We start from the raw sequence: 107,500 nt of genomic DNA, 5'->3' as shown, positions 1-107,500 counted from the left end.
CTTGTGAATGTGTACCGGCTCTGAAACAAATGCCAACTTGGGTATGCATTCCATCATATTTCTTCTCAATTGTGTTCTCGTTTCCTTGGTAACCTCAGAATTTTAATAGCAATCGCGGGCAATCTTCTCTGTGAAGGCTAATCCAATACTAGGAGCACGTTCAAAGTGCTAGTGTCCGGATTATCAAAACAAGGACTGGTACAGTAACGACTATTGGTTGTATCATCCTCTCTGAAATATTTCCTGAGAATAATTACAGTCTTTTTTTTGCTTGACGTACGACTATACTCGTAAATTATCCGTTACTGTAATGATACCAATAACGACGGTACTGAGCATGCGCTGGCAAGTTATGTGTTGCCACAAACGACACAGGTTTTACAGCGTCATCTGTAATATTGCCTTGGCCATGGAATGTAGATGGAATGTCTAATCAGAATATTTTACTCATATATTATATGTATGAGTGATGGTTCCGTCACATTCTACAATTAACACTTTAAACAACTGTGTTAAAGCTAAAATTGGGCTTTCATTTAAATGGCATAACATGAATTTATGTTTTGTTTTGTTTTGTTTGTTTGTTTGTTTGTTTTTATGGGGGTGTGGGGTGGAAGGGAGGAGTAATTTTTGGTGCATAGTTGTAGTATACTATTTACTTTAGCACACCTCACTTTCTATTACCTAAACTCAGACCTGGTATTTAGACATCATCGTACAAACACAGAGGCGTGTAATATTTCATAGATTGTTGTTTTCTTGTTGCTTAGAATGTCGTTTTCTTAGGAAAATATCGTACGAATCTTGCTACTACAAATGTATCAATCTCTATACTACTAAGAAATATTAGTCTCTTCCCCTTACATGTAGGAATATACAATCAAAAGGATGTTATATTTAGTCTGTAGACCTGGAAAACAACAATCTATGAAATATTACACGCCCCTGTGGTACAAACGGTTCCACGACGTTATAATTTAGAATACAAATACTAAAGTAAAAGTGGCCGGGAAATCTTCAGTTTAATACGTCGATATTAACAATATATGAAAAATTTATTAATTGCTAATTTATGTTAGTGTTTTTGACAAAACATTCACCAGTAAAAATAAAAACTGACACTGTTAACTTTACGTAGTATTACTGCCTACCTTGACCCTTACTTGTGTTAGATTTCTCAGTGCTATGTCCAGTGTCAACATACTTTTGGCCACGTGATCTAATCTTTAGATTTGAATACAAAACCGTTAGCAAAAATCTAAGCGTCGGTTGAAATAGGATATCATAGTCGAAATAAAACACAACCGGAGGCTTTGGGGTAATAAGATATTGACATTCGATTATTAAAAATGACTTAATTTCCTTAATCTATTTTAGATATTCTAAAATGACATATTTACGTAATTGCAACGATTGTCGGCGATTTTAAGGGCAATGAACTGTTTTACATTGAACGAACATATTTTTTCATATCAACTGTGATCTGAACGTTTTTCTATGACATTGTTGTTTCATATTGATTTTTACTTTACTCCAACAGTAAGTGAAATAATGATAATAACAGTATTAGTGAAAATAACAGACTAATGATTTTAGATGTAGTTTCCATGGAACTAGAACTAGACTTATCAAAGTCCATGGATCAGACAGTGATGTCACAAACTAAGGACACAAGTTACACTACAAAGAATCTGTACACGACATGTAGAACGTACTTGGAACCAAGCAATATGAAAAGAAATACAGGATTAGCACATGTGACTGACATGTGACTGACACGTGACTGACATGTGAGTGAATTCAAAGCAAATAAAGAAGATGGTGCAGCAGGTCATTCCGCTATGAATCTCCGCCCGTTGTTGCAACGAGTATAGTTCAGGGTTTTAGTATCCACCAAAGTTTATTGACACTGCCACTGCCCTGAAGAAAATAAGTCTGTACGCCAAGACAGGAAAATATTGGGGTATGATAATATAACTTTGAGATCTACATCTTTTGGCTGTGATGTTTGATTAACAAGTAGTTTGGACAAAGGAATAGAGATGTAAATAGCGGCATTAAAGTTGTGATGTCTGTTGAGAGGTTGGCTTTCGGAATTAAATGATCATTATAATTTGGTCGAAAAATTACAACCTATACAGAGTTTCCCAATCTGATTAAAATCCGATGTAGATGTCGGCTAATCGTTAATTGCTATTTTACCTTCGTTATTTTGCCTGAATTGACCTTCTAGGTACATGTTTTCGTTTTTATCCTGATCGCCTCCTCTAGTTCAGATGTAGAGGCAAAATAACGAAGGTAAAATAGCAATGAACGATTAGCCGACATCTACATCGGATTTTAATCAGATTGGGAGTTTCCTTACATTTGAAGAATCACATGTGTCGAAGTCAGCCATTTGATATTGTATTTAGGGGTAGATGCAATAATACAGAAGCGTTTGTTGTTATTTTGACGGTTTTTTCCTCTGTTTTTGTGTTTTTTCCCCGTTCAGATATTTACAACAGGAAGCAAACGGGTAAGTGAGATGTCAGAGTACTACCCGTTTCAAAATGCTGTATTTTATTTAGGGTAGAGGACGCTGTGACTTTGGAATGTTACGCCGGATCCATTGTTTCACAAATCAAGTCTGAAAGTGGACTAAATAATGAACTATCATTGTTAGTGATTTAGAGCTGACTATATTTTGCCAGTGTGAATGCCCTATATGTGTATTAATTCATCAATGACAACTGAAACATCACAATTCAGCGGCAAATAGAATTAACAACTTATTGACTGCGGTACAAACACTATAATTATGTCTTGTAAACAACATCACTTTGTCAGAAGTGTAATCGACGGCGTCCTTGTTTGACTTCTAAATTGTACTTGCCAATGATGAAAACCTTTTGTTATTCAGTTTACGATCACTGCCATAAGTATAAAATATTCACTTTAAACTACCAATAGTGTTCTACTTGTCCATTTCACACACAAGCTCCCACTCTACAAAAATCTAGCTAGTAACTATAGTAACACACAAACAAAAGAGACCCCCCCCCCAGAAGCAGCATGATTTTTTGAAGGATATAAATTCTATATTTTTGTTCGAACGGGTTCATTTTGACGTTTATAATTACTATTTCATGCTATATACATGCTATATACAGGAAAGACCCCACAATTACTTGCCTTAATAAAAAGAACAACACACCCAAAGGAAAGGGAGGAGGGAGAAGGGAAATCGGATTTGCAGAACGAATTTCTGACGTTAAACAAATCAGTTCCGTGTCACCGCCAAAAAATTAGTATCCACCATAAATAGGTTGAACATTCGTTGTTTATATATGACGATTCAAATAAATTCTTCGTGTACTAGCAAGACGTATTCATCTCTTACTATAAGTATCGTCCACACGCATTTATACACGTGTCAATGATTCTGTCGTTTCTCATTACAGTCAATCATTGAACGGTTTCCTGTGTTTTTATTTCAATGTTAAAGTAACGTCCATCAACGGCTTATCTCTTCGTCCGATCACGTACACTATTATGACGTAGAATTATAGGAAGCTTGAAAGCTCCATTAGTATAAAGTAGATCTTACAATATGTCAGTCGCACCAGTGCACGCCCAAACGGTTTCCAACTTTCCCGCAAAAATAATTTTAAACATTTTATGTCGTTTCTGTTAGTTTTTTGGACAATATCAAATTTATTTTAAACTAGATCAACATATCTATATTTTATTTTTGAATTAACGTAAAACATTCTGTCAAAATTGATACATATTTCTTCATAGACAAGAAAGCTGTGTTACATGATAATAGCTACTGTCTTCAGCATTTAAAATGTGACAGAAGTTGATTTCTTTGCCAGACTCACCGAAAATGGGAAGTAGCGGAATGTGCACCTGGTACAAGACAGTTGCACTACTCATTGGCATGATGTCAGTTATGAACACCCAGGACTACCGGACTTCACCAACATGAACAGATATTACCACAACACAACTCATAAGAATACTGGGAAGAAACACCGAGAAGTAGCAAGATACCAAAGCCATCTTAATTTCCTTGAACATTCCACTAAAAACCAACTCATCCCAAAAGATTTCAACTTGACATGGAAAATGAACACACCATCAGATGAGTCAAAAAGCAAAAACATGGCACATATACTGAGAAATCATCTAGAAAACTAATGAAAACAACAAGAGACACAATGGGAGAAAGTATCAAAAAATATCAAACTACCACAAAAAAGTAATTACCAACTCTATGAACGTGAAAATCAGACTACACTACAGTGCACATTTGGATCCAATCAGCCGACTTGCATGAGGAACACATTTTCAATAAACTGGAGGAACGCAAGGCAACCAAGTTTAACAAACTAAAGAAAGGTTAAACTATGAGAGCACTGATGATAACAACAACAACAACAACAACAACAACAACAACAACAACAACAACATCAACAACAACAAACCAACCAACCAACCAACCAACAAAGAAACAACAAACAGTTTTCAATTTGTCAAAGTAAAAACTCACATCAGCTTAAGAATCATTACTATCAAAAGGGTTGAAATAGGAAATTCAATAAACCTGACTAAACTACTCACAGAAATAAAAGATTGGGAAAGAAAAATGAGATGGCGGGAGATATTCTAGAGAAGATCCGCAAGCTAACACAACAAGACATACATACATACATACATACATACATACATACATACATACATACATACATACATATATACATACATACATACATACATACATACATACATACATACATACATACATACATACATACATACATACATACATACATACATACATACATACATACATACATACATACATACATACATACATACATACATACATACATACATACATACATACATACATACATACATACATACATACATACATACATACATACATACATACATACATACATACATACATACATACATACATACATACATACATACATACATACATACATACATACATACATACATACATACATACATACATACATACATACATACATACATACATACATACATACATACATACATACATACATACAGTACATACATACATACACACATACATACATACATACATACATACAGTACATACATACATACATACATACATACATACATACATACAGTACATACATACATACACACATACATACATACATACATACATACATACATACATACATACATACATACATACATACATACATACATACATACATACATACATACATACATACATACATACATACATACATACATACATACATACATACATACATACATACATACATACATACATACATACATACATACAGTACATACATACATACATACAGTACATACATACATACACACATACATACATACATACATACATACAGTACATACATACATACATACATACATACATACATACATACAGTACATACATACATACACACATACATACATACATACATACATACATACATACATACATACATACATACATACATACATACATACATACATACATACATACATACATACATACATACATACATACATACATACATACATACATACATACATACATACATACATACATACATACATACATACATACATACATACATACATACATACATACATACATACATACATACATACATACATACATACATACATACATGGCATTATCAAGGCCTAAAGAAGACCCCAAACAGCAATCCAACGAAAATAATTGAAAGGACAGTCATCAGCTTACTAGACAGGGAATGAAATGAAGGATACATCACAAAGGAACAGGAAATCCAGGAAATCCCAAAATGCATAGAGGACACCCAATCCACACAGTAATAAACTCTATCCACAGTACATTGTATAAATATAGATAGACCCTCACTGTTAAATTGTGTTTCTTCAAAAAAGGGTAATAATACAATGATAAATGATATAAAATACAATACAGTATAAAATGACATTTGCGTACTATACCTAATACACAATATGACTATATAGTAGTAAATTGTAGGGTCTCCAGATGAGACATATGAACTTTACAATTTAATTAATTCTTTAATATAGGTACATATTGAACATTCGGTACAGATGGCGGCAAACTGTTTTAACAAATTACATTCACCCAATAAAGATTACATGTATAACGTTAAGTAAACAGGCACATGGCGCCATGCAGATGGATATAGTTGTATCGGTCCGAGAATAGCTTCACCTGCGGTTACCTGACACTGCTATTTTCGAAAGAAATAGACTCGTGCTGTGATTATTCTATTATATAGGGGACATCTGCCTTTAAGTGGACATACTATAGACTATTGTCTCTATGAGATTGTACAAATCCAATACAAATCCAATGCCTTGATAAAAATCTTATGTTTCTACATTTCATCGTTCTGATCAACATAAATATTTCAAACGTTGCTACATTTTATTGTCTTACAGGACAAAAAGTTTAGTAAAATTGTACTATTTTTGTCGTCTGGGTGGGTGTCGTCTATAAAATGTAAACTGATATTTCCTTTAAGTAAAATAAAACCTTTGATATCTAGATGATTAATCTGAATTTAATAAATGGTTTGGCGTCGATAATGTTAAGTTAATATTTCACAAAGAGGTTATGTAGCAAGATAGGTAAGAATTTATCCAGCCAGAAAAATAAATTGTAACAATGTTTATATGTTCAGTCAGACAATGGCATGTAGCGATGTTTATATGTTCAGCCAGACAATGAAATGTAGCAATGTTTATATTCAGCCAGAAAAATGAAATGTAACAATGTATATATGTTCAGCCAGACAATGAAATGTAACAATGTTTATATGTTCAGCCAGAAAAAATGAAATGTAACAATGTATATATGTTCAGCCAGACAATGAAATGTAGCAATGTATATATATATTCAGCCAGACAATGAAATGTAACAATGTTTATGTTCAGCCAGACAATGAAATGTAACAATGTTTATATATTCAGCCAGACAATGAAATGTAACAATGTTAGTAGTATGAACGTAGAGCCAGGAAATGAAATGTATAGTAGCCAACGTAGTATGATTTTATCAGAAGCTGGAGGGGCGCTGTTTCAGCTGACATAGATTTTCGTTGTAGTTCTCTGATGAATATCTATTTCGATTTATATTTAAAAGATCAAAGGACCGATTTACTGAATCGATTCCTTTTCATTTAACAAAGTAAACCAGCGTCTCTGTCATTTGTGATAGTCTCGAAATATATCGATAACTCAAGGTAAATGACCGCAATGTCTCGTCAGGTTTGAAATGTTAGGTTATACTGGATTCCGTACACGCTAAAACATAGTGGCTAAGAGTTAACTAGCTATCTTTTACAGCCTATTGCATTGATGTAATATTTTATGACATTCTCTTAAGAGCTTTCAATGAAATTGCATCCGTTAGAAAGACACAGTTAATAACCAATATCATTCACAAATGCCGACGTTGCCGGGTTCGTTTGATTCAGAAACTGATCAGCTAGCCATTGGTCGTTTTGCTTTCGGATTTGACTAATCAAAAATAAAAAGGGCTGCGGAATGTAATAGGTGGTTATAATACTGAATTGCATTCACGTTTTAAGTACATAAGTACTACGCTCGGTACCGGGCCCTCATAAAATATATATGGGAACCTGTAGTGGGTTATATGTGGCTACATGTACAGTCTAAGGCAGGATTCTCTCGTATAACCTGATTTTGTATCTTCAGTTTATTAGTGGGTGGATTATGGTGAACTTGTTCTCTGAAAGCCTCCCCCTCCAAAAAAAGAACAAAACATCTTTGTCTATTTTAAATGACTTTTCACACTGTATTTACCGGATACCTTCTCTGAAGGTCAAAATGAAAAAGATATATGTATTAATTTTTTAAGGTAATTTTTGGAGGTAATCTTTTAATGCATATTATTACAAATGTACTTGTTGTATTCTATTTACTGAATCAAATTTAATGATCACTTGCTATTGATAGAATTCACACCTGGTATATAGTTCTAATATGTAAAGTATATTTTAACACAGTGTTAGTTTACCTTAAAGGGGCATAAGGACTGAGTTTGTACGGTGGTCGTCATCAACGCATATCAAGGCGGAGTGATTTTCGTTTGTCGACAAACATAAAGTGGTCGCTATTTAAGATTTTACCCACCCCAAGTTCCGACAACTAAGTTTATTTCGGCTTATTTGCACTGTGGAGAGTGGGATGGGGTTGATATTATGTAAATCGTGTTTATGTCTGCTCTGCAACAAAGTTTAATTTGAGCGTCGTTAGTTACTGGCGGCATTTCGTAGCGTGGGACCCCGGATTGCGAAGTGCCTGTGCGTGAATTGAAAACTGTAATGTTTTACCGTAACGGTTATACTTTGATATCGCATAAATGTGATATTCCATATTGAAAAGAAAATTGAATTTGCGACAGACTAGATGCCAATTATGAAATATAACATGACTGTATACCTAGACGAGATGTGATCTTATCACCTCTTTATACTTAAGATTACGTCCATATAACATTGACTATATCGTACGTTTTAGACACACACTGAGCTGGCGATTAATTTCCGATCGACACAAAGGCAAGCATGCAGAGGTGATTTAAAAGAGAGATTACACTAACTGTTACCCATGAGTGTTGAAAAGGATTTTCTGCTATCACGGTTGATTCACCAATTCATGATTTCATGCCAAATGGAATTCAATTATATCTGTATTAAAAGCGGCATGAATATTTGGTTCTACAGTACAAACGATTCGTCTTCTACAATCAATCCCGTTCTAATATCGAGCCAACAGTCACAGTGTGTTGTCTAGATAATTGGGTAAAAATACTCGACATTCTCGAGATTTGATGAAGCAATAATTGAACAGTAAAGTTCTTTGAAACCAACACATAGAGTAGGATATGTTAGCTAACATTACCCATAAGTCAAAGAAGACATGGTTAGTGGAAATCAATCAATTATTTTCAATGATTTTTAAGGTCAATATGTTCATCGATTGTATCAAGAATTTGTTGCACTTTCTAGTGAAAAAGGTGTACAAATCAGTTCAGTATGTCTCTAGAAATTTTAGAATCTAAACTGTTTACTGTGTATTTTCTTCAAGAAAACTACTATTTTCAGTGGAAATCAATACAAAAACCTGGGGTCACTGTACAATTTTTGTAATAGAGGTCAAAATGAGCATCAAAATTTAGTCATTTTAGAATCCAAAATGGCCGTAGAATCCAATATGGCCGTAGAATCCAATATGGCCGTAGAATCCAATATGGCCGTAGAATCCAATACGGCAGTAGAATCCAATATGTCTACAAAATAATTTGTTAACTCTATGGGAAAATGGAAGAACCCGCCACACCTTTTAATCAATGACGTATAAAACAGAGGGCGCCCTTGCTAGTCCGTCATATACTTTTCTCAGATTTTTATTGTTGGCGTCCCCTGCCTAATGAAAGTTGACAAATTCTTTTGGTTAAATAGTGAATTATTTAAGCACGAAAATTGATTTCGAGGCATCGTCATATCTGAAATGTATGTATGTATGTATGTATGTATGTATGTATGTATGTATGTATGTATGTATGTATGTAGGTATGTACGTACGTACGTACGTATGTATGTATATGTGTATGCGTTTGTGTATGTATGTATGTACGTGCATACGTGCTGGCATGCGTACGTACCTGTGACTCTCGTAGAAGACCAACTCCGACAATCAAATGTAAATACAGCAAAATTAAGTTTTCACTTTTGGTTTTCATATTCCAAATTTATGTCGTACTGAGGATCAGCAAATAAGGACGCTACAATTTGACTCACGTCCCTAGACATCGTACAAGATAGTATTTAGTTATTGACATGAAAGTTATTCAATTCTTGAACTATGTGTTTGGCGACTCGTATAAGGAGTGTCATGTCTGAACCCATTACAAAGTCATTCCATTTACATATATGCATACTGTTACAGTAGGCTAGACAAAAGTGATCGGAGTTGATGATAGATAGCTGTTGGCGTTACTCCTTCAAGATAAATTGGCTGATAAATTGATTTCTTTGTAAACAAGAACTTTCAGTGGCAGTCTGAAATGAAAAAAGTAGGTCTGGTTTGAAATACCATTGATATGATTTGCTATCGTACATAGATCATTTTACATTTCCGCTAAGTGACTACGTCATGTGTGTTTAAAACATTAATTCTTGTAATCTGTCACTGTCCCTATGTATTATCTGAAACCACTGTAGAAAATAGTACGTACACGTGTACATAGTTTATCTAAACGTGTACACAGGTTGTCTACACGTGTAACAATCGCCTGACCCATGTGCGGACACATGGTTTATATTATTACTTAAACACATAACTTTGGTACGATAAGTTCATTCCTTATAAAGTGTGAATGAATGAATGAATGAATGAATGAATGAATGAATGAATGAATGAATGAATGAATGAATGAGCGAACGAATGAATGAATATATATATGCATATATGTGTGTATGTATGTATCTAGCTGTCTGTCTGTCTGCCTATATAATATTTATCTATCTATCTATCTATCTATCTATCTATCTATCTATCTATCTATCTATCTATCTATCTATCTATCTATCTATCTATCTATCTATCTATCTATCTATCTATCTATCTATCTATCTATCTATCTATTACATACATATTATTGAGATTATAATAACGTCATATTTGGAAGGGTGTAAAATTACTGTAAATTCACCTATAAAGGCGCCTAATAAACAAAAAATGTGTGGTTCCGATCACGCTCAATTTTAGAATAGATGGGGTAGGTACATTTTTTATTTTATTTTTTTTATGTGTGAGTGTCTAGTTCAAGTAGTTATATTTTCCGTTGTTTTCCATATGGTCTCTGTACATGTGTTGTTGGTTTCTTCTCATCAGATGTACAGCCATTGCAGATTGGAAGAACAGTTTTACATTGTCTTTTTAAGTTGATGTCAGTTTCCGTATCCACTATTTCTCGTGAGACTTCGCAACTTTCGCGATTTTATTATTTTTTTCTCGAATACGTAAAAAAAATTAGGGTCGGCGTGTAACCGGAACCAAACAATTTTTTTTCTCGGCCTAAACTAAACTAAATTGTTGTTTTACTGTGCATCGTATAAGGAATATGATCGAATTGTGAGAAAACACAGCTGTTCTTTAGTTCTTTATCATATCTATATCGATATCTGTATTAATTAAAACAAGTCGTTACATAACGTATAGTTTAAGAATATATATATAAGTTATTCGCAGTCATGCTAGTTTCGACTGTCGATCACACAACGTTCTAACCCAGGAATTCTCCACACCTGTCATCACATCAACCATGAAGGTACTTACATTACTCGTTTTGTCGATGTTGTTTGTGGAATCTGTCTTGACACAAAGTAAGTTGAAATTTAATGTTTTATATTTATTTCACATAAAATAGTTATTGATATCGTACATTCACTTTATTTAAAAAAAAAATCAAAAAAAAAAAAAAAAAATCGTGGCTCTCGCAAGGACAGCTGTAAACCTCCGAAGTTTAATCAAGGAGTCTTTGGCTGTCGTTGTGAGTATCAGTTTACCATTGTCAATAGCTACACGTGCCCATAGCCCAACTAAATCATATTTTAGAAATTTTTACTAATGCAGAATCATAAAATTTAGAGGGGAATTTTGATAATTTAAGATAAATGTATACCCCTCTACCCCACCCGTGGCTAGAAGGGGGTGGTTGATATTGCCATCTACAGGCGACCTTATATTCATATTCGTGTTTCATTGAATAATTTCCCATCGCAGATATATGTTTATCTAAAATTATTGAAAATCCCTTTTAAATGTCATGTTTCTGCATTAAAAACTTCTAAAAATATTATTTACTTGGGCCATGGGAACGTGTAGCTATTGGGTAATGAAGAGAAACTGACATTTTTCAACTATTACGTAATAAGTCTTTTTAGGACTGCGAACAGCCGCAAATTGGCGTTTTTGAATTTTGGGTTGATGATGTATACTGCCATCTAGAGTTGACCTTATATTTATCCTCGTCTTTCTTCGGTTGGAGTAACGTTCACTTCTGAGACAATAATGATATATGTATTTTCAAGCAACAAATATTCTCGCTATTATTTGGACGATTTTTGTGTTTTTCTTAAAGTTTAGTCACTTAGTGGTATCATCTGTCCTAAAGTACATTAGAAAAATGATGGAAATATAAGAGTTTAAATGTATAACTGTATATTTTGTTACACAGACTGATATATTTCATATTTTAGGAGCGAGATCAATAGTCAAATATATTGATAACAAACGAGAAAATTGTTTCATACAGCACAATCAATTTCAAATCAGTATGTAGTACTATGAATACAAAATCAGTATAGAGTGAGAAAATGCTATTTTATTGACACTTTTAATGTATCTTAGTGCCATATATTTACTATTATTGCGAAAAATCTTCAATCAAAAGAGAGAGAGAGAGAGAGAGAGAGAGAGAGAGAGAGAGAGAGAGAGAGAGAGAGAGAGAGAGAGAGAGAGAGAGAGAGAGAGAGAGAGAGAGAGAGAGAGAGAGAGAGAGAGAGAGAGAGAGAGAGAGAGAGAGAGAGAGAGAGAGAGAAGAGAGGTATTGTGTACAATGATGAGTTTTGTAAGTTCACATCACCTACGCATAATTTGTATTATTTATTCACAGGTTCATGTCAGTCTCGGTGCGGTGTTGATTACAACCCATCATATCCCTGTCAATGCAATGACGTATGTGATAACTATGGCAACTGTTGCTCTGACTACGACACTTACTGCAAAGGTATCTTTGAATATTTATTTTAGTTTTGTTTACTATGGTTGGCTTGTTGATTTTGTTGTAAAAAAACAAACCCTGACTTCACTTCTAAAAACTGCAATTGCCATTTCCCCTGGACATCAAAATCGTTGTCAAAATACTTTCGTGACATATTACGATGCAATACGTTAGTCATCAAAAACGGGAGTTGGAACGAGGCACGATAGAGGGCGGGCTTGCTAGGACATGTTGTAAATCGCCAACTTTAATATCAATTGGAAATATCATGGTAAACTTCGAAAACGTCATGGTTGCAATGGCATGTACGGTTAAAAAATTTATTTAAAAAAAAGAAAACATCGTGGCATTAAACGGGAAATCGAAAGTCACTAATACTTGAATACAACAATTTCATATAAAAACTATGAAAACACTTTATGCAATGCAGTATTCTGGAAATATTGGAACTGGTAGTGAAAGTGTATGTTACTCTGTGCCTTAACTAAAGTTTATTAAATCAAAGACTGTAATCTATGCAACTTGACTGTCTGTACTTGGCTAAAAGTCACTGGTACATGAATACAACAATTTCATATAAAATTATGAAAACACTTCATGCAATGCAGTATTTTGGATCTGGTAAAGTGACAGTGTGTGTTACTTCATATCATGCAGTTTAATCAAAGGATGAAATTCTATGCAACCAGTCTGTCTGTTCTCAGTTATGCAACAAGTCTGTCTGTTCTCAGTTATGCAACCAGTCTGTCTGTTCTCAGTTATGCAACCAGTCTGTCTGTTCTCAGTTATGCAACCAGTCTGTCTGTTCTCAGTTATGCAACCAGTCTGTCTGTTCTCAGTTATGCAACCAGTTTGTCTGTAGTCAGTTATGCAACCAGTCTGTCTGTACTCGGTTATGCAACCAGTTTGTCTGTAGTCAGTTATGCAACCAGTTTGTCTGTAGTCAGTTATGCAACCAGTCTGTCTGTTCTCAGTTATGCAACCAGTTTGTCTGTAGTCAGTTATGCAACCAGTTTGTCTGTACTCGGTTATGCAACCAGTCAGTCTGTTCTCAGTTATGCAACCAGTCTGTCTGTACTCAGTTATGCAACCAGTCTGTCTGTTCTCAGTTATGCAACCAGTCTGTCTGTTCTCAGTTATGCAACCAGTTTGTCTGTTCTCAGTTATGCAACCAGTCTGTCTGTTCTCAGTTATGCAACCAGTTTGTCTGTACTCGGTTATGCAACCAGTCAGTCTGTTCTCAGTTATGCAACCAGTCTGTCTGTACTCAGTTATGCAACCAGTCTGTCTGTTCTCAGTTATGCAACCAGTCTGTCTGTTCTCGGTTATGCAACCAGTCTGTCTGTACTCAGTTAAAAGTCACTCATACAACAGAATACATAAATACAATAATTTCAAATAAAATTATTAAAATGCTTTATTTTGAATATGATAATGTACAATTGTGTACTACTTAAAATAAAATTCCATTTAACTTGAGAAATACATAGTAATTTGGAAAGAGCTACACGTAACTAAACATAGTTGAGAATTTTTGTGTGCTAGTCTACTGTCACTGACACATTTCTTATCATCATATGCTGATTTCTGACATCACAAATGTGTACAGTACATCATGTATATACTTATACATGCAAACTCACAATGTTGCATCATAGGAAATGTCATGATAAATATGACTCAGTCAGTATTACAGACACAAACGGCAGCGACAGGGCTCAAACCTGCAACCTGCAGATTCCAAGCAGGCCACGCTAACCATTCGCCCATCATGACTCCACAACCTGCAACCTGCAGATTCCAAGCAGGCCACGCTAACCATTCGCCCATCATGACTCCATAACACTACACATAAAATCATACACTGTGAACTACATTTCTAGACAAAGTAATTATTTTTTCAGTAACACAAATTTCTGCACACATCTCAATAAACTGTACACTCATCCAGTGTAACAAACTTATTTTGAAAGAGTGATAAAGTTACCTTTTGGAATCTATTATTGAAGCAACAACTATGTAGCTTTCATCTGAATCTCTAAGACATCTTCAGTGTAATGATGTTACAGTTCTTTTCAGGGAAGCTTGCCCAAGCTGTTAAACGAACTGTCAAGATCAGTGAATCTGATCACAAGGTTTCACATTCACTGAGATAGACACCATAAAGATAACACATACACATCACATACATTGTATACAGTGTGGACTCCTTGTTTAGTTAATGGTATAAACAGTAATAGCATAAAGGATCAGTTGGCTGCTGACTATGGATTTTGTTTGAACTTCAAGAAATTATACCTCATGTCTGTTGTAATTGTAGTAGTGTGCATGCTGTTACTGTTTCTATCATTAACTAAATACAGCGTTGACACACTGTGTAAGTGATGCGTGCATGTGTGTGTGTGTGTGTGTGTGTGTGTGTGTGTGTGTGTGTGTGTGTGTGTGTGTGTGTTATCTTTATGGTGTCTATCTCAACATGAAACCAGGCTCACTGATCTTGATAGTTCATTTAATAGTTTGGGCAAGCTTCTTTGAAAAGAGTCACAAGCCATTTGGTCAGGTGTCATCACTATGCTAATGATGTCTGAGAGATTCAGACGAACGTGATGTAGTAGTCTCCAAAACTAGATTCCAAAAAGGTAACATTATTACTATTATGATATAAACTGAAGTCAAGTCAGTGATATTATAATAACATTTACAACAGCCATGTGTTGTGTTTATCTTCTACAATGTTTGCTGTGGTAGATCAAGTGTGACTTCGTATTAAACCCCCTTCTACATCGTTCACATAGATATGGTTTCTCTCCAGTGTGCGTTCTTATGTGAATTTTCAGGTTGGAATTTGCAGCAAATTTCTTGTTACAATATGGACATTGAAATTTCTTTTTACCTGTATGTGATGTAATATGACCCTTCAGATTACTAACTGATCGGAAACTCTTACCACAGATTTGACATAAAAATGGTTTTTCACCACTGTGTATTCTCAAGTGATAATGTAGATGACCTTTTTGTTCGAATTGTTTTCCACAAAGTTTGCAGAGATGAGGTCGTAACCTCTGATTCAAAGTTAGCTGTCCGTCAGCTATGCATGCCTGGCTAGTAGAAGTGCCTATGTTTACGTTGTCTGTGCTGACACCTTGATTCAATGTTGTCCGTCTGTCACCAACACATACCTGGCTAGCAGTGTCTATGTTTACATCGTCTGTGCTGACTCTGTGAAGAACCAGGAAAAAATTCTAAAAATATAATATCTGTTCCATCTTTGCTCAGTATTTCTATCCTTAAGGTACATCATTGAAGGATTTTAAAAAAACTCAAAATAAATCATCACTTGTAGTGTATCAGAGTTACACTTTTCACTGAAGACTACTTTTTGCATTTTTTCTCTGCAAACACAAAACTCACAAGTAAGTAGTTTACTGTAACATCTACGTAAACACAAAGCTCAGTAACTTGTAGCAGTTAGTCTTTAGGAACTGTTTTAAGATTGTAAAATTGCAAAGTTTTCTTGTCATAAAATATGTAACTGTACAGTATTTTTTTTATCTATTATCACTGGCTTCTTGTCTTTTTCTGCACCTTTTCCTGTGGTACATCAAATGTGACTTAGAATTGAACCCCCTTCCACATAGTTCACATACGTAAGGTTGCTCACCAGTGTGTTTTCTTTTATGGATAGTCAAGTAGGAATTTGTAGTGAATTTACTATCACACCAGGGACAATGAAATCTTTTTTCCCCTGTATGCGATCGTATGTGTACCTTGAGTGTACTCTCTGATCGGAAACTTTTACCACACTCACGACATGAAAACGGCTTTTCCCCACTGTGCATTCTTAAATGATAACGCAGATGACCTTTTTGTTCAAACTGTTTCCCACAAAGTTTGCACAGATGAGGACACACTTTCAAAGTTGGTCGTTTGCCAGCAACATACCTTTGGCTAGTAGTGTTTATGTTACCGATTCTACGACTTGAAATTGGCCGTCTGCCAGGAATAAACACCTGTGTAGGACTGTCTATGTCAATGTTGTCGGCACTGATATCATAATTAGAAGTTGGCTGGCTGCCAGCTATGAATGCTTGGTATGGAATGTCCAAGTTAAAGTTGTCAGTATCGACTATATCATCTGAATTTGGCTGGGTGCTAGGAACAAACACCTGGGTAGTAGTGCCTTCATTAATGTTGTTGGTGCAGACATCATGATTTGGAGTTGGTTGGCTGCCAGCTATGAATACTTCACACGGAATGTCTTCGTTTCCATAGTCAGTACTGGCCATATTAAACTGTGATCTAGTGTTAGCTTCTACTTTGAGAGTTCTTGCTTGCATAAAATTCAACTTATTCTTGGGTAAACTTTGATTTACTGCAGAAACACGATGCTTTCCATAAGGATATCTTATGCCTTCAACAAACTCAATCTCATCAACACTCTCTCCTTCAGTGTTCTCTACTTTGATAGGCTTGGTCATAAATTTGCTCGTGTTTCTAATTTCTGTTTCTTTTCGATGTAGTGGTTTATTTCCTGTTCTGTTCGTGTTAAGTATTTCAACATGTTGTGGCAAATCAGTCATGCTGTCATGTATGGAATGTTCACCACCATCAACAGCTATTCCTATATCTTCATCACAGACATCAATAGGTACTGCGTCATTTCTACGACATCCTTCTGGAGTTTGTTTTGACGCCGGGACAGTATCAGGCATGAGTTCTATTGTCACTTCATTGCCAGTAACTTGGCTAGTCTGCTGTTTCTGAGCTTGGTGACAGTTCTTTTTGACTTCCTTTCTACTCCTTTTCATTCTCCGACTGTCTACAGTATTTTGAAGTACAAAACTACTGCTGTTTACACCTGTGGTGGCAGAATGCCTTTCCGTACGCAATAGTGTGTTCTTTCCATAGTTCAAATCCGTTTCTATAATTTCAATATTTCTACCTGGTTCTTCATTTTCTGATGGTATATTTTTTTCCTTTTCCACTAACCCACTTTGACACAAAAAGGTGATGATATTCAGTTTATCTGAAATTTGAAAGTTAAAAGCAATCGAAAATTAGAATTTATTGTTAACAGATGTGTGACATAGAACTTAGATGTCTCTGCTGTTATTGGTTAAGTTACCGTTCAATGTTCACGATGGCAAAACATAACATAAAGTTATTAAACCGAATATTTGAATCCCACTGTCTGAGCTTATTATTATCTTATCAGTTAACCCATATAGACTTAAATCATGCAGAGATTAGTCTTTCAGCTATGCCTGCAATTCTTTGGAACCAACCGCATCCACTCTCTGCTCTATACCCAGTATTAAGGCTTTCAATAAGGAACTTGCAAACCCACCATGTTGAATGTTGCATCATGGGAAATGTGATAATAAATACTAACCAGAATTGTAAACAATGTTGATACATTGTTTGTAACCACAAATAATTAATTCACAGTTACCCTGACCATTGTGGGAGGTTAATTTTATCGGTAGCTCCAGATTAGGCATTACGATAACCACAGATAATCCCATAGTCCTTTGCGTCTAAGCATGCTCAGTCTGGATTGCAAGTTCCTTATTATGTCTTGTTGAGAGAGCTTATTTGTGTCAATATTTAGTTTAAAGCTCAAGTGAGCATCACTTGATTGATACTAGGTACTATATAAATGTTTATCATATCATATCATATCATATCATATCATATATCATATCATATCATATCATATCATATATCATATCATATCATATCATATATCATATCATATCATATCATATCATATCATATATCATATCATATATCATATCATATCATATATCATATCATATCATATCATATCATATATCATATCATATCATATATCATATCATATCATATCATATCATATATCATATCATATCATATCATATCATACATCATATCATATATCATATCATATCTCATATCATATCATATCATATCATATATCAAGTCAGACAACCAACAGACAGACAGACAGACAGACCCCGACTGTAGCCCTACATGCTCACATGTTTAGCTGTGGTCACTCTTTTTTAAAGCCCACGCTTTTCGAGTTGTTGTCATTCTTTTATCCTGATTATGTACATATTTTGATTGTAAAAGTCTTGCTTTTATGGACTAGTTTTCATTGTTTTTATTTACTCGTTTAAACTTTTTATGGCAGACACTGAAATTTCCTGATAAGGATCAATATAGTTGTAATGTATTGTATTGTATTGTATTGTATTGTATTGTATTGTATTGTATTGTATTGTCACATCATATCATATCATATCATATCATATCACATCAACTGTGTATTACTACTGTATTTCATAAACCAATCTAGTCATCTGTTATTGTTATCATCAATTGATATGTACTCTTACCTCTGTTTGTAGCAGTGTTATTTTCCAACCTGTGTATTACTTCTTTACTGTATTTCATAAACCAATCCAGTAGTCTTTTGTTACCATTCCTATTTGATTTCTCCTTCACCTGTAAACAATCTAAAATAGCAACAATTTGAGAATTCAAATGAGATAATCTTTGCTCTCTTTTACCCATTCAGTACTGAAAACTTTGCCGCCAAAATTATTTGAACAAAATCCTTGTTTTTATGTAAGTTTTTGGCATATATCAGCTTCATTTTAGACTGGAATTAAAGAAATGTTACTTCCTTAAAGTAATATTATTGTAATTATGAAAATATTCATATAAATTGGGTCCCAAAATTATTTAAAACTCGTCTCCAGTCATGAAAGGGTTAATCATGACTTATACTACGACTAGACTGACCTGGCCAATCAGAGGCCTTGATTTTGGTTGGTTATATGGAGCCATAACCAACTCTTTTTTAGGGGTTTGACCTCCGTTTGAGCCAATCACGCCGTAGTATAAGTAAGATAGACAACTCGCTCGGTAGGGTTATGTGCCATAAACTCGGGGGCTACGCCCCCTCGTTTATTGGCACATAACCCTCCCAAACTTGTTGACTATCTATATTACTTAATTCTCTTCTTTGATTCATGGCTGCACTTATATAAACCTGTGCCCACACTCAAAATACATGAAGTTTTACTCTATTCAATTCCGATATCTCTATTGTTCAATGTGTTTTTATTTGAAATTAAACATTTTCTCACTTCTCTGTGTAGTTCATTGTGATTGGTTGACAGCAATAATCTGTTTCTTCAAACTACACCTTTAAGTGACCCCATTTTTCCCCTGTTTCTCATTACCCTTTTTGGGAAATGTATCTGTGAAAATGTGGGCTTGATATATATGTTTGGAAGTGTCAAGACACCGACCTAATATTGAAAATTAGACCATTAAATTCCTGCTTTTGTAATTTATCAAACATGTTCAAACTTTCAAAAAAAAACCACATGGACATGTTAAAACAACAGGATTCTCTGTAAATGGTACATATGCTACTACATGAAAATATTAGAAAAATAATCAAGAGTATTGTACAAATACAAAATTAGATAATTAACCCTTGAAAGGCTGACATAAAGATTTTAGGGTGTAATTTCACTTATCACAACTAGAAACCAAAGGGTTAATTGTAATCAAGTTAAGGGGTTAGGCTTAGGATCACTTTACAGATAGAAATAGGACCAGACCCCCTAATTCCTCTCAAATATGTAATAATAATACGAAGAAGAAGAATTCTTATAAATATGTCTCAACTAGTATCGACTGCATTTTATATTTTCACAATTATCATTTTTTTCTACAATAAAAGGTATAATAAATAATTCTACCATTTTGATATATGGAAATCAGGAGAGTAGAAACAAAAAGCATATTGTCTGATTTGTCAAATTTCTTATCAACATAACTTCATTTGATTTGTCTGGCCCCACACTATCTTACAACAGTGCTGAGTCTACATCTATCTTCTGGCTTGACAAATATTTCATTAACATTTGCTACATTTTAACCTCTTATGACAAAAAATGTAGTACATATGTTACATTTTAATCCATTCACATTGAACAAATACATTGTATAAACTTCTGTTGTTACAATGTAAATACTTTGGCGACAGTCTGCTAATTTGTAGGTCTCTCACTGAGAAGAAAATGTAGCATAGTAATGTTGGTAAGATTCTTGTGTTGCCAGACGATGGAATGAATAGATAAAAAGTTTTACAATGGAAACGAGGACAGTAAAAACAAAACGTCGCTTGGCTTGACAAATTCTTACTTATGTTGCCGTATTGTCTGGCTCAACAAGGTTCGGTCGGGCTGAAGTTTATCGTTTGGTGCATAAATCTAGCAATTAAAACTGCTACATGTTATCACGTCTACTTACTTGTCTGTGATGCTATGTTTATCGTCTGGCACGACAAATATGGGAAGTACAATTTGTTACATTTTATCCACTGATATATCTGAAAAACTGTGATTTGGCGACAATCTGCTTATGCATGGTGACTCACGTGAAGAAATTGTAGCATAGCATTCGATGTTGGTAGGATTTTTGTCATGCCAGACAACGAAAAGAAGCAGTGGTAAGATTTTTGTCGAGGCAAACGATATATAGTAGAGCTGGACGATACAATATATTTGGAGAAGGGTTTCATCATACGGTGGAGCTTTGGTATTCTTTCCAACATTTACTGAGCTCGTGCACCGGGTTTCAAAACACACAACAAAGCAATGAATACGTACCTGGTTTGAGATAGGCAAAGATGATATGATCTGCAAGAGACAGTTCAAAGGAAAAACTATTTTCGACATCGTTCTCCCCATTGTCTTCATAAAACTGATCTCGAATACCTTCCATCGTAGTTCCGATATTCACTTCTAGGTCAGTGTAAACTATATGTTCACCGAGTACAAAGAAATCCCCACAGTTTTGAACAAAAACGATAAAATACGAGCCATACAATGAAATCGTTGACAAATTGAGGCTAATTTAATATGACCTTTGACACACTATATTCGACGTTTGAGGGCGCAATTTGCGATCCATTCGCCCCAGCGACAACACCCACAGGAACTTGTTTCCCGAGATGTTTCAGAATACGATAAAATATCGATAATATTGAGATATTTCGTAAATAATGTATGAAAGGGCTAAAATAACACGGGTTTCTAGGATCGCGTAAAGTCCACACACCGCGTTTATTTCACGATGTGTCGACTTGTAAACGCGATCCTAGAGAAACGCGTGAATTTCTACCCCTTTCATATATATTATTTGCGAAATATCTCAATATTAGCGATATTTTATTGTAGTCAGAAACATATCTCGGGAAACAAGTGCTTATCGACAACACAGTACACCGTCGAATCTCTTCAATGTCTCCGATATTACATGAAGTCGACAAGAAAATGGTTCGAATGTTCATGGATCTTCATGTCATGTCCGATGTGTCTCAGAGTACATGTTTACAGTTTAAATGTGGATAGCTTGGACGTCAACATATGTCATGTGTTGAAAAAAATAAATAAAAAAATAAAAATACACACACAACTTGATATTTATGTATATTAAACTTGCCTACATTTTCACTTACGGGCTAGCCAAATATGTCCCAACATTTCATTTGCTTTCAAATGGTGAGTCAATCAAAGCTTTTAAAAACTGTGTAAACTCTAATTGTGTCAATAGATAATTGGTATCTTGAAGTATATTATTTTCAAGAAGAATTTTCAATCAGCTACATCATATAGAGACTTGTCATTCCCTTTCTATTCCAGCAATCCTATGCTAAAACCAAGCTCTCGGTGAATTTTTCTGCACCGAAATCGGTTCTAAATTTGAAATAACCATCAAGAATTGCATGAAATCCAAATGGAGCATTGTATATGAACCAATGATGTTACCATGACAATGATGTTACCATGACTAGATGTGACTTACATTCAGACGAAAAGTAGAGCTAGGTCGTAAACATAAATATATAAGTAAAGACTAGCCTGCAGTTAATTAATTAAAGACTAGGCTGCAGTTAATTAAACGAGTCTGTAAATGTGTGATGGATTGCTACTGATATACGCTGTCGGGTGACATAATTTATTTGTTGCTAAGGTCTCTAAGCTTGATGTTGAGTGCAGAAAAACACGTGGAGCTTGGTGTTGATGTAGAATTGCTAGATTAGAAAACCAATATTAAATCTCTGGGCTGGATAGGTCAGATAAGAAATTGAAAATGAAAAATTTCAACACCATGTTGTGATTGTCATCTCCTTTTATTTCTCTTTGATTCTGACTGGTTCTAACTGCATAGTCAGTCTGGTTTTGACTGCCTGATATTAAACTGCAGTACAAGTGAAAGTGTACCAGTAGTAACTGTAGGCTGTCTTTTTCTAGTTCTGACTGGTTCTGACTGGTTTGTCTGGTTCTGACAGAAAACTGGTACATGTAAAAGTGAAAGTGTAGTAAACTGTAGGTTGCCCTTTTCTAGTTCTGACTGGTTTTGACTGGTTTGTCTGGTTCTGACAAAAAACAAGTACATGTACAAGTAAAAGTGTACCAGTAGCAATTGTAGGTTGTCTTTTACTAGTTCTGACTGGTTCTCACTGGTTTGTCTAGTTCTGACAAAAGACAAGTACAAGTGAAAGTGCACTAAACTGTAGGCTGTCTTTGAATATATAAACACACTGAAAAATTCCCTGGGGTGAGGTGGGGTGAGGGTTAAGGTCCACAGCCTCTGTCCACAGTAAGTCTCAGGTATGTTGAAAACGATTATGTACAATATGTTATGTAATCCTTTTTGTTCAATTTTTGTATTTTTTGCTGTGATTTAAAAGGTTTGATTTGGAATAGAACCCCTTTCCACATCGTTGACATGTGTATGGCCGTTCTCCTGTATGTTTCCTTTTGTGAACAGTCAATTCTGAATTGGTAATAAATCTTCTGTTACACCATGGACATTGAAACCTCTTTTCCCCTGTATGTGTTCTCATATGAACAGTGAGTGTGCTACTAGATCTGAAACGCTTACCACACTCACGACATAAAAAAGGTTTTTCACCACTGTGCGTCCTCAAATGATACAGAAGATTACCCTTCTGTTCATAACGTTTACCACAAAGTTTACACATATGAGGGCGCAGTTTGCTGTTTAAAGTTTGATGTCTTTCATTGACAACCCTTAGATTGTCATTTAAAGTTTGTCTTTCAGGGACAACCCTCAGATTTGATATTGCTACATTAATGTGATCACTGGTGTTGACTACACTACATTGTTGTTTTGGTTCAGGTTCATCTTTGAACACTCTCCCTTGCTCAGAATTCATGGCATTTTTCCGTAAATGTTGATTCACTGTTAGACTATTACTTCTCACTGAAGGGTATCTTATCCCTTCAACAAATTCAATATCATTGCCAACATGTCTCCTCTTGCTATCTACATGCTGAGTGTTTGGAGGAAATTTGCCAATGCTTCCAATATTCCTCTCATGCTGAGTATTACAAGTACTCCTTTCTTCAATTTCTTCATTTGACTTTTCTGAATTTAAAGACATATTATTTACAGTTTGGGAACTATTTCTGAAACATCCTGTTGGTTTGAGACCCTTCCTAACATTTAAATGTCTAATATTCTGTGATAAACTAGTACTATACAGAGTAGTCAAATTTTCTGCACTTTGTTTGCTAGCGACCTTAGACCTGCCCAATGCATTTGTATTATTTATATCTAGAAAGTTATCATTTTTCAGGGATTTTGTCCTAATTTGTACTGCATTTCTAGAAGTATCTGATCTTGCACTTGAACTTGAAGGGATATCTGTTGTCTTACTTTGTACACTATCCTCTCCCCTTGATTGGTGCAACTCTTTTTTGAAGATAGAAATTGTCTGTTGGTGCAACTGACTACCAGTACTGCTTTCTTGGTTTAGATTCTTTGGTGCTTGTGAATGGGGATGAAAGGTAATAATATCATTTCCATGATCTCTAGCTTCCAAAGAACCTGGAATCAGTTTTGATGTGGTGACTGTACTTGACATGTGTCCTAATATAGCTTCCATTTCAGTAACTTTGCTACATAGTTTGTCAGTTTGGCTTGAGTTCTGTTCATTAGCTTGGCTTGAGTTCTTTTCATTAGCTTGGCTTAGGATGTCATCACATCCCAATCTAAAAGTCTCCATTCTCAAGCCTTCCACAGTATTTTGATATGGAGACTCATTGGTATCAGAACTGTTCCTGGTAGAATGTTTCTCTGTCTGGTGGTGGTTCACATTTCTACTCTTAGATACAATTCCTGGTTCTGTCTTTCCAGATTCCGTATTTTCCTTTTCCACTAATCCACTTTGACAAAGGAAAGTGACAATATTCACTTTATCTGAATAAAGAACAAAGAGAAATAACAAATACTGACAAATTCAGTACTTCTTTCCATAAAAGTTCCCCTAAAGTGCTTCACATCACACGGTCCAAATATTAACTTTTGGGGAAATAATACAAATTTATGGTAAAATGCAATAAACCTACAATTCTTCACTATAATTATAATTGTCTAATATTACATATGTACCACAGATTACTTGCACTGGTGCATACACATACTAGTGGCATTTCCACTGCAGTGCAATACCAAAAATATTATTGCATACCTGCATGCAAATAAGGATGCGATCGTTCACTACACACAAAATCATGTGATTGCTGTATGGTTTTTATGGAAATCTGCCATTTCAGATAACAAACATATGTAATAATAACAGAACCCCATGCCACACGAGTTCCAGTGTGGGTACTCAGGTCTATCTGCACTCATGCTTGCAGTGTTTTCTGCTGCACTTTCACTCGCTAAGCTCATTGGCCACCGTGACAGAGAATACTACAAGCACGAGTGAAAATACTCCAAGTAGACCACACTTGCACTCACATGTCCTGGGGTTCTGTCATATTCTTGTTATCATAAATTGATGTGTACTCTTACCTCTGTTTGTAGCAGTGTTATTTTCCAACCTGTGAATTACTTCTTTACTGTATTTCATAAACCAATCTAGTCATCTGTTATTGTTATCATAAATTGATATGTACTCTTACCTCTGTTTGTAGCAGTGTTATTTTCCAACCTGTGTATTACTTCTTTACTGTATTTCATAAACCAATTTAACAATATTTGATTGTTATCCTTACCCTGGTCCATACCATTCTTCACTTGTAAACAACCTACAAAGAGAAACATTTTATAAAACTTACAAAAAATGTCATTCATAATTCCTTCCCACGCACAAGTTTGACATACACAATCATAGTAATTTACTTGAAGACACAATAATGTTCACAAAGTTAAAATGGAAAATAAATGGAAAATAAAATAAAATTGAAGTATTCAGAAAAGTCATTTTAAAGTTAAAAAGAAAATATATTATATTACATAACTAAAATATGTTAACAAATTAAATGAATTTTATAAGTAGGTTTTACTGTGAGGGAACTTGGCTTGAAAATTTCATCCAAAAATTTCAGCACCCAAATCTTATAATTGATGTCGTCGGTGGTACTTTTGTAGACAAGAATGGTAAACTAATGAAGACAACCAATTGCTTTGGTTGTCATACACTTGAAGTTACTGATAAAACTATGAAAACGACACGGCAATTGATTGATTCTTAAGAGTAACAATAAATACCATGCTGTAAATGAATTTCCAAAATGTTTCTTCGCTGACGGCACTACAAATTTTTTCATGGCACGAACCACTACAACTAGGAATGTTGCTTTTGATCCATTTTATGACAGAATTGGAAAAACTACGTATAATCATCCCATGTCTGAATTTCACAAATCAATCCAAATTCAACAAATCAAATAAGATATCAAACATCAAATCTGCCAACTTGTAGAAGTAAAAATAAAACTGTTAATCTCAATAAATCTTTCGTTTTGAGTTAGTTTCATATATAAGAAAATGTAATAAAAATAACCTCAATTTATCTGCTATTTTCATCAGGATTGGTTTTGAATTAAGAAGTATTTTATCTCAATATATCTCATTAGCATAATCAGCACTGAAAGTGCCTGTTTTATTTCTGACTAAATCAATACACACACTGGTACATATATAATAAATTATGAATTGTAAACAAATGTACATTGTAATTATTTCATGACATGAGCATATTATTAATATAATATTAATAAATGATATTATATAATAAAACAGAATAGAATAACAAATACCACAGAATAATGATATACTAGTACATTGGAATTGAAACTGAAATTTCAAGACATGGGGTGTGCTTCAAAAGATGAGTTTCTGTCCAGGGCTGTAACACATGGAGTAGGTCAACACCCAGTCACTCGAAATCAATCTGTGTGACTTAATTAAAAAAATGTATAGTAGATAAGACAAAAAATCATACAGATTGATTCGAGTGCATGTGTCAACACCTACATTGTGTAGAACAAAGCAACGGAATACTCACCTGGACGTAGGTATGCAAAGATAACATGATCAGCGAGAGACAGATCAAACGACCAGCTATTTTCAACTTCTCTACTATTACCACCGGTATGATCGGGTAAGGCCTCCATTGTAAAGCAAATGTTGCTTCACAGTTGGTATGATTGATATTTAGAGCCGAAATCGAGTGATTCGTCTGTGTTTATATCTGATTGACCTTTGACATAAACGAAGGCCACCGTTAGAGGGCGCAAGTTGTACCCTGCGACCTTCACACATGACCTTCACAGAACATTGTAAACGCAGCACACGTTAACTCATTCAAAGAACAACCAATGTCCCAATAATATTTATACTGTGAAGTCAGTAAAATAACAAAATAAGTTTTAGCTGTTCTCAGGAAAGGTTAATATGATTAAATCGAGGTCTTACTTTTCACAACAACTGTGATGGCTAGATTTGCTGATCACAAATTATAATTTATAATTATATATGAATTATAGTGTTGAATGGAACTAGTCTAGATGCTATCCATGTCTTCAAATCTCAAGATCTCTCTTCACTCTGTCTAACTCAATGAGAAATGATGAACCATAAGTTATTCATGTGAATGAGTAAACCCCAACTGTTAGGAATGATGTAAACAGTGTACAACGTCATGATATGACAAATACATATATTTTGACATTATGTAACTTACAGTTTGTCATTACTTGGCATATTTCTATGATTAACAAAGACATGATGTAAATGACTGTGTGGGTGGCTTCATTTGACTGAAATTTCATCTAAGGACCTCGTTGCACTAGACATGAGTATAGACAATTCAAAGCTATAGATATATCCTTTAGACTATCATAAACAAAAATGTCTACTAGTTTTATACCTTCTTAAGACCTTAGTTTGTATGAAACTGTGAGGTACTAGAAATTTTTTTCTAAATTGTAAATGATTAATAGATCAGATTGTAAATTAAAGTTAGAATTTTATACGTTCATTGGGTGTACATACTTCAAAATCTGTATTCTGTTATTCGATACATGTACTTACTAGTGACAATTCTCAGTACTTGCAATAGTATTTTACCTCATGCTAGAGGGTCAAAATAGAATAAGAAGATGCGCACCTATAGTAATGCATGTTAAGAGCATGGAGCAGAAGTTATAGTGTCTAAGTAATCAAATGTTCATTATTTTTATGATGTACCTAGGCAGTAATATGATTTCAGGTACCGAAAATTGATATTACACAATAATTAGGTTTGTAATACTACCATAGGTTTAGGATCTAAAAACACATGTAGTGCACATGTGGTCAACTTGTTTCTTGTAATTTTTCATAAAAAGAAGACTTTGGGTTGGTAAAGAACAAAGTCACAGCATAGACTTCAGAGCATAGTGTCAAATTTTCATCTTTATTTCTGTCTGTGTACAAGTTCTTCATACGACAGAACCTCATGACCCACAAATGCAAGTGTGGCGTACTCAGGGTATTTGCATGAGTGTTGCGAGTGAAAGTGCAGCAAAAAACACTGCAAGCATGAGTGAAAATGTTGAGTCAAATGGGACGGATGGGGTTGGGGTGTTCACTACAGTTCATGAAGAAAGCTCACTTTTAATTACACAAATTGCATGTGACACAGTAACACTTAAAATTGTTTTACATGTAAATAGAAAATGTAAAGGAACAGACAGAAACATGTCAAAAAATTGTACCTATTAACTACCTGTCACAATGAAATGGAAAATATCCTATTGTGTGTTCAATTTCTGTGTATTTTGGTGTGTGTTGATAATTGTGACTTTGTATAAAATCTCTTTTCACACACTTGGCATGCATACGGTCGTTCTCCAGTGTGAGATCTTTTATGTACAGTCAAGTGTGAATTTGTGAAGAATCGTCTGTTACACCATGGACACTGAAATCGCCGTTCTCCTGTATGTCTTCTCATATGGACAGTAAGACTACCATCTGATCTAAAGCGTTTTCCACAGACACGACAAAGAAAAGGTTTTTCACCACTGTGTGTTCTCAAATGATAAAGAAAACCACCCTTTTGCACAAATCGTTTTCCACATATCTTACATGCATGAGGCCGACATTTGTACTTGGGGATTGAAGAGTTGTCAGTTAGAAGTTTCTGTAACAATTGAGTATCTTTCTGTACTTGATGTGTGTGACCAACATTATGTTGTGATCCAGTCACTGATGCTCCCTGCTGGTTAGAATTTGAGGTCTGAATATCTTTCTGAACTTCTGGTGTGTAAACAACCTTATGTTGTGATCCGGTCACTGATGCTCCCTGCTGAGTAGAATTTGTGGTCTGAATATCTTTCTGAACTTCTGGTGTGTAATCAACATTATGTTGTGATCCAGTCACGAAGGGTCCCCGCTGAGTAGAATTTGAGTTAGGTGTCTCGGGTAAATCTTGATTCAGTATTGGTCCTAGGCCGCCTTCTACTATGGGATACTGTATACCTTCAATGAACAAAATGTCTGTAAGACATCCCGATCTATCATGTTCTACTTGACAATCATTTGATGGTGCGTCACACAAATTTAGCATCTCATTACTGCCACATTGTTGAAGCACTGCATCACTTTCTCTGCTATCACTACTTGTCATATGAGGATCTACGTATACACTATTCCTGTGTTCTGTAGTTTGTCTAGGAAAACCACTGTGTATAAAATCGTCATTTGAATTTGACTTAGCTACTTCTTGTGATCTTATCACTTTCTCATCTTTACATTTGTTGATATACTGAGACCTACATGCATCTAATCTACTGGATTGGTTAATATTCACAACATCATCAGTTTCCTGACATTCCGTCATATTATCAAGGGCACTGCTTGATGTATTTGAACTTGTACTTCCAGTGAAGTCTTGGGCTTCTATAATTTTTCTTCCTCTGTTTACTTGTAAATCTATACCTGGTTCTTTCTTAACTGCTATCATTCTTTGCTTCTTGTTCATCTGAGAATATTCTTGATGCTGTAGATTTAGACTATATCCACTCGCTTTCCTTTCTACACACTGCTGATGACTGGAATCTTCCCTTTCTAAACACTGCTGTTGACTGGTGTGAAGATTATCCCGTGTCTCCACGTTGTTCCTGATGTCATCTTCTCTCAGAAAATCTGAAATTTGATTTGATTTAGAGATGGACTCTTTTTCAGAGACATTTCCAAAAGTATTTTGTTTCTCAACATGTTGAGATTCTCTTTCTGGAAGAGAATAGGAAGGACCTATATTAGAAGTGGTAAAGTAGCCTTCTGTTCTACGTGATGCATTCTGGTGACGGGTCATGGCCAATGTCGTAACTGATTTTTGTTTTGAACTTCCAATAGCTTCTTTTTCAGTAACACTACTATGGAAGTACTTATCAACTCTACTAAGTTCAACTTCATCTTCTAGATTAGCATCACAGTTCATGTCAATTTGTCTCTTTTGTGAAATTCTTCCTGATTCTTCAATTTCTGATTCCATATTTTCTGATTGCATATCATCTTTTTCCACTAATCCACTTTGACACAAAAAGGTGATGATATTTATTTTATCTGTCAGAATAGAAAATTGAAAAATGAAAACATTAAATGGCATAGAATGAAGAGGTTACTTCCATTATTAAAAGCTATTGTTTAAGTTATGAGAACCCTCAGTAACATAGCGGGGAAATTTGATAAAACTAGCACAGATTTCAATACCTTGTACAATAATGTGGGTGGTCGATCACCCTAAGTTTGTAGATGTTTGCTGTGGTACTAGCACCAATTGTGTAAGAACATTTGAGACAGAAACACACCATATATGGAATGTAAAGGCATCTAAATTCCAAATATTATTTGCAGGACTCCATGACTTTTATTCAACAGATAGCCAAACAAACAAATATATTTGACTCGGTGTACCACTTTACCTCTGTTTGTAGCAGTGTTATTTTCCAACCTGTGTATTACTTCTTTACTGTATTTCATAAACCAGTTTAGTAGTCTTTTGTTACCATTCCTATTTGATTTCTGCTTCACCTGTAAACAGTCTAAAATAGCAACAATTTGAGAATTTGTATAATAATATAAACTATAGAATTGTATACAATAGATTTATTACATTTTTCAACTTTAGATCTTTTTAAAATATTGTTTTGAAAAACGACTTGACACCCACTGAGAAGGAAAAGACACCAAGTACAACCCACAAGCTGATGTTTCATAAATTATATATGTTTTCATCCTAGGTTTGCATAGTTTGTTATTTATTTTACAGGTCAGGATTTTTATAGCCTATCCACAACCTCGTCTGTAACCCTGATAGCCCGTCAGAGTCACATATCAATGACAGAGATGCATTCAATTTATATTCAAAAAATTCATTTGTGAATCCACACCTTCTGAGCTTGTTACACTAAAGTACTGTCTGATCATCTGACTGTGATCACACACACCATAGATGTGCGTAGTATTCCATAGATAGTAGTTTTCCTTGTTTACATATATACATGTATAATAATGTTTTGACTTTTATGGAAAGAACACCTTATACTAAAGTTATAGTATATATATATATATATATATATATATATATATATATATATATATATATATATATATATATATATATATATATATATATATATATATATATATATAGATTATACATTTGGCTTTGTGTGATCTAGGAACACAACAATCTAAGCAATTAATATGTGTCCCTGTGATAAGATGCATATCTGTAATATACTAAATATGTCATAAATATATCCATGCATATGACGTAGTCTTAAACAACAACAACAACAACAACAACAACAACAACAACAACAACAACAACAACAACACAATGAACGAATGAGAGTTCTTTACCAGGTTTTAGGAAAGTAAAAACAACATGATCAGCGAGAGACAACTCAAATGACCAACTGTTTTTCATCTCATTATCGCTTCTATCGTCAAAGTTTTTAACTCCTTTGGATGCCATGATTATACAACAAATCACTGCGCCTCTGGTATTACGTTAATGTTTTGTTTCACATCGGAAAATATCTGGAGTATGCAGCTGTTATATCCAATAAATGCAGCAGGATAAAAATGAAGACGTGACCTTTGACACAGTAGACGTGACGTTAGAGGGCGCAATTCACGAAATCTGCACACATCAACAAGTCAGACAGCCGGCCATGCCCATCATTAGACAAAAGTGTAATAACTGCATTTAATGAATTCGCGACAAAACAACTTTGTCGCTCGGTTTTCAGACGTCAAACAACAGAAACAAAAAACATTATAAAACAGTTCTACCATTTTCCTGGACAATTTGCATTATTGAAATATAACATTCTCAAATTATTACATATTTTTATGACAAAATCAATACTTCCACAACTTTGAGGTTTTCCTTTTGACAACCAACATAGTGCTGATTGCCTTATTTAAGTTTACTATTTTTTTGTATTTTTACTATTTTAAAATATCAAATCTAACACTCACTACCATACACTTTTGCACCAGATAACTGACAACTGTACTAAATATTTGTAAACCCTCAAATACCTGCAATAGTGGATTTGGTTCTTACTAAACCACATAGCAAAAAACACCACACAGACCAAAGGTCCAATTCTTTTAAATATTTATTTGCTTTCCAAAAACTTTTCATTTACAGATACATATTTTAATATAATGTATTACAGATATTTTGTCCATCACAAACAAGTTCTTTGATCATTGCTATGACAACCCCAGTACAGTCAGCTGATTTCATTTGGTATAACGACTCAACAGTCAGAGTACACTTGTAATCTGGCATGGGTACTGTCATTTGAACTTTTATTAGCCAGGTTGACAAAAATCCTTCACCAAAGTTTTTCACGAATCATCATTCTAATGTGTGAAGATGTGAATAGATTAATAGTATTACACACTCCCCTAAGAAAATCAAACAGCTGAGTTTTTGTACAAGTTTTCATATTTACCCTGCATTTAACATATAATATCAATTACAGGGAAAGGCTGGTATTTTTCTTAAACTTTGAGTTCTGGAGAGTCATTTATAATTTCATGATTTATATCACTTTTATTACGTGCAATAATTGCTAAGAAATACTGACTATTTATGTATTACATACATGTGCATGTCTGCTGACTCCCAAGAAATCTGTGTGTCCATTGCAAGGACCAACTCTGCACACTGAACAATGAATGGGGAACAATTTTCAACTTGCTGCCCACAGATTGCAAGGCAGCCACTCTTTCATCCATCATGACTCTACAACCTGTAGCCCACAGATTGCAAGGCAGCCACTCTAACTATTCACCCATCATGACTTTACAACCTGCAGCCCATACATTGCAAGCTGGCCACTCTAACTATTCGCCCATCATGACTCCACTATTACCTGTGGCACAGACCTACAGTAGCACAATTCCGTGTTCTTGTCCTTCATAAACTACCAGGGTGTACAACAACCCATACTGTCCCACATAGCAATCTATATCCCCCCCCAGGTGCCCATATATACAACTATGTTTCATGACTTAATCTCACATAACACCTAAGCCCTTGATATAACCTGTGAAAAAAACATTGGTGCATTTGCTTGCAAGTTGCATCATAGACCCTTAAGTGTAGGGTCTATGGTTGCTTGTGGTGAGCAAGAACAACAAAAGTTTCATGCAAAGATATATAATGTAATTAGTGCTGGTAATGTATCAAAGCATAGACACCACAGGAGCCAGGATGCCATAACTCTGTTTACTGATAGAATACCGGTACTACATGTTATAACATTGAGTCTGACTGTTACTTCCACATATAGAAATCAAACTGATAAAAGCATCACATCAACCTACATCAGAGGCACCCGCTGTTGTTTTTGTATCAGTTGTATTGCTGTTTTTAACTAATTTTGTCTTTGCGTGAAGTCTTTCCTTGGCACACTTCATTCAAGCAAATGCACAGTTGCCTTTTCGTAGGCTGTATTTGAATCCTGGTCCCATGAGACAGATAGAATTTTCTCCAGTCAATCATTTTTACAATTGCTCTAGAAACATAATATTTCAAATAAACAGATATTTTTGGACCAAACTTTAAAAGCTAGTGTCAGATTAGGATTAGGATTAAAAATGGGGTGTGAAAAACCTTTGTGTGACAGTGCTTTAGAGAAGATTGACAGTAAACAAAACAATGATGCTAATTTGACTCCATTGATAAGAAGACAGTAACAATCCATGGCCAAAAGACTCAAACATGGGCCTTTAAAAGAACCTTTCTACAATTGCAAATGTTTCCCAAATATTTTACATCATTGAGTTGATATTTTACATTGTTGAGTTGTCTCTGTGGTGTTTCATTATGACTTTTTCTCCCTTGTACTAACTGTGTACTTTATCACAAATTTCACACTGGAGGTTCAATTGGTTCCTCCTTTACAAGTGTCCTTTCTTCAACTACCTTATTTTTCTCTGGAGCAAAGATGTTTCTGCCATGGAGATGTTGGAACATTCGGCCTCCAGTGTGTGTCTTATTATGATGAGATAGCGTTCCAGATGATGCGAACCTCTTGCCACATTCTTGGCATTGGTAGGGTCTTTCACCAGTATGAGTTCTTTTATGGTCCTGTAGGGATTTAATGCTGTAGAATCTCTTAAAACACCATGGACACTGATGTGGTCTCTCCCCAGTATGAGTTCTCATGTGAATCTTCAGGGTTTCATTACGTGTGTAACTTTTACCACACACTTCACACTGGTATGGGCGTTCTCCTGTATGCATTCTCATGTGGTACCTAAGGTGACTCTTCTGGTTGAACTGTTTACCACATAAATAGCACACATGTAGATGTTCAGCTCTTGCTTTGGATTTCAATGTCTTTGTGATCACATGATTACCTGTGTTATCAACAGAGACACTAGTATGTGATACTGTGTTTCTAAAACCATCAACATATACTTGTCCTTGTGAAGACATATGTACAGTTTGTGCAGCATCAGTAATAGTGACTGGAACAGCTGTCTCACTACAACTGTCTTTCTGGGTATAACTTGAGTTGTCAACATTATGAAGTACTTCTGTATCGTTACTTTGATACAGGCTAAGATGTGGTGTAATTACTTCACTTGTGGCTGGCGATTTTGAATAACTTAAGTGTAGCATTTCACTTCTTAACTGTTCAGTTGTAACAAAATCATTTGCTTTAGCTGTGGCTGCTTCAACCTCTACCATATGTTGCCGAGGAATCACATCAGTATTGGCACCTATATCATTTGTGTTTGTTTCAGCATGGAAGTTTAGGCTGTCCTTCAGATCACTTTCTAAGGAATGACTTTGAGTATCTAAACTCAGAGATAAACTTTTCCTTTGACATGACGTAGTTTTATTTAGGCTGTCTTCTTTCTTCAGTGAAAGTGTCTTTCCTTTGTTCTGCCTACAATCATTGTCTTCTCTAGATAGGTAGTTACTCTTTTGGCTTCTAGTATTTTGTGAATCTTTGTGACAAAAGTCATGAACATCATTTCTTGAAGTTCTATCTTGCTGACATTTTTTTGAAATTTCTCTATCAAGTGACTGAGAAGTGTCATTCAAAGTTTGCACATTTTCAATCAAGTGTTCTGTCCTGACCAAATCAGTTTCTGTTGATTGGGAGGTATTGTGTATTTGTACACCTCTCCATGTGCAATTTCTAGAAGCATTCCCGAGATCACCGACATGAGTCTCTCCAATGTCAATACCACTTTCCTGGAATTCAGTAAAACTGACACACTCAGGTCTGTGTGTGTCTGCTGCCCTATCAGCTGTACAGGTTCCTGACTCTATGTGCTGAGTCTGATTCAAGTCAATATTACTGATTTCTTGTAAAACTCTGAGTGATTCTTCTTTTACCGGAGAACATTCTTTCTTTTCCAGCAATGCATTTTGGCAAAGGAAACTGACAATGTTTAATCTATCTGTGAAAAAATGAAAACCACAAAGAAAATTACTCAAAAATGCAAATATAACCATTAACCTTCCTTCATAAACCTAATTCCCCATTATCCATAATCAATTATCACTTTTAAAATCTCTCAATTTACATTCTATTCTATAAACTCATATTTAGATATTACTAATACTGTAAAGGCTAAGGCAAAAAAAATGTGTGGTTCCGATAATGCCAATAATGCCAAATTTCAAAATTAGGTAGGTAGGTTTTTTTTTATCTTGAGGATATTTGTACAATACGCAGTTGAGACATCATGAGGTACGCTGTATTCCACCATGTTGTTTTGATCACACTTACTGTATGACATGCAGAAGACATTATCTGGTATGCTGAATTCCACCATGTTGTTATGATCACATCAAGCAATGACGTCTTCAAATCTCACTATTTCTCACACGACTTTGCAAATTTTTCAATCATTTTTTTTAATTACTTTAAATCAGAAGTTCAGGGTTGGCAGTAAAAGAACTAGGTTGGGTCAGATTACTGGAACTAAACAAACTTTTTTTTTGGGGGGGGGGGGGGGAGGGGGCTAACCATATTATCAAAAAGCCTTTTGCTGACCCAACAGTATGTCTAGTTTTGTAAATGCATCTTGCTTTTTATCCACCCTGATAAACCTAAAGTTTTTTCTTGGTAAGTTTCTTTTTCTCTATGAACACTATACTATACTGGAAATTTTTTGCCAATGACTTTGCTGGAAAACAAAAACGTAAAAATAAGTAGCGACTAAAATGCCTTCTTGTACATGTACACAATGCACCAGTCTGGTAATTAGTAAAATAGTCTATGAGAACTAGCTGAAGACTTTGAAATTGCAAAATTTTCTAGTGGTGAAAATATCCAGGTTTGCAGTATTTGTCCAACAAAAGTACAATTTTCAAACGTGAGGTGAATCTGGGAAGCATTAATTGTCTTACCTCTATCAGTGGCAGTGTTGGTTTCTAACTTCTGTATCAGTTCTTTGGTGTACATGTATCTTACAAACCAATCTAACAATCTATTTGTGGATAAACATTGCCTTACCTCTATCAGTGGCAGTGTTGGTTTCTAACTTCCGTATCAGTTCTTTGCTGTATCTTACAAACCAATCTAACAATCTATTTGTGGATAAACATTGCCTTACCTCTATCAGTGGCAGTGTTAGTTTCTAACTTCTGTATCAGTTCTTTGCTGTATCTTACAAACCAATCTAACAATCTATTTGTGGATAAACATTGCCTTACCTCTATCAGTGGCAGTGTTAGTTTCTAACTTCTGTATCAGTTCCTTGCTGTATCTTACAAACCAATCTAACAATCTATTTGTGGATAAACATTGCCTTACCTCTATCAGTGGCAGTGTTGGTTTCTAACTTCTGTATCAGTTCTTTGCTGTATCTTACAAACCAATCTAACAATCTATTTGTGGATAAGCATTGCCTTACCTCTATCAGTGGCAGTGTTGGTTTCTAACTTCTGTATCAGTTCCTTGCTGTATCTTACAAACCAATCTAACAATCTATTTGTGGATAAACATTGCCTTACCTCTATCAGTGGCAGTGTTAGTTTCTAACTTCTGTACCAGTTCTTTGCTGTATCTTACAAACCAATCTAACAATCTATTTGTGGATAAACATTGCCTTACCTCTATCAGTGGCAGTGTTAGTTTCTAACTTCTGTATCAGTTCTTTGCTGTATCTTACAAACCAATCTAACAATCTATTTGTGGATAAGCATTGCCTTACCTCTATCAGTGGCAGTGTTGGTTTCTAACTTCTGTATCAGTTCCTTGGTGTATCTTACAAACCAATCTAACAATCTATTTGTGGATAAGCATTGCCTTACCTCTATCAGTGGCAGTGTTGGTTTCTAACTTCTGTATCAGTTCCTTGGTGTATCTTACAAACCAATCTAACAATCTATTTGTGGATAAACATTGCCTTACCTCTATCAGTGGCAGTGTTAGTTTCTAACTTCTGTATCAGTTCTTTGCTGTATCTTACAAACCAATCTAACAATCTATTTGTGGATAAGCATTGCCTTACCTCTATCAGTGGCAGTGTTGGTTTCTAACTTCTGTATCAGTTCTTTGGTGTATCTTACAAACCAATCTAACAATCTATTTGTGGATAAGCATTGCCTTACCTCTATCAGTGGCAGTGTTGCTTTCTAACTTCTGTATCAGTTCCTTGGTATATCTTACAAACCAATCTAACAATCTATTTGTGGATAAGCATTGCCTTACCTCTATCAGTGGCAGTGTTAGTTTCTAACTTCTGTATCAGTTCCTTGGTGTATCTTACAAACCAATCTAACAATCTATTTGTGGATAAACATTGCCTTACCTCTATCAGTGGCAGTGTTAGTTTCTAACTTCTGTATCAGTTCCTTGGTGTATCTTACAAACCAATCTAACAATCTATTTGTGGATAAGCATTGCCTTACCTCTATCAGTGGCAGTGTTAGTTTCTAACTTCTGTATCAGTTCCTTGGTGTATCTTACAAACCAATCTAACAATCTATTTGTGGATAAACATTGCCTTACCTCTATCAGTGGCAGTGTTGGTTTCTAACTTCTGTATCAGTTCTTTGGTGTATCTTACAAACCAATCTAACAATCTATTTGTGGATAAACATTGCCTTACCTCTATCAGTGGCAGTGTTGGTTTCTAACTTCTGTATCAGTTCTTTGGTGTATCTTACAAACCAATCTAACAATCTATTTGTGGATAAACATTGCCTTACCTCTATCAGTGGCAGTGTTAGTTTCTAACTTCTGTATCAGTTCTTTGGTGTATCTTACAAACCAATCTAACAATCTATTTGTGGATAAACATTGCCTTACCTCTATCAGTGGCAGTGTTGGTTTCTAACTTCTGTATCAGTTCTTTGGTGTATCTTACAAACCAATCTAACAATCTATTATTGTTGTCTTCTTTCTTCTTCACGTGTGAATAATCTATAAAAAAGAGAAGAAAAATGTGATGATGTGGAATATGCACTGGATTGATTCACTAATAAACAATCATTGGAACTATGAACAGGATGTTGACCTACAATATTGGTATAATAAAAACAATAATAATAATAATAATTAATAATAATAATAATAATAATAATAATAATAATAATAATAATAATAATAATAATAATAATAATAATAATAATATGATGATGATGGTGATGATGATGATGATGACGATGATGATGATGACTGTAATGACATCATCGGTCCAGGTGTATCTGCCTGCCCTAATAGTTTGGGGAAAGGGAGATTAGACCACGTCCGCAATGGCAGATCTGTCAGTCTAGAAGAAGAAGAAGAAGAAGATGATGATGATGATGATGATGATGACACAGTGATGATAACGATGGGGATGATAATGATGATGATATCGACAACAATACCGATGGTGATGATGATGCCATTGAAGTCAGGATTTCGACTAAATATCCTGTAATTCATATACAAACATCATTTTACAGTAACATCTAGTATAGCCTAGGTCTCATGGGAAAGACTTTAATTAGTGTACACAAACTGAGTTACGTCTGCAGAATTGAAAAACAAAATAAAATAAATAAGTACTGAGTTTATTAATCTTGTGCCGTAATTTATCTAATCCTATTAAAGAGACTGAGTATGATTTTTTTGTAGACAATAGTTGGGTCATGGAGGTAGCTACCTCCCTTCATGGTAGCTTCAATAATTATAGTGTTTGCTGTAATTTTGAGTTTTTGTGCTGTTTTTGTCGTTCCGATTTCGAATTTTTACCTTCCTATACTATGCCCACTGAAGGCATAGGTACGCCATTAACTGGAAGCAAACGCTACAATTCCTGTAATGTAAATGCCAATAGACGAGACCACGCTGATAACGTGAGCGAGATGTCAGTGTTACTGTACTACCCGCTACTTTTGCCGATTTTGACTGCATTGGAACGACAATTACAACAGAAAAACCCTCAAAATCACAACAAACGCTACATTGCAGCTACCTCCATGCATGCTCCATGACTCAACTATCACAGTGTGTCCACTAATCTTCATTTTCTCCAGGCTCAACGGCTTATGTTCGAAATCAAACTCTTTGTTTGTAGTAATAGTCTGGTGCATATGCAATATTTTATAAAATATGAACATATCATCTCACCTCGTCTCGAGTTGAAATCCATAACAATTCCATCAATTAAGGATACTTCAAACGACCAATGTTCTTCTTGTACATTGTCTTTTCTGGAATCACACTCGTTGCTGTGTGAGGTGTCCATGATAGTCAGGTAGTAGCTTACTATCTAGTTAAGTTGAGGTCACTGATAGTCTGCAATGTGTGGATGAAATACGGTGATTTTATCGATTACGACCTGATGATGTGGGGTCAACTCAACACGCAACAACCATTATTATAAGAAAGTGGTCGGTAGAGGGCGCCAGTCACAATGTAGGCTTAGTACAGAAGTTGTTTTTATATGGTATATTCATAATCAAGGTTGTTGGTGTGTGTAATTTCTAACAAACACATAAAATAAAATCGAATTTATGAATGAATGAATGAATGAATGAATGAATGAATGAATGAATGAATGAATGAATGAATGAATGAATGAATGAATGAATGAATGAATGAATGAAAAAAGTAATACACAAACGAACGTATACTGTACGTACGAAGGAACGAATAAGATATGAAAATGGGTACTAGGTTATAACGGTAACTACATATACATGTCATGTTTAATGCTGGCACGGATACCATGTAAATTAGTTTGTCACAATACACATAGTATGCAACAATATTAAACATATGTAAATTCAACTGACATTCTCATTCGCTCCTCACATTTACTGTATTTATTTACAGTAACGTCTTGTGAGAATCGTTGTGGTGAAACTTATGACAACAGTAACGCCTGTCACTGCGATGATGGTTGTAGTAGCCATGGTAACTGTTGTAGTGATTACGACATCCAATGTGATGATTCGGACTCTGACTCTGGTTCTGATTCTTATTCGGACTCTGACTCTGACTCTGACTCTGGTATGATTTCCCGATTCTTGTTAATATTACTTGCCTTTTTGATCATTGTTATGACGTTATCCTTATACTAGAAAAGTTTTTAAATGTTTGAAAACGAAATGTTTCATTTGATTCCTCGTCAAATTAAAAAAATGTCTTGCTAACTTTTCAGCAAAGAACTTGGGGTTAGAATTTTTCAGAAGTGTACCCTCTTTTACCATAGTATATAGGGTGGTTGATGACACGTGAATGCTTTGCCAGCTTAAAGTGAATACGCTGTCATGAGAATGATTGATTTACAAACACACTTCATACGAATAAACAAACTAAAGGTTTGTTAGAATTCGCAGTCATAAACTTGAAGGGAACATTATAATATGAATATTTTCTTTACTTCTAGCTTTGAATATCTTTGTAGGTAGTGAATTAATCATATGACAATATCAGCGAATCAATAAAGTGTTAGATGTAAAACAAAAAAGATTTATATAAAGTAAGATTTGGTACCAAATATTTTATGCTAGTGAAACATCGAGTAACATGTAAATAAAATGATTGTTTAAAAATATTAAAGAAGATGTATACCTGCGTAATAACTTGGTTCTAAAATTTGTCTGTAGTTTTTCATTTAAAAATAAAATAAAAAACTCAGTCACTCTACATCTCTAGATAAGTTAACTTTATCGTAGATATTGTGTACAATGGTTTACTAGTCGAAGGCAGCTCAGAGTCCAGCAATTGCAATATCATCGTATATCCATGATACTTAAGATCTGATTAAATGTGACTCTAAGAGACATTGTGGGTTTATTATCAATAAAATCGTGGAGGGGAAGAATTATGTTTCCGTGATCGTCGATAACTTAACAAAACAAACTTACGAAATAACTGAGTAATAAGACATATTTAAACCAACAATTAATGTCTTTAATTTCTACAGTGGCATTTCTCTTTAACTCCACTCTTGCTCTTGCTAGATCTTTTGATTTGTTTTCAAATCACTAATCTGTCTATTCTGTTCACGTTATAATTATACACCAGACTCAGGACACTCTTGTCAGAACCGTTGTGGCGAAAAGTACGATAGTACCAATGAGTGCCACTGCAACGACGTATGCGGTAACTATGGTAACTGTTGTGATGACTACAGCACTGAATGTGGCTCACCAGGTAGGTTTTTCAAACCCATTGTGTTATATCATGGCAGCTGGGAAAATAATAAATTTCGAATGACTGCATTATTGACTCTTAAAACTGACGGATTGTAAGATGTTTAATATACATAAACAGAAATGCCTATTTCAAGATTTGAAAATATATGCATGGTTCTTAGAATCATTAGAATAGCATATTATATATACTTACTTTGAAATGCTTCCATCCGTCTACGTGGACATTGATCATGTATACATAACATGTAGTCGACGGATCAAAACTTCGCATTAGTTTCCAATTTACCGTTCCAAATTAAAGTAACTATAGTTTATTATTGTATACCACGATTGCAACAGCTAAAACCACAGGGACATGTAACATCGATTGCTAAGATTGTTGAACGACCAATGAATGTAATCTTTAATTTTCTATCTGTATGTTACAGGTGATGATCTCTCTACCTTGGCTAGTCTGATGTACAACGGTGACGTCAACGCAGCCTCCGATGGTGATATCACTCTTGACATACAGGGACAAATCACTGACACTTCAAAATATACTGATAAATCACCAACCAAGTATGTAAGACTATATAGGATTGGTGACTTTCATTTGAGCAGAGATTAGTCGTGCTGGCATATAGCCACTTAATTCCGTCATCATGTAGACTGCCCATATAGTCTAGCTGCTAGACCTCGGGTGTTCTTCCGAAACAATACAATAAGCCACCGAAGGTCGCTTTGGAGGGTGACAAGCCCTCACTGTGAACTTCGTTCGCTTATCGTATCGGAGGAAAGCCCGAACGTCTAGCAGCAAGACTGGTCTGTCCATGGCTTATATTTTCACCTAAGTCAAAACGTAGGCGATTTGACTAATTCTAGGGCCTTTATAATCTACGACTTTTGCCCTCATAGACGAAATCCTTGAGATCTGTACTTCAACATTTTGCCATCAAACGATTCTCCAGATGATGTTCACCATTTTTCTAAAATCTTCAAGTTTCCGGGTTTCTGTTGTTAAAAATAATAGCTTAGTCCTAATCAGATTTAGTAATATTGTGTTGGAGAATAAAGTGGTCCTAAACACGTTTAGTTAGGGCAAATAATTTTACAATGGCATCCGTGACATATTGCGGCCAAATGCAAAAGTGAAAATGACAAGTGCATTCAAATTACGGATTTAAATCACGGTGATGAAATATTATATCTAAATTAGAACTCATATGTACGAGGTCAAAAAATAAGTTTCGATGTACAAAGTCGATCAAGAACATTATTAATTTAAAGTGATGAATAATATTACAGGTATTTATTTTTTAGTTGTCGTGTATACATGTTTACTCTTTTCTTCGTATTTCTTACAGCTTATTCAGCTATGTCAATGAAAGCTTATTCAAACTGTCAAGCTATGATGCTTTGATAAAGTTACTGAATAACTACATTCGTTTAACTGGCACCAGTGAATCTGAATCATCAGTTGAAAAGGCGGAAATTGAGAATTTCATGGATGAAGTAATGAACTCTTACGTCATGCAGCAAGCTCACACATACCTGGTTGGAAAAGGTAGGGTCATGTACCATACGTGTACGTGCTGATAACTTGGTTTCTGGTAATATCTTGGACGTTTTTAAAATTCAGAATTCAAGTATTCGTCGAAGGAATATTTCCAATATTTCAGCTTACTAGTTCATATTCTGAATTTTCACAACGAATATGGCCACCATTTGGCTATTACCACAAAGGTAAAAAAACAGATTGATTTGCATATGTGGACTACTGTATTTGACATTTGTACCAGGTTTGGTTGATATTGGCCTGTAAGAGGTGTGAATTTACACCGTTTGAACTTTTTTTGACAATTTGACTTTGAACACAGAGGTCAAGGTCAAAGTTCTATCAGAAAGCTTTAAGCTCATCATGGATACTATGGGTGTAGACACTCAACTCAGACATACAGGCCCAACGTAGTAACCCCAGACTTTGCTCACTGGACGCTAATTATTATTTCTAATAGTAGCATCCCCCCTCCCCCCAAAAAAAACAAACAAACAAACAAACAAAAAACATAACAAACAAATTTCTTTGTCAGTATTGGCAGGAATTCTGATGTCTCGTCATGTCGGAAAATACTGTTAAAAAATAAACATCATGTGAATACAAGTTACTCTTTTAACAGTGGTAATAAACACCATATTGATGACATATATTCAAGTAAGGAGATATAGATAAGATGCTTCACAATACTTTTACTTTTTTAGGATTGGCAAGTTCTGACGAAAAAACATTCCGTGCCGCAGTGGAAAGCATGTGGTTTGATTTGTACTCTCGTAGCGTCAGTCAAGACTCTTCTGGCTTCGAACATGTATTTGTTGGAGAAGTGAAAAATGGTGCAGTTTCTGGTTTCCATAACTGGGTTAATCTTTATTTGGAGGAATCTTCTGGAAAATTGAACTATCATGGCTATACAAAGCAGGAAGAGGTAGAGTATTTTATCCTCATGTTTACAAATAAACCCTTCTGGAAGCAGTCAAACTTTTGTCATATTTGTGAATTTTTTTTTGTTTTTTTTAATTTATTTATTTATTTATTTTTTTTTTGGGGGGGGGGGTCTGTATGAAATGAACACAGATTATTGTTTGGGCTTTGCAACAGTTAAAATTTAACTTTGCTTAATTAAAAAAAAACCCAGTGGAAATGACGCTGGTTGCAAATATTGTTAAATATTGTAAGAAGAGAGAATGTCTGCATATGGTAATTAATCTTAGTAATTAGTCTGTTTTAGAGTACTTTTAAATTTTCCCACACTGTCCTGAGTGTTGTTCAATTATTACTCTACAACCAAGTCCATTCAATATGTCAACATACCGCAAGCAATAATTAAATTATGCCTATCTTAGTAAACCGAGACCTCGATTGCCAGAGTAGTATATTCCTATACCATGACTGACATTTTAATTTGAAACTTGGACTTGGCAGAGTAAACAATGTTTAGTGCTAGTATTCTAAGTCAATTTTCTGTAGCACAATCAAGTACTTTTATTTGTAAATTGGTTATATACCTTCAGTTTTACATTAGTGATTTGTATCTGTACACTCATGTCTTGTCTTTGTATTATGTTAGATGTTTGTCTGGTGCCAAGACGAATTTCCATGTTTTATGGACAATAAAGTATATCTAATCTAATCTAATCTAATTTTAATCATGTTATTTATATATTTCCTCTTTTAGACTGGCGTATTGGGAATGCAATTTGAATGGGACGGTTACTACAAAGCCATTACATCTGTCTTCATGGGACGAAGTCCTGAATTTGAGATGGCTATCTTTACCGTCTGTTTTCTGCAGTACCCTGATGCTCGCTGTAACTTTAACATCGATGGTAACCCAGTCTCCATTCAAACCTGGACCATGTATAATGATTACGTCGGAAGTGCCTATGTTATATAAATGGCTCCAAACATATCATATACGTTAATTAAACATTTAATAATTTAATCTGCATACTAGAATTCTACGTAAGAACTTAATACATAACTTGTCTACGACAAATGCTAGGCTTCAAATAATAATACTGTACACAGACCTTTTGAGTAAACTATGCCCTCTAGTGAGTAGAGCAATGACAAACAAACATACATGAATGATTGCGTTCTAAATAGGTGTCATCTATGTCTTCCTAGGGATGTTATTGCAGTTGGTAATTTGATTGCATAGAGAAAGACTATTCAAAGATTGTTACACAAGGGATAGACTATACGATACATTATGTCAATCTACTCACACTGGCCTGCTCGCAAGGGGTTGGTCGATGTGTGAGGGCGCCCCGTCATGACGTACCTTACAGACTGCATGAGGGCATGATATATTAGAAAGGTCTATTTCAGAACCACATTGAGCTGTATGATTTATTTCGAATTACCGAGAATTACTGAATAAATAATAAATGATATAAAACTAATTGTAGAGTCTGTTCTTTCAATACTTCAGTTCAATAACTGAAATCTTGGGACATGAAGTCAAACTTATTTTAAGTTAGTATTCAACTTGTGCAAGAATAAGTATTTCTGCATTGCATACAGGAGTTTAAAACTTAAAAGTATGTATGTATACATAATAAACCTTAATAAATTGAGTTGTCTTTCCATATTTTAACTTGACATTGTTATTTTCTCTGTTACTATCAAAAGTGATAAGACCTGCTAGATATGTCAAGATGCAAATACTAACATTACAGGGTAAATGTAAACACATAAAAGGGTTTCTAGTGGTATGTTTTGTTCAAGGGAACTTAAGGTGTGGATGGCATTATCACATGTTATATAGCTCATTTAAAAAACCAATGGCTCCAATGAATGACGTTGACTAAAAAACTACAAATTCTCTTTTCTTTCTAAAAAAAAATGAACAGATGTTCATCACACAAGCACTGTACTAACCCTTGAAAGCATTCATGACAGTTCCATGTGTATTTAATTACATCTGTACTTAATTCCCTTTAAGGCTAGAAAGTAGATGAAATAAGGCCAAGCTCCATTGAAACTTTTAAATGTTACATTCCAAAATGTGTAGCAAAAAGTCTAACTCTTACTGGATGTCCTTATTTGGCTCAGATTCTCTAACGTATACAAAAACACTTTCATTACATCACTTCATGGTATGTGACACTTGGAGCTCAAACCTCTGTCAAACACTCCAATGCACTGTAAACCAACTTGTACATGAGATATGTATGCCATGACAAGGCACCCTCACACATCATTCAATCACTTTCATAGGGCAGCTTTTTGGATGTTTACACAGTACAGAAGTAGAAGTAGAATTCAGCAAAGAAAATGAATGATACTATAACTTAACTTTTGGGTGTTCTCAGAAATTGCCATTAATATTCAAATAGTAGAGAAAACCTGTCAAAGGTTTACGATAATCTTATACTCATTTGAAACTTCAGAATCAACGTAAATAGATCATCGTTAACAAAACCCGTCTGATATTATCAAATGAATTTTATACATGTATGTACGTATTTAGATAAAAATACTAGTAGTTTCTCAAGGTGGCCGATGTCCCTTTAACTATAGTCTACTATCTAAGCCTGTCGACTGCCAATCTTTTCCTTCATCGTCTTGATGTCATCACTCTTAGGTTCTAGGCTACTTTAACTACACTATTCTTTAATGTATCATACATATCTAATTGTTAAAGTGGTCATATGGATTGGGTATTCATTTTAGATTTTTTTAGTTTATGAAACAATTTTGTCATGATTTCCTACTTGAAAAATTAACACGAAACAACATATGCCAAATTCAAATTGCAAAACATGAATAAATGTGTAAAATGTTTGTTATTCTATGTATAAAGCCAAATAAAAAAAGTTGTTTGGTTCCAGTTACCCGACCCCCACCTAGTTTTTCACGCCAACCCTAAACTTTTTTTTTACGTATTCAAGAAAAATAATAATAAAATCACAAATATTGTGAAATCTCGCAAAAAATAGTGGGTGCAGAAACTGACATCAACTTAAAGAGACAATATAAAACTATTCTTCCAATCTGTAATGGCTGTACATCTGATAGGAAGAAATAAACTACACAGACCATTTGGAACAATGGAAAACCTGAACTAGACACTTACACATGAAAACAAAACAAAAAATAAACTAAAAAATCTACCTACCCCACATATTTTAAAATTGAATACAAATGGAACCACACAATTTTTTTTTACGCCTAATAACAATCATTTCACACATTTTTTTTTTTTAGCTTTTTGCAATGTATTGAGTTACAAACACAAACTTGTCTATGCTATTTCACTTTAATATTTCAAGTATGACGCCATGATAAAATTGTTTCATAAATAAGAAATCAAAAATAAATACCCAAACTGCATCCATATGGCCACTTTAATTAAAGTATTACTGGTAAAATTTCTCTCAAGTAAAAATATTTCTTCGAGGGCCTTCTAAAATCTGCATCTTCTCTCTTAATTTATGTACTATTTTAACATGAGCATTCAGACTTCCCCTAGCAGGGTAAGTCTTCCCACATATCTCACATCCGTAAGGTCGCTGTCCTGTGTGCTTCCTCATATGAATAATAGAATGTATTTTTTGTGTGAACCGTTTTCCACATACTTCACACTGATATGGTTTTTCGCCAGTATGAATTCGTATATGAAACATCAAAGATCGACTTTTACTAAATACCTTTCCACATATTTCACAGGGGAAATGTTTGGGTGTTCTCTGTTGCCGAATTTCATGGATCCTCATATGACATTTCAACTCGTTGTTATGAGAAAATATTCTTCCACATTCTCGACACTGTACTCTGCTTTCAGTAGTGTGTAGTACAATATGCTGAGCCAAATGCTCTTCTGTGGCAAATGACTTTTCACAAATCTGACACTGAAAATAGTGCACTTCACTTGTTGTATCTTGATGAGATGTCTGTTCTACCAGAGTGGTAGCAGAATAGTAATGGGTTTTCATATGGTTAGCAAGGACTGTTTTTTGAGAAAAGCTGCAACCACAAACTTGGCATTGAAAAAGTGTCAAAGATGACTGGGACATTGCTTGGGTGTAATCACTAACACTTTCAACGAACACAACGCCATCATTGTTGTCATCATCATCATTATCCTCATCGTCAACACCTCCATCGCCAGCCTCTCTACTATCACTTTGTTGGCATTGACGATGGAAGTTATTGATTTCCTTTGAAGCATTACTATGACTACCTCTTTCAACATCATCATTATCATCATCATCATCATCATCATCTTTATCATCATCATCATCATCACTCATTATTCTGACATCATCTTCTCTGTCTAGGCAAACAAGGCCCTCTTCTTGTTTAACTGATATGTGATGATCAGAGTTAGATGCCACACTACTGGTATTTTCATTAGATCTAATTCTATGTGTAGACCAGGTTTGAGTTGATGTGTGGGGATCAGAGTTGTAAGATGTACTTCTAGTGTTATTAGATCTACTTCCATTAATAGACCAGATTTGAGTTGATGTGTGGTGATCGGAGTTAGAAGCTGGACTCTTAGCGTTTTCCTTACATCTACTTCTATTAGTAGACTGTTCTATTTTGATAGTACGTAGTGTATCAACATCATTTGGGATGACTGGACTGATGGTATTGGATGTTCCTCCATCATTAGAAGCTTGCCAAAATGTAGGTGTAACATTATTCTCTTCTTTGTGACAGACATCTGTAGCAATATCTTCTCGTCCTGGAGGTGTATGATTGACATTAGTAACAATGTCTTCTCTTCCTGGAGGTGTGTGACTGACATCTGTCACAAAGTCTTCTCTTACTGGAGGTGTGTGACTGAAATCTGCCACAATGTCTTCTCTTACTGGAGGTGTGTGACTGAAATTAGTAACAATGTCTTTCTTTCCTAGATGTGGGTGATTGACATCTGCCACAATATCATCTCTTACTGGAGGTGTAATCTCCTTGTCATTTAGTCCAATCTGACTGATAAAGTTGACAATACTCAATTTCTCTGTAACAACAAACCAGACACAAGGCATTGTTAGTAATATTGTCATCGGGATTAAAATGAAGAAAATAATGCCAGAGTTGAGTAAGTTCTAGTCTTGTACAAAAAATTACCAATTTACCAAGCACACACACCAGATTTAACTCTAGATATTCATACAATATTGTTGAATAAATTGACACTGAGTTGTAAGCATGCCATCCAACTACTGTGTTCTTAATTTCCACAATACCTTTTCCAAGAAAAATGATACACATGTTACTGGCTTCCAAAGCAAGCTAAGCTATTGAAAAGATTGAAAATTTTCATTCGGCTTGAATAGTGTCATCACATGCCTCCAGGAATGCTTGGATCACACAGAGGTAATGACAGTGGTGACTTGTTTGCTTACCTCACTCAACTGAATTAAGGCTCTTGATCAGGTATGCCATGGGTACACTTTTCACATTCTGATGATTGTAATTCAAATTTGACTGCATAATTTCCAGCTAATTTTGTTTAGGGTGGTAGGTAAAATCTCCTTGAGCTCCTCAGGTTTTTCGCAGGAGCTACCACCAAAATTATGGTCCAGTACAAAGTACTTGGAAATGAATGCAATTTTTACCAGATTTCGTTCCATCAGTTACCAAGACGATTCTTGAATCTTAGCAAAACCACTGCATGTTCTCACTTAGTGGTCCTCAGTTATCAAAGGTTCTCAGATTTCAGCACAATACTGGGTATTATCAAAACCTAGTGGTCCACTGATTTAAATGTGTCAATTAGCTGTTCCAATTACAATTTCTAACCCATTAAATCTATCAATATAGCAATATTGATATCAATATGGCAATATTGATGTAAATGGATGTCCCTATGTTCAACAACATTAGCTATGACATATCATTAAAGCTTACCTCTGTTTGTAGCAGTGTTATTTTCCAACCTGTGTATCACTTCTTTACTGTATTTCACAAACCAATCTAACAGTATACCATCCTGGTTCTTCTCTGCTTCATCACAAACTGAAGAGAAAAAGTTAAAGTCAATTTACTGTTAGTCTAGCCTGAAAGATCCAGGTGTTCATTCTGTCTACATGAGAGGTTACATATTTGGACCAATGGCTGGACCTTTCAGACTTACTGTTGGCCATACTATATGACAAAACTCCATGGCATGCAAATCCATTGTGGATCTGGAGTACTCAACTGAGAAATATGTTGTGCTCAAGCTACATGTAATTACATATATAAGAACAAAGTTGACAAGAAAAAGGTAAATACTGGGAAACATAGCATAGAATCTATTCTCCAACAACTACAATGTAAAAATTTCTACAAAAGTACAATATATTCATTCATTGATATTAGTTATATGTATTTTAATCCCTGTAAATATATTTCATGATGAATAACATAACAATAATTATGTATACAATTCACACACACACACACACACACACACACACGCACGCATGCATGCACGCACGCACACACACACACACACACACACGTTTATAATTTACATTTCTCTACACACTATGACACAACTGCTACTGTAGGAATTTGAAAGGCTTTATAATTATATACTGATATATCTATTCCTAATGTGGGTATGAATTCATTTGAATGAAACTCTATTGAATATTTCGAAAGAATTTTGTAAGACGATTCTTTTAATACAATTTCAAACGAATTTCCATAAAAATCAGTAAAATTTCTAAACTCTAGATAGATAGATACATGTAATGATGTATGCCAGCATTGTCGAACACCCTCGCTTTATATTAGCACCTACATTTGCAAGCCCTGGTCGCAGATCACAGTAAATTCACATTTTTAAGATTTTAATAGCGGTCTAGTTCACCTAAATTCACTGGGAACATGTCACACTTCAAACTTTAGGAATAAATTCATGGATGAGGATAGCAAGAATCCATAAATTAATATCAACAACAGTCAACATATTCATCAAGACATGATGTTGAACTGACAGTAGAGTGAAAGGCGGCATATATTTACCTTTTGTAACGTTGAAGGCGAAAACCACGCGGTCAGCGAGCGTAAACTTGAATGAAGAACTGTTTCCCAAGCCATTACCACGATTTGGTTTAGATTTGAGGTGTTTTGAGCTCTGCATGTTGCAGAGAGAAGCTAGATAATAATGTGTAGTGTCTCGAGCTAGGTAACTGTCGTCTGACAGGAGGAATGACAAGGTCGAACAAACAAACAAACCCAATGATCGAAACTCGAGATAATCGTTAGCGGGCGCAGTTTGCATCCATTATTGCATTCTTGTGGGATTTGACCACAGTCACTTGTGAGCTGATATTCTATTCCAGGATGATAATATTGTATTCTAGGATGATCATAATAAAAACGAATGACGTTTGTATTATGATCATCCTAGAATACAATATTGCCAGTGATTCCTCCGGAAAATACTATAAGTAGTATTTTAAGACTATAGAAATAATACTTTCTGGACCAATCACCGACAACGTTTTTTTTTGAACGTAAAAACCTAATAACATCATTATTTTGTATTATCATCAACTGTATAATTCATAAACTTTTTTGACAGGGAAGTCAGAAACAGAAATAGAGCAAGCAAGCAAACAAACAAACAAACAAACAAACAAAAAACAAATAAATAACCAAACATGTACAAATAAAGAAATTATACATGGATAGCTATACTTCTTCATTTCTTTATTGCATCCCTTTAGGATCAGGGGCTCACTTGGCAGTGAAGTTAAACACATGTAACAACAAATATAGAGAAAGTATACTGATAAATTTAGTTTATAATGAAATTTGTTACACATCATTTCTTATTAGTCTACAGTAAGACTTGAATCAGCACGCAGGCTGCCAAATAAAAGCAGAGGATGATATTACTGCTGGTGTGTCAGCGTTTATTAGATGTTCTTGAAATTTCTTACATTTTTTGCATACTTTGATGATAACGTGCTTGTGTCATACAAAGCAAGCTGATACAGCTTTTAAATTTGACAAGTCATTTTCATAATGAATGATTTTTTCAGCCAAATTTGCATATTGTTAATTCAATCACTTTGCCTTGAAAAATCAACCAAGACCCCAAAAAATATAAACTGATCTTAGATGAAGTTCACAGCAATTAGCCAATCGATTCTTTTACTAAGTCATTTTCACACACACACACACACACACAGAGGCATCTCAATGCCTATAGCACTATAGTCTAGTTCTAAACTAGTACAGTATTACGTATTAAAAACTTAATTACTTTACCAGTCTAGTCAAGGCAGTTGTTCGAGCAAATGATTCTGTGCTCCCCCAACCATGTTCATATCAACATGATGACATCGTCGCGTCCCCACATGATTTCAGTTTAAACAGACTGGAGGTGGAGTCCTGGTTGGACATTAGCATATCAGTGCAGTCCAATGATGACAGCCTGTCAGTTTGTGATGGATTACTACTGACATGCGCCTTTTGCCCTTCCCTCACTCCAGGGGAGCACCACAACTTAATATCTTTCGTAACTGCCTTGACTAGACTGGTAAAGTAATGGAGTTTTTATACGTAATACTGTACCAGTTTAGAACTAGACTAATAACACTACTGAATCCCAGTATTGTTAAAAGAGGACAACTTTGGCAGTGTAGTATTGAGCACACATTTATCCAATGTTTAGCAACTATAATGATTATCATGCTGATATTCGAAGTAAAATGACACTCATCACCAACATTCATATTTTTATTAACAAACAGGTAAAAGTTACAATTTTACTGTCTCTTAATAACATAGGTTCTTTTCAATGTAGTCTAGTTCCTGATAACTGTGTTCCGATTTTACACATTACTGTGTGAATCGGAACACTGTCGTCAGGAACTAGACTATTTTCATTGAATCTCTCAACAATCTGCTAGTCTACAATCTAAGCATATCACTTTCAATTCTGTCCTTTTTCTATGCCTTGAGTAATGAGCATGAGCTGAGATGAAATTTCAAATGCAAACAAAATCATTAAAATTATGCACAAAATCCCCCCCCCCCCCCCCCCCAAGTTAGTGTTTATTGTGGGCAGTTCAAATAAAATATGGTACATTTGCCATATCAGGACACAATCTGGGGCAGCCAATTTCCGTCATTTATTGTCGTTGTGTTTGTTCTGGGGCAGTGATCACTCCCGGAACAAACAAACCGAAAAAATGACAATAAATGAAGGAAATTGAGATAAATTAAGAAATGGAGCTATATTCACCCCATCAGATTTTAATCAGATTGATCAGGACATTCTAACAGTTGGGGGTTAACTCATTTACATGAACAACATTTGGTTCATGACTTCTCCTTCTCCTAGGTGTAGAACACTGGTGTAGAAGAAGGGAAGCACTGAAGTCAATACACTTAGATTCTACTCTCGGCTACAAATGTGTCCAACATTAGAATAGGTGGATGGGTTATGTTTACATTGTAAACACTGAAATATGGCATTGGGTGGACAGAGTAGAGGTGCTTGGCACCTGTTTGTCCATTCTATTTACAGACTGTGTTATATGTTTTATTGTTTGCTTGTTGCTAGTGTTTTGGGTATATATGTAAAAATTGTATGGTATTGTGTAATTTTGACTTGCCTGTGATGAAATTAACTTAAAAATATAAGAAAAATAAAAATATTGAAGAGCTTAAGCAATGTGTAAAATTAACTGATACAATAAAGATAACACACAAACAACTCTTACGGTGTATACTCTGTATTGTCTTTTTTTTATATCATTAACAAAATGCAGAGCAGACATGATGTAAGTGATGTTTATGTGTTATCTTTACTGTGTCTACAGAGCAGACACTGTAAGGGATGTTTGTGTGTTATCTTTATTGTGTCTATCTCAACATGAAACCTTGTCATCAGTCTCACTGATCTTGATACATTGTTTAATAGCATTTGCAAGCTAAAATGAAATTTCCTGTAAGATATTTACATCTATAGCTACCTCAACTAAAGGCATGCCTATATGAAGGATGTTTTATCACTTTATGCACTCTTTTAATATGAGCATTCAAGTCACCCCTAGCAATGTATGTTTTACCACATATCTGACATCCATAGGGTCGTTGACCTGTGTGTTTTCTCATATGTATGGTAAGATGTATTTTTTGTGTACATTTCTTCCCGCATACTTGACATTGGTATGGTTTTTCATCTGTATGAATTTGCATATGACGTATAAGGGACCTTCTTTGTGTGAAAGCTTTCCCACAGAGTTCACATGGGAAGTTTTTGATCATGATATGTGACTGTCTCTGTTCTGTTGCATGGATTAACTCATGCATTTTTAAATCAGCCTTTTCTGTAAAGAGTCTCTCACAAATACGACATGGGAATGTTTTCTCACGGTTGTGTAAAAGCATGTGTCGTTCTAGATCATATATGTCACGATTCTGTGACTCCAGACGAATTGTTTGCTCCACTGATGTAGCCATGTTGTCACTAGGTTCACATCTACGTGATTTCATGTGAGCAGTGAGGGCGGCTTTTTCTGAAAAACTGCACCCACAATCTTGACATTGAAAGAGTGTCAGAGATGACTGGGACATTGCATGGGAGTAATCACTAACACTTTCAATAAAAACAACATCATCAACATCATCATCAACATCGTCATCATCATCATAATCATCATCATCTTCGACATCACATTGCCTCATGTCATCCGGCTGACTGTGTTGATGAAATTCATTGCTTTCTCCCCAAGTGTTACTATGACTACTACCATCATCATCATTTCTGAGTTCATCCTCTTTATCCAGACATACTGGTATTTCCTCTTGTTTGATTGGTGCATCACTAGGTTTTGTTGTATAGTTTTCACTTTCAACAAAAGCGGCACTCTGTTCATAAGATTGGATAATTTTAGCCCTTGTCATATCACACACTGCATGTCTAGAGCCAATCAGCTGTGTACCTCCTTCTGGTTCATCATTATCTTTGATCACTGGACTACTGCTACGTGATAATTTTACAGCACAATCTGAAGCTTGCCATACAGTTTCTTTAACGTCTTTTACATGTTCAGATATGGTATCATTTTGAGTAATATTCCGTTCTCTTTCTTTCCTTACTGGAGGTGTATTCTCCTTGTCATTTAGTCCAATCTGACTGATAAAGTTGACGATACTCAATTTCTCTGTAACAACAAATCAGATGCATATATCAATTAATTACCTTGTTTATCTGATTTCTATCAATTTCTACCTCATATTAAAAGAGAGACTGCTGTGGCTGTGGCTGTGTGTGTGTGTGTGTGTGTGTGTGTGTATGTGTGTGTGTGCGTGTGTGTGTGTGTATGTATGTACATGTATGTATGTACGTACGTACATACGTATGTATGAATGTATGTATGTATCATACTAAGTATGTATTGTATGTGAGAGTGCATGTGCACACACGTGTATGTGCATGTGTGTATGTATGTATGTATGTATGTATGTATGTATGTATGTATGTATGTATGTACGTACGTACGTACGTACGTACGTACGTACATATGTATGTATTGTATGTGAAAGAGTGCATGTGCACACACGTGTGTATGTGCATATGTGTGTGTATGTATGTATGTATGTATGTATGTATGACATGTGAAAGAGTGTGTGTGCACACCTATGTGTGAATGTATGTGTGTATGTGCATGGGTATGTGCGTGCATGTGTGCGTGTGTGTGTGCTTGCATTAAACTCTGCTAAATTAACATTCATATGTTCGCAAATACTATAGATCTGTTTTAAAAGAATCAAAAGTTGAGTGAAATTAAGTTATCTGACAGAGACGTACAACAAACTTGGTCATGACCATTCCTATCTAATCATTATGTGTCAACTTATCAAGACATGTTAAAACTGACAACTAACGCCTTCATAAAGAACTTCCAGACATATCTATTCTCTAGAGCATTCTAACTGTACAGCACCTCTGAACTCTACATTGTTGTGGAAACTGGTGCTTTATAAATCAAATGATTGATATGGTTCTAATGGATGTACAATATTCATATAAAATCTTTATTTCAATATTTCTTCTTTACACTAGCTGCCATATGGATTGTATTTTAGTGAGCAAAACAAACTTGACCATGTTTTCCTAACTTTATAGTCTGGTAGGTACATTTTGTTGGGCGCCCCCTGCCATATATCGGTCAACCCCTTTCCCATCAAGGTCTCTGAGGGCAGTGTGACATGATGTGCCTTACAGTCTAAATATTATACTGAGGCAAATAACTTACAGATATATCTCTCTCTGCAGTTGTAAATTAAATGTATTTTTTTTTTAGCTCACCTCTGTTTGTAGCAGTGTTGTTTTCCAACCTGTGTATTACTTCTTTACTGTATTTCATAAACCAATCTAAAAGTTTGTTGTTATTCTGGTTCTCTGGCTGATCAAACTCTGAAAAAAAAATTCAGTTTGATATCAATTTGTATCAGTGAACAGTAATAGTTATACACACAAATACAAGAGAAGGCAGCCCACTCCATAATTCGTTAAGTAGCCCCATTCTAGAGACAACCCCACAAGCAATGCGGCCCCTAGTCTAATTCCTGATGACTGTATTCCAATTTTACACACTGTTATCTACACACATTACGTCTAAGTTGTCAATCTCGTTACTCAAGGCATTAAATGTGGTTCAACCCCATGCTGGGAGAAGCTCAACCGTGCATGTCAGTAGTAATCCATCACAAATTGACAGACTCAGTTGTCATCGCTCATTAATATTCATTATTACAGCTGGACTGATACGATATGCAAATATCCAACCAGGACTCCACCTCCAGTCTAATTAAACTAAAATCAAGTAGGGACACAACGTCATGTTTATAATAAATTATATGAACACTGTTGGGGGGGGGGGGACGACACAGAATTCTGTGCGAGAGTAACAACATTGACTAGACGTAATGTGTGAAGATAACGTAGTGTAAAATCGGAATACAGTCGTCAGGAACTAGACTGCGACCCCATGATAAACTCAGAACTCATCATCACCACACCTGCAAACTTGACGACAGATGGCAATGAATTCAAATAAAGTACTGATGTATCACAGCATGGTGGTATAACTATAAGGAGAGTCTGCCCTTATACCTCCATGATCACAGTGTCTAAAACTAACTTGAATATTTGGATACACAGTCTCCGTGTTACAACCACTTACTAGATGTACTAACATCTGGTTGCATGCAAGTTTCACATCCTCAATTTGCTCAAAACCCTACATTTATATCATGTACACACATTTGATTGTATTTGTGAAAGTTCCTTCAACAAATTAATTAACCTGTACAATGTGGTGAAACATTACAAGTACACAAGTACAATAATTTAAAAGTGACAGAATGAACAATTCACAAGGGACTGGTCACTGGATGTGAAGTATTGTACTACATAAATGAACAATCTTGTCAAAGTGCCGATGCCAACTTCTGGTTTTCTGTGGGGCTGACTATTCTACGGTTTTTGTTGGGCTACGTTTGAAGTGTAGCATCTTCTGTGATCCACCACAGACAAATAAGAAATTTTCTGTGGATCAACGTATTAGGTAATTCTGACCTCACATACAAGCTACAATTGTTATCAAATTGTAGGTATTTCCATTGAGCCTTTATTATATATATAGTGATCATATTCTACCATGGGAAGCCAATGGTTAGTCTCAGACTTGTATTTCATGTCCAGCAGGTAAGGCAAACTACCAAGAGTCGATCAAGTCCAATATTATCGATAAATCTACACCCTGAACAAATCACGGGTTACGAGTTAGTCCTGCTTACATACGGAGAAGTCGTCCTGGGGGTCATGTCAGTAAAATCTAGACCTGTGTACCGTCTGCAAGCAGGACTAGTTACGAGTATTTGTGTGACTCGTGAGTTACCAGTTTGTGTGAGTGCTGTAGATACTACAGCCTTGCACAGGACAGACATTCGTCACCAAACACAAAGATCGTGTGTACTTGACCATGGCGCAGCTTGTTGACGGGTTATCTTACCTCTAACGTTGCAAGAGAACACAATACCGTCGGCGAGTGAAAACTCAAATGACAAATTACTTTTGTCACGTCTGGAACCAAACATATAGCGAGCTGTAGTTTCCATAGTGGGGTTAAAATATCATAGTTGAGTCGTCTCTGTATTGTTGTAAAAAATCAGCTGGGAAACGAACAAACAAACTAAAAGCCATTCATTCTATTGTGACAGAGGGCGCCATTCACTCGGATTATATATACTTCAGTTTTGTATCCCCGGCCAGTACACTTTTTTCATGTCACTAGCACTTGATTCATTATATATCAGGTAAAGGTTGCAAATTAAAACTACTGTTTTATTATCAATCAATCAGTCAATCAATCAATCAATCAATCAATCAGTCAGTCAGTCAGTCAGTCAGTCAGTCAGTCAAGAAATAAATAAATATAACCACTCAAACTATTAATCAATCAATCAATCAATCAATCAATCAATCAATCAATCAATCAAACAACCAACAATAAATATAGCCACTCAACCAATAGTCAAACAGTCCCACAATCAATCAATCAATCAATCAATCAATCAATCAATCAATTAATTGATCAATCAATCAATCAATCAATCAATCAACCAACCAACCAAACAAACAATCGATCAATCAGTTTTAAATGTTTTAATGTGTTTCAAATTTGGTGAATGAATTTGAATTGCACTACAACATCTGTATAATACTCATAAGTAGGAGTTGACCTAGAGGTTACAAAATAAAAAAAAATTATAGAAGTACATTTCACTGAGTTTATATTCCAAGGTTAGTCTCTATACACCTTAGAGGCTATCCATAGCCTTGAATTGAAAGGAGATCTTCAGATTCAAAGCCACAAATCGCCTCTAGACAAACATTCTCACAAGCGGAGCACACATTTCTGCTGAAGCAATGGGTATGTTTCAGACAGTGCTGTAAGAAGCATGCAGTTTACAGGTCACCATACAACAAATAATTATTATACTTACTTCCTATTCAATCAGTATATACTAAATTAGTCTAGTTCCTGACGACCATGTTCTGATTTTACACTATGCATACACCCTCCACGTGGAGGGTCTATGCACTATGTTATCTTCACACATTACCTTATTATGTGTATCCCATTATGTGTATCACATTACCATATGTGTATCACATTACCTTATGTGTGTAGATAACATAGTGTAAAATCGGAACATGGTCGTCAGGAACTAGACTAATACTAAATAAACTTTGCCTACATTTGCTTTTACAAATTCACAATTTGACAATTAATAGACAACAATGGTATTTACAAAGCATTAGCTCCCATTTCAACTAAACCAGTGCCTATAATTTCTCATAAACCAAATGTTGTCAATCTGAAATGTTTTTGGTTTACTATGTATATTAATTATGCATACTGGATAGTTAGTTAATTGTATTCAGTCAATGGATGCTCCTCCAAGTTACACAATCCTCCATAACAGTTCTGATGTCATCAGTTATAAGGCCAGTCTCAGATTTTCAACAGTTAAGGTAAGTTGTTACTGGTTTCTAAATTCTGCTTGTCTGAGAGACTGCTCACTTGCCTAAAGATTAAGCTGTCATGGGTCTCTGACACTAGTCTGCAGTCTGAATATACGCCTTATGTCAGATACCACAAAAACGAAAGTTTGTATAATTTGGTCACTAGGTATGCTGCTCGGGGGCAGCTTTTAGAACAGATGTGAGGGCCATGATAGTTAAGTAATATAGCCTCCTATACAAATATTTCTTAATGTTTCATAGTCTAGTTCAATCCTCTCATGGAGTTAATGGGTTAGAGATGATTCCATACCACATTGACATCCAGACTAAGTGTTTCGTGGCAAAAGCTGGTTGCATTCTCAACTAGTCACAGCATTTTACTAACTTTGTTCCTACATTTTGTGGACTGCTTCATGCACTGTCATGTGATTTTAGCCCTCACTTTTCTCATGTGGAGTGTCCTTTTGTGATACTTCTTTCAAAATGACTGCAAGGTAGGTAACCTGAACATAAATTAAAATAAATTACTTCTGCACCAACATAAAGTACAATATGGCAATATAGCATAGACAGTGGGGGGGGGGGGGGGAATGAATATCCTCATTGAACAATGCAAGAATGACATGTCTAAAGGAATGAGGAAAGGTATTTCCATCACATAGCATCCCTTTTATCTCCCTCTACATCTTTCTTTTCTTTTTTTTGACTTTTTAACATTTTAATCACTACTTCATAAAGAGGTGCCTCTATAAAAAGGAGTGGTGTACTAAGATTGAACTGACCTGGGTGTGAATTATTTATGCCTGTATTACACAATAACAGAACATTGCAACAGGCTGTACTAGTTGCCATGGGAACATTAAAAAAATGTTTTGTTAGGTACAATAACTTACACATAATGTCATACACCCTATCTAGTATTGCAGTTGCAGTTTTAAAAACAGTTTAATGCAGTTTTTTAGTTGCATACACGATAAAACATATGAAATTGAATTTTGGGTCTGCACCCAAAAAATCAGTGCCCTCAATAATAATCATGATTTCATCCTGATACTGTACTAGTACTACTTATGTATATAATATTGACCACTGATTAACATGTACAATGTCCAATTATTGGTATTTTAACAATTTTCAGTGAATATAATGTGGTTTTATGATTGAAAAGTTATAACTAGGACAGTTTTAACCTAGTGACAGATTCAAATCTGAGTTTTCAATCAAGATTCAAACGTGTCAACACAGATAGTACTGACCACTAATTAACAGATACGATGTCTTTGTATAAGTAACTGACCAATTTCTAGTGAATATATCTTTGGTTATTTGATGTAAAAAAAATATCTGAGATGCAGCTAGTGCAAGTTGAGATTGTCTCTTAGTTCATGTGTTTTTTGATATGTACATTTAGAGTGCCCCTAGCAAGGTATGTGTTGCCACATATATCACACTTGTAAGGTCGTTGACCAGTATGTCTTCTCATATGTATGGTTAAGTGTACTTTTTGTGTGAACCTCTTTCCACATACCCCACATTGGTACGGTTTCTCACCAGTATGAGTTTGCACATGTCGTGTCATAGATACTTTTTTTGAGAACGCTTTACCACAGTAATGGCATCGAAATGGTTTGGGTTGTTGTTGTTGTTGTTGTTGTTGTTGTTGTTGTTGTTGACAAGGCTCAGTAACATTTGGAGTTGAGAATTTGATGTGTGATTTCATGTGATTAGTTAAACTTGCTTGTTTAGCAAAGCTGCGGCCACATATTTGACATTGAAATAGTGTCAGAGATGACTGGGACATTGCCTGGGAGTAGTGGCTAACACTTTCAACAAATACCACATCATTGATATCCTCACTGTCAACTTCTTCATCTTCATCATCATCATTATCATCATTATCAATACCACAGTGTCTATCGTCAGTTTGTGAACTATATTGATGAAAGTCATTCACTTCCTTCAAAGCCTCATTAGTATCATCAACAAAGTGTCTGTCGTCCACTACACGACAATGTTGTTGAAAGTTCTCATCTCTTTTCAAAGTGCCATCACTATCATCAACAAAGTGTCTGGTGTCACCCACATGACAGTGTTGTTGAAAGTTATTAGCTCTTTTCAAAATACCATCATTATTATCATCAACAAAGTGTCTGCTGACACCCACTTGACTGCCTTGCTGTTCGTTGTCGCTCTTTAATGTGCTATCATTATTATCACCAAATTGTCTGTCATCACCAAGACGACAGTGTTGTTGTAAGTTATTAACTCTCTTCAATGTACCATCATTGTCACCACCAAAACATCCATCATTACTCTGGCTACAATGTTGATGAAAGTGATTGGTGTCCTTCACAGTGTTGCCATGACTACTAGCATTCATTTCTTCATCATCATTATTGCTGTTGGCTGAATCATTAGTATCTAGAGATGTAAAACTTTGTTCAGTGTCAAATAATTCAGGATCCTGTTCATGTTTGACCCTTACACCACCAACATTACTAGTACAACTGCTACTTGTTACACTAGAAGTATGACGGTATGACATGGACTCACTACTTTTTACATTGTCACATCTAACAAGTCTGGATCCGGTTAAACTATTACTGTATGATTCAGTGTTCCTCTGACTTCCGGCACAGACACTATTCTGACTTCCGGCACAGACACTATTCTGAATTCCGGGACTGACTTTATTCTGAATTCTGGGACTGACTTTATTCTGAATTCCAGTACTATCACCATTCTGAATTCCGGGACTGGTACTATTCTGAATTCCAGGACTGACTTTATTCTGAACTTCAGTATTGGCACCATTCTGAATTCCAGGATTGACTTCATTCTGAAATCCGGTATTAGCAATATTCTGAATTCCAGTACTAGCACTATTCAATACATCCCCATCATTCAATATTGAAGGCTGCCATGATCCATATTTAATATCATGAGATTCCCTCCTGTTGAAATCCCGAGTGTTTTCCTTCCCTGGTGGTGTGTTTTCCTTGTCATGTAGTCCAATCTGAGAGATAAAGTTAATGATACTCACTTTCTCTGTAGGAGAGAAAATAAATCCAATTATTACAACTCAGACAGCTTAGCTTTTACCGAAACATTGATGAAACTTAGATATAACGACTTACTGATAATGTTGTATACACTTAACAGTATTGAATCATCTGTGGATAAACATTATGTGTGTCATTGTGTACATACAAAAAAAATGTAGTATAGTACAATAAATCAAATCAAAATCATTTTAGGGTCTGCACCTAAAAATCAGCGACCCATAATTTTAACTTATTACTGTACCACTTATGAATGATATCAACCTCTAATTAACATGTACAATGTCTCATTATTGGTATTTTAACAATTTTCACTGAATATATTGTTGATCATCTCATCAAAAAAATATTCTCCAGTTAGAGTTTGCACAGTTTTTTTACTAGGCTTATTACAATGATCCATACACTGTCACATATATTGAATTCATTTATGGATATAATCTGCACACAATATCTTTAAATACTGCCTCAAGGGTCATGGTATGGACAACTTAAAACATCACATTTGTTTCCAATTTGCTGTTCCAAAATAACTATTGACTCAGGAGTGAACAAATCCACTGGTCCTGGGTCCGGGACTAACAATTTTTTTGGGTGGACCACACAAATTTTACCTTGTCTGGTCTGTTGGACCAATACCTTACTGTTAATAACTATGTTAAAAAGTCATCTGAATATACTGATTCATAGGTAAGATTTAATGTTTCACATTAGTGGGACCTGGGACCACTAATTCATTCAGCAGGACCACTGGATTTTTTGGACCACCAGTTCACAAAATGTTTGTTCACCCCTGAAATTGTACTGTCCTAACTTTAATCCCTGCTAAAATCCCCTTACCTCTGTTTGTTGCAGTGTTATTTTCCATTCTCTGTATTACTTCTTTACTGTATTTCACAAAAAAATCTAACAGTATACCATCCTGGTTCTTCTCTGCTTCATCACAAACTGAGGAGAATAATTTCAACTAGATTTACAGTGAACCATATATAAAATCTTTTGACTGTATTGGGTTAGGGCTGGTCAGCATAAATACATGTATCAACAGAGTAGTCAATTTCACCAGACATAATGAAAACTGTATGTCACGTTTTTGGCTTTCGTGCTACAATGTGGGTAGATATTAAGGGTAACATTTACGTCTGAAGATATGTCAAACATATTAGATTATAATCATCATTATCATCATCATCATCATCATCATCATCATCATCATCATCATCATCATCATCATCATCATCATCAACAACAACAACAACAACAACAACAACAACAACAACAACAACAACAACAACAAGAAGATACTCCAGCATGTACACACACACACACACACACACACATATTACAATCCTTCAACAGCTCGAGTTCTGTTATTTGTCTAGTGTTCGGGGAGGGGTTGTTTACATTTGGTAATCATTAAAATTTTGCATGTTTTATCTGATTGATTGTACATTTTACGTATGTCCTCATTACAATCTCATTCGTCTGATATTAACACATTACTGATGTCTAAGACTGAGATTTACACGAGTACTACTACAATAAAATCGAAACCACCCATAAATAATAGATTACGGATTTAGGTACAGAGAGACTAGACCTGACCTGGGGCTGACCTCAGGGCATCGATTTACTTACCCTGTGATTGCCGTAAGAGATTGAATGAAAACACAATATGATCAGCTAGTGAGAACTCTACTGACCAAGAGTTTCCCAATCTGTCACCGTGTCTGGGTGTCGGTATGAAATTATTTCTGATATCCATGTCCTACTGGTTTTGTGAGTTTAGCAGCATCACCGAGGAATGGAAAAACGAACAAACTAATTACAATCACCTACTCAAGTCTTGGGAGGGCGTAGTTTAGTACGGAAGAAAAATATCACACACACATGCATGTAGCTGAGCTGACTCTCTGTACACAATCATGTTGTACTGTGTTTAGTAAGATTTTCGCTCCCAAATGTACGAAGCACATAAAATTCTGGAGGGTTTTCATAACGGAATATCTGATACCACTGTTCACTGAAACAGCTAGTGCCACCACGAAATGTTAGGACCATTGAAAACACAAAAAAATCTCTCCCACACATCATGTAGATCATGCTCCCGAGTCCTGGTGTTATTGTAAGGAAAACCCAGGGATTTGTTTGAGTCTTTTCAAGTCTTTGTCTTCTTTGTTTGTTTGTCTGTCTGTCTGTCTGTCTGTCTGTCTGTCTCTCACTCACTCTGTCTGTCTGTCACTCACTACTCTCTCAATGTTATTTATAATTTACTGATGTTTATTTACTTTATGAATGCAATCAGAGTACATAGAGGTTAGAATTGATGTGATAACTTTATTAAGATTTATTTTGAGAATTGGTGAGAACTGATATCTGTACAATGTCAACTATAGTTTGCATAACACAGGTCATAGGTCATAAATATATTGTACTACTTTCCATCTGACTTTAATCCTATAGTTACATACACATGCTAACAATAATAATTACATTTGTAGAAAAGTCTGAGTCATCTCCATAGGGTTATGGATTTTAACTTCAAACACAGCTGATCAGCTGATGAGGATAATACATAATCTCTATTTAAACTGGATAGTTCTGTAAGTTTTTATAAACTTGTTCCCAAGAAGACCAGTGAGGCAATGCAGCCAACCCTCATGAGTTCAGTGTTCTGATGGAAATAAGAGTGCCTGCCAGGGAAAAATCAGTGTTATTTGGTAGATTTAAACTGAGACATTCTTTTTACTTTGGAGTATGGCTTAGCCAAACAACGATTTTTTGGTTCAAACCCTGACTGCAGTAGTAAGAGACAAGTTGTTTAATGGATCACTTCAGTTTAGGATTAGGATTAAAATGTAGTTCTGTTGTCGGTGGCCGAGCGGTTAGCTCATACGTATGCCTCTTATCTCTGCAGCCTGGGTTTGACCTCGCCAAATGTTGGCTCAGTTTGATTAAAAATTAACTAGGTTTGTATGTAAGAAGGGGGATGCTCAGTTTGACCCTGCTGAACAACACAGGTTTCCCCCGGGTACTCCGGTTTCCTCCTGCTTCTCCAACACTAGGGCACTGCTCTTGTGGCAACCATTTATTACATTTAATAAAATTTCTGATTTTATTTGGACAAATAAAGATTGTTATTATTATTATGTAGATGTGAAAACTGGTTGTTTGGTAGAGATACAGAAAAAGTTGGTTCAGAACAAAGGAATGATTCCATGTAATCTTTATTAAAATAACATTAACACGATGACCTGGGATGATGGCCCTTTAACCACTCAGCCACCTGACAGATACTTGTGATCTGATGATGATAATGAAGCAATCAATAGTTTGAAGTAATCAGTGGCGTCACTGAAGTATTTCATTACAGACTTAATGACTTCTTACTACATTGTAAAGTTAGTAGTTTTACAATTGAGATGGGTGTGAGAGTAGGTCGACCATTCTGTAACTGTAAAATTACGGTGTACGTCTTGGGTAAGGAATAATGCACTGGGGGAGACCATTAGTCAGAATGACTTTTGACAGTGACTGCCATTTTAAAGGCATCACAAGATTTAGCTCACACAGTACTATTGTCCAGATGGTTCCAGTCTACCAATGTTTTTACAAAGACATGGGTTTTAAAATACACATACCCTCCGGTACTTTCTCTGTTGCGATAGCTAGCTAACTTATGTGATTCCTACATACATGTACCCCCGGTACTTTCTCTGTCGCGATAGCTAGCTAACTTATGTGATTCCTACATACATGTACCCCCGGTACTTTCTCTGTCGCGATAGCTAGCTAACTTATGTGATTCCTACATACATGTACCCCCGGTACTTTCTCTGTCGCGATAGCTAGCTAACTTATGTGATTCCTACATACATGTACCCCCGGTACTTTCTCTGTCACAATAGCTAGCTAACTTATGTGATTCCTACTGAACATTTGCCTTGTGTGACTTTCAGCAGCGGGGATTTCCAATACTTTTACTCTTTTTAATCTATGATGTACTATTTTGATATGGGCATTCAAGTCACCCCTGGCAATGTATGTTTTCCCACATATCTGACAACCAAAAGGTCGTTGACCTGTATGTGTTCTAATATGGATGGTGTGATGTCCTTTCTGTGTGAATCTTTTACCACATATTTGACACTGGTATGGTTTTTCCCCTGTGTGAGTTCTCATGTGAAACACCATGGCTTTGCTGGTTCCTAATCCTTTACCACACACTTCACAGTGAAAGACTTTGTTTACAGACGATGTGTTACATTTTTTACGTCGATCTGTTGCATGTATCAGAACATGACTCTCCAGAGTACATTTTTGTGCAAATAACTTTCCACAAACTTGACATCTGAATGATGGTTCCTGGTTGCCTACTAGCATGTGATTTCTAAGATGATCTCTTTGCCTGGCTATTTTACTTCCAGGCTGACCAAAGTACATTTCTTTGTGATGTGTAGTCATGTGAGGCCTGCCAATGTGGTTGGACTTTGTTGATGTAGAGGTTTCTAACGGTACATGTATGTGTGTAGTCTTTGTTGGAGTTGAAGTGTGGCTTTCCACAGGTACTTCTATGTGTGTTTGCATATGATTGGTGAGAACTGCTTTTTTAGCAAAGCTGCGACCACAAACTTGACATTGAAATAGTGTCAAAGATGACTGGGACATTGCCTGGGAGTAGTCATTGACACTTTCGATAAACACAACGTCATCGTTGCCAATTCTGCTATCATCATTATCATCATCATCATTATCATTATCAATACCAAGGTGTCTATCATCAGTTTGTGAACTATATTGATGAAAGTCATTCACTTCCTTCAAAGTCTCATTATTATCATCAACAAAGTGTCTGTCGTCCACTACACGACAATGTTGTTGAAAGTTCTCATCTCTTTTCAAAGTGCCATCACTATCATCAACAAAGTGTCTGGTGTCACCCTCATGACAGTGTTGTTGAAAGTTGTTAACTTCCTGCAAAGTGTTGCCGTGACTACTGGTATTCATTTCTTCATCATTATTACTGATGGTATCTTTGTTTAATATTATCAGCCCATCTTCAAGTTTAACTCTGGTATCATTTACGTTATCCATAGTAGTAGTGCTGTTGTCATTAGCAACAGTCGTTGAAGTTTTATCTCTAAGTATAGACTGTTCTATTTTGATAGTATGTAGTGTATCAACATCATTTGGGATGACTGGACTGATGGTATTGGATGTTCCTTCATCATTAGAAGCTTGCCAAAATGTAGGTGTAACATTATTCTCTTCTTTGTGACAGACATCTGCCACAATATCTTCTCTTCCTGGAGGTGTGTGACTGACATCTTCCACAATGTCTTCTCTTCCAGGAGGTGTATGATTGACATTAGTAACAATGTCTTCTTTTCCTAGATGTGTGTGACTGACAACTGCCTCAATGTTTTCCGTTACTGGCGGTGTATTCTCCTTGTCATTTAGTCCAATCTGACTGATAAAGTTGACAATACTCAGTTTCTCTGTAATGACAAATCAAATATGTACATCATATAATTACTATTCAATGGAAATTTGGGGTTTAACAATAGGGGACCACGTATTTCAACAAATTAGCCTGTTTATGGTGCTAATGGTATATTCCTTTTAATCTCTCATATTTCTTGCTTGTAACTAGAATTGCAAAAGCTGATATATGGTTGGAAATCTCCACGCATAATTTCCCAATCTGCTTGTTCATCACGAAGGGTATCACATATATAATTATTCAAATGAAGTAATATGCAGATGACACACATGGCACACCAGCTACATGATTGGTCGTTTTGATTTGCAAAATCCATTGATATGTACTCTTACCTCTGTTTGTAGCAGTGTTATTTTCCAACCTGTGAATTACTTCTTTACTGTATTTCATAAACCAATCCAACAGTTTATTGTTGCTTTTCTGATTCTCTTGTTCATCATTTTCTGAAAATTTAATATCACATGATTAGTTGCTAGTGGATGTGCTTTTTTGCAGAGTTACCTGAAATTTAATAGTTTCAAAATGTCCCTACCAAATGTTTGCTTGTATATTTGGCCATTGTATAAACAAGACGGGGATGTAAACCAAATGAATAAAACTAAATAAAGTACTGATATGAGTACAAGTGTAGTACCATTCAATTCATTATTCTAATGGCAGGCAAGGGTGGCAATGTCAGACATTCGTGGTTGCTCACAGACAAAATAATAATACAGGATCCATATATTGCAATTTGCTGTGGAGGGCAGACGAAATGGGTTTCTGCTAACAACACATATTTGGATATTGCATATTAATTATGGGTTGAATATTTCTAATTATACTACGGCTAGACCGACTTGGCCAATCAGATACCTTGATTTCGGTTGGTTATATGGACCCATAACCCACTCTTTCTTCGAGGTGTGACCTATATATCCGTTTCAGCCAATCGTGCCGTAGTATAAGTAAGATAGACAACTCGTTCGGTAGGGTTATGTGCTAAAAACTCGTTTATTGGCAAATAACCCTCACGAACTCGTTGACTCTCCATTACTTTTACTACTGGCGGCATACATATAAGTGATTTTCCCTAGCCCTATTTGTAGACGAGAATTAGCCCGGACTCGATTCTGACTAGGGTTCCCCGGCCCCATAGGTACTCGAATCAATCTGTATGATTTTTTAAATCTATGATAATAAAGCTTATTTACCATACATATAAAATAAAACATACAGATTGATTCGAGTACATGTGGGGGTTCCTGTACAGCTATCATTACCTCTTCCTTGTCTGTTCTACATGTCTATGTATATGCAGTCTAGTGACTTACCGTGTTTAACACTGAACGACAGCACGACATGATCAGTGAGTGAAAACTCCATGAAGCAACTCTTTCCAAACCTATCATTACGTCTGGAGGCAGATATGACATTACTAGTAGTGTGTTCCATAGCTACAATGTTAATATTATCTTTGATTGCTATCTAACTAGTACGGAAGTCGAAGACAGCTGAGGTTCGGTGCCGCGATCGTCAGCAAACAATCCATTTGACCTACAAACGTTGTGAGAGGGCGCTGTTTACTACAACATCAAGGATAAACTTGTACCACAGGGTACAGGGGGCATACAATGATACATGCGACGGTTACTCAAGTCTTTTACTATATTCTATAAATGTCGAGAGTAATTTACAGTGCCCTACCTTGCCTGCATTATTGTTTATCCCTCAGTTCTCAGTTGCAAGTTGAATACAATCTTTTGGAAATTTGAGTTGTTTAAAAAAAGCAGTTTTATAAGAATAAACTAGAACAAATAGATAATCTCAAATACATTAATAACACCAGGATTGATAAATAAATGTTTTATTCTTGTTTCCATACATTATAATTTAGAGCAACATGGAAAGCATAGAAAATAGTTTATTTTTATAATTAATACTTTGAAATTTCACCTTTACTTCTTTGCTTCAAGAAAGGTTAAATGATAAACAATATTGTAAAACCACAACATTGGGTGGACTCGATTGAGTGACCCGGTCGATTCCACCGGGTTCATGACTAGCTTACACTGTCACATGCCCGGGATAGTTCGTTTGACGAATCCAATCAAGTTTCAGCTGACAGTGTTCATTTATTCAAATATGACATCTCCCAATAGATGTCATGAAACTTACACAGCTACTCTAAAATTACATTTCAATTCTTAGCTTCATATGCAAGTACATTATTTTGCTACTTTATTAAAGTACATATCACAGAAATATAAACTTTTAGATTATGTTTATTGCTCCCCGCCACCATGTTCGACCGTCTATAACCAACAAAATCGGTCGGGCTATTCGGGTATCCCCGACAGAATGTGTGCGCACCACCCCTGTACCAAACAAGCACAAAAAACTGAACCAGTGTACACCGTGATAAATCGGGGGAGTCAATCAAACAAATCCACCCTTTGACACAGCAGCCCACAGCAGAAGACAGTTTTATGACAGTTTTATGGTGCTGGTGCATTACTGAAAATTTGGTCAGTATCACGGAAGTGAAAAAATGATGAGAAATATATCACTTCACAGATTTAGCATAAAGATAGACAAAAAAGACTCAAATGTGCACAATCTCTGGTGATCCATGAGTGGGAGGAGCTGATCATTTACTTATTAATGTGTTTTTTTAATGTGAGTCTTAAGATCACCATTGGAACGATATGATCTCCCACATACTTCACATGCATATGGCCGTTGTCCAGTATGCTTTGTCATATGTAAAGTAAGATGTCCTTTTTGTATGAAACGCTTTTCACACACATTGCACTGATATGGTTTCTCTCCTGTATGAATTCGTACATGTAGCATACGATCCCTCTTGCTTCGGAAGCGTTTTCCACAAACTTCACATTGGAATGTTTTGCTAATGTTGCGTACATCGCTTGGAGCATGAACAAACATATGAATTTTAAGATTATATTTGCGGGAAAAAAACTTTTCACAAATTTGACACTGGTAAGGTTTGTTATTGGCATGGATACACATGTGACGCTGAAGATGGTTTCTTTGGATAAATGATTTACCACACTGATTACACGAAAAGTGGCTTTTCTTTTTGTAATGTAAATTTGGATGTACTTTCTGCTTTGTCAACAATGTGGGCAATTGGTTATGGGTTGTCATATGGTCAATGAGAATGGCTTTTTCAGAAAAACTACAACCACAAACTTGACATAAAAATAGTGTTAGAGAGGACTGTGGTACAGTTTGGAAATGATTAACAGATGTACTATCATCTCTGTTGTCTTCTTTGTTACATTGATTGTAAGTTTGATCCAATCGTTGGCTTTCATTTACTTGATAAGGATGATGAAAGTCATTCACTCTCTTCAAAGTATTGCCATGACAACTTCTTTCTTCCACGTCATTTCTTATAAGTTCATCTTCTTTATCTTCAGAGTCTTCCTGTTTGACTGTAATACATGTGCTAGTGTAGTTACTACAACCAAAAGTATCAAAATGATCTACACAAGACTCACGATCCATGTCTGTCCTTGTGTTACTTCTTACAAGTAAAGACTGTTCTATTTTGATAGTATTTAGTGTATCAACATCATTTGACATGACTGGACTGATGGTATTGGACGTTCCTTCATGATTAGAAGCTTGCCAAAATGTAGGTGTAACATTATTCTCTTCTTTGTGACTAGCATCTTTAACAATGTCTTCTCTTACTTGAGGTGTGTTTCTGACACCTGCCACAATGTCTTCTCTTCCAGGAGGTGTATGATTGACATTAGTAACAATGTCTTCCCTTCCTAGATGTCTGTGACTGACATCTGCCACAATGTCTTCTCTTACTGGAGGTGTATTCTCCTTGTCATTCAGTCCTATCTGACTGATAAAGTTGACAATACTCAGTTTCTCTGTCATGACAAATCATATACAGCAATCTATTAACTTGATTACAATACCAGATTCCAATAATACATTTGACTAATATTGTAAATAGTGAACAAGAGTTGAAGACTCTGTATAAAATGTCTTGTTCCCAACATATTCTATGGAATGTGGGCAAATTAAGCCGATTTTGATTTGGTGTTACAAATGACTTTGATGTCATATACACAGGTCAGATATTGTCAGTGTACTGGAGATTTTGATTGATTGATTGATTGATTGATTGATTAATTGATATAGATTGCTACATTTGAGCAAATTAAACATTTGGAAATGACTGGATCTGTCAGTCTAATTACTTCTTTAATATACTACATAAGCCAATCTAGTCATCTGTTATTGTTAATGTTAGCATAGCCTGTTTATGGTGCTGTGGAGATACACCGTTAGCTGGTCGTACCTAGGGAGATAATGATGTATCTCAACAGTGCCGTAAACTGGCTATTGTTATCATCAATTGATATGTACTCTTACCTCTGTTTGTAGCAGTGTTATTTTCCAACCTGTGAATTACTTCTTTACTGTATTTCATAAACCAATCTAATAGTTTATTGTTGCTTTTCTGATTCTCTTGTTCATCATTTTCTGAAAATTTAATATCACTTGATTAGTTGCTAGTGGATGTGCTTTTTTGCAGAGTTACCTGAAAATTAATAGTTTCAAAATGTCCCTACAAAATATTTGCTTGTATATTTGGCCATTGTATAAACAAGACGGGGATGTGAACCAAATGAATAAAACTAAATAAAGTACTGATATGAGTACAAGTATAGTAACATTCAATTCATTATTCTAATGGCAGGCAAGGGTGGCAATGTCAGACATTCGTGGTTGTTGAGAGACAAAATAGTAATATGGATCCATATATTGAGCGCGGTATACTTTATAGTAACAAATTGCTGTGGAGGGCAGACGAAATGGGTTTCTACTAACCACCCATATTTGAATACTGCCTATTAATTACGAAGTCAATATTTCATATAAGTGGTTTTCCCTAGCCCTGTTTGTAGGCGAGAGATAGCACGGATTCGAACCTGACTAACGTTCCCGTACTATTATCATTTCGACCTTGTCTGTTCTATATATAGCAGTATAGTGACTTACCGCGTTTAACATTGAACGACAACACGACATGATCAGTGAGTGAAAACTCCATGAAGCAACTGTTTCCAAACCTATCATTACGTCTGGAGGCAGATATGACATTACTAGTGTGTTCCATATCAACAATATTAATATCGCCTTTCGGTTATAGCCAACCAGGGAAGCCGAAGACAGGTGAGGTGTCGAAGTCCTCAGTCATCAGTCAATCAATCCTCCATTTCCGACCTATAAACGCTGTGAGAGGGCGCTGTTTACTACAACAACGGTATGAGCTCATGCGCTTGACATGAGGACCATGTACCACAGGGCATAGGGGGAATACATGTGAAGGTTACGTATCTTTTTGACTATTTTTATGTTCAATCAAGATAAACATAATGAAAAATAAAAACAAGCAAGCAGCCTACAAATCCGATGCACTGAAATTGGAACGAGTTGAAATTGGGGCGAGTTGACATGGGACGAGATGAAATTGGAATTGGAATGAAGTGATCCGTGCAAATTCTCATATGCACATACATATTAATATTATACATCCACTCTGTAAGTTTTGTCAAGAAAGTCCACCGGAAAGTACAATAATTGATAGTTTTCTTACCCCCCCCCCCCCCACCAGGTTTAATATGAAAACCTGGTAGCCACTCCTCGGTGAAAGCGATTGCGATGACATGGTCAGACAGGACAATGACCTGCCTTGCTGGGCATGACCCCATATGACCTTTCATGACTTGCTTAACATAGGTGTCCTAGATGTTATACTAGTATTGTCAAATCTGAAATTTGACCAACCAAAATTAAAGGAATCTGACCTGACAAAGTAGAGGTGAAAGTATCCTCAAATGACCTGAAATGACCCGAAGTGACCTCTAGTGGACGTAAGTCCGGCATTACCTCGCCATGCATATGCCTACCCATAAATTATCTTACCTATATTTAATTATTTACCTAACTTGAAATTTGTTGACCTATGACCTGCCAATCATTGTGATATGTGATCTGACCAGAGCTGACCTCGAAGTGACTGGTGTTATTATAGCATATGGATGTCTCGAAACATAGATTGGTGGTTTTACAGAAAGCATTCATCTGGTCTGTTGTAAATTCGAAGTACATTTGTTATTCACGTTCTATATTTAGCTAGTTACTGCCACCCAAAGGTTAAGGGTTGGCCAGTACAATACAATACAATACAATACAATTAAAGAATGCAGAGTGAAATATGGCCAATCACACATCGCATGATTTATTTGATGTAAGGCTTAAGTTCGGAATTCCACATGAGTACAAAGCAGTTGACTTTTTAATAGTAGCATAAGTTTATTTGTGGATACGAAGAGGTATTACAGTCCCAGTGGCAGATCTGAGTGCATATACAGATAACACATTGGCAAGGGGTACTCTATAAGGTTAGTATTCGTGTAAGGTAAAATGATTCTGAAAGCTCGTCATTGTATAGTGACTGTGTGTAGTTTAACAATTTCCAACAACAAGTTAATACACACAAGGTCTAACGCCGACGCCATTTTTGATAGCCCTTCGAGACAGCAGGTAGGTTATATTTCCTGGGCTGGACCACCCTCCCGGACCAAATTGAATAGCGATGGTCGAGAAAAATCATGCATGGATGGTGTATATTACTCTCCAGCATTGAAATATCAGTACAGCTGTATGATGGCTAGTACAGAATGTAGCAGTATGGTGGAGTTGACAACAATCAGAAGTAAACCCCACACATCATTGCACCATGATGAGAAACAACATTTTTTCCTTGACCTTAACAAGACCCCGATATTGTGTTCAATTCTATGATGTCATCTACAAGAATTCAAAAGGTGCTTTGTGATGCCTTCGTGAGAGCTTGAGAGCTGTCAGATCAAAGGTTATCGGAAAAGTATATAATTTAGATCACGCCATAGTGAAAGGAATGAATTTCTACTATTATAGTTCAGTGTCTAAACATCTATTATCGTTGCAAACTTTCTGATTCACCAAATTCAATCTAGTCTTCACTTTCAAGTTTATCAGCTGTCAAAGAGTCAACCATGTTCTTGTATATCGTGGTAATTGAGTTATAATATGGGTAAATAAAATACAGCGTCTTACAATGTAAACACTCATACACATTATATTTTAGGTGTCAGTAAGCAGAATACTTCGCGTACTCTTTAAATATGCAACAAAACTTACGACCAAATTGTAAAGATCATTGTGTGCCCCCTTCAATTAACAAAACCAAGCCAATTACCTGTGACACGGTCGAACTTTCCGTATCCAGGGACGTGAAGTAGGGTTTTATGTATGTATGTATGTATGTATGTATGTATGTATGTATGTATGTATGTATGTATGTATGTATGTATGTATGTATGTATGTATGTATGTATGTATGTATGTATGTATGTATGTATGTATGTATGTATGTATGTATGTATGTATGTATGTATGCAGACACGTGTCCATGCCTGTTTGTGTGTAATTTTGTACACATACTTAATTATTGTAGTAATGTCCTGAACTGATAACAATTTAGTTAACAGCCCTTAATTATTTACAAGTGACATGGATAGACAATCACTGTAATAATATCTTGACAATGCTAAACAAAATAAGAACTCACTAATTACAATGTTGATACAACCATGACATCAATGTCACAGACACACTGATTGTTGTAACTTGCATATTACACAGCTAATTTGCATAATAAATGTTTTTACTGATTAATTTTAAGTTGTACATATATTATTATTGGTATCTTACTTGGTGGATATGTATTGGTGACATCATGGTTTCTTTTCTATGGATGCATGCCATTGACGTGTCTTTTATCCAACACTGATTTGCATGTGCAAAAATAACCCCCACTTACTATAAGACAACATATCCCAATAAATGTGTTTGACTTGTGCATAATTTAGAACATTTATATCATGATATACATTTTCTGATTTTAGGTAGCATTGGACTTCAGTCTTTGTAGTATAATTGGACCAACTACATCTCAGATATGAGACTGCGATCTCGTCCCATCGTTGTTTTAATCCTCACAACGATTGTTCTCGCTTTACTCATGCCAGTCTTCATCCAGGAAGACACGAATTACGAGTCTAATCGTCTCTCGGGTAAACTGAAGGCCCAACTTCAAGAACATCTGAAGGCTCAACTAACAGGTCATCCGAACGTCGTACCTGACTTATCAAATGGCATTTTTGTCAACAACACCGGCCACACAACAATCTGCAATGTTAATAATAACACTCGGTTACAGCTGCAGAATCACGCTGCTGAATCGATTCGTGTCCTCATTCACGCACGTATGCGGACTGGCTCTAGCGTAACCGGTACTTTGTTGAACAACCACCCGGATTTCTATTACGTGTACGAGCCTGGACATATGCTTGTAGAAGATAAACGGTTAAATCTCTATGGCGACAGTTTTCAAAACCTTGAAAGTATTCGACCAGATTTAGTCAAATTCCTGCACAGTATATACACGTGTAATTTCACCGCGACGAAATTTTATACCAAGAGTTTACAAAAACATCAATTTATGAGACAGAACAGTCGAGCTCTTGCAGGTGGAAACATTCCGATTAAAGAAAAAGACCTGTCACGGATTTGTTCACAGAGAAGGCATATCGTAGTGAAAACAGTCCGTCTAAATAATTTGATTTTAGCTAGCTGTGTTCTGGAAGAAAATCGAGTGAAAATTATTCACATTGTGAGAGACCCAAGAGGGATGATGTTGTCTCGGAGGAATATGCAACGTCTCTCTAAAGAATATAAACTTGTAAAGGGATCTATTGTTTTTGACAAAAAACTAAAGGGCGTCATAAAGGATTACTGTCAGTGGGTAAATGAAAATTATAAATCAGCTACAGAGGGACCCGAGTGGATTAGGAACCAATACTTCCTTTTAAGGTATGAGGATTTGATTGACAGGCCGATGACCTTTGTGCCTAGGATGTTTAATTTCATTGGTTTACCAGTCGACAACACAACTGTTGAGAGACTGCAATCAACGGACTGGTGGAGTGGACACGGTGAGGCATGGAGGACAGGTTTGACTGTAAGAGAAGTTCTAAGGGTACAGGAATTATGCCCAGATGTATTCAATAAATTTGGTTATATCAAGATATCAGCTGACCATGAACTTCATAATATGAATCGAAGCCTTGTTGTTCCTATAGAAAATACAACAATCAACCCACAGTATGTTTAATATGAAAACTGTCATCACTCCATGTTTTATTGTCACGGACCAACATTTCAATATTTATCATTTTGTCCTCTTGTCTAAAAATCATAAAAATCATAAAATCATAAAATCATAAAATCAACTTCTAAAATTGCGCTAATAGTTTACAACCGTTATACATTTTTTCAGAGAGGGCCGTGCGCAGAAAATTGCATTATTAGTATTTATGTATGTTCTCAAAGTTTATTATTACAATTTTTTTTCACGAATCAATAGGTCTTACTTATTTGCATAACTAAATTGTTAATTTAATGTCATCATTATATTACAACTTAGTGGCTTCACATACGTCAATATAATTAGTGCCTTGTTATATTTCCAATTAAATTAATTCATAGTAACAATGATAACCTTTGTTTATACTTGATGGTTATTCAAAAAAATCAGCATAGGGTATGGGAGATAGTACGTCGTGCCAGGGCGCCCTCATCGACCCATACCGCTAAACGAGAGCAGGCCGATGAGGGCGGAATCCAATGAGTCTAACTTTTGTCTACCATTGTCATAATCAAGCTTTCAAATGAAAAATCAAGCGGGTTTACTATTTTACATATCAATAAAACTGTTGAGAGTACTATGTATACGGTAGATTTCACAAATTTACAAATCAACGTTAAGTGTGCTGTTGCCACGTTGAATCTTTACTTGATGCTTATACGGTGAGGAGAAATCTCTTTACTCTCAGTTGAGGATGACTCCTTAGGCCTTTTCACGACAATTGCCACCTACAGGGACGTTCACTGATGCAGTCAACGTAGCATAACTTTTCATTAAGTCTTCTGTTTTAACATCTTCAGATTTCCGGTTCAGGCTTCAGGGTTCAGGGTTCCTGCCTGCAGCGCATCAGAAACGACCTTTTCTAACGAGGAGATAGTTGGCGTATATAATCGTAGAGTATCACCAGATCTGTGTCCGGTTCTTTCTTTGATAATCGGTCGTCAAAACCTTTTTGGTATTAAAATGTCACTGTTGTAACCTAACGAAAAATTGTAGAATAAATCAGTTTAACCACCTTGACTATCAGACAGCATTCTCGCAAACCAGAGCTGTTATTTCTTCCGCGACATGGTGCGTTTTGGACGGTGCCGTAAAAGAGGATGTGGTTTACGACGATGTCAGACCTATGTAAAACAATACAGAGACTCTAATTCTATGAATTTCTTAAGTAAGTGTAATCACTTTGCAGCATAATTTGGGACAAGAATCCAAGAAAAAGGGAATTTTCTTCCAAATAATAATAATTGTGAAGGGAAAATGCTTGGTACTGACGAGCTTAATAAACAAGCGAGAATCAGGAAGATAAAGACTGTTGTAATTTTGACAACACTGACGACAAAGATATTTGACGACATGATTATTGGGTTTGAAGGGCTGAAAATTGGCGCGAAATTTAAATCATAGAACACTAAATTTGCCAGAATGTCCAGTGTGATAGCCATCAATAACAGCCAATGCACACATGTTCTTGGAATATTGAGACAATGTGTATTGATACCAACCTTCTGCGATAAAAAGTTTCTTGTTTGGTAAAGGACGTCGATAGAATGGGCCACTTTTCGGAATACATTCCAAATAGGGATAAGTTTCCACCAGCTTTACCACACATCTTGGATTTGCTTTGTCACTGTATACTGTCGCATGTTTTTACGGAGAAACTCAGTCGGTTGATTTGCGTGTGTTTGTGGTACTCAGGACTTCTAAATTGTTTCTAACTGTTCGCTACTTACAGGTTCTGGAAACGTGCTAGGTTAGTTGGTTGCTTAGTTAGTTAGTTTTAAGCCTGCTCTGTCTTCAAAGTGGAAACTAGACGCCAATTCATGCAGAACAGAATCGTTCCACATCTCTATCATATAATCGTAAATGTCAGGAAATACATCCATCCATCCTGACTCTAGACTCGGCAAGAATGACTCTCATTCAGTGTTGACTAAGTGAAAGACAACTAAATAAATACATGAACAATGTTATACAATGTCCACCTGGGTTACAACTGTTAACTAATTACGTACACCTAATTAAAATACACCATCTCTATGTTATCGGTAAGCGACCAATCAGAGATGGACACGTCATTCAAGACACAGCTGTACGTCCATCATTGTATTCCTCTCACCACCACTCATTCATATGTAGATAAGTAACTTTATCGACTCTGTGAGAAATTTCACAGAATCTCTAAAGTAAAATCATATTTGAATTCCCTTTTCGTGGTAAAAGACTCTGTGAGAAATTTCACAGAATCTCTAAAGTAAAGCCATATTTTAATTCCTTTTTCGTGGTGTAAGTCAAAAATCCAACTCGTTGGATTTCCTATACATATATATCATCAAAACAGTTGCAATTTCTTTGTTCAAAATTTACAAATGTAATGTTTAACATAAACACCGCACACAGGAGTCGTTGAAACTTATTTATTATATACGTTATAATGCAGATACAGATAATACGTAATTACAATATGAGCATGCACATATATTTCTTCATCGTATAATTAAGCACTAAACTAGCTAACAGTGACTTGTGCTATATGTGTAATGTGCACATGGCATCGCCAGGATGTCAAAATGTCAAGCTACAAGCAAAGGTGAACGGCATGTCATTTGCTCATACCGTTTATCTCAATAGGAAAATATTTTCAGTGGACAGAAATGGTTGATCAAGGCACACTTCTTGGTGACGTCAATTCCGGGTGCCGTTATTTCAAGTAAGCGATGGCTTATTTTGTGAAATAACGCTCACAGTGCTTGCTAAAATTGTTATGTTGGAGTCGAAACTATGCACTATTAATTTCCCTACACTGATAATGTTATTACGTATACAGTATACTTGTTGTACTGTGGATTTCGTTTGGCCGTTACCTTTTATGGTGTCAGGCATATACTGGTCTAGAGGAGACTACACTCTGGGCATTTCACCAGTTAGTCGAAAACCATTAGTATAAAAACGTGCCAAACCACTGGGTGATTTGGTAGTTTTTTTTATATTATTTCAATATTTCACCCCAAAGTGTCATTCCCTTTGTCCCTTATCTACCTTTATTAGTATGTTGTTAGTGTTTAGTGGCAAATACTTATTATATCTGTACAGTTGTACTCAAATACTTCTACCGGAGAATATGTCATTTCGTTTCGCTCTTCACTACCAGAACCCCATTCCACCACGTACACATGTTACTACCGGAGATTTATGACATTATCATTTATCGAACACCACTTATAAATCCGAATAAGGATTGTTCACTTGACCCAAATAATCATTATGCAGTGTCTAACCAATATGCTGTAGGAAATACATGTCAACATTTACCGAGTACCAACACTTTTACAACAAAACATTTCTGGATAAAACTTATGCGATTTTGTAGGACTACAATGTTTGCTTTTAATGTTATCTAAATTCTATCGTGGTTGATAACAGACTACGAATTGATGGACATCGTTGACAGTGAAATGTTTTACATCCTTTGCGACTTAAATACTCTTGCAGAAAATATTTACCACTGTGTGATATTGGTGTTGACAATAACCACAGATACAATGCAATCGAAAAATTATTAATTGGACTTGCGTGCAAATTTTATTTCCAGTTGTTCCTGGTTTGGAAAATTCTTGGTTCCCATTTGAACCATATTTTGTTTTGTTAGTGCGATAAATCATACGACGGACACACTTCTTGTCTGCTCAAGCAACCGGAATGGGTCATTTGGGATGGCAGCCATGTCCAATTTACAACGTATACTAACGCTATGCCTACTAGCAGATACATATGGTACATAACACAGCTATTGAAATGAAATAATAGGGCAACCGTAAAATGCCCCCAAAACCCACAATGACATCACTTCCTGTCCACCCATTAGTAGTGTATTACAATTCGTATTTGTACCTATTATCAAAATCTTTTACAGCGCATCGCAGGTTAATGTTCACTGACTGTGTGTTTGATAGATGCTGTAAATGCTACACTATACGATAGGCAGATTAAAAGGTCTTGCTACATTTAATCTGAATGTAATAAATCATTCGACCTACTGCAACTAGATGGCACAGACACACGGGTGCCAATGTTTTGATGTCTACATGGTGGCACTTTAGTTCATTTCATTTAGTTTTTGTTACTCTGACCATCTGAAACTAAGTGTAGCATGTAAAATAGCTGTGTTTATTTTGGTTTTAATTTACCATGTTTAGCTGCAGTGTAATCATTTGATTAGCCATTCAGGTTCTCTCGTAATATGTAATCTGCCTGACATGGCTGTTATTGGTCAAATTTGCTTTGTATAAACATAATAAACAGAAATGAATTGTATTGGTTTCTGCATGGTTGTATCAAACAGACACACTTAACAGTAGCCTGCAATGTACTGTACTATTTATAAGATATTAAGTTCTAAAAGTATAAATGTTGATGAAGTTGCTTTTGTAGAATCTACATAGCAAATGCTTTGGCAAATATATATAAACATCTCTTTATCACACACACTTCAATACAATTGTAAAAAGTGTCGACGTGATTTGTGCTGATGTATGATGTATGAAGTTTGTGTTGTGAATATCCGTGCCAAATACAGCACATTGTTTTCGCCTTTTAACATGTTACACAAAGTTAAAAATGTACATGTTATTCTCAAAGGATAAAGAGATTAATAACAGTTTGTAAATTGATTTGCCATTGGACAAAATCGCTTGCCGTGATATCTAAAACAGTACAATATGGTGTGAATAATCTTGACAGGCACAACTATAAATGTGTAACTGAATTCGTGGAATTCATAACAACTTAGAAATAAAGAATACTAACTATAATGTTGAATTTTGAAATGTTGACAGGTTTCTAACTGTATTTTGGCGACTACACTGTTTTTATTATTGATAATATACACAGACCTGCATCACCTCCAATGAAATAGGTTATCTGCCCTCGTGTCTAAGGAAAAGATATCTATTGTAGGACTGTAAAATGAGTCTGCCTGACTGCCTAGTCACTGTGAACGCCATTTTATATCACCATTTATTACAAGTATATCTTTTTTGTGGTTAAATGGCAGATATGCAATGTTCTCAATACTTGATAGTCGCGTGGGAGATAATTGCGCACGCGCACTGATATTAGGAACCATGACATTATGCGGTTAATGACGATTCCCATCCAAGACAATAAACGTCACTGTCCCGGATGTTGGTACTACAACTAATGCAATATACTAGTAGTAAGTGTATAAAGAAGAACAAAAAAATCTTACTATATATAGTAAATAGTAATACTTCTTTCGTAAATAACTTTAACAGCCTTGACAAGGAATGGCACTTATAAATTTATGTATATACAATATTTAACTAAGATAATGCTGAAATAATATAATGTATAACTAAGATAATGCTGAAATAATATAATGTATAATTGAAACTGAGATAATGCTGAAATAATGTACTGTATAACTAAGATAATGCTGAAGTAATAAACTATAACTGAGATAATGCTGAAATAATATACTGTATAACTCCGATAATGCGGTATAACTAAGATAATGCTGCTGTATAACTAAGATAATGCTGAAATAATATACTGTATAACTAAGATAATGCTGAAATAATATACTGTATAATTAAGATAATGCTAAAGTAATATACTGTATAGCAGAGATAATGCTGAAATAATGTACTGTATAACTAAGATAATGGTGAAATAATATTTTGTATAACTAACATAATGCTGAAATGATATTCTGTATAACTATTATAATGCTGAAATAATAGACTGTATAACTAAGATAATGCTGAAATAATAGACTGTAACAGTCCAAAGTTAAAATGCCTCATTGAAAACAACAAATCGACAGTTGACATATTTTTTTGTATCTTTTCTTGTGAACAGCCAAAACACTTGCTGCTGAATTTTTTTTTATAAGTTTGGAAATTTAAAATTGATATTATTGGCGTTATCAACCTTTATTTTGGTCACAATAATTAGGCTACACTAAACTAAACATTTATGTGTTTACAGTGTAGTATTTGCAGTTTACAAGATTTTGTGCTAAATTTTCTTACAAAAAAGAAAGAGAACATAGTTCACTTTGCATTGTGGTACCGTAACGACATTGAGGTGAGTGCGTTTACAAATATTTTTTTTTCGTATTTTTATCTGTATTTGTCGTGTTTTTTTGTGTTGTGTGTTGCTGCGTATGAATACATTAAGTTATATATCAGAGTTGCTAAGAAACCAGGCAAGATGTCAGAGATTTTTTTTTCACATGATATAGTGATAAAGGAGAAAAAGGCAAGGCTGGTTTTAGCTGCATTTCTTATGCTTAGACACCTAGAAAAGTCATTCCCATCAAATTCTTATCGCATTTAGTCTCTCAACAATAGAGGTATGGGAATTGGCAAACCTGGTTTAGAAGAAACCTTCTGTACAGACATTTTATGAAACTAATAAAATGAGGAACACGTAATTTCCTTTAAAAACCACAACATTGTATGGTCAAGGGTAGGAACTCCTTACAGTGTTTCCCAGAATGTCAAACACCAGTGTACAGAGAACCTTTTAAGCCAGACATACTAATTTCTGTAACACTATTTCAGAGAGGTTGTACGGTACAGTGCTGGTGAAAATGACTTTAAATCCTGGGTTCCTAAGTTTCATGAAATGCTGCCAGTCTCACCTTTGGTACCCATTAAAGTGTACTTGTGTAAGTACACCATTTTGCTACGAAGGTAGATATTCAATGACTGAACTTTCAAATTGAATGGCTTGGATGAAAGCACGAAGTGAGATTCTCTCCAATTTTATATAGCAATTATGCAGCACTATAAAACTTCTCATGAAATTCATTTTCATCAAAAATACAGAAGCTATACCACTGTGTGATTCTTGCACGACTGAACTTGGATATTTGCATGTCTCAAAAAAGAGAGAAATTTAAAGAACAAACATATATCTAATATAAATACTTAACTTTTGCAAGACCGGCTATACGTCGTGTGTGCTGTTGTAATCGCCCAATCATATACACGAGTGTGTGTGTGTGTGTGTGTGTGTGTGTGTGTGTGTGTGTGTGTGTGCGTGCGTGAGTGAGTGCGTGTGTGCGTATGTATGTGATGAGTGAGTGAGTGAGTGAGTGAGTGAGTGAGTGAGTGAGTGAGTGAGTAAGTGAGTGAGTGTTGTTGTAGGGGGTCCAATAGCGCAAACGACGACTAGTCAGTCTACGTAGAATTTCGACACATTATTTTGGCTTGTTGTCAAATTTTTAACAGCCTTTCCATAAATGTGAATTTTAGACTCTGCCTCCTGAAAAGTGAGTTGACAGCGTCCATCTCACATTTATTTTATGTTTCAGAGGAAATTGATTGAAACTGGCTCTCTCGAATTCGATGTGTGAAAAGGTGTGCTTAACTTTTACTTTAGATTTATTTGTATATTTTCTGAAAAACGAACGTCTCCATTTGTCATTGCTCATTTAAAGGACTTACTTTAATTGCTGCAAATCAAAACTCCGTCGAATCTACATATTTTCCCTTAACTTTCTGTCGATAGGCAAACCAACAAAACTATGCGTACAAAAGTACATATGAAAACAGTTACAGTTTTATATACGTTCTATCTACCCTTGTCATCTTACAGAACATTCTACATTTCAACTATGACACAACATAATCAAAATGTTTTTAAGGTCATAAATTATCTGTCAAACTGAACTTTGTAAAGTGGAAAAATGTTAGGTTTGTTATTTGCACTATTATATGTCTTCGCACGAGCGTTATCGAAACAATTAGATTGTGAAGTCGGGCACCCTCTAGTGGTGATACTGCAAAATTTGTAATGATTTTGTGAATATGATGAAAATGTACAATGTAACAACGAGAGTGACAGCCTCACATTAACGGAAAACTGTCTATGTGTGTGTGTGTGTGTGTGTGTGTGTGTGTGTGTGTGTGTGGTGGGGGGGGGGTATTGTTCAGAAGAAAGGGAAAACATAAGCCTATATAACATTTGTCACTCCATTTCTTGTACTAATGCTAGACAAACTGACATTCCACATCCTGGCTTACAAAACTGTCGAAAAATTGGTTTGCTGATATTCACTACGACAATGAACGTTAGACAGACATAGTCATATTTTGGTCTTACACGTACTCTCAAAAGTTAAACATCCGAACGTTGCAGTTGTTCGACTTTCTGCCATTTTGGTCGGTTTAAATTTCTCCTTGATGCAATATTTCGTTGATTTCGACACATTAACGCATTTTTCATCTTCATACGGAAATTATCTGAAAGGAATGCGTACAGCAGTGGATTGAGGGCGCTGTTCGAAAAGTAACAAATAGCGGCGATTGGCATGTATAGTTGGCCGAACATAGTACCTGCCGTAGAGATTTTAAAAAAGTTCAGCAATGTCAAGATTTGGAAAGGCAGTAGACAAAGAGCAAAAGATCCAACAACAGCAACTAAAAGTCGGATAACTTTCTTCCTCGCTTTCAGTACCCGTTCATTTACACTCTTTGTTCGTTTTAAGTTCTGTTGAGCTCTGGTAGTTTGAACACCACGAATATTAACCGAATCCTTGGACGACGTTGAACACGTTGAAAACCTCTTTCTTCGCGTCTCTACTTTAATTGAGATTGGTCCTTTATTAGCATTGAACCGTCGTGCAAAGAACCTCAGATGTCGTTTGTACTTTGGTCTTTTCGTTGAAGTGTTCTTATCTTTGGCGTCCATTTTGTTATCATCACTTTGTAGCTGTGCGCATGTGTCTAAAATTTGGCATTGTCTGTCAACATTTTCCTCGATTCTAACTCTAGGCACCCACACAGGCTCATCAGATTCCTTTCCTTCATTTTTTGTTTCACTTTCGAGTTCGTGTGAATCCTTCAATGGCAACATTTGATAGAGTTTATGATTACTAGTCGTACTTTTATTGCAGTTCAGAAATTTGTCCTTGCTTGTCTTATTAGAGCGTTCTTCTTCTGCCAAAGATAATGAGTGACAAGTTCCATTTTCATTGATGTGGCTTGTAGACTTGGATTTCCGGTGTATATTTCCGGGAACATCTAGAAAGCAGTTTTCGGTATTCAGTGTATTCACTGATTTGGCGCCATGTAATGTATCCGTCTGCGGCGACTTTGTTTCTCTACCTGTATCAGATATTGACTGTTCAAAAATTAATACTTTTCCAGCTTTCGTCTTGCTAACATCGGAACTTTTCCCAACTTGTTGTTCGCAGACAGTACCTAGCGATCTGTCATTATCGTCCTTTTTCATATCCGGTGTACGTACAGTGACTTTACGGATATTTTTTTGCACAGCCGATGTCTCCCCTTTATTATCCTCCTCTGACGTCACAGAAGATACGTCACTTGCCGAAACGTCACTTGTGTCGCGTTGCGTTTTAACACGAGCAATGACGGGCTTGCACACGACTTTCGGACATTGTATATTTTTTGGTCCAAGCATACGTTCCTTCTCTGGTTGATTTACCGTCACTTTTTTCTTCTTGTTTTTATTTCTTAGGTTGGATGTCTCACTCAGTGCCATGTGGCCTTTCCCGCTACTTATCCAAAGCCTTCTGGCAATGAGCGAATACACCACAAGCATTATCAGTAACGGAGCGAAGTACCACAAACACATCGATACGATAGAATATATACGCATGGAACCGTGCATCTCAAATTTAGATGTACAGTACAAATCTGTTTCATTTTTCTCTTCGTTGAGAATGCCTACAATGTGATATACATGCAAATTCGGAGAATTGTAGGCGATTCCAACAGTCCATACCATAACTATTGCAATACGCATGCGCATTAAGGTAAGAATACTCCGACTGTGCATTGGCAGTATAATGGCGATGTATCTTTCCACTGATATAAGAGTCAGTAAACTGATGGACACCACAGTTGTTGTTCCTCTCATAAAATAGTAGATTTTGCAAATTGCTTCGCCAAGGAACCACGACGGGCTGACCCAATAAATAAGTTCAGGGATTATGCAACAAATTCCGACCAACAAATCACCCACAGCGAGATTAGCGAGAAAGAAATTAGTAATAGTTCGCATAGAGCGATTTGCGGCAACGACGTAAATTACCAGAATATTTCCCAACACACAAGGCACAAAGACAGTTGTGAAACAAATGATCAAAATATTTCGAATTATCGGCTTTTCTAGGAGATATACGGGACCAGTACTGTTCAGTTGAGGATAGCTGGTTGGTATTTCTGTCATTGCTACAAAAAAGAAAGAAAAAGACACGTTTTACGTAGCATCAACAGACCTTTTAAAAATGAAAACTGTACTAACTTCTATACAAAGCTAGGCTCTAACCACAGGTAATGTTATGGTTGGTTGGTTGTGTGTGTATGTGTATGTGTGTTGTTTTTTTCGTACGACGTGTGTGTGTGTGTGTGTGTGTGTGTGTGTGTGTGTGTCTGTCTGTCTGTCTGTCTGTCTGTCTGTCTGTCTGTCTGTCTGTGTACAATATAAACTATACTACTAAATCTAACGAAGCGTTATACAGTGTTAGTTGAAGGGGAAACACCATGCCATGAAATGCACGTATTTTTATAAACTTTGAGTTCTGTAGATTTATTTCATGATTTCAGGGCACATATATTTAAATACATTGCCAAGACACTAACACCGCTACTATTCTTTCATTGGGGCACCTTTGTGCCATTGGTCTTAGCAGGCATGAATATTTATTAGATGCACAATGTTTATACAGACAAACCTCGTTAGTACGTATAGCTTGGGATTAGAGAATTCAGCTCGTTATATCCGTACTTCGTTATAACCTTACCTACACGGGGGTGGGGTGGGGGTTGGGGATGGGGTTGGGGGGGGGGTATTCACGTGGCGTACATGACTATTTATCCGAAGGAAATAAACCCTTCAAAGTTTTGGTTAAAATAGTATATAGTGTAATACGCCTACCCCGTCCAAATATACAGAAGGCCTAGTTTCAGGCTAGGTTTTCCCATTTTTGTAACGAGATTCTGGATTGGTCAAGTTCAGGATTGAAGCATATAGAAATGCAACTACGATAAAGTTAGTCTCGCCTTTGTTCCCTTTTAAGCAATTCTATTATCGTAACTCACCAACAGTTGGAACTTCTGAGGTATAGATATTCCCCCAGGAATGACCAGATAGGTTGATCGGAGTTGGAGATCCGGGATCTGAAAACATCATGATTTCAACTTTGCAGGACCATCAATTCTAAAAGTAACGAGATAGATTGGTATGTATTAATTAACAAATCAACTAACAGTAAGTGTTAGCTAGAAGAGTGTACATGACACATACATTTAATGATCAACGTTGAAGTTATTGTTTTACTTTTGTAGCTGAACACAGCACGATTGCAGTTGAAAAGAATGATGTTTTGTTTAGCTAACCAAAAACTATGGTTACTTTCGCCATTTAGCGCTACTGAAAAGAACATTGCCCTGGAAATCGGCGCTATAGAAATTTGATTGATTGAAAATTCCCTAAATACCAGTCATGCTGCCAAGTAAATCATAACCCATCCTATTTGTACACATGTAGGACTATAACTACTACACTTAGCTAGTTCAACTATGCTAACTGACATTTTGATTTGTTAATTTTCTCTCCTCTACATAACTATCATTCTTCAGTTACGCTGGTATAGGTAATGCCCCATCACACGTAACATACGCACAACATTAACATAAATAGGCCATCACAGACTGCAAACAGGAAATTGAGAATACAGCGCCCTTGCTCAAATTGGGGATATTATTACCCCATGGTACTGTTTCCTAAGAGCTTTTTCCCTTGTTATTCTGTAGATGTGTAAATCAGGGGTGTTTTTTGTATTGTTCAGACATCGAGGAAAGCAGCAGTGCTCTATGATTAACCAAGTAACCTATACCATGTATACCCCAAGATACACACAGACAGGAAGTAGAGCCATGGATAATTTGGGAAAGGCCAATTAGAGTAGAGTAGAATATGTTTACCCTGTAGCCTCTCATAAAACACCTACATATCGATTCATCATTTGACCTGATTGTGCCATTTAGATGTCTAATTTTGTATTTCACCTTTGACCACCAAACAAGGTGATCTTAGATTTGACCAATCACGATGTATGGTGGAATGCTATTCGACACCAGCGTAACTTTACAATCATAGTAGACGTTGTATGAGCGATGATTCAAGAAATCCAAATCTCAGCTAGGATAGTGGAAATAGAGTTGTAGTGGTAGTCCTACACGTCTATAGGTAGGTTGATTAAAACAACTACATAAACTTGCAAAATAATAAACTTTGATCGTTGGATATGTTAATTATATTACTTGTAGTCGCTGTCTGTTTTAACTGTAACTTGCCTTCATTTAATTTTAATGTCAGTAAGGTTACCGAGGATTTTCGTATCAGGCATATATTTCTCAGTAATTAGAGTGTTGTTTGAATAAACGTGTGGCATTATTTTGTAAGTAAACTGAACGAAACAGGTTATTCTATATAACTAGAACGCTATAAGTACACCCGTACATTTATTAGAATTATAAATACAATCTCCATATTTTACAAAACAGTTGGTCCTGTAACTGAACAAATTGTAAACTTCATTTGACTGATTCTGTATACCTCGTTTAAATCATTTAAAAAGATGGATACCAATATGTTAGAAAATAAGATGTATATGTAAGCTGACATGACATGATATGACATGACATGACATGACATGACAAATTACTAATGATAGAAGACAATCAGACGATACTTTTGTCCAAGTAGAATTTTAGCTGGAAAATGGCTGGTGAGTGAACTGTTCAATTTGTTAGATCATCTTTGGTACAATACAAAAATAAGAATAATTTTCTTTTGCATTTGAAATAAAGCTAACATGTCTTGAAAAGCCATGATCGACAATTTGTACCGAAAAGTTATTTGGTGGGACAGTAAATGATTGGTTCAGGAACTGTAAATATTGTAGATTATGGAAGTGATTAAGAAAAAATAGCAAGTACAATTCAATGAATCGACTATGATGAGAAAAAAATACTTGGAGAAAACACAAATGAAAACGAATTTAATGTCATGAAAAGTTGGGGGCAGACGATAATCCTATGCAAACATTTTCTTTCCTGTTTGTAGAAAGTTTATCCGACGGGAACAGTAGAGGTTTGGACGTCCAAACAATAGCTTAAGATAAACAATCGTTCAGTTCACAAGACAAACAAAAATGAAGAGGAAATATTTGATTGTGAAATCTCCATTCACAAAATACATCTCATCGCACAGGAACGTTCTTTAATTACTAAATTAGTTTTCAGAGACGATTTTTAATATTTGGTATATTATATCCTTCTTGTACCAAATGTCTTTCTCAAGACAAAGGATGAAAAATAAAGCAAAATAAACAATTAGAACGGACACACTGAACTGAGCAAGTTCGAACATATTGTTACACACCTGAAACTTTGCAGGTTATTGAAATAACGCTGTTCTTTTCAAACAGTCAACTATACATGTATTTCAAGACGGAAACATTGGTATGTTTAAGATGAGCTTGTTTTTTGTATCAAAACCAGTCACAGCTTGCAGGGTTTATGCAGATACGGTAACCAGCTGTTCATGCCTTGGGTATTATAATGGAAACCCTCGATGGGAGATTTTTGGAACGTCAATTTGTCATTCTTTTGTATCAGTTAGTCATATGTGTTTCCTAGGCATTATGACCTTTCGTGACTTCGCTACTATTAGTAATGCTACCGCAGACAAGGTACTATATAGACGACAACGATTTCACTGACAACGTAGAAAAACATATCAAAAATGATATCCAGCCACTACTGAAGATAAAACTAAAATGTGGTGTGTTCACCACAAGTCTGTATGTTGTATATATATTAATTATCAAAGCTGACCTTTCTCAAGTTGAGGTTATTGTTTGGCGTACTTGATCGATGACATTTCGTGTACGGCTGAACACAGTAGGGTTGAAATTGCTTACTGAATTAATGTATACAGACTATCTCATACATGTGGAGGGCCTAGTACCAACAATTCAACAAGCGGACTATCTTAAACCCGTAAGACCCAAAAGATCTATAAAAGATATGAAATTTGCGGACTGTATCTCATCTAACATTGTTGAACAAAGAGTTACTAACAACTCGAAGTGCTTTGAAATTGACAATAGTAAAACTGCTCAATACAAACAGTCATTCTTTGTAATAACACTAGTAGACTGGAACCACCTGGACAATAGTAATGTGTGCGCTAAATCTTGTGACTCCTTTAAAATGGCAGTCACTGTCAAAAACCATTCTGACTAAATACTCTCCCCCGGTGTGTTATTCCTTAACCAGGACCTACACCGTAACTATACAGATACAGATACAGATACAGATACAGATGTCCGCCATGCTATGTTCAGTTGCAGTAAACGTGTTGTTCTCTAGCAAGTAACAAGAGTTGTTGTCTATCAAGTAAAACCGTTGTTATATATCTAGCAAGTAAAACGTTCCGAAGGGTGATATGTTTTCCAAGTTCGGCCACTGCCTCTTGGATATTTGTTTTTAATGCTGTTAATTCTTTCTCAGTTTTGAGAAAAAAGGTTGCCTTTAGGTTTATGTTACACTTCTTTGACAGAAAACATGGTCTGATTAATCGTGCTATGTTCTTTTTTGAAGGCTTCAGGCACACTGGATGAATTTCTAAATTACTCAATGTGCAATCTTGTTGTTTGCATTTTGACATTGTGTGACACTTAACAGGTCACCGCTCAGTAATGGTTTTTTGTTGTTCTCTAGACTTAGGGTCATTAATAAAGTGTTAAAAGTAATAATAATAATGACAATAAGAAAAGAACAAACCCAACGGACCAAATGAATACCTTAAATCATAAATGTTTATACAACATACAGTCTTCCGGTGAATACTTCCTGTTTTAACAGTAGTTCAAAGAAAGAAATGCTTGCCAAATTGAATGTAATATTATCTACTGTAGAATTCTAGTTAAATGTCAGTTATCCACAATATTTGAAATATGTAATGATCATATTAGTTATCAAAAACCAACAAGGGTTCCCGTATGAAACCTATGATGTCACAATACAAAGTCTAGTTTATTTCTGTAATAACTTCCGTGTGCAATTGTTCCACAGTTAGTGCTTCTAACACACATGAGAAGGAAGCGAACAATAGCTTAGTTAACGGGGTGGTTCTGTTTACCATTTACCCTAGGGAGACCCATATGCACTGACTGTGCAACTGGTCGTAATTTCTAGTCATCAAGTCTGTTTTGGATGGTCGCACTTCATCATTAAATCGTCAACAGAATGATCATGGTTAAACTGATGTGAATTTGGCAACAAGAGTCAGTATTTTCACTACTCCTTGACAAGATCTGATAAAACGATACATCATATCATGTTACATGTAACTCTTTGTGCTTTTCTATTCACTAGTACTCTACTGAGTGTCTCCTTAATAAACAAAAAATCAATGATGACATGTCTGTTGAATGTCTAGTAATTATTAAAGGCTTATCAAGCTCTCTAATGGGACTGGCTTGATGACAGTGACGATATCTGACATGGTTTGGCAATCTACAAACCTTTTAGGTATAACTAGAACATCCCGACTTTGTTCGCGTGTGAGTGTAAGAGCACGCAAGTTATACACTGACAATCTCTTAGATATGCTATATATAGAGAACCTTTATCTGTAAATGCTCTTAAATATTTCAAGCTAGGTATTATCTTTGTCATTAAAACTCTTCCATAAGTTTATGTTTGCTTCACGCATGATACGTCAAAGGGTTAGCACTTTGTACTAAAGATTCTCTTCAGAGGACGTCAGCGTCATTATTGCGTAGAATTTTACATGTATTTTATTTGCAATAATGTATCCACCCACTGAAATTGATATGTAAAACCAAAGAAAGATTGTTTCTGGTCAGCACGCCCATCCTTATAATACCAGCGCGTCAGTCAGTCAGTCAGTCAGTCAGTCCATGCGTGCGTGCGTGCGTGAGTGTACATTTGATAGACAAATGAAAGAACAACAGGGTTGTAAGATGTACATTTAATCTTAAAGTTAAGGAATTGCATTGTTCCTGTCGAATGCCAAGTTGGCAAACTTCAGGTAACTCTGCAAATTTATGGTCTGTTCGGGAAACATACCTGTTATGGATATTGTAAAATTTGGAAATACCTGACAATATAGTGATTTTAGTCTGCAAAAACGACAAGGCAACTAAAGATGAGTGAAAGTGTTTGTCATTTTTCAACTCAGTGCTGATTCCCTAAAGTTTTGAGAAAGGCTCAAACGTATAATGAAACTTTAGATTTTCATGTCACAAAAAGCGTGGTGATACTTGGCTCATGGTCTAAAAACCAGAAATTTCATTGGCTATGACAAAAACAAGAAAAAGAGTCAAAACTCTTTTAGCCTGCGATCTTTTCACTGCTCTGTAATTGAAAAACATGGTGTTTTACGAATAAGAAAAAATTAACGTAAACAGGAAAAGATGCCATGGGTTGTGTCTCTGACGTCAAAACTATGAATGACTAAGATGTGTTCGTCTGAGGTAAAGTTTACCCTTAAGATCACAGATGTCATTTCGAAACCTTTGTTGACATGCCGTGGTCTTCGTACATAAAATTGGCATTTGAACCCTTTGGCATAGAGTTCTTAACTTCCAACAAATGGATAATAATCAATTGCTTATAGCATTCTGATTATCCCAGGGCTTTAATTTGGCTAATCCAGGGTTCTATAATTCCGACATAATCAGCTTGGTGCCCTATCCACTTGTTTCAAATATTAATCCTGAAAAGGAAAGTCTTAGATGCATAGTTTAAGGAATCACATTTCCAGGTACGATTTCAATACCTTCTAGTTGAATGTCCTCTTTCTCAATAGAGTGTGTTGATATACATGGAAGAATTAATATAAGACTGGTGAAGTTTTAGGCCTTGAAAACAATATTACCGAGATAAGAAGATGTGTATTAATAATTCATATCTCGGCTTATGAAAAAGGAAATTGGCTGGTAACTTAAGGCGATGGAGTTGGGTTCGATTTAAAAGTTTCATTACGTCTATACACTGCAGTGTAAACCTTTAGCATAGGTTGCAGAATGTTTAATATCATATTAAAGATTTAAAAGTATATCTCTAACCTTTCATACATATATGCCATATATATATATATATATATATATATATATATATATATATATATATATATGCCATATATATATATATATATATATATATATATATATATATATATATATATATATATATATATATATATATATATATATATATATATATGTGTGTGTGTGTGTGAAAGAAGACGAGTCTGATATTACATTGTGGATTTACACTACGGACCGTTTCACCAGAAGGATCGTCGGGTGTAATAGTATGGTTTAATAGTAGTCGTTGGCTATACATTCTGCTTTATGTACATAACTTATGTGTGTTCACTGACGGCTGTGTGTACACAAAAAAAATTGAAAACAAAGGTTACGTATTATTAAGTAAGAACTTGTTAGCGTGCCGGCATTTACTGATTAATTCAGTTCTGCTGTTCAAGGTCGTTGATTTGTCGGCAGTTAAAATAAAATATTTTTCCCAGAGACATAGTTGACATCGTTTGGTAACATTTGAGTATGAGGAAGCCTGCTTGAGAACTGACCAGTGTATGTCGTAATTGGTTTTGCTGTCTTTTAGGTGCCAAATGTATTTGCTGAGCGCAGTGTCTTTCTTCTTGTGATCAAGTTTAAATGAAGACTTGTGGTTGTTAAACCTGCTTTTGAATTCTGTGTCACTAACACCTATGTATGATTTTTGATCTTGGTTAGTGGTGACTGTTATATATATATATATATATATATATATATATATATATATATATATATATATATAAGTTTTCCTAAGTTGATAGCAGTAATCAATACAAGTATACTAAAGACAGAAATAAGTCTGACTGGACTTTTCCTAAGTTGATAGCAGTAATCAATACAAGTGTACTAAAGGCAGAAATAAGTCTGATTGGACTTTTCCTAAGTTGATAGCAGTAATCAATACAAGTATACTAAAGACAGAAATAAGTCTGACTAGACTTTTCCTTGAAGTTGATGGCAAATATCAATACTAATACAAGTATACTAAAAGCAAAAAAATAAATCTGAATGGACTTTTCCTTTAACATATTGTACTACTTAGACCGTCCTGCTAATTGGTACATTGAATGGAAATAAGTTGACATTTTTTAGTGTAAATGTATTATTACTGCCTTCTATCCAAAGTAAAGTTGAAGTGTATAGGCACACTTTCCGGAGAGGATAATTGGGATCGATCGATTAGTTATTAGCCAACATGTATGTAAGGAGACTTCACAGTAAAGAAAAAACCCCACTAAACTAGAACCGAAGAATAAATTGCCAAGAATAATGACTAGATGTTGTGTTTCCATTTATAGTATACAGTATATATCCAATTAAGATTTGCAATAACTTTTAACTCTCTTTTCTTAAGTTTATCTGTTAATCTTCATCATAATGCAGTTTATTCAATGGGTTGTGTTTGTTAGTGTGAGACGGGAACTTCAAACATGTTCCGCTGGTCATAAAACCTTGACTAGTCCATAAAGGGTGACATTTTAAGTAGCTGTAGTTTAGTGCAAATACGTCAATGATTGTAGGTTGGATTACATATTACGTGTCAACACATGGAGCAGAATTGAATGTCAGATAAGCAGAACTCTACTAATAGATCTCTGCATTCACATTCTATTAAAATGCCCAATTCCTCATTTGTATAACATTGACTTAATAATAATAATAATAATAATAATAATAATAATAATAATAATAATAATAATAATAATAATAATCTTTATTTATACTGATTGCAGTAATCAATGCATGTTTACTAATAATCTTTATTTATACTGGATAGTTCTTTAAGCATAAACACTTGTCTCCCAAGAAGTACAGTGACGGCCATCCCTCATGGGTTCAGTGTTAATGCAGGAGGAAACAGGAGTACCCGGGGAAAACCTGCGTTGTTCGTAGAGTCAAACTGAACGACACTCTTCTTACTTACAGCGTTGTAAATTTACCTCGACCGCAGTGGTAAGAGGCAAGTGGTTTAACCACTCGCCCACCGACAACGACTTAGCGTGCGTATACCTCCAGTGTTTATAAGATTTTCGCTTTAATTTTGTTATAGTTTTTGCATCATTCATTACTTTCTATGGAGTATTACACAAGTACATAGTTGGTATTGGACTGACGTATACCCGTGATGGTATGCTATCATTTGCTATACACTGGGTACACAGGTATACTGCAATGTTGTACAGTTGATGATTGGACGGACAATGCTGTGATGGTATGTCATCATTTGTGGTGTTGATGTATGTGAGTCGAGCAAATTTGTCGCCGAGACACATCTTTCTTAAATAGATAAAAAGGCAAAATAAAAATAATATGCAGATGTTACATAAGCTGTATATACTTTGATGTATTACCATGAAGAAACCTTTCTTGCTTTTAAAGATCTAGCAGATTACAATGACGATCAAACAGTCGTCTATTCTGAAATGTATTCCCAACAGTATACTTCAACTCTATGATAGGACTTCTCCAATAATATAATTCAAAACGAATTTAAATTGAAAGGAAGACAGAAGACCTTCACATGCAGAAGAAGCTTAGCAAAGTTCAAGGGAAAGCCACCTCACCCCAACCCCTCCCCCAAAAACACGATATCGGGGGAAAGCCACCCTAAAGCCATCCTATTGAAGATATCAAGGGAAAGCCCCATATCCTATTGAAGATATCAAGGGAAAGCCCCATATCCTATTGAAGATATCAAGGAAAAGCAACCCTAAAAGAACGTATATAGTAGAAACATAAAACCTTCATCACTCGTGATTTACGATAGATCACAGGTTATCAAATCCATGGAAGGATAACAAAAAAATATGTATTTTTTGTCCTTTGAAAAAAAAGGAAAAAATAGGATTCATTTTGCATTTAATCATATAGCAAATATTAACTAAAGACTATGGTATTATTACTCAACTGTATTATTACTCAAGTTGCCAAACATCAAAGCACCGACAACTGGAAATTAAACTAGGCTGTAAAACCTTGCATTTAGATGTAACGAAGAACATGCAGCTTTTTAACAAACAAACGACATTTATTAACAAGTAGCTTATAGAGAGTAGACCAGTAAATTACAGAAAATGTCTAATCCTTGAGTTACGTGCTAGATAACTAAATGACGAGTAGATGTACTTGTTTCTAGTGATTTAAGACACAACGAAGTAGGTATCAGCTGGACATAAGAGGAAGGGACGCCAATTGCCTCAAATGGTACTGGCTAATCACTACAAAATCACCACAGGAACTTTAAAAAGGTGGATTTATCAACTATTGATGCCATGGCTTACCTTTACCAGAGGGACAAACTCTAAGTTGATTCAAATTACATCGCAATATAAGCCTTGATTCCCGCTTTCCTCCAATGTGCATTGCATTATTTGAAGTAGATATTAATCCCTATCCCTAATGCGGTAGCTAAACCTTTGCTAAAAGCTAAAAGGAAAGTTTATAAAGGAGCAAGCAGAATGGAGAATGCCTGTTCGCATCTCTCTATATCCCTCTGTGGATTACCTGTATACCTCGTTTTGTCGTAAACTACTGTCCCTTTTTGGCAGCCCTAACTGACATATGGTTCCTCAAGAGGCTTTGTCACTGGAATACTCTATCATGCAATCTCTGTCTATGCAACTCTATCAATCTACAATTATCTGGATATTTTTTTTTATCAAGGATTCAGCCATTTTGAACTTGTTAATATTTTTTACAAACTTATAATTGGGACAACTTGTTGGGTGATAACTAAATGAACATTACATATTAAATACGCCTGTTTGTTTGTCTGTCTGCTTGCCTGTATGTAGGTTACAGATCTGTATGGAATCATCAGATTTATCCATCCATCCATCCATCCATCCATCCATCCATCCATCCATCCATTCATTCATTCATTCATCCATCCATCCATCCATCCATCCATCCATCTATCCATTCATTCATTCATTCATTCATTCATTCATTCATTCATTCATTCATCCATCAAGCCAGGTAGCCATCTATCCATCCATCCATCCATCCATCCATCCATTCATTCATTCATTCACTCATCCATCAAGCCAGTTAGCCATCCACCCATCCATCCATTCATCCATCAAGCCAGTTAGCCATCCATCCATCCATCCATCCATCCATCCATTCATTCATCAAGACAGTTAGCCATCCATCCATCCATCCATCCATTCATCCATCCATCAATCAAGACAGTTAGCCATCCATCCATCCATCCATCCATCCATTCATTCATCCATCCATCAAGACAGTTAGCCATCCATCCATCCATCCATCCATCCATTCATCCATCCATCAAGACAGTTAGCCATCCATCCATCCATCCATCCATCCATTCATTCATCCATCAAGCCAGTTAGCCATCCATTTTAAATACTAAAACATTATGTGTTATTACACATAATACCTCTTAATGATGACTGCATACAATCACATTGCAAAAATGTCCGTGTTGTAAATGAATGTACCAACTGGAGGAATAAAGTTCCTGCTGTAACCCTATCGACAAGGACATACAATCAAATCAAATGACGGTTGGCTATTCTACTGTTATTTCAAACTGTCTGTGTGCATATGGGAAAAGTGTTAGTCTAGGACTCGTCCTATTAAAACGACACAGTTAATGAAATCAGATTGATAAGAATTTTCTTCAAGAAGTCACATAAGCAAGTCGTGACGTATCATTTACCATGGCTATATACATTAATGAATGATAGAATATGATATAGTTACCACCATAGCATAACACTTTCAATTCTATAATTCACTCGACGGATATTGCTGACTCTTGATTTTCGACCCAATAGCAAAATATCACTAGTATAGAAAATCAAGGTATCCCCAGTCATTACTTTGCCACAGCTCATTACCTTGTACTGCTCACCATTACATATGTAACGGCTACAATTAATGCCTACTTGTTAGCAACATAAACTCATGGGTGTCTTTCATTTTCTCGAGAAAATTCTCTCTTGCGATTCATAAATTATTTGTACGAGAACTTTGATTGCTAGCCAACAGCTTTGGGTGATTGCGGCTACACCCGTGTGATTACACTCAAGACTTTTTGAAGCTATGTTCAGTCGCCATGAGGCATACTCTGTCGTCTGCTTTTGTGCACGACCGTCGTAAATGATTGAAACAACTGACTCTCAATAGTAAAGTCATGATTCTGACTACGCACGTCTATAAAACTCTTATAGAATACCACTGTTAAAACGTGCAGAACATGGTTGAATGTGTAGGGTACGGCACGACTCAGCTACTCGATGCTTATTAATAACTTATTAGGAATTGGCGTCTTGTTCGGGACACAAGATTAACTGAAAGCTCTCAAAAAGGTTTGCCAACAAAAGGCATCTTATCCACGATTGAAACCTTAGGCAAAAACAGTATATCATTAAACCGCTTTTCTGCTGTATAGTTCGCTGCAAAATGCTGATATCTGCTACAAGTGTACCATTTGCGTTGTCCACATCAAGCCATATTGATGATAATCAGCTTTAGATACACGAACGTTTAAATAAGTCTGTGCCAATTTGAAGTACATCACAATACATGTCTTAGGAACGTGGGCGATAGCAGCAAAGGATATGCACGGCTTTTAACTCGACGTCTGCTGATACACACCGGTCTCTCTGTCTACCATGGGAAATAACGAACCAACATGATTTTCACTTAACTGCACACTTGATAAAGTAACTTTGCTGTATACGTTATTGTAATATATACGACTGTATGGAGGAGTGTGTATCTTAGCACAATGATTGGAAAACAGAAACCATTAACCTCTGACATGTAACTAACTTTTGTATTTAAATAATTCAATGGTACCTTGTGTTACAATTTCTCTGGGGCAATGATGCAATAAAGTGACTGATATGACATGGAAATTTTCAATTACATCTACTTTAGTAATAGTCAATTTCAATTGATACATACTTCAACTAGCCTACTTCTATTTTGTGAAGTGTGCTTAAATTGAATGCACTATGTAAGATATTATCAATATCATTATGATAACAATGAACAAGTTTGAAGTAAGATATTTTTCTTTACTCAAAATGTTATGCAATCTAATCACCATACTTAGCACAATGCCCTGTCTCCTTGGAAGAAGTACTAACTACTTAAGGAGCTACCCAGGATAAATAAAGTAAGTAAGTAAATAAATAAATAAATACTTTATATTGATCGCTAAGGATCCCATTATTTTCAAGTAATCATTAACCATGTTAGTGATCTTTGGAGCTGTGATAAACTAAGTAGATTTAAAGATAGCATACAGATGATCAAAACATTTCCTCTTTCAATGCACACTGTAATAACTCAATATTGATATATCCATGTATTTCTTAAACGTCAAATATTCAATTTCAGGTTCTTCCATTACTGTTATTTTATGAGTGGAGCTAAAACGATTTATATAGGACCCTTTTCCTGTTTTGGCGACAATTTTCCTTGCTCTGTCGGACAGCTATTTTGCACACCGTTTATGACATATGACACTTCTTTTGTTCAATACCCATCGTTTCTATAGTGCTGTCCAAGAACTGATCTGTTCACCGGAAATTTAATCCGAATCGCAAAAATCATTCGCATTTAGATACAACGAAAACAGATACCGTAAGAATCAATACTATTCAAAATGATTGACATACTCCTAATGTTACATATACGTTTCACAAAATACCATACATGTCATATTATGCTGGTTAAGATTAAAGTGTATGCCAACAACTTAATTGCACACAACTACATTAAATTCGTTTACGGTTCAGCGCTTCTTCTCAGGGGGTCATAGATTCCTCTGAACTCAAGTGATTCTACACTCTAAAAGATTCATCTATACGGTTGTTACAAAACATTACAGTTCAGGTTTATGTATCACGTTGTACACCTCAACCGCGCTCTTTGCCTTGTTCGCCTTCGCTATGGCCTTACCTTTGCTCAGTTTGCAATAACCATAATCAAAGGCTATAAACATTACTATAGGATAGATAATGTAAAGCTATTTCACAATCGTTTACATCTTAGCATCTTATGACGTCAGGTGAATGCAGTAACACTATACCTTTTCATCTTTATTCACAGCTTTCGATTCTAACAAGATAGCAAAGTGTAACACTCAATTAACACGCCTGACGAATACCTTGTTCGATATTTCAAATTATTGTAACATGGAGTAGAAATTTGTAACATTTCGAGAACAAATTATAAACACAAGGAACTTGATTAAATTGACTCATATGTAGTTCTTTCAGCACCTAATGGGCGATATAAATGTGTTAAGCTTTTTATCATCATTATATCAGGCGATGAGTAGTAATAAAAATGTCATCTTCCTTTAGTGAGTTAACGAAGACTGACGAGTTGTATTGACACTATCTTGAAAAAAGGTTGTCAAGATCCATTACTTGCATGCTCTTAACACATGTTAAGCAGACCTTCACATCCTGAAAGTTATTATATATCACATAAAGAATAATTTTAAGCTTACTGCATTTAAAAGCTTACGACTGCTTGATGTCCCCTTAAAACAAGATACATTGTGATAAAAAATGTTTGACACCACGTTTACAAAGTCAGAAGTGGGTACAAGTCACTAGAACAGATTTAATGAACTTTTGTATAACAATTTATAAAGCTAATTGTGGAATTTCAGCATTTAATGCGGTTGAATAAGGCATATCGTTGTATCATAAACTGCCTGGCACATGTTATAGGGCCATTAAAAACCAAAAGTAATCACTCCGAAAGTATTTTTATCATCTAAACTTTTTGAAGTCGTAATGTTATTAGAGAGGTATAGATTGTACCTAATATATCAATGTTATTGTCTGATGTTTTGTTTTATTAGCCTGAATTTCGCAGATCTAGTACATATTTTATGGCATACCTTCTAATAAATATGACGGTAGGTATTATTAATTATTATTAATAATTTACCTGCCTGCTGAGACTATAATTTGGCATCTAATTATTACTATTGAATTCTTTTAAGAAAAGTTACACTATCTGTTGTTTAGAGTGAACACAGGAATATCAGTTAAAAGCCTTTGAAGGGTAAACTATTTGAGAAAGTAATACTTTAATTTCAGATTACGTCATGATGTCCTAATGTTTTGCTTAAAAATATTTTAATCCGGAACACTTTGATGAAAATGTCATCTTTACCAAGGTTTGCTAGATATTATTGCTCTAAAACAAGATTTGCATTGCCATGATGTCACATTTCCGCCAGGGAATACTAGTGATTAAGATTTACATTCTGTTAGAAACTCCAGTTTAAACTTTATATGCGTGTCTAGCAGAGAGCACGTCAACAGAGATCTCAATAGTACTGTAGGACATTGCTAGGTGAACGGTCAAAGACAAAATTCCCACGTGATACTGCTGTAGATGAATAGTCTTTAACCTAAACGGCAATGACGTACAAAGCGATTGGGAATGTAGACGAAAAAGTAAATATCATTATATTTTGTTGGAGTGATGACATTTTAAAGTATGTACCACCGATAGTGACATGGTATAATCTTTCCATACATAATTGCACCATCGCAAGAAGTAAGAATTTGGCGGGCTGGTCATGTAAATTGAAGAACACCCATGAAATCAATAAGTTTTTAACAGTTCTAATACAAGATAGTGAAAAAATACCACGAACTCAGAAAAATGATGATGTAGACACACAAAATGGTGATGCACTCATGCATAACATCAACGTCAACACCATGTATTCATTTGCTTAATATTTACTAAAATTTAGTTAAGAATGCACTCTAGTTTGTTTCTTTTTCTATACCACATGACGTATTCACAATTCCAGTGAGATGTAGTTAATCCTATCTGCTACAAAACAAGACCGGCCTTTCTTTAAGGTTAATACTTGAGAATTCAATGAACTCAATTTAGGCCAAGGCAGGAAGGGTCAGTTACAAACAACACATGTATCACTCGACCCGTAAAAAGGGTTGCTTAATTGGAGTAGAATTATGACAATCTTCATCTTGGAGAGAGTAGCTTACTACTCCCACACATATACTCACTACATCTACTCTCAGACTACCGTATTAAAATCTTTGTCACGCACTATTGGAAATCTGTGTATTGATCGTTATAATCTGCGAGAGTCGATCTTAAAGGTTTACATTTTAACCCTGTGTAAACGAATCGCCTTCATGGCAGAATTATGTACGGACTAACTTGTTTGCAAACTATTATGCCTGGAAGTCGAATACGCAAAACATTAACACCTAATCCTATCTCACGAGCAGCAATTTCTTTCGTAAATTGCAAATGAGATAGTTATGCTGCCATAGTATTAATTGAAATCTCCCTTAACCACACGACAGTAATCAGAGAATATCCAAAAAACGAACTAGGAATTATTTCACTTTCAAATACAAAAATAATAAGAAGGAAGATAGATCTGGTAGATACCGGGGTCTAGATGCTCTACTTAAACCGTTGCATATACTGCGCTATACATAATCTAATAATGATAATGACACAATACGTTGAAATGACATTGAAAAATAATGAAACAGACTTAATTCACAACAAATATCGCTTACACATTTTGGTACCTTTTATGTAGCAAAACAATGTATTCAATTTAAGCAATGTATTCCAACAAAAGCTGTTTTAAATCGATATCTACACTACCAAGGTCTAATGTCTTCGTCAAACTGAACAATACGATCACCAGCAAATGTGAAAGTGACATCGGTATCAAATGGAGTGATTTTGGAGTAAAATTCGTTGCATGACACGGTGTTTACAAGAGAAATGGCAAACAAGATTCCGCAGTGCAGTGTCGTGATAACAGAAATAATGAACGGAAAGTGATAAGTAATTACTCGGTAACTTGGTGATGAAATATTATAGAAACAGTCGTTACTAATCATACGTTGCCATCCCACCAGTTCAACCCATCGTCGTAAACCACAGCCTCATTTACAGCACCATCCAAGACTGACCGCCAAAATTCGCGGAAGAAGCAACAGCTCTGGTTTGCGAGAATGGTGCAACCCTCTCCTGTGCATCTCATCACATGCAACCATTACACCAGAGTAGATGATTTGAACAACAATCTTCCAGTATACACTCTTGCATCCGTGTGAATTGACTGGCAGTATGACATACACAGTGTTCATAGAAAGGAACAAACTGGGCAACTTCTTTAAATCGTTACGTTTATATTTCTGGACTATGTGTTCCATTATTTGTTTTTCTCCGTGACGTGTATACGCATGTTTACATTGTGATGATGCCCTCGTAAATTTGCATATGTGTGCGAGCGCTTGCGTATGTCTATGTATTACATTTGTACATGTGCTCTGTGCTTGTGTGTATTTGTGAATATATATATATATATATATATATTATACTATGTGTGTGTACATGCGCGCGCCTGTGTGTGTGTGTGCGCGCGCGCTTGCGCGAGTGTCAGGTAGTGTTCATATATTGGCCGATGATAACATTTACACCTGGTACGTACAGACATTTATGACGGTACACTTTCACAAGGTAAATTGTATATCCCTATCGATCTTAAACCTGCACTAGCCTCATCAAGTAACCAAAGATATATTCACTTCAAAAATGTCAATTACTTAGGTACGTTATGTAACAATTTTAAAGCTTGAGCAAAGGCTTGGTTTTGAATCTGTTACTCATGTCCCGATGGGGGCATTTACTGTACTGGTTGTTATTGTAAGGGAACCTGCTGCTGAATTAATTACGTAAACCAAGGACAGTGTGGTGAAAAGGTGCGGGCTAATTATTTATTTCATGGCATCAATCTTGGTACATCTACAAATAGCACGCACAGAGAGAGAGAGAGAGAGAGAGAGAGAGAGAGAGAGAGAGAGAGAGAGAGAGAGAGAGAGAGAGAGAGAGAGAGACAGAGAGAGAGAGAGAGAGAGAGAGAGAGAGAGACAGAGAGAGAGAGAGACAGAGAGACAGAGAGACAGAGACAGACAGACAGACAGACAGAGATTGATAACAATTTGACAACGGATCCTATTCACCTTTGTCAACTTCATAAATTTTCTAACATGCTGCCTCACATAAACATGTTAAATATCATTATGTGTATTATTTATCACTTAGGGTTAGAAAATGTTGCAATACGTTCACCTATATTAAAATTATAGACAGGGAAAGCACGTTGAATTATGAGGTTGAAAGATTCAGTTGTGATAGAATATGCATCATCTCAGGAGGGAAGTAAAACATATGAAGTCATTATTTTCAAGGTCACGTGTATATCACCTTAAATTTGCATAACTTTGTCATATAAAATTCATTATGTAAGTTTTCACGACTACAAGCCACGCAAGAATGATGTCAAAGGGCGCGAACGCAGATGTCCACGCGTGCACATATCTGTTGACACGATGCGATGATACATTCTCAAGGCTACTACTATATAGTAGCCTGCTATTTTTGTCGCTCTCTTAAATTCACTCACGTATACTATTCAGAGTGACAATCTACACAGCCATCTTTAAATTCGTCATGGCATTTGATGTCTCTTTTTAGCACTCGGTTTTATTCCCTCTATTGGTTACAAAATGAAATTTACGACTTTGAAGCGACCAATCGATACTTGAACTTTAAAGCACTTGTTGAAAATTAGTCTAAAGTGATCTGATACGGTCGTGCTAATTGAGAAATCGTCAGTGGAAATAATGCAATCAGTCGGAGTTGTCATGATCCGTGGTTCACCCAATCATCCATCCATTAACAAGTCACGATCAATGCGTTATCAATCGTTGGAAGAAATGAATCAAGCTACCGACCCTTCTCGATCGATATGTTCGCGGTTACGTTACATGATTATTACCTATACTGTATGGTTGAAACTCGTGAAGTGTAATTCTAGGAGTTGTCGCGTGTAATTTACGATGTCCGATCGAGATGAATATGGTCTCACCTACCGTATTGTATAATATAATGATTAAGGTTGTGTAGAATTACTTCCATGACAACATCGTTATACAATACGTAAGTTCATTGAATTGAATACAAACTAAGATCACTGATG

At 35.6% G+C, this 107,500-nt stretch overlaps 4 protein-coding genes across 4 annotated transcripts; 2 read left to right on the top strand and 2 right to left on the bottom strand.

Moving 5' to 3' along the window:
- Nucleotides 1–11,404: 11,404 nt before the first annotated feature.
- On the top strand, nucleotides 11,405–45,817 carry LOC144445738 (uridylate-specific endoribonuclease D-like). Its single transcript, XM_078135382.1, has 8 exons — nucleotides 11,405–11,465; nucleotides 12,758–12,881; nucleotides 41,063–41,193; nucleotides 42,262–42,384; nucleotides 42,815–42,947; nucleotides 43,733–43,932; nucleotides 44,628–44,848; nucleotides 45,599–45,817. The coding sequence occupies exons 1-8, from the start codon at nucleotides 11,405–11,407 to the stop codon at nucleotides 45,815–45,817; spliced, it is 1,212 nt and encodes a 403-aa protein (XP_077991508.1).
- On the bottom strand, nucleotides 15,586–21,682 carry LOC144445504 (uncharacterized). The gene is made up of 4 exons (XM_078135088.1): nucleotides 21,538–21,682; nucleotides 19,246–19,365; nucleotides 16,808–17,891; nucleotides 15,586–16,084 (listed from the first exon to the last, which is right to left on the bottom strand). The coding sequence occupies exons 1-4, from the start codon at nucleotides 21,650–21,652 to the stop codon at nucleotides 15,586–15,588; spliced, it is 1,818 nt and encodes a 605-aa protein (XP_077991214.1). The 5' UTR covers nucleotides 21,653–21,682.
- A 31,273-nt stretch (nucleotides 45,818–77,090) lies between the features above and the next one.
- Nucleotides 77,091–78,486, top strand: LOC144445796 (carbohydrate sulfotransferase 4-like). Its single transcript, XM_078135435.1, has one exon. The coding sequence runs from the start codon at nucleotides 77,091–77,093 to the stop codon at nucleotides 78,240–78,242; it is 1,152 nt and encodes a 383-aa protein (XP_077991561.1). The 3' UTR covers nucleotides 78,243–78,486.
- A 7,934-nt stretch (nucleotides 78,487–86,420) lies between these two features.
- LOC144445795 (uncharacterized) lies at nucleotides 86,421–88,499 on the bottom strand. Its single transcript, XM_078135434.1, has one exon. The coding sequence runs from the start codon at nucleotides 88,497–88,499 to the stop codon at nucleotides 86,421–86,423; it is 2,079 nt and encodes a 692-aa protein (XP_077991560.1).
- Between the last annotated feature and the right edge of the window lie 19,001 nt (nucleotides 88,500–107,500).

Source organism: Glandiceps talaboti, chromosome 14, assembly GCF_964340395.1.
Source record: "Glandiceps talaboti chromosome 14, keGlaTala1.1, whole genome shotgun sequence".
Classification (NCBI taxonomy): domain Eukaryota; kingdom Metazoa; phylum Hemichordata; class Enteropneusta; family Spengelidae; genus Glandiceps; species Glandiceps talaboti.
This window is presented reverse-complemented; position numbering and strand designations above follow the sequence as displayed.

Bases quoted from the DNA above. Each gene is read 5' to 3' on its own strand.
- LOC144445738 (XM_078135382.1), top strand. From the start codon at position 11,405: ATGAAGGTACTTACATTACTCGTTTTGTCGATGTTGTTTGTGGAATCT. The intron at 42,385-42,814 runs GTAGGTTTTTCA...TGTATGTTACAG, and splicing joins CACTGAATGTGGCTCACCAG to GTGATGATCTCTCTACCTTG. The intron at 44,849-45,598 runs GTAGAGTATTTT...TTCCTCTTTTAG, and splicing joins GCTATACAAAGCAGGAAGAG to ACTGGCGTATTGGGAATGCA.
- LOC144445504 (XM_078135088.1), bottom strand. From the start codon at position 21,652: ATGGAAGGTATTCGAGATCAGTTTTATGAAGACAATGGGGAGAACGAT. The intron at 17,892-19,245 runs GTAAGAGTACAT...TTCAAATTTCAG, and splicing joins TAACACTGCTACAAACAGAG to ATAAACTGAATATCATCACC. The intron at 16,085-16,807 runs GTATGTTGCTGG...GGTTCTTCACAG, and splicing joins ATAAACACTACTAGCCAAAG to AGTCAGCACAGACGATGTAA.
- LOC144445796 (XM_078135435.1), top strand. From the start codon at position 77,091: ATGCCAGTCTTCATCCAGGAAGACACGAATTACGAGTCTAATCGTCTC.
- LOC144445795 (XM_078135434.1), bottom strand. From the start codon at position 88,499: ATGACAGAAATACCAACCAGCTATCCTCAACTGAACAGTACTGGTCCC.